The sequence below is a fragment of the Heterodontus francisci genome, chromosome 14 (assembly GCF_036365525.1).
Source record: "Heterodontus francisci isolate sHetFra1 chromosome 14, sHetFra1.hap1, whole genome shotgun sequence".
Lineage (NCBI taxonomy): Eukaryota > Metazoa > Chordata > Chondrichthyes > Heterodontiformes > Heterodontidae > Heterodontus > Heterodontus francisci.
Window position 1 is genome coordinate 39,500,587 of NC_090384.1, and position 144,179 is coordinate 39,644,765.

Sequence of the window (144,179 nt, forward strand, 5' to 3'; positions counted from 1 at the left end):
ATTGTGGAAACAAATTCCTAATGTCTCCTCTGGTTCTTTTGCCAGTTACCTTAACTATATATCCTCTGGTTACCAACCCTTCTGTGGAAACAGTTTCCCCTTATTTACTCTGTCAAAACCATTCATGATTTTGAACACCTCTATCAAATCTCCTCTTAATCTTCTCAACTCTAATGCAACCAGATTTAAGATGATTCGCAAATGAACCAGAGGTGACTTGTGGAAAAACTATGATTCTAACCTAGTTGCTCTAGTCTATCCACATAACTGATGTCTGTTATCTCTGGTACCATTCTAGTAAATCTCTTCTGCAACCTCTATAAGACCTTGACATCCTTCCTTAAGTGTGATCCCTAGAATTGAACACAATACTCTAGTTGAGGCCTAACCAGAGTTCCATAAGGGTTTAGCATGACTTCTTTACCTTTGTACTCTATTCTTCTAATGATGAAGCCAAGGATCCTATATGGCTTTTTTAAATAGCCTTCTCAACTTGTCCTGCCATCTTCAAGGATTTTTGTACACAAGTGGCCTGTAGTTGCAGGATTTATCCTTCTTTCCCATTTTAAACTGTGGTAAACCATTTGAAATCCTCCAGTCCTCTGGCACAACTACCATATCCAAGGAGGATTGGAAGATTGTGGTCAGAGTCTCTGGAATTTCCACTCTTTCTTCCCTCAGACACCTTGGATGCATCCCATCCAGTCGGGTGACTCTTCCACTTTGAGGACTGCCAACCTTTTAAGTACATCCTCATTTTCTATTCTTATCATATCCAACATCACTACTGTTCCCTTCTTTACTGCTACTTTGGTTGCATTCTCTTCTCTCATGCAGACAAATGTGAAGTATTCATTTAGTACCTTAGCCATGTCCTCTGATTCATCAAGATGATTTCCTTTTTAGTCCTAATTGGCTCCACCCTTCCTTTGACTATTTTCTTACAATTTATGTGTTTATAAGAGACTTTTGTGTTCTCTTTTATGTTAGCCACTAATCCATTCTCAGACTCGTTGGCACTCTTATTCCCTTTTTTAAATCTTCTCTGTACTTTTTATATTCAGTTTGGCTTGCTAAAAACTGTTACTCTATTGCTAACCTTACAATTGTCATAAGCATCCTTTTTCTGTTTCATCTTACTCTCTATCTCTTTTGTCATTCGAGGAATTTTAGTTTTGAATGCCCTTCCTTTCCCCCTCATGGGAATGTATCTCCCTCTATGCTGAACTGTGTCCTCTTTGAAGGCCTCCTATTGTTCAATCACTGTTTTAACCTGCCAATTTTTAATTCCAATCCACCTGGTTTGGGGGCACGGGGTGGTGGGGGGTGATGGATCTGATCCCTTTTCAACTCATTCAGCTAATAAACTTAAGGGGAGATTTTTGACAGCAGGTTCAGATGCCAAAAGAACCTCCAAGATGGTATCTTAAGCTGAAATGTCAATTTAGCCTCTCTTTAGTGCAAGACACGATCTTGGTAAAAGACTCGAAACCTGTGTTAAGATCGTCCATCCAGTGGCTTGTTAAGCGGTTGATTGACAGTTAAAATGCTTGCGGACACTCATTAAGGACTCATACATGGTAATAGCCTCTCCTAGTAGCAACCAGCTCTTTAGGAGTAAATAAGGCATTGATGTGGATTTCAAGTGCTTCGTAAAGGGATACTTATTTTATTTATTTATTTAGAGATACAGCACTGAAACAGGCCCTTCGGCCCACCAAGTCTGTGCTGACCATCAACCACCCATTTATACTAATCCTACACTAATCCCATATTCCTACCACATCCCCTATCGATACGAGGGGCAATTTATAATGGCCAATTTACCTATCAACTTGCAAGTCTTTGGCTGTGGGAGGAAACCAGAACACCCGGCGAAAACCCACGCAGTCACAGGGAGAACTTGCAAATTCCGCACAGGCAGTACCCAGAACTGAACCCGGGTCGCTGGCGCTGTGTGGCTGCGGTGCTAACCACTGCGCCGCCATTTTATGGTCACCTGCTGCTGGAGCTGTGAAGAGGACCTTTGAAACACATTGGGGTACTTCCTGGGACACTTTGTCAAAGCTTCACCAACACTTGGGCAATATTTATTCCGGAGATTCTCTGAGGACGCCACCTAAAAAGAGGAGGTGCTGTGCTGCTCCACCTTATAGGAGTCACCAGGAGAAAGAGTGTACTTAACCAAGGGCAAAATCCTAGGATACCCTTGGTCTGGATGAGGAATGTGAAGAGGTCTTGAAACCAGGCAAAGCAGCACCAGCAAGAGAGAGGGACAGAGGATAGGAGGTAACATCCAGGCAAGTTCAAATTATGGTAATTAACAATTGGAACCAAAATTGTGTGCTAAATCCAGACTTTCAAATAGGCATGTATTATTAGGACAGCAACCATTAACTGTCTTTTTTCACCCTTTCACCAAAACAACCCATAATGTTTTATATCTGTATAAAATTCCAGCCTTATTTATGAGGTGTATTTTGGCCACTTGGTGATAACAGTGAACAAGCCTCCATCCAGTGGCAATATTTGTTGAGGAACATTTAACAGACTCGTACCTCACTGATCTGTTCTCCATTTTAGTTGAGGCATTCACTGAAAATAAAAGGGTTGAGGCTCATGTTAAAATAGCAGTTAATGTTAAAATAGAGGAATCTCATATGGATGTGTTAAGTGATTTGGTCTTGAATTGGCTGAATATAATCCTTGGTGTCAGCTCCCTCTACTGGCACAAGGTGAATAATATGAAATCCTGACTGGAACAAAACTGGAAAATTCTGGAGTTCTCCAGTAGCTTCATCCAGCATCTGTAAGAGATAAGGCATTTGTGGGTGGAGGCATTTTGTCAAAATACATAAAAACTTTACTGTTTTTCACAAACTATTTAATCATTCAAAATTAGTGTTCTGGGCTTTATGTACCTCAGATGAGATCGGTCGGCTGTCTTTTGCAGCTGATAAGGGATTGTAATGTGAATCAAGGACTGCACAACTTTTTGACTAAATATCTCCCAATTGTGCTAACTTGTCATCATTCAGGGCATGCAGTGCAAATTCTCAACGGACAATCATTGTAGTTTGGACAAAGTGGCGCAGTGGTTAGCACCGCAGCCTCACAGCTCCAGGGACCTGGGTTCGATTCTGGGCACTGCCTGTGCAGAGTTTGCAAGTTCTCCCTGTGACCGCGTGGGTTTTCGCCGGGTGCTCCAGTTTCCTCCCACCACCAATGACTTGCAGGTGATAGGTAAATTGGCCATTGTAAATTGCCCTTAGTGTAGGTAGGTGGTAGGGAATATGGGATTACTGTAGGGTTAGTATAAATGGGTGGTTGTTGCTCGGCACAGACTCGGTGGGCCGAACAGCCTGTTTCTGTGCTGTATCTCTAAATACAATAAAATAAAGTGTCTTATCTGATTGTTTCTTTGTGATCAACATTGCACCTCCCAGTATTGTGATCCTAATGTTAAGCATGTCTTTCTTTCAGCCTATAATACCAGCTCACCACCAGGAACATTTTTCCTCTTCCCTCTCGGCTTGTTTACTCTTCCAGTGTCCCAGTTTTTCAGCTGTCCTTCCGTGGGTATCTTCTTATATAACCTAGGAGATGCAACAACTGTTTGTTTATCTTCGCTCATACCACTGTCCAGGGCTCCAAATACTCCTTCCATGTGAGGTATCAATTAACATCTGTTTCCTCTAGTGTTAGCCATGGTTCGGTGGTAGCAATCTCACTGTGAGCCAGCACATCAAAATTCATCTTACTCTACGTACTCAAGGCTGACAATTCAGTGCAATACTGAGGGAGTGCTGCATCATCAGAGGTGTGTCTTTCAGAAGAGACATTAAACCGAGGCCCTGTCTTCCTGCTGAGGTGGGATGTAAAAAATCCCAAGTACAAGAAGAGCAGGGAATTCACCCGGTGCCCTGAACAACACTTATCTCTCATCCAACACCACCCAAAACAGATTATCTGGTCATTTGTCTCATTGCCATGCGTGGGGCCCAGCTGTGTGCAAACCACAACAATGACTACACTTCAAAAGTACACCATTAGCTGTGAAGCACTTTGGAACATATAGAGCAGGGGTGTGCAACCTTTTTGCGTGGAAGGGCCACATGACAATTTTTGTCCTACGTAGGGAGCCAGTGAGAAAATTTCGGAGAGTAAGATATTAAAAATCTATCTTACTGTCTCTCTCTCTTTCGTTTGTCCCCCCTCTGTCTCTCTGTCTCTTCCCCCCCATCCTTCCCTGCCTCTCTCTCTCTCTCTCTCTCTCTCTCTCTTCCCCTCCTCTCTGTCTCTCTCCCTCCCTCTTCCCCCTCACCCTGTCCCTCTTCCCCCCTCTCTGTCCCCAACCCTCTCTGTCTGTCCCCCCGCTCTTCGCTGTCTACTGCCTGCTCCCCACTCACCGTAAACGTGGATTGTAGAGGCAGGCTGTGAATGCCATCTCTCCGCTGGGCGCAGTCATATTGTGTGGGAGCGGGATCCTCACAAACCTCCCAAGGTACCTGACATTCCGGCAGTTTACATCCACGGGCCAGATGGAAACATTTGGAGGGCCGTACTCTGGCCCACGGGTGGTATGTTGGACAACTCTGATATAGAGGATGTGAAAGGTACTATATAAATGCAAGTTCTTTCCTCCTCTAACCTAGTGTAAGGTATTCACTGCCCACAGTATGGTCTTCTCTACATTGGGAAAACCATATACAGATTAGGGAACTTTGCTCTTTGAACATCTCTCTTCAGCCCACAAGTGGAACTCTGACTTACCTGCAACTGACTACTTTAATTCATCCTTCAATTCCCTCTATCTTCATCCTCTTGACTGCTCCAGTCAGGGTTAACACAAGCTTCATTGACAATATCTCTCTCGCTCTCTCAAGCATTCTGCTGCCCTCTGGTCTAAACATTGACTTTAGCAACGTCAGACTGTAGTTAGATTCTACACATTATTTACAGCAGGGGGTGCTTGTGAGGTGGGATGAGTGTCAGTGCCTCAGGTGGGAGGAAGGGGATGAAGCAGATATACATTTAGAATAATGGCTCTCAGTTGGAGCACAATACTGACAGGGCTAGGGCTGTGTTAACCTGTTTGATCTCTTTTCAGGACTGGCAGATGCACTTTGCTTTTCTAGGATTTTCTGTTTTAATTTCAGTTTTGTGGCATTTGCAACTTGTCTTATTTTTCTCTCTGCTTTTCTCACCTTTCTATTAGTGCAGCCCTTTTATACCCTGCACATTTTGCACATTCTTCATCATCTTATGGGTGCTGAATGTTGCGTTTGTTTGTTTGTTGGGTTTGTATTAGTAGCATTGGAGGATGCTCTAGAGAAAGTCTTAGACTCCAGTAAAAGTTAACTAACAACTCTTTATTATTTACAGTTACTTTATACACTCTCCACAAGCCACCCAAGCTAGCATCCTTTGTGCTGCTATACCTTCTTCTCAAGCCTATCTCATGTGACATCATCATAAAGTGGGAGGGTTCTCTCTCACTGTCTTCGGTATGAACCCTTTACATCTTTATCCTCCAACTCCTCCCAAGTCTTTATCCACCATTTTTCCAAACATATATACATTTATGACTTCTCTATTATTCCCTCTTCCCCCAAGTCTCTGACTTTACAGATTCAGTCTCATCAGAGGTTTGACAACTCTGGTTGTAATCTCTCTGGGATGATCAGTAGTCTTCATAGGAAGTCTGGGTTGCTGACTTGGGTTTTCATTTCTATGGGTTGTAGTATTCTGGTCGGTTTGGGTTTGTTGTTCTTCATCTGGATCTTCCAAATGGATTACTGGCTGTTGCTTTTGTGGAATAGGAATGATATTCCTCCAATTCCTTTGTATATTCCCTTCATTCATTTGTATAACATACAATTGCCGATAGTCCTCATGTTTATGGAGTACTGTACCTTCTCATTCCTGGTCACACATCCAGACATTTTGACCATTGTTTAATTTGAGTAAGCTTCTTGCTCAAAATCACCTATTGTAATTCTGCATTTGGTTCCTTCTGTAGGAGTTTTCTCTTTCTCAAACTTTCTCATAGTCTTGAGTCTTCAATCCAGAATTAATTTTTGAGGCAATACTGGTGCTGTGTTCTTAACTTCCATCCCATTAATAATTCTGCTGGTGATAATCCACACAGCAGTGGCGTTGAACGATAAACTAGGAGTGAGATAGGAAGATCTTCATTTTTCTGGAATAACGATTTTATGGTTCTCACACCTCGTTCTGCCTTGCCATTGGACTTCAGATACCTTGGGGAGCTCATAAGATTCTGAAAGCCCATATTCAGGGCAAACTGGGTAAAACATTTGTTTGTGAACTGTGGTCTGTTTTCTGATCATGTTTCATCCGGAATCCCATGTGTCGCAAATATGTCCATAAGGATTCTGATAACTACATCGGTGGTCATCAAATGTAATCATCTGACTTCTATCCACCTGGAAAAGTAGTCAATAATGGTGATATATGACTTCCCACCAAACATGAGTAAATCCATGCCTAGCCTTTGCCAAGGTCTAGTTGGAAATTGGGTACTCAACAGTGGTTCGTGCTGTTCTGGCCTCTGTATCACACATGTCTGACAGTTGTTGATCATGGTCTCGCTATCCTTAGATATTCCAGGACATCATACCGAAGACTGAGCCCTGGCTGTGCACTTGTTAACACCCAAATGACCTTGGTGTAATCAATCTAAGATATCGGATCTCATTGAAGTCGGAATAACAATTTTGTGATTGGAAACTAATAAGTCGTCAATTATGGTAAAGTCTTTCCTATACTCATGGAATGTCTTCATTGTTCTCCCTCCTGGGCTTTCTTGTGGATGCCCATGTGTACAATATTGTCTAATGTGGATACACTCTTCATCATTCTTCTGTGATTGTCACAACTGCTGTGTGTTGCAAGTATGACTCTGTCACCTACGAAATTCACATCTTCCTGTGATGAATGATCTACGTTTGCCCTCGATATCACATCAGCTGACAATTGGAACTTCCCTTGGATGTATACAATTTCATATGTGTACCTCATTAATCTAAGATGAAACCTTTGTATACATGGAGGCATTTTTGCTCTTTCTTTTACGTCCAATAAGGAAACCAATGGCTTGTGGTTTGTCTCGATTACCCCATGTATTCCAATGATGTCTGAAAATTTTTCATACGCCTATGTGACAGCTAGAGCTTCTTTTTTGATAACTGTGTAGCGTGTCTCTGTATCTGACAGTGCTCTTGACACATAGAATATGGGTCTACAGGAACCATCACATTACTCCTGAGAAAGAAAAGGGTCCAAGCCGTCTGCTGCTATCGTTGTAGGCTGTGTAGGATTGTAGTGTGCCAACACATCCGGAGAAATTACCATCTCTTTAATTTTCTGGAATGCTTGTTCCTGGTGGGCAACACCAGGCTTGCTGTTTTCTTAGAAGTTGTCTCAGTGGATCAGTTATTTGAGCTAAGTGAGGTAAAAACTTTGCTAGTTGATTTACCATTCTGAGAAATCTCTGGAATTGCTGAGCTATTGTAGGGATAGGAAATTCCTTAATGGCCCTTGTTTTCTGAGGATCTGCCATTATTCCTTCTCTGCTCACAATGTGGCCAAAGAAATGAATCAAAGATTTGGAAAATTCACACTTCCTGTTTAAAGTCAGCCCTGCTTCTTGAAGTCTCTGTAGAACCTCTCTGACTTCATGGTCGTGTTCCTCCACTGACATTCCGTGATTCAAAATATCATCCATGTGGGATATCACTCCTATGAGCCCTTCTAGGATATTGGACATTGAGCATTGATAAATCTCTGGTGCGGTGGTTATTCCGAGCAGTAACCTGTTTTAAAAAAAAGTCCCCCACAAGGTGTTATGGATGTAGTCGATAACCTTGTGGCCTCATCCACTACCCTCATCCAAAACCCACTATTTGTGTTGAGTTTTGTAAACATGGTGCTCTGAGAGAGTTTCGATAAACTGTTATCCATCGTAGACATTGGGTGAATCTCACGCACTGCTGGTTTGTTGAGCTGCGTTAAGTCCACGTATATTCATAGAGTTCCATTTGGCTTCGGTACAGGAAATATGGCTGAACACCAGTCTGTTGGTTGTGTTACCAGAGAAATAACGCCCATTCTTGTCATCTCCTCCAATTTCTCTTGGACTTTGGTTAATAAGGGACGAGGAATTCTTCTTGGTGTGAAGATACACTTTGGTGTGTCTCCTTCCTTCAGAGTGATCCTGTACTCCATCTTTAGTTTTCCGAGCCCTGTGAGCAGCTTCGGGAACTCTGTTTGAAAGGAATTGTTTACCTTTGCTTGACTTCAGCTATCTTTTTCAGTCAGCTGCAGTTGTAAGGATGCATTCCTGCTTAATAGAGAAAATTCTTGATTGTGTAAGATATACAAGGTCTCGACCAGTTGTCTGCATCGATGCTGAAGAGTTGCTTGGAGTTTGCCTTTTACTTGCAGTTATGTCCTGCCTGGACCATGCAACTGTATATCTGTCAGTTGCAGGTAATGTCTCTTCGCTCAAGTCTCTTGGTCGGACAATACCGTGACACTCCCACCTGTGTCAAGCTTAAAATTCGTGAGGTGTCTATTTATGTAGATGTCTGCTGTCCAGAAATTTTGGTCTGAATTACTGATCTCTCCCAAGAACTCTCCTGGTTCTTTCTATTTTGGGTATTGCTGTACTTGGTTCACTGCTGTTTGTGTGAAGATCTTGTGCTTTGTACCTTTAAGGGAATAAATTTTTCTGTGGCACATTTTCCCATAGTGTCCAGTTTTTCTGCACTTAAAACACTCAGCTTTACCTGCTGGGCACTGCTCATGTCTCTGAATCTTCTTGGCTCCACAACGTTGGCAAGGTTTTCCTATGTCATGCATCTTGTCACCTGTATGTTTTTTCTGTTCCTCAAAGTGTTTCCCTGGCTTTGGTTTAACCAGTTAGACGGGCATTGGACTCCTTCTCATCCAGGGCTTGTCTTCCGCTCGTAGGACTTCCTTATTCTGTTTGTGAACTTCAGCCTGTCTTACAATTTGAATGGCCTTTTCCAGTGTAGGGTCTTCCTTGGAATGCAACAGGTCTGATGAGGATTCATCTGCTCTGCCTACAACTATCCTGTCTCTGATAAGTTCTGCCTTTAATTTGCCATACTCGCAACCTTCTGCCAATTGATACAGGTCATTAATATAGGAGTTTACAGGTTTTCCAATCATCTGCGCCCACTTAGTAAATTTGGCTCTTTCCAAGATTTTCTTGGTACGGAGATTAGAATATTTATCAAAGGCTTGGAGTACCTCTTAGAATTTATCGGTAGGTCCGTTAATCCCTTGTCAGTCAATTACATTGTCCACACTTGCACCTACTGAATACAGAAGATTGTTCACTTGTTCCACTTCAGATTTTGTGTGGAGTTGTGTAGTGATTCTAATCCTTAGGACCCTTTTTCTCCAGGATAGCCAATGTTAAATCTGATTGGGTCCCTCTTGATTCCTGAAACTCTCAAGCATTCCCAATTTTGGATCCATATTGCTTTCTTAATAGACTTTTTAGGGTGTTCCCCTTTATTTAAGAAATTCTGCTTGTTTGTTTTGTTTTCAGGCTTGGTTGCTTTAATGGAGGTCCCCAGCTGTTTTTGAGAGTACCACACAGTTTTAATAGGCTTTTTTAGGATTTTCCCCTTTCTTCAATAAAGCCACGTTGTTTTTCTCCATGCTTTGTTGCCTTAATGGAGGTATCCCAGCTATTTTCAGGAGTTCCCTGCTGTTTTAATAGGGTTTTCCCTTTTCTTTGAGAAATGCAGTTTTTTTTTCAAGCTTGCTTGCTTAATGAAGGTGTCACTGCTGTTTTCGGGAGTTTCCCGCACTTCTCAGGAGTTCCTGCGTTTTTCAGGGGTTTCCCGCTCTTCGCCCTTGCATTCAGCTCTAGTGAAGGATTGGGTTTTTTAAAATCTTTTCTTATTTTCTGAGTACAATGCCTTTAGAAAAGTACTCCAAGCTTTTCAAAGGCTTTTAACGCGATCCACGACTGTTGGTATTGACTCACCTGATCGCTGGATTCTACTTGCAGGCCACCATGCTTCTGCTCTGTGGTGCAACCAGTATTTCTATACTCTGGCTCACCACAGTTAAGGAGCAGCCTCTTCTGCAGGTAAGTAGTTTTCTTACTGTATTTATCTTTAAATTTCTCTGTTGTGCACCTGGTGTTTCTTCCAAAAGTAAGGAGATCTTCAAATTCTCCTGGTTGCTTTCACCACTGTTTTAACATTGTTTTACTGTTGCCACCATGTTGGGTTTGTGTTAGTAGCATTGTAGGGGATTCTAGAGAAAGTCTTAGACTCTGGTAAAGGTTAACTAACAACTCATTATTTACAGTTACTATATACACTCTCCGCAAGCCACCTAAGCTGGCATCCTTTGTGCTGCTAAATCATCTTCTCAAGCCTATCATCATTGCTTGTACAGTGGAAGGGGTCTCTCACCATCTTTGGTATTAACCCTTTACATCCTTATACTACAGTGAAGGGTGTACACCTGAGAGGCCAATAACCTGCCTTTTCGATACCCATCATCCTTAATCGAGTTTCTTCTACACTAACTGTAAAGTGATGGGAAGGAACGTTCTATCTAGTGCAATAGATCAACAGACAGGACTGGCCTCCTACAAGTAATAACAAGCATGCTATATCTAGTGGTATGCTGGCAGTGGTGTACTGTACCAGAAGGAGTGCCAGAGGTGGTATACTGTACCTGAAGGAGTGATGGCAGTGGTGTAATATACCAGTTAGAGGGCTGGCAGTGATGCAGTATACCAGTTGGTGTTCTGGCAGTGGTGTTCTGTACCACTTTACTGAAGGGCTGGAAACTGTGTAAAACCCTTGGGCTGTATGCACCAGAGAATATTTGACGTGTACATTGTAAATATAGTCTGTAATGAAAGTGTAGTGAGGCACCTCATATTTGTATTTAAAGAAACTGATCTATATTGCACTTTATGTAATGTCAAATTTGAACTGTATGTATTTTTACAAATTGTATGAAAAATATATTTTTGAAAAAAAGTACCAGATAGCATGCTGACAGTGGTGTACTGTACCCGATGAAGTACCAATATTGCTCTACTGAAGCATGTGGTGTTCTGGCAGCGATGTACTCTACCAGACAGAGCAGCCAGAGATGTACTCTACCAGATAGAGGCCTGGCAGAAGTGTATTCTGTCAGCCGGTGTTCTGGCAATGGTGTACTAGAACACAAGAAATAGGAGCAGAAGTAGACCATACGGCCCATCGAGCCTGCTCCGCCATTCAATAATATCAAGGCTGAACTTGGACTTTAATTCCACTTTCCTGCCCACTCCCCATATCTCTAGATTCCCTGCAAGACCAAAAATCTGTCTATCCCAGCCTTAAATGTATTCAATGATGGAGCATCCACAATCCTCTGGGGTAGAGAATTCCAAAGATTCACAACCCTTTGTGTACAGTAATTTCTCCTCATCTCGGTCTTGAATGATTGACCCTTTATCCTGAGACTGTGTCCCCATGTTCTAGATTTCCTGACCAGTGGGAACAATCTCTCAGTTTCTACCTTATCAAGTACTGTATCAGGTGGCTTGCCCACAGTGGTGTACTGTGCCAGATGAAGTACCAATACTGCTCTACTGATGTATATGGCATTCTGGCAGTGATGTACTGTAGCAGATAGAGGGCTGGCAGAGGTGTATAGTACCCGGTGGTACTGTACCAGATGGAGAACTGGCATTGATGGACTGTATCAGATGGAGAACTGGAAGTGATGTATTGTACCAGATAAAGGGCTGGAAGAGGCGTATAGTACCTGGTGGTACTGTACCAGATGGAGAACTGGCATTGATGGACTGCACCAGATGGAGAACTGGAAGTGATGTATTGTACCAGATAAAGGGCTGGAAGAGGCGTATAGTACCTGGTGGTACTGTACCAGATCAAGAACTGACAGTGATGTACTGTAGCAGATAGAGGGCTGGCACAGGTGTAAAGTATCTGGTGTTACTGTACCAGAAAGAGCTGGCAGTAATGTTCTCTGTACTAGATGGTGTTCTAGTAGCGGTAGACTGTACCAAGTGAAGATCCAATGTTTCTCAACTGTTACTCAAAATGTTACTCAATAATATGGGGTTCTGGCAGTGGTGTATGGTACCATATGATGTTGTGGCAGTGGCAACTATATCAGATGGACTGCAATCCGATTCCTTCCATACACAAGCATAAGGTTTAATTTTAAAAGGCACAATTTACCAAAATTGTTTGAATTAACAGGTTTAACAAAAATATATAATCTAAAGTTTAAAAAATAATCGTGCTGCTTATGGTAATCTTGAACTCATATTGAATATTGCAAATATCATGGGATTGTCGCAGGCAGTCACGTTGTGACAGATCATCAGTCTTATTCATAGAGCCTGTGATTTAAGTTGAGATATCAGTAACCAACAATTCACTTTCGAAAGCACTGCTTTGGAAATGCTCAAGAAAAGTGAGGGTATGGGATGGGAAGAGGCAGCAGTTAAACAGCTAATAAGGTTGCCAACTCTCTGGCTGGATGTTTTCCTGGAGGTTTGATCAGATAACATTGGATCACATGTAATTTGCCCACAGTTTGCATATGTTATTGGATTTGCTTTATAAAAAAAGGTGTGTCCCCTACAGTTGAGCATCTTTGTTCAAGCTTAGCAACATTTTTAGAAAAAAAGACAAGAATACTTAGAGTTGTCATTTTGTGTAAGAGTAAACTGAACACGGTCACGTCTTCCTTTTTTCCCTTAAAGGTGCACCAACACTTTAGACGACTTCCTTGGGAAAACTTTTCTTAAATTTGAAAGATTTGATTTATGTAGAAGAGGCTATTGTAGTTCAATTTTTTTTTTAATTTCATGTACTTTGATTCATTTTTGTTTGTGTTGATATTTGGTGCAGTTATTGAAATAGAATATAACCTCAATTGCACTTCAAAGAAGCTCGTGCATGCTAAAGAAATACCGGTTGAAGATTTCTAGTTTGGTCAAGTGCTTCATGTGGTAATTAAGAGTAAGAAACAGAACATGCTGGAAATATCAAGAGGGCTAGCATAATCTGTGGAGAGAGAGAGTTAAACGTTTAAGGTCAATGACTTTTCATCGGAACTGATGAAAGGTCTTCAACTGGAAACTTTAGCTCTGTTTCTCTCTCCACAGATGCTGCCAGACCTGCTGAGTGTTTCCAGAACTTAGATTTTATTTCAGATTTCCAGCATCTGCACTATTTTGTTATGTAATATAATAGAGTAGTTGGTCCAGTGGTTAAGTATATGTTTTAGAATTCTTTCTACAACTCCATGTTAAGAAATATAGTTTAAAGTTAATTCTGCTTTTAGAATTTGTTTAAACCAATTCCCTATTTCTAAATTCACACATTTTGCGACTCCATTTACCCCTTTCATTAGTTTTTGGACTCAGTCCAAACTTGGCGACTGCACTCGGCTTTGGGTATGGTAACGTAGTGGTTATGTTACTGAACTAATGAACCAGAGGTATGAGTTCAAATCCCAACACAGAAGCTGGGGAATTTAAATTCAATTATTTAAATAAATCTAAAATAAAAAGCTAGAATTAGTAATGGTGATCATGAAACTAACTGATTTAAAAAAAAAACTATCTGGTTCACCAATGTCCTTTAGGGAAGGAAATCTGTCCTTTGTGATTCCAGACCCATGGCCCAGTAAGCAACTCAGTTGTCTCAAGGGCAATTAGGGAATGGGAAATAAGTACTGACCTTGCTAGTGATGCCCACATCTCATGAATAAAAGAAAACATATGCTGCCAATACTGTTTCCTCAATGATGACTCCTTTAGCTTTTTATAATTTCTGGGGGGTGGCATGGAAGGTTTGACAGCAGAATCTGAGGCTGTCATGTGAGAAGTCCCATATGTACAAACTACTGATGTGACATGCGGCAGCTTGACCTACAAACTCTACATCCTCATTTTCTCCAGAGTTGCTCACATCAGGAGATTATGCTTCCAATTCCTGGAGACTCCAGAACAATTCAGGAGGGTTAGTTATTTCCTAGCTAGCTACTAACCACTTGGCTCTTGAGCTCTTGCTTCTGGTTATTCTATCTCTGTTCCCCACCCTCTCCGACATATGCTTTTTTCCTTTCCTTGTAGATATCAATGCTATAAAAGAGCTTCAACATGCTGACACTGCCAGCTCTGATGAAGGAAGCATTAGTCTATTTTTCTTTCAGATTCTAACTTGCTGACTTTGTCTTTTGATCATTTTCTATTTATTTTTATTTCAGATTTCCGTGGTTATCTGTGTTTCTGACTTTGGCTTGTAAATGCTTTCTCGCATGGCCACTTCAACAGCTCTTTGGGGAGGTAATTCAATACAAAATTGCAGATTTTTTTCTTTCTGACCAAGACACTGTTTATTACATTAACAGAGCAGAAACAACATACCATCTCAATTACTGAAGATTCATTGGACAGACAGGGACTTGACCATTTCCACATAATACGTGGAAAGGAACAACAAAAATCAACACGACAGCAACAGGCTTGTTGGCAAGAATGCACACTCTGAATGAGAGTTGGACAGAGGAGCAACTGACAGACACAGCAGAGGAAGCAGGCCAACTTCCCAATGCAGCGCGCATGTTCAGTAACAGCATTTAAAGCAGAAAGTTGCAACATTAACAGAGACACTAAGGTATTTTATAGGGCAAAATTAATTCTCACATGGAGAAGCATAAGGCATAGGCAGCACAGATTTGTTAAAGGCAAATCATGTCTAATTAATCTGATTAAATTCGTCAATGAACTAACAGGGGGTTGATAAAGATAGTGTTAGGACCATTGCTTTTCTTGTTATATATAAGTGGTGTGGACTTGGGTAAAGGCAGTTCAATTTTGAAGTTTGCAGATGTTGGAAAACTTGGCAACGTAGAAAATAGTGAGCAGGATAGTAGCAAACTTCAGGAGGATGTGAACAGACTGGTGAAATGGGCAGACACATGGCAAAAGTAATTTAAAAGCAAATTACTGCAGATGCTAGAAATCTGAAATAAAAACAAGAAATGCTGGAAATACTCTGAGTCTGGCAGCATCTGTGGAGAAGCAAAGTTAATGTTTCAGGTCTGTGACCTTTCATCAGAAAATGTAATTTATTGTGGACAAATGTGAATTGATGCATCTTGGGAGAAACTATATGGAAAGGCTGTATATCCCACTCCTGACATCACCTTTAAGGACGGCGCAGTGGTTAGCACCGCCGCCTCACAGCTCTAGGGACCCGGGTTCAATTCTGGGTACTGCCTGTGCGGAGTTTGCAATTTCTCCCTGTGACCACGTGGGTTTTCGCCGGGTGCTCCGGTTTCCTCCCACCGCCAAAGACTTGGAGGTGATAGGTAAATTGGCTGTTGTAAATTGTCCCTAGTGTAGGTAGGTAGTAGGGAATATGGGATTACTGTAGGATTAGTATAAATGGATGGTTCTTGGTCGGCACAGACTCGGGCCGAAGGGCCTGTTTCAGTGCTGTATCTCTAAATAAAAAAAATAAAATCTGAATGGTACATTTTGAAGTAGGTGCAAAAGCAGAGGGATCTGGGGGTGTATTTTCACAAATTTTTAAAGGTACCAAAGCAAGTTGATGAGGCAATTAAGAAAGTCTATGGGATACTTGGCTTTGTAAATGGGGACATTGGATATGAAAACAAAGGACTCGTGCTAAACCTTTACAAATCACTGATTAGGCCTCTGCTGGACTAATGTGTCCAATTTGGGCACCAGATTTAAGCAAGGATGTCAAGGCCTTGGAGATGTACAGAGGAGGTTTACCAGGATGATACCAGGGCTGAAGAACTTCAGATGTGGACAGATTGGAGAAAATGGGATTATTCTTCTTAAAGCTAAGATGTTTAATGGAATACCAAACCGAGGTATTCAAAATTATGAGAGGTTTTTCATAGAGCAAGCAGGGAAGAACTGTTTCGTCTGGCTGGTGGGTTGGTAACGAGAAGATGATTATTTTAAATAATTGCTAAAAGAACTAGAGGGGAAATGAGATTTTTTTCTTTTCCATAGAGTTGTCAAGATCTGGAACACACTACCTAACAGGGTCATGGAGGCAAAGGCAGATTCCGTAGGAGTTTTCAAAAGACAACCGAACATGTAATTGAGGAGGTCTAATTTGAAGGGTTATGGGGAAATAGCTAGAGTGTGGGACTAAACTGACTAGCTTTCAAAGATTTGACACAAGCTCAATGGGCTGAATGGTCTCTTATTCTGTAAGATTCTATGAATCATGATGGATATCAAATCTTTTTGCTTTATTGATGTAAAATGTGGCCTGAATTTTTTTACATTATGGGACTGCTCCTGTCTCCATTGCCTAATGATTCAGATTGGGAGCATTCTTAATTCCCTGTTCCCTCTCTCCCCACCTCCCCCAACCTCACTCAAACTGGCATAGTAAGTTTGCTGTGCAGAATATTTGCTCTGGCAACCATATCAGAGTTGTTAGAAAGAGTACAATTTGGAATTTGGCGGTCAAAGAACCTGAGTGTGAACGAAAATAACTGGCTAATAAAAACATTCACCAGAGCCTCTACCTAGGTGTGCATCTCAGCCATTTATTCTTTCACATCCAAAGTCAGGTTGGTGCCTGTCATCTCCCAGCAGCAGTTACTTTCAACAAGCAACACTTAACAATATGGGGAAGGGGATTGGGGAGACAGTACAAAAGTTTCCATTCATACTGGCCTAGCCACTTGCGTAATTTGGAACCGGGATGAGGGGTGACATTAATCTTCATAGGTATTGCAAAACAGGCCGATAACAAATCAACAACCCATTTTACACTGCTCCCCATTTTCTTTTCCCATGTTAAATGGGCTGCCAACTTGCGGTAAGCCCAAAGAAAAACAAGAAATGCTGGAAATACTCAGCAGGTCTGGCAGCATCTGTGGAGAGAGAAGCAGAGTTAACGTTCCAGGTCAGTGACCCTTCTTCAGAACTGGCAAATGTTAGAAATGTGATAGGTAAAAAAATGAAGGATGAAACAAACTTCCCCTCCCCTGTCAGCATTCCGAAGGGATCGTTCCCTCCTTGACACCCTGGTCCACTCCTCCATTACCCCCCATACCTCGTCCCCTTCCCACGGTAACTTCCCACGAAATTGCAGGAGTTGTAATACCTGCCCATTTACCTCCTCTCTCCTCACCATCCAAGACCCCAAACACTCCCTTCAGGTGAAGCGATGATTTACTTGTACTTTTTTCAATGTAGTATACTGTATTCGCTGCTCACAATGTGGTCTCCTCTACATTGGGGAGACCAAACGCAGATTGGATGATCGCTTTGCGGAACACCTCCTCTCAGTCCGAATGCATGAGTCCGAGCTTCTGGTTGCATGCCATTTCAGCACACCCCCCTGCTCTCATGCCCACATATATGTCCTGGGCTTGCTGCAGTGTTCCATTGAACATCAATGCAAGCTCGAGGAACAGCATCTCATTTACCGATTAGGCACACTACAGCCTGCCGGACTGAACATTGAGTTCAATAATATCAGAGCATGATGGCCCCCCCTTTTTATTTTTAGTTTTTTTTGTTATTTTAGTTTGTTTCATCATTCATTTTTTTACCATGTGCCTACCCACTGTATTTTTTTCATGTTTGTGCTTTGGGCCAGGGCTGTTCATTTTTCTGTCAATTAACACCCTTTCTGCACTAACGCTTTGTCTTTCAGCACACCATTAACATACTATTTGCCTTTGCTCCATGACCTTCTGGTCAGTTATTCTCTGTGCCCCTCTGTCCTATCAACACCTTGCCTTTTGTTATCTCTTGCGCCACCCCCGCTTTATTTGCTTAAAACCTATTGCATTTCTAATATTTGCCAGTTCTGATGAAAGATCATGGACCTGAAACCTTAACTCCGCTTCTCTCTCCACAGATGCTGCCAGACCTGCTGAGTATTTTCAGCATTTCTTGTTTTTATTTCAGATTTCCAGCATCTGCAGTATTGTGCTTTTATTATATCGCAAAACGCATTTTGTGTTATGACAAAGACCAATTTGGCAGCCCCCCCCCCCTTCCCCATAGCTCATCTAACACTGCAGTATTCAGGAGCCAAAAGAAATAAAATTTGCCTGGCAGTGGCAGTGAAGCCAACCCTCTGTTTGAACTTTACATGAGTACCTACGCACACAGTGCTACACCAAAATGGAAGCTAAAAGGGCTGACCAACAATTGAAGCAGCTTACAATGCAACAGTAATATGGGAGAACAGCTGCATTCTGTGACAGGTGCAGAGCCAGAGGTTAGGATAATACATCCAGCGCATCAGCCAGCATCTTCAGCTCATCCTTCAGATTGTCCAGCAACTTCCTGATTTTCTGAGGATTGTCCAGTACTTCAATACTCTTGGAAAATGGTTCATACTTCACAAAAAACGGCCGCTTAATATTCGCTGCATACTTTCTATAAGCATATAAACCAAACTTCTGTCAGAAATAATGATCAATGCAAACATCTGTTTGATTCAGATTATTAAATGTTGGGTACCATATCTTTTTCATAATATTCTTGATCATTTGTGCATTAATCCACAAATCTGAACTATAAACAATTTAAGACCCATTAAATTTGTCAAACAGGACTGGCCTTTAACAAATTTGGGATTATCCTTGATGATCCCAAATGCTCACTAATTTGATCTCAAATTATGAAACCTAAGAACTTGCCTTAAATGGATGCTAACTGGGTTATAGTTACTTGGTTTAGTCTTCTCTTCATTATAGAATATTTCTACATTCTACAATACTACGGGCTGGATTTTGTTGTCAGCAGCGGGTGCAGAAAATGGCGGCCACCCCGCACAGGACTTGTGCCGCTGCACCGCCGCGATTATGTGGCGGGTGGCCACTTAACATATTGACACCAATCGCCCCCTGCCCCCCACCTCACATGGCAGGGGCAGCATTGGTGACGCCATTCAAGGTATCACCTGATGCAGGAGCAAGTGCTGGCACTATTTTTAAAAGGCTGTCAGCCCTGCAAACAGTTCAACATAATGTAGAATTGACCCCTTCCTCTCCCCACCCCCCCCCCCTCCCTCCCCCCACCCATTTCCCCATACAAATCACGCAGAGTTGACCTCTTCCCCACCTTGGTGGCGCCAGCTTCTCCTGGATGAGAAAATGAAGGCACGTGAGTACTGCATGACGAGCTCAAGATTGGGAACTGAAGGTAAGATCATGATGAATTCAATTTAAATTTATGCACAGAGGCATTTTAAATTTTTAAAGTAGGGTCCCGTCACAAGAGTGGCAGAGGTGCCGCCACGGAGCCCTACCGCTGCTGGGAAGATCGGGCCTGGCAATCCCGGCGTCGGGCTCCGTGGTGGCCACTGCCACTCTGATTCTCCGGCTACAAACCCGATGATGGGCTGAGAACAAAATCCAGCCCTACATTAGTAAAGTGATTACAAGTGGCTGTAAAGTGCTTAGTGACTTTCTGAGATTATGAAAGATGCTATATACACGCAAAATCTTTCTTTCAACAGACCCTCTTACATTGGCTTCATTCCAGTTCACCTGGCACTGAAGGAGGATTGAAAAATTGTGGTCATTTCCTCTGCTGACTGCTTTCTGACTTCCTTCTGCAAGCTAGGGTACATAGCATAATGGACTGACATTCTCTTCTAATTTTCCCTCGAGTTTTCTTCCTTTACTACTCCTCTCCTGAATCCATTATCCATGCTTGGAGAATCACAGTTGAGCTCAGCTTTGTCCTCACTCATTATCACTGCACACGCATTTTTTTTTTAAATCAAGATTTGCTGGATAGTGCTGAGGAACAGAAATCTTGGCCTAGTATTCTCTCTCTAGCTCAAGAATGCTCAGGCCAATTGGCCCCAGGCCTCTTGTATCTCAATCCCAGAAGAGAAAGAAACGATGGTAAATCCTCATACTATTGTCACACAGCCTTTTATCACTGGAATATAAAACAGTGCTCGGAGAGGCTGGAGAGCATATCCAATAAAGAATGATGATTGCTCCAAGGATTTGATTTTTTTTTATTTTGGGAGGTGGATGTTTCTGGTAAGGTTGGAATTTAATGCCAATTCCTAGTTACCCTGAGGAGGTGGTGATGGACCTTCTTGAATCATTGAGCAGTTTGAGACAACTGACTGGCTTGCTTGGCCACTTCAAAGAGCCATTATGACTCAGCCATGATGGTACTGGAAATACGTCACATAGAGGCCAGACCAGAGACAGGTAAAGATGGCAGTTTTCCTTCCCCAGTGAACCAACTGGGTTTTTAATGGTAATCTGGCAGCTTCTTGGCCACTTACCAGAATTGGCTTTTTATTTCAAGATTTTCAAATTTCAGTTCTCTGGATTATTAGTCCAGGCCCCTCGATTACTAATCCAGTAACACCTTCCTACCCATAAATGAGGTGATAGTGAATCGAAGAGATATCTTTAGTGAATCATCCGGGAGATCAATGCAAATGTTTTGGCCATAGTTAACTGTGCATGCACTGCACTGTTGCATTTTGACAAAAGCCTCTCACCTCAGTTTGTCTTTAGCATCGCTAAAACTTTCAGATACAAAATACACTGGCTGATATGTCTGATCCTGATAGGGCTGTATCGCAGCAGCGTTGGGGTCAAAGTCCCGCAACTCGGGTTCACTAGACAGAGAGTGCTGTGTACAAAACATTTGGAGTCAGTGACAGGCAAAAATCAGTCAACTCACACTTTTGTTTAAAGTGTAATGCAGATTTGATGTCTACTTTCATACATTAAGGAACACATTTCTATTTTCAAACAGTTCCAAAGTCATATAGAATTTTGCTCATAATAGAAAAAAGCAACACGTTATTCCTCCTCAGGAGATCCCCCAAACCAGGTGACTTGTTGAGTCTTGTTGGGCTACTGATCCATGGGTGCCATCAGCCAGTTAGTAGCTTGTTAAATTCACACATTCATATGTGAGCCCACATTGGCAGACTAGTCAAATATTGGGACATCAGAGCCAAGCTCAATTCTGTCTTTACCTGATGCACATGGAACTGGATTAGGTGGGGTGAAACAGGGGAGGAAGGGTGCCTCAGTAAGAGTGTAATCAGCGAGGAGGTGAAAGCCCTAAAAATTACAAATTGGTGCAAAACTGGTGATGATCACCGAAGGGTAAATATTTTGAGTGCCTATTTCCTCAAAATATTTACAAGGGAAGACATGAACATGTTCTCTCCAAAAAGTCATAATGACTGATATAAATGTGAGCAAACTCAGTCAAATAGTTCCCCAAGAATCTACAATATCTTTCCCATAGTGCTGAGACACCAGGTCAATTTGTGAGGTGTTGACCGGAATTGCTGGACACTAGAGGTACCAGGAGATAGCAAACAGGCTAGATTATTAAGAGCAAACTTGAAATTATCAGTACAATAATAACCTAGTTAATAGCAAACAACAGGATTCTGAAGGGGAAATTGCTGCCTGACCAATTTCCTCAAGCTGTAAGAAAGTGACATCCTAAGCAGACAGTGAAAATCCCTACAATGTGTTTGTAGACATACAAAATCCTTTTGACAAAATTCCACGTGAAAGGCTATTAGTCACACCCACAGCTATGGGAATTCAGGGTTAATCTTGGTGTGAGTCAGGAAAAATTGGGAGAGAACCAGAAAACAAAAAAGTCACTCTTAAAAATCACTCTGAAGTTAGTAAGTTGAGGAAAAAGAGTAACATGCAGGAAAAATGTTTGTTGAGATTTATTTTTAAAAGCAAACACATTATTACAACATCACTTACAATTAGCTCACCGTAAGATGACAGCAGGCCAGCTCCATATGCTCGAATCTCTCCATTTTGCTTGCACAGTCCAAACTCCACAGTAAACCAGTATAGCTGCAACAGGCAGGTTCCAAAGATTAATTACCCAACCTTCTTCTGTGCGGAGAATGTAATGAAGTAATTTTGGGGGTGTTCTTTGGTCAATTATTTTCTCAAATAAGCAATATAATCAGAGTAAATATGGTAAAACTCACAGTGGAAAGCTTTTCAATTTCCTCTTCAGTTGCTCCGAGGGAGGCGAGGCCAATGTTCTGAGGTATCAGAGAGTGTTGAATGTTACAGTAATCACACAGAAAGTAACTTAACTGGCAATATTCATTAATTGATACTTTTCTTCTTTTAGTATTCAGGAGTCATTTTTATCCCGTTTTTAAGCTCTCTAACAGCTTGGTCACCAGTTTCCCAGTGCAAAACCAGTGATCTCCATCATCCAGAAGGACAAGGGCAGCAGGTGCATGGGAACACCACCCAAGTTCCCCTCCAAGGTCACCATCCTGACTTGGGCAGATTTTGCCATTCCTTCATTGGTGCTGGGTCAAAGTCCTGGAACACTAACAAAATCCAAAACTAATCCTATTGCATTGCAATCTTCCCTTAGTCCTGCATCATCCATCATCCTCTGCTTCACATATTTATCCTACTATTCCCTTAAAAATGCAATAGTCCCTTCAGTGACTCTTGTGGCATTATGCTCTAATAACCTTCTCTCCTTACTTTCACTTTGAAACTGAAGACCCTTCATCATTGACACCCCAACCAAAGGAGAGAGTTTTTCTATTTATTCTATTAAAATTCTTCAGAATTTAAAAAATTTCCATTATCCCTCTCTGCTCCAATGGAAATAGTCCCAGTATTTCAAGTATCTCCTCATAACAAGTACATTCCCATCCCTGCCGTCAATCTGGTCAATCTATGCTGTAAGCTCTCAATAGTTTAATGTCCTTTCTGCAATGGCGTACCCGAACTGCATCCATTACTTGAACTGTGGCCCCATATTCCCTTGTCTTAAGATCATGGGGAAAGGAGAAGCATGGGAGACAGCTGATTAACAGGAAGGCAAAGAATTTCATGAGCTCCTCACACTGTTTAAAGATGATGAGTGTGGCAGGTAAATGGTTTTAAACAGATGGTTGGTAGTCAAGTAGTTGCAGAAATGGAACCTGGCTGCCCATTCTATAGCACAGTGATGCTGATTCTTTAACAATTGGGTTTGGATAACCGTAAGTTGTAAAGAATGGCTTCTGTGTCAATTCTGCATTCTGTAACTGCTCTATAATTGCTATTACATTGATATGTCGCGTGAATAGGATACATGTATCATAACATAGGTTATACCATGTCTTGCCTCCTCAAATCAAAGAATAGCTTCTACCTGGAAGCAAGTCAACAATGTGCTGGGGATACCAGTATTGTGGAATCCATCCCATTTATTTTGCAGGGTAGACAGCACAACATCCCAAAGCAATGGAAAAATTGTGACAAATACAACAGCTGCGTAATTTAATATAAGATCAAAATCTCACAGATCATCACAGAATTAGTCCCAACCCCCTGCCCTTTCCCCATTGCCCTACAAATACTTCCCCTTCAAGTATTTATCCAATTCCCTTTTGAAAGTTATCTGCTTCCACCATCCTTTTCAGGCAGTGCATTCCAGGTCATAACTCACTGGGTTAAAACCATTCTCCTCATTGCGCCTCTGGTTCCTTTGCAAATTAACTTAAATCTATATCCTATGGTACATATCCTTCTGTTAGTGGCAAACATTTCTTATTTAATCTATCAAAACCCTTCATTATTCTGAACACCTCTACTAAATTTCCCCTTAATGTTCTCTACTCTAAGGAGGGCAATTCACTGAGTTCGCCTCATGCTGCGGGTTTGTTGCTGGATATGATAAATATTCACAACAAAGGAAGATGGAACTTACCTGAGAAAATTGAGCAAATGTCTTGTCAGCCAGCATGGGCACATGTCCCAACAGCTCATGGCAGCAATCCCTAAATATGGAGTGTAAGAAAATTAAAGTCATCCAATTCTGTTATTATACATCCAGCTTGATCAATACATTCAACAAAGAACAATCCTTCATGATATTGTTTTTACTTTTATCTTCAAATTCCTCTTGCAGGTACTGGCTTAGGGGAGAGATAGTACTCCTGACATCACATGCCCTATAGTCCCTTGCCCAAGACACCATTCTTCACACGTGAGGCTAGACAGTGAATCCCTGAAATATCTCAGTTGTATGTAGGCACCTGGAGGAGCCAGGAATTGAGTAGAAACAAGGATTCCACCCTCTTACTACTAGCCCTTTAAATTCCAGTTCTGTGGGTGGATCTTCTGCCTTTCCCCACTGAGCCAGGAGGGGGTATGTGAGAGTGTTTCCAGCTACCCAGGCACTTCCACCTGTAAAATACATAATGGAACTCTTGAAAGCTGGGAGCTAGCAGGAGTCCAACTGAAGGCCTTAGTAGGCCTCAAACCTTGACTAGGGAAGGGTGCTAAATCGCAGAGGGGATTATCTTCTGCATAAGACCTGCTTGTTCCATTGGGAGATGATATAAAGAGAAGTTTCTTTAGGTCTTCGAGCTTCCTCTCTGCATGATGATACTCCAATACATCATTGGCATTGCTGGCTGGCATTGTAGAAGTATCCTGCAGTCAGGATGCACCAGCCCTGGCAATACAAATGGCCCCATCTCTGCAATTTGGGATATTGATTGCAGCCATCATGCTGAAGGGCATGTTGGTGGTGTGGGAGCAGGGGGGAGTTGGTTTGCTGAATGTTCTCCTCTGTCATAAGTGGTTCCCCTGGAATTTCACAGCCTGAAGATTGATAGGTTATTGGTCCCTGAGGGTATTATAGGTGAACTCAACCTGCCCACACCCAACATACACACTTTCAGTAGAAGTCGCAGGGTAACAATTAGGAGTGGGAACCCTGGTGGATTCTTTTTCCCCCCCTACCTTACACAGAGCTATTAAGAACAGTTGCATTGGCCTCACTATTGACCTGGTTAAGATCAGCTAACAAGGCACTTTCTAAGGATCAAACCTGGGACTTCCCTAGTTTGTGTGGCTCATTGCCAGATTATGCATTACCCAATGAGCCATCAAAAAGCTCTTTCATTTATTTGAGCAATTAAAGGGGAGGTAAACCTTAATTGTTACTATTGGTAGTATGAGTCCACGATGACTGATACCCACAATCTGTTGATTGATATACAATACATCTCCCCTGATGGTCTAATGAGGAAGTTTGTCCCTCGTAGTGTTAACCATACACAATAGAAGATACCCGTTCCATTTCCCGCTCTGTGTTGTTAGCTGATTCCAGCCAGGATGGCAGTTGAGATGCTACAGTTGGCCTCATTAACCTTGGGTTAGGGAAGTCATCCTGCTGGAAGTACCCCTGTAGTTTCAAGTAAGGGCAGAAGCTAACTGTGATGCTCACTGAAGTCAAGCAGACTACTGTCACAGCATCAAGTCTCCCACATGAATAATTGGTTGAGTTACTGGAGGGTGATTGGTACCTTTGGAACTGTAATCCAATAAGGAGTCAATGACCTTGGGAGAGATGGAGTTGGGGGATGTCAGGAAACTGGAATTCCTTTCATATCTCCCATTTTGGATTACTATGTCCATTTTCTTTTCTATTAATCATGATCAATTACCTCAGTTAGTATATGCTCGAATAAACACTTGCATCAGTGTGGTAATAACCAACTGCACTTATTTCCAAAATCCTTCAGAACATTCCATCAAAGAAAATCAAAAGAAATGCATGTGTGAAAGTGATTGCTCCAATGTGCTCACTCTCATCAGGGGGTCATCCAGTGTTCAGTTAATAATATGCAAGTACCATACATATCAAGTTACAACCCAACTGCTACAAAGTAAAGTTCAGGGGGTGAAAGTGAAGCCAAGATGGATAAGCTCATGATTTTAAGGAGATGTCCCATGAGTTTGAGGGAAAGTCTGTCATCTTGTACTGGGATACATTCTTCCTTCTCCAGATCGCAAAAGTTTGTCTCTGATCCTGTTGGTTCTGGGAAGTCACATGTTTAACATGCAATGTACTATGTCAGAATCCTCATTGTTGATATATGGGGCTGAATGTTATCAGCGTGTCCCGCTCTGCGATGGCACACTGTGAAAGCAGCAGCCTTCCAACATGGAAGAGCCGCCGCCAAGCCCCCACAATATTACGCTCGGGGGCTCATTCAAATGGAGGGGGTGGAGCGGCCGCCCCTGATGACATAGAGGGTGCGGCTGCCACGTCCCCAGCAACGGCGTCCAGTGCCACCACGCAAGCTCCGCGCCATTTCTAAAGGGCTTCAAACCCTTCAGTGAATTAAATTTTTTAAAGGTCCTGATCTCCGGGAAATAAAAATAACATTTTAATTCAACTTTAAATCCCATCTCCCACCCCCAATTGGTAATCTATATATAAATTGCCCTTTTCCCCATCCCCTGAAAAAACTTTTATTGATATCCCGAACCTCCCCCTCCCCCCACAAATTTGTTCCCTTTGACCCTCAACCACTTCGCATCTTCCCAGCAACCAATTAAAAAGTGTTTTCTCTGCTCCCCCCCCTCCCCACCTTCCCACCCTGATATTTTTATTCCTCCCCCCTCCCTACCAGTGCCACGCCTCGGAACTCCAACGGAGTTCCAAAGGCGTGCATGTCGCTCTAGTTAGCCGTAAGATCGGCGTGGGGTGGCCACCGGCAGATAAGTTAATTTGAATGTTGATTATCCTCATTTTAAATATTTTAATGAAGCGGTGGGGGGGCCGCACTGAGTTCTTGCTGCCCCCGCTAATATCCGGTGGGGCCTTCTCGGCGTCCTGGGACGAGGTGGGCTGCTCCCACTAGCATTTTACGGGCCTCTCCGCCATGACCCTTGGTATCGAGGGGCTGATAAAATTCAGCCCATGGTTGCCAATTCCTGTGCTGTTTAAAAGACTGGAGTCATCAGTTCATTTTTCCAATTTGAGTATTGTATCCTTCACTACCTGGTAGTCATAGAGTCATATAGCACAGAAACAGGCCCTTCGGCCCATCGTGCCTGTGCCAGCCATCAAGCACCTATCTATTCTCATCCCATTTTCCAGCCCTTAGCCCATAGTCTTGTAGACTATAGTGTTCAAAGTGCTCATCTAAATACTTCTTAAATGTTGTGAGGGTTCCTGCCTCTACCACCTCTTCAGGCAGTGCATTCCAGATTCCAACTACCCTCTAGGTGAAAGATTTTTTCCTCAAATCCCCTCTAAACCTTTACCTTAAATCTATGCCCCCGATTGTTGACCCCTCCGCTAAGGGAAAAAGTTTCTTCCTATTTAACCTATCAATGCCCCTCATAATTTTGTATACCTCAATCAGGTCCCCCCTCAACCTTCTCTGCTCTAAGGAAAACAACCCTTGCCTTTTCAATCTCTCTTCATAGCTGAAATGCTCCAGCCCAGGCAACATCCTCTGCACCCTCTCCAGTGCAATCATATCCTTCCTATAGTGTGGTGCCCAGAACTGTACACAGTACTCCAGCTGTGACCTAACTAGCGTTTTATACAGCTCCATCACAACCTCCCTGCTCTTATATTCTGTGCCTCGGCTGATAAAGGCAAGTATTCCATATGTCTTCTTAACCACCTTATCTACCTGTGCTGCTGCCTTCAGTGATCTATGGACAACTACACCAAGGTCCCTCTGACCCTCTGTACTTCCTAGGGTCCTACCACCCATTGTATATTCCGTTGCCTTGTTAGTCCTCCCAAAATGCATCACCTCACACTTCTCAGGATTAAATTCTATTTGCCACTGTTTCTGAATTACCTCAGCTTCTCATCCTGGTTATCAAGTTAGGTACAATAAGTCTTAGCCAGACCAGCCTGTTCTTTTTACAAAGAAGAAGAAAACAGAGAAATAACAAGATTATGAAGTAAGTTCAAGAAGTGGTGAAAATAACAAATCATTCAACTGACTGAATGCCTGCATCAAGCCCTGTCAGAGGATTTAAGTAGTGCTAAGAGTATCAAACTCAATCATCAGTAATGGGCAGGTATGATGTCTATCAAATGCCTGCTTTGGATCACAATGGTAATAGCCATCAGTCCTGCCTTGGCTTTTCACTGTGCCCTTCAGCTCTTCCACTCCCTGATCTTCAAAGGGACAAGCATCAAAAACTAAAGATTGCAAAATGAACACGGAATGCATACCATAGATTGTCAGTCTTGGACTGAGAGTCTACTTCAATGCCAAATTGCCTTTCCTACTTTAGTGATGTGTCCTCATCAGTGATGACAAATAACCTAATGGGGTAAATAACTCTTCCCAACTCCCCTCAGCTCCTCCAATTTTCTTGTGTTGATTGCCAAATTGTTGTTCCAAAAGTGATCTGCTTTCTTTCTCACAGCCCCAGTACATGAGCTTTACTTGTCCAGTTGGTTCCAACTGACCCATTCTTTCTTCCATGGCTATTGGTACCACTAAGCTTCTTTCAACTCCCAATCTCGGTTCCAAGCTGACACCGATCTCCACCCCACTCAAGCCAGTTTTGTTCTTGGTGCATTATTCTCCCTTGTGCTCTACCTCATCTAGCCATTATCAAACTCCAACCCGTCTGTCGTACTGATCAATATGAGACACAATACAGAGCTTCATTCATCTGTTCTCATCGTTCTGCTCTGAAGCAATGTTATAACTGCTGCAGATTTCCCCAGACCTCAGGCCTCTGAAGAAGTGGTTTTCAACAACTCTGCAGTTCCTGCATCTTGAATTGAACCAGCCTCCAAAGACCAATCCTTTTTAGGAACTCTACTGACAGCAGTAAGTATCCTTCCAATGGCAATGCCCCTTCAGTATTTTGGGCAGAGCGTCCTGAATGCCAAATACTAACTGCCATAGCCCCCTGCCTGTCAGACAATGTTCTTCTCACATTTTATCATTTTTGGATATTTCAGTCTGAAAAGCCTATTGATTTCTTACTCAACCTGGGGTCTGAGGCAATTATCAATAGTCCTTTATCACCTAGCAATAGCTTCATACAGATCGTTACTGACTTTCATCATCTCTCAATGCTAGCCTGAGTTGATAAAGTTTTGAGACACAGTAGCTCCATACCTGGGCTACCTAAGAGCCTCATCAAGATCCTCTCCATCAATTTACATATTGACATTGATGGGCTCTTGCTTCAATGGCCACTTCTGTTTATTAAAAAACTGTTCCTCCAATAGTAGAGCAGCCCATACCTCTGCCTAAGGTTCAAACTGAATCTTGAATCTTACTCTTTATGGCCAGGGAAAGGGCTATTTAAACTTAGATAATATGAAAGGAGTGAAGGATTGTGAGGATTTACCAGTTGAAGATCTACCAAATCAGAATCCCAAATGTCTCAAATGCTTTTAATTTAACATTTCCACAGTTCTATGTCATGCTTCCAGAGGTTCCTGACACCAAGATGGAACTCTTTCTACAAATTTCCCCATAAACCCCAGTGTTTTATGTTCCCAGGGCTTCCTTTATGCCAGTCATTCACTGGGACATAGTCAACACCATCTGGAGTTGGGGGTTAAGGTGGTGGAGATGGGTGCACGCAGAAGTTATCAAACCCTAAACTCCAAGTTGACAGGAGTTACAGGTTCCTTGGATTCAGTTTCAAAGAGCAAAGCTTTGGTTACAAGGTTTTACTATTTTGCCCTCCTTTGCTGTTGAGAGTTTTTACTAAATTCTGTTGAGTGGTCACAGTGCACTCTGTCTCCAACACGTCCACATTTGAACAATTGGGTTGTTAGCTCCATGCATGGCACATGATTGCAAGAGACTACTCCAGTCACTGAACAGCCAGAAGCAGCTGAAACAAAATATGAGAAAAAATATCCATCTGTACAACACAGCAGCCAGGAGACCATAACAGAGAGACTCATAGGAAAGTCTGAGAGGCATCTAAAAAAATCTAAGGGTTTGGAGTTTTGGATGCTCAGTCATTGAGTATATTCAAGACTGAGGTTGATCGATTTTTGGGTACTAAGCGAATTAAGGAATATGGGGAAAGTGCGGGAAGGTGGAGTAGAGGTAGGTGATCAGTTACGATCTTATTGAATGGTGAAGCAGGCTCAAAGGCCAAATGACCTAATCTTCCTCCTATTTCCTATGTTCTTAATCAATATACTGGGCCCCAACTTTCCTGATAGCTCAAAATATCAGACATTCAGTACTTGTCTGAGCTTGTCAGGGTCAATGCAGCCACAATCTTGGCTGTCTTAAACGCAATGGGTTGCTAATGTTGCTTCTACTGGTTGATAATGAGTCCTCCTACAAATTGATATTAATCCTATTAGATTAATTACAAGTACTTGTTATGTAGCACCAATCATATTGTCTGCGAGTCAAACATTGCTGAACTGTTTTGATGAGAATATTTGTTGGACACATACATCCACTGTGGCCAACTGTAAATAAGAGGAAAATGTTGACCAGAAGGAGGGCTGCTGATTGAGGGGTTAAAGGTCTGCAAGGAAACCTGACCCACAAAAGTAAATTTACTGCAGTTACACAGTGTGTGCAGTAAAGAGTTGGAACTCCAAATTTAAATTTACCATGAAAATACACACCTCACCTTTGTATGTTCTTTCCAACCCCCCTGCAAGATTCCTATAGCAGGAATTTAAACAATTCCCTGTAGTTATTTATTTTTAGGTAACTGCAGATAACACTTTTCCCCCCACTTTTCTCTCATCTCTTTTGAAGATGTGACATGCTGGGCACAATGTGGGTTCCACGGGTGCCAGTTGTCCTCTGATACCTCATTTAAATGGCAGTTTTTGATGAGTAGAGCTTAGAGGGCATAATTTTGACTTTAGACGACTGTCACTCGAGCAGCACTTAGTGCAGACCCATTGGCAGCCGATTTGGGTGTGGTAACCAAATGTAATATTTCCAAGTTCACAGATGACACAAAACTAAGTGGGAATGTGTGTTATGAGGAAGATGCAAAGTGGCTTCAAGGGGATTTAGACAGACTTAGTGAGTGGGCAAGAACATGGCAGATGGAATATAATGTGAAAAAATGGGAGGTTATCCATTTTGGTAAAAACAGATGCACAGAGTATTTCTTAAATGGTAAGCAATTAGAAAGTGTAGATGTCCAAAGGGACTTGGGTGTCCTCGTCAATAAGTCACAAAGCTAATATGCAGGTGCAACAAGCAATTAAGAAAGCTAATGGTATGTTAGCCTTTATCGCAAGAGGATTTGAGTACAGGAGTAATGAAGTCTTGCTTCAATTGTATAGAACCTTGGTTAGACCGCACCTGGGGTACTGTGTGCAGTTTTGGTCTCCTTCCCTTAGGAAGGATATTACTGCCATAGAGGGAGTGCAATGAAGGTTCATCAGACTTGTTCCCAGGATGACAGGACTGTCTTATGAAGAGAGATTGGGGAAACTGGGCCTGTATTCTCTAGAGATTTGAAGAATGAGAGGTGATCTCATTGAAACATACAAAATACTTAAAGGGATAGACAGGGTAGATGCAGCTAAGATGTTTCCCATGGTTAGAAAGTCTAGAACCAGAGGACACAATTTATAAATAAGGGGGAAACCACTTAGGACCGAGATGAGGAGAAATTTCTTTACTCAGAGGGTTGTGAATCTTTGGAATTCTCTACCCCAGAGGGCTGTGGAAGCTCAGCCATTGAGTATGTTTAAAGCAGAGATTGACAGGTTTCTAAATACCAATGACATAAAGGGATATGGGGAGAGTGTGGGGAAAAGGCATTGAAGTGGATGATCAGCCATGATTGTATTGAATGGTGGAGCAGGCTTGATGGGCTGAATGGCCTACTTCTGCTCCTATGTTCCTATATCCTATGTTCGTATGTACGATAACAGCTTGGCCACCTGTCAAACACTTCTCTTCATACTCATTTCCACTGGTATCAAGCCGATATTTCATGTTTCACACAATCGTCAAAAGTACCCATTGTCTGCCATGGAAAACATCCCAGCCCTTAAGGCCCATCCTCCCCTCATTCAATACGCAGACCTCTTCACCTCTTTGTGAAGATCACTGGATATTAGATCGGGCTAATTTCTCCATTCCCTAGTCCCTTGGTACTGAAACCATTTGTCGCTCCCTATCTACTTTTTGCATTTTTTTCATGTGTATATATAAAGCCCAGCAATTCTGTTGCAAAGTTACCCAAGTAAACATACTGCAAAAATGTTAGCACCTGATGTTTTAAATGTATTATTTTTAAATACTGTGCATTATGCATGAAGAAACAGTCACGGGCCAGTCCAGCTTGCTCAATAATAGCAGAGACATTTGTAACTAAAAGAACAAACGTCAAATGCTGGAAATCCGCAGGTGGTCTGTCAGCATCCATAAAGAAAATGGATAGGGTCTCCGGCTAAATCATCAAGTGCTGACAGACCTGCCATGCATTTCCAACATTTTTTCGTTTCATTACAAATTTTCAGTAATTCATTTCCAAAACGTGCTGCCTGTGTTTACTTTATATATCTACTTACGGCTCAGGAGTGTGCATTGGCGAAGAGGCATGTCTTACATATTGTGTACACTGGAAAACTCGAAAAGCGAGGCTCGCCAGGAAGTCCCGGGCCGAAAGTAGCCCGGCAACAGGCCACAACTGAAACCCTGAGTGTTCTGGCACAGATAAACATGAAACATCTGTTACACTAAATCACAACATGCAAATAAATTAGCAGCAGTTTTCTCTCTTATAGAAACATTAAACTTTTGATTTTATGAGTTTATAAATGAAAATTGATACAGGATATAAAGGCCTAGAAATTCAATGACACGCCCATTTTCCTGCTGACCTGCAGTACAGGGTGGTGGCAAGAAGTGCACGCTCCTTATGATATGGGCAAAAATTAGGGGATCAGGGCTGTCATCTGAAACCAGTGTTATCAATTTTGCACATGCAAATAAAAGGTCTACACCTGTTTGAGGCTCACTCTGCAATATTGGTTTGAGAACCAGGTTGAATATAGAAAGTTCAGAGGGGAAGTGAAAAAGGAAATAAGAAAAGCAAAGAGGGAGTATGAAAAGAGACTGGCAGCAAACATAAAAGGGAACCCAAAAGTCTTTCCTAGGTATATAAATAGTAACAAGGTGGTAAAATGGAGTAGGAGGAACAATTAGGGATCAAAAAGGAGAATTATGCTTGGAGGCAGAGGGCATAGCTGATGTACTAAATGAGTACTTTGAATCTGTCTTTACCAAGCAAGATGCTTTGAAAATCAGAGAAGGAGAAGATAATTGAGGCGCTGGGTGGGCTAAAAATTGATAAATAGGAGATATTTGAAAGGATGGTTGTATCTAAAAGTTGATAAGTTAACAGGACTGGATCACGTGAGGGATGTAAGGGTGGAAATTGTGGAGGCACTGGCCATAATCTCCCAGTCTTCCTTATATACAGGGTGGTGCCAGAGGACTGGAGAATTGCAAATGTTATACCCTTGTTCAAAAGAGGGTGTAAGGATAAGCCCAGCAACTACAGGCCAGTCAGTTTAACCTCGGTGATGGGAAAGTTTTTAAGCGACAATAGTACAGGACAGGACAGGACAGGACTAACGGTCACTTGTACAAATGTGGATTAATTAAGGAAAGCTAGCATGGATTTCTCAAGGGCAAATCGTTTTTAACTAATTTGGTTGAGTTTTTTGATGAGGTAACCAAGAATGTTGATGAGGGTAATATGGTTGATGGACACGGACTTCCAAAAAGCATTTGATAAAGTGCTTGTCAACAAAGTTGGAATAAAAGGAACAGTGGAAGCAGGGATATGAAGTTGGCTGAATGGCAGAAAATAGAGAGTAGCGGTGAACAGTGGTTTTTCAGATTGGTGGACGATATATAGTGGAGTTCCCCAGGGGTAAGTATTAGGCCCATTGCTTTTCTTGATCTACATTAATGACCTAAACTGGGGTGTGCAGGCACAAATCCAAAATCTGAGCATACAATACTTCCAAGTTTTGTGTCAAACAGTGTGGAGGACAGAGAGAAACTTCAAGAGGACAGATAGGCTGGTGGACTGGACCGAAAGGTGGCAGATGAAATTTAATGCAGAGAATTGTGAAGTGATACATTTTGGAAGGAAGAATGAGGAGAGGAAATATGAAATAATGGATACAATTCTAACAGGGATGCAAGAGCAGAGGGACCTGCGGGTATTTGTGTACAAGTCATTGAAGGACAGGATAAGAAAGCGGGATTAATAAGGGAAGCAGGATCCTGGGCTTTATAAAGAGAGGCATAGGGTATAAAAGCAAGGAAGTTATGATGAACCTTTATAAAACACTGGTTCAGCCTCAAATGGAGTATTGTGTCCAATTCTAGGCATCACCCATAGGAAGGACTTGAGGCAGTGGAGAGGGTACAGAAAAGATTTAAAAGAATGTCTCCAGAGATGAGGGACTGCAGTTACAAGGATAGATAAGCTGGGGCTGTTCTCCTTAGAGAAGGTTGAGAGGAGATTTGATAGAGGTCTTCAAAATTATGAGTGGTCTGAACAGAGTAGATAGGGAGAAACTGTTCCCATTGGCGGAAACATCGAGAACCAGAAAACACCGATTTAAGGTGATTAGCAAAAGAAGTAACAGCGACATGAGGAAAAACTTTTTTCCGCAGCAAATGGTTAGGATCTGGAATGCACTGCCTGGGAATGTGGTGGAAGCAGATTCAATCGTGGCTTTCAAAAGGGAATTGGATAATTATCTGAAGATGAAAAAGTTGCAGGGCTACAGGGAAAAGGCAGGGGAGTGGACTCGCTAATTATTCTTGCAGAGACCCGGCATGGACATGATGGGCCAAATGGCCTTCTTCTGTGCTGTAACCATTCTATGATTTGCTCTGAGACCGCTATTGATGGCACCGGCTGCATTCAGGAAAACCAGGTTGACATATCAGTCATTAAAGAGGCCACTGCAGGCCTCAACCAAAAAAGTTTGTTAAAAATACTTACGCCAATGTGGAGCAGGAGTTCTTCTCACATTCAAGCTACACAGGCCACTGACAGCCATTGTTTATCCTCCACCACACCAATCATGACTTTGATCCCCCCGATCGCCACCACTGCTACCCTCCCTCCCCTCCTGATCATTCCCCTGCCCTTGTCCTGATCACTCCCTCCCAGTTACCCCAGTCCCACTCACCTGTTCATCACTCCCCTATCTTGGGTCCCTTGAAGGACTTATCTGAGGGCCACTGCCAGTGTTGTAACTGCAAAATGATCGAGGCCTCTTCTCCGGTGAGCTACCTGAGATGCCGATTGGCTGTTGCAAATCGCGAGTTCAATGATAGTGAGGCCAGTGGCCCAATATTAGGTGTGCACTGGGCCTATCCATTCAGGCACAAAGAACATTCCCTGCAGCCTCGGTGTCCCTGTTTTTGGGCATGAACAAACATTTCCCCCAGCTCTCCTGATGGCTCAGGTGCAATTCACTGATCACCATGTTACTGAACCCCTACAGACTAAGAACAATCAGGAGTGGGGAAACCTGGCAGATGTTTCCCTTCCCAAGCCCAGGTTTGATGGTAGCAGCCCTAACATCACCTTGGCTGAGATCACGGAGTTTCCGGCATGCATCGATGTGAAAGCATAACTTCTAGGAACTTTTAAAACTTTATGATTCTTTTTAATTTATGAGAAACAGACAATCCTCATCTCACTTCTAGTTTCTGGCTTCCAACACTATCCATGCTGGGGGAAGCTATGTCCAAGTACCTATAACACAAAACTCCTTTGTGGCTGGCTTCAATGTGACCTGTGTTAAGGTGCAATGAGCAGTATAACTCCAGTCTGACAACTTTGCATCTTATTATATGGAATTTATTTCATTTCTCGTCTGAGACCAGTAACTATGTGTCTTCAATTTGTCTCAGCATAATACTGAAATCAATGTTATTGCAACATAAAAGCAAAATACTGCAGATGCTGGAAATCTGAAATAAAAACAAGAAATGCTGGAAATATTCAGCAGGTCTGGCAGCATCTGTGGAGAGAGAAGCAGAGTTAATGTTTCAGGTCAGTGACCCTTCATCGGAATCGCAACATAGTTAGATTGAATTGATATGTTTGATTATGTCGCAGGTCTGGATAATGCCTACCGATTCAAGCACTGAATTTCAATAGATTATTTGAGGAATTTAGGGGCTGGATTTTATCTTAGGCGGGAAGGAATTCACCACCGACGTGAAAGTTGGTGATGAACCCACTTCCGCCTAGCCTGGGGATCCGTCCTGTATTTTACAGGTCCCCAGGCTTTAATTGTCCTGAGGTGGGACTTCCACCTGCTTGAGGGAGGAGGTCCCACCTCAGTGAGCTGTCGGCCAATCAGCGGTCCGGCAGCTCTTAGTCCCAGCAGCGTCACTGGGAGTGGTAGCCACTGCTGAGGTTACACCCAGCTGATGCCATGGACCCTAGAGAGTGGGTAAGTTGGGCATGCCTCACCAGGGGGATCGGTCATGCCCTGGTGAGGCTAGGGTAGTCATTTTGGGGGAGGGGGGCATCTTGGATCCCGGGGGTGGGTTGGGAGGCGGTGGTGGCCCTCAATCAGGCACCCTGTGCCCGACTGCCATGCACCCCCCGGGTACGGAAAGGCCGGCAGCTATCGCTGGGCAGCCTTTCACATCCCCAGCATGCCCGCTTGCCACGGGTAAAATACCCGTGGAGGCATGCGAGGGCCCCTAAGTGGCCATTAAAGGGCCACTTAAGGGCCTTGATTGGCCTCGGGCGGGTGGGCCGGCTCCCCCACCCCCCGACTGCCGTAAAGTAGACTGGTGGCGGGAGCGAGGCAGGTAGGCCTCCCAGAGTCTCCCGTTCAATTTTACACCACCCCCACACCACCAACTGACCTGCCGGAGCGGCGTCAAATTCAGCCCAATGAATCACTCCTTCCTTCACTCCACCATTTGACACCCTTCCCTCCAACTGTCTAGACCCTAAGCTCTGCATTCCCTCCCCAAACTTCTTTACCTCTCCACATCCTTTAAGACTCAGCATAAAACATACTTCTTTGATCAAGTGTCACCTGTCATAATGTCTCCTTCTTTGGCTCATTGTTAATTTGTGTTTGATAATGATCCTGTGAAGTGCCTTTGGACATTTTACTATATTAAAAGCACTATATAAATACAAGTAACTGTTGTAATCAAAACATTTCAAATATTAAATCTCTGATCAGATATTACAATTTAACTCAGTGCAAACCTTTCAAGAAGCAGGAGACATCCTCAAGTTGAGGGATGTTGTCTTTGTTGTAATGGCATTGTTTCTCCAGCAGTCTGAAGGCTTCCAGGTGTTCAGCACAAGCATGTGTTGGATACAGAGTCTTCAGGTTCATGTACACTTCTCTCCTGGATAGCAAAACACCAGGAAGATTAAAAATGCCTGCATTTAACTCAGTGAGCACCAGACCATTCCAAGCCTTTTTGCTACACTGCTGGTCTAACAAGTTGCTCATTGTTGCTGATCTGTTCCACCTTGCTAAGCTACCAATGTCATAAAGATAATATTATACATGGTATGTGGTAGCAGTGTCATGAAGACCTGTGTCACTAGACTACTGCTGTTGTGTTTTACATCACTGCTTCTCATTTGTATAAAGAAACTCAACATTCACAGGTGACCAATGACAGCTGTGAGAGTCTCCAATACCACTGGGCCATTGGACGTTGCCAGCTGTACACCAGACTATACCATTAACGGACTTACTCAATAGTCATCAGTAGAACGTAAAGCCTTCTCCCTTACATTTGCACTGAGGCCAATTTAGCACATGCACCACGGCACTGCCTGAGATCAGATAACATAGCACAGGCCCACTCACAGTGAGATAAGTTATTATGGTTTAGTGGTATTGGTTGAGGGATAAATATTGCTCAGGACACGAGGAGAAATCCCTGCTCTTCTTCAAGTGGGAGTTTTTAAGTCCACCTATAAGGGCTGACAGGGCATCACTTTAATGTCTCAACTGAAAGACAGCACCTCTGACAGTGCAGCCCTCCTTCAGTACTGCATTGGAGTATCAGCCTGGATTATGTACGTAAGCCACTGGAGTGGGGCTTGAAATCACAACCTTCTAACTCAGACGGAAGAGTCCAATAACTGAACCAACGCTGACACCACAATTCACAGACATACACAAGGGGTATCGGACAGTGAATTAGCACAAACTACAACCTGCTGGCTTGTGTAAGGATGCTGTGCTCTCTTACCACAAAACAACCCCTTATTTAACACAAAGTTGGGAACTTCAAGCAGGGAGGCCTTTTATTGACCTTGATCTTTCTTACGACTATTCCATTTTGTCTTCAGAATAATTTTTTTTCACTAACAAGAAGAATTTTGCCCACAAGGAGTCTCAGTAGAAAATAAAACAGAAGTAGACTAACCAAGTCGCAATTTCCTCTTTGGTGTATTCTACTCTGGGAATTGGCTCACCGCTGTGGAGACAAGCAGCAGTTAATACTCATGGTTTTACATCACCACAATAAGCAAAGCAAGTCAGTGAAAGAGACTGTACAAATTCTAACTAAATGGGAAGTGGGATCACAGACACTTGAGTGCACAATGAACTTACTATTTATAGTTTATTCCAATTTCTGCAATCTTCTTCCGTCGTTCCCTGTACTCAGCATCCGAGTATCCCTGCAGTAAATGATCAAAAAATAAAAATTATAATGGAACAAAGCAGAAGTGTTACATTCCAACATTTAGCAAGGTGGCAAAACCTGTGTGAACGTTCTTCCCCACCGGGAATAAAACATCAGTATACTTCAGGTCATGGCTGGACCTGTTGTTGATTAATTGATAGAGATTGATTGCGATAATTTGTCAACAACTCCATTTTCATTGTATCATATGACTACCAGGATGGTAGAAGGTAAACTAGGTGGACCATGGTTTTTTTCCTGTCTTTGAGTGATATTATAGGGTGACTTCAGTGAGGTGAGGTGCCCAGTATAGATACTCACATGACAGGAGTACAGATTGGAGAATACGTCTTTGGTGTTATAGCTCTATCTCCTATTGGGGTTGTTGTCTAGTGAGGCTCTACCCAGGGAGAGACCCTTACTGAATTTAATAATTGGAGACAATATCAACTTTTTCTCTTGCTAAAATACACTAGGTCTAAATTTGACAAAACACTGACAGAACTCTTTTTCGATTGCATGAAAGCTGATGAGATTAAAGCCCAGAAACGACTGTTAGCAAGTAGCAAACAAATTCTTTACATGTTGATATGGCATTAATGTGTCCAATATTTTGATACAGCTGTTAACCTATTCATTTTAAATGAGTTAACGGCTTCAGGAGAATGTCACATGAAAATGATAAGCATGCATCTCAGTTATCCACAATAATTTGTAGGTTAATATTCTGTTATACCTATAGTGAAGAATCAGGATGTAGAAACACACTACCTCACTGAAGGAGAAAATCATTAAATAGAATGATAAAATGTTGCTGCATGGAAACTGACAATTTGATCAATGGTGTTTTTCTCCATGAGTCACAGTCTAATTCCACTCTACTGCTTGTGCTCCATAATCATTAATATTCCTTTTTATTCAAGCAACTATCAGACTCCTTTATATGAGAAAAGAATTGACAATGGTTTGTGGCAGAGAATACCACCTTCTAACTTTTGTCTGGAGAAAGATTGTTTTCTGACCCTTTCATTATTTTTCTGATTAACTTAAATTCTGATTTCCTGTTACTGTCTTGCCAACCAGTGGAACAATAACCACTATTGACTGCGTCAGACGCCATCGTAATCTTAGATTTATGTCAAGTCACCCCTTAATCTTCTAAAGTCTGCTGGGGGAAAAACTTAACTTCCCCCATCTCTCTACTCTTTCATTGCTTTTGCATCCTTCCTCTCATGGTATGGCCAAACTGCACACAAATTTAAATGCAGCCTGTCTATGGTCTTGCAAAAGTTAATCATTTCCTTTTTGCTTTGGTAGGCTAGGCCTCTGGGTACAAAACCAAAGGATTCAATTTTCCTTTTTTTTTTGCAGCTTTCCCTAATTGTGCTGTCGCCTTTAATGACATTTATATCTGCACATCAATGGCTGAATTTAGTAAGGCCTTTTGAAGCGGGAATGGAGGCATGGGTGGGGGTGGGTGGGGGGGGGGGTGGTGCGGAGAATAGCGTCGGGCGCATCCGCCTGGAGATACGACGTCGTGATGCTGGATCCAGATTCAGTCAGTATTGGGAAACCCCAAGGCGGCATCACCACCCTGGGGCGACGGGAGTGTAATTTAAATTGCTGAACAGATATTTGCATGCAGTTGAAAGCAATTAAGTGGGGGACTTGGAATTAAGTGGACAATAGGTGGCCCTCTCATGCTTTTGGATTCCTGGCCATTCAAGACTGGTGGCACCGAGGCAGCCATGACCAGTGCTGGTTAGAGGGAAGTGGGGGAACAGAGGCCATAGTCGGCCTGCAGTGCTGTACACTCTGCATGGGTGGGCGTCTTGCCAGCTGGCATGACTGGGTGTACAAGTTGCTGGGCGATCTGCACAGGTGACCGTACTGCTGGGTGATCTGCATTGATGGCAGTACTGTTGGGTGAGAGGGTTGACTCTCAGCAAGGGTGAGCACTGAGGGCCATTAGTGAGACAGCCAAGAGGAGTAGCAAAGGTAAAGCTGCCAAGGCAACTTCATTTCTGCAAGGACAGTGCTCTGTATGCCTGTGTTTTTGGAGCCCTGTGGCATGATGTGGTGTCTCCGATGGAGAGAGGGCCAGGAGGAAGCTGTGCCTGCTCGTGAAGCTCCACCACTTGCACCACAGAGTGTACCGAAGTCGAATCAGCTACCTCCAAATGTCCGAACAGCATTGTTAGCGAAGACTACATCTCTTCAGGGAGGCAGTCACCGACTTATGCACCACACTGCAGGGTGAGTTACGACCTATGGGATTTAGTAGTCACCCTATGCCAGTGGCCCTGAAGATCACAGTGGCACTTTTACATGTCTGGATAATTCCAGGGATTCGCCGGGGACATGTGTGGGGTCCACCAAGCATCAGTCCACAGCTGCAACAAAGGAGGTGACCAATGCCCTGTTCAAGAGGGCTGGTGACTATGTGCACTATCAATTCGACCCTGCCAGTCAGGCCGAGAGGGCCATCGGATTCGGGGCCATCGCTGGATTCCTCCAGGTGTAAGGTGTGATAAATTGCACTCATGTGGCCATCACGGCTCCAATGAAGCAGCCAGCCACATTCATCACAGGAAGGGCCTCCATTCCAATGCTCAACTGATCTGCGAACACTGAAAGCATTTCCTGCAGGTGTGTACCCGCTTTCCAGGAAGCAGCCATGACGCCTATATATTTCAACAGTCATAGAGTCATAGAGTCATAGAGTCGTACAGCATAGAAACAGGCCCTTTGGCCCATCACGTCCATGCCGACCATAATGCCTATCTATACTAATCCTACCTGCCTGCATTAATTCCATATCCCTCTATGCGTTTCTCATTCAAGTACCTGTCCAGATGCCTCTTAAATGTTGCTACTGTTCCTGCCTCCACCACCTCCTCTGGCAGCTCATTCCAGATACCCACTATTCTTTGTGTGAAAAACTTACCCCTTTGATCCCTTTTAAACTTCCTCCCTCTCACCTTAAATCTATGCCCTCTAGTTTTAGTCACCCCTACCATGGGAAGCAGACTCTGGCTATCTACCCTATCTATGCCTCTCATAATTTTATATACCTCTATCATGTCCCCTCTCAGCCTCCTTCACTCCAGGGAAAACAGACCCAGCCTATCCAATCTCTGTTTATAACTCAAGCTCTCCAAACCAGGCAACATCCTTGTGAATCTTTTCTGCACCCTCTCTAGCTTAATCACATCTTTCCTGCAGTGCGGCGACCAGAACTGCACACAGTACTCCAAGCGCGGCCTAACCAACGTTATGTACAACTGTAACATGACATCCCACCTCTTCTACTCAATGCCTCGGCCAATGAAGGCAAACACGCCATACGCCTTCTTCACCACCCTGTCTATCTGTGTTGCCACTTTCAGGGAACTATGTACTTGCACCCCAAGGTGTCTCTGCTCAACAACACTCCCCAGGGCCCTGCCATTCACTGTATGTGTCCTGCCCTGGTTTAACTTCCCAAAATGCATCACTTCACACTTGTCTGTGTTAAATTCCATTTGCCAATCCCTTGCCCACTTTCCCAGTGGATCTAGATCCTATTGTAACCTTAGACAACCTTCTTCACTGTCCACTATGCCACTAATTTTGCAGTCATCTGCAAACTTACTAATCATGCCCCCTACATTCACATCCAAGTCATTAATATATATGGGAAACAACAGAGGGCCCAGCACCAATCCCTATGGCACACCACTGGTCACCAGCCTCCAATCTGAAAAACAACCCTCCACCACTACCCTCTGCCTCCTATCACCAAGCCAATTTTGTATCCAATTGGCTAGCTCACCCTGGATCCCATGTGTTCGAACCTTCCAGACCAATCTACCATGTGGGACCTTGTCAAAGGTCTTGGTAAAGTCCATGTAGACAACGTCTACCGCCCTGCCCTCGTCAATCCTCTTGGTCACCTCCTCAAAAAACTCAATCAAATTAGTGAGACAGGATTTCCCACGCACAAAGCCATGCTGACTATCCCTAATCAGACCTTGCCTTTCCTAATACATATAAATCCTGTCTCTCAGAATCCCTTCCAATAACTTTCCCACCACTGATGTGTAGTTCCCTGGATTATCCCTGCTGCCCTTCTCAAATAAAGGCACAACATTAGCTATCCTCCAGTCTTCCGGTACCTCACCCTTGGCTAACGATGATACAAAAATCTCTGCCAGGGCCCCAGCAATCTCCTCCATTGCTTCCCATAACATCCTAGGATACACCTGGTCAGTCCCTGGGGATTTATCCACCTTAATGCGCTTCAAAACCTCCAACACCACCTCCTTTGTAATGTTGATATGCTCCAGGATATCGCTGTTCCCTCCCTTGAACTCACTAGCTTCCATGACCTTCTCCATGGTAAATACAGATGAGAAGTATTCATTTAAGACCTTGCCCATTTCCCATGGCTCCATACATAGATTACCAGACTGATCCTTAAGGGGACCTACTCTCTTCCTAGCTACCCTTTTACTCTTAATATACTTATGGAATCTTTTAGGATTCTCCTTTATCTTATCTGCCAGGGAAATCTCATGGGCTCCTTTTCGCCCTCCTAATTTCCTTCTTAAGTGCACTCCTACATCCCTTATACTCCTCGAGGGACTCGCTTGATCCCAGCTACCTATACCTGACATATGCCTCCTTCTTTGGCCTGACCAGACCCTCAATATCCCTCGTCAACCAAGGTTCCCTAAACTTACCAGCCTTGCCCTTCAATCTAACAGAAACATGCCAGTCCTGAACTCTTCCTATCTCACTTTTAAAAGCCTCCCACTTGCCAGACGTCCCTTTACCTGTAAGCAGCCTCTTCCAATCCTTTTGAGCGTTCCTGTCTGATGCCATTGAAATTAGCCTTCCCCCAGTTTAGGACTTCAACTTGAGGACCAGTCCTATCCTTTTCCATAACTATCTTGAAGCTAATGTTATGGTCACTTTTCCCAAAGTGCTCCCCCTCTGACACATCAACCACCCGCCCAGCCTCATTTCCTAAGAAGAGGTCGAGTGTAGCCCTTTCTCTAGTAGGGCCATCCACATACTGCTTCAGAAAACTATCCTGGACACACTTAACAAATTCTTCCCCATCTGATCCCTTAGCACTAAGGCAGTCCCAGTCAATATTAGGGAAGTTAAAATCACCTACTATTACAACCCTGAGAGTAATTCCTACACCTATTTGTGATTTCCCTACATATATGCTCCTCCACTTCCCTTTGACTATTGGGGGGCCTATAGTATAATCCCATCAAAGTGATCACCCCTTTCTTATTTCTAAGTTCTACCCATATGGCCTTGCTGGACGTTCCCCACCACCCCCCCACCCCGAGATATCCTCTCTAAGTACTGCCATGATGTCCTCCCTAATCAATAGTGCAACTCCCCCTCCTCTCTTACCTCCACCTCTGTCACGCCGGAAGCATTGGTACCCCGGAACATTGAGCTGCCAATCTTGCCCATCCCTCAACCACATTTACGTAATAGCTATAATATCACAATCCCATGTACCGATCCATGCTCTGAGTTCATCTGCCTTACCTGTAAGGCTTCTTGCATTAAAATAAACGCAGTTTAGCCTACCAGACCTTCCACATTCCCTGTCCTGCCACTGCCTGGCCTGCCTACTGGACTTGCTTGCTTTAACCTCTACATTTGCCTCAACTATCTCATCGTAGAGACTACTACTTTGGGTCCCAACCCCCTGCCAGAGTAGTTTAAACTCTCACGAGTAGTACTAACAAACCTCCCCACAAGGATATTGGTCCCCTTCCAGTTCAGATGCAACCGGTCCCTCTTGTACAGGTCACCTCTGCACCAGAAGAGATTCCAATGGTCCAAGTAGCTGAAGCCCTCCCGCCTACACCAACTCTTCAGCCATGCATTCATTTGCCTAATCCTCCTATTCCTACCCTCACTAGAACGTGGCACAGGGAGTAATCCTGAGATTACAACCCTAGAGGTCCTGCTTTTTAACCTTCTGCCTAACTCCCTATATTCACTTTGCAGGACCTCATCTCTCTTCCTGCCTATGTTGTTAGTACCAATATGGACCACGACCTCTGGCTGCTCACCCTCCCCTTTCAGAATGCCCTGTGCCCACTCAGACATCCTTGACCCTGGCACCAGGGAGACAACACACCATCCTGGATTCTCGCTCGTGGCCACAGAAACACCTATCTGTGCCCCTGACTATAGACTCCCCTATCACTACCACTCGTCTACACTTTGACCTTCCCTGCTGTACAACTTGAGCCAGTCATGGTGCCATTGACCTGGCTGCTGCAGCTGCTTTCCCGAAAGGCCATCCCCCCCAACAGCATCCAAAACAGCATACTTATTATTGAGGGGAATAGCCACAGGGGACTTCTGGACTACCTGCCTGCCCCTCATGGCGGTCACCCATTTATCTTGCTGAACCTTCGGTGTGACCACCTCCCTGAAACTCCTATCTATGATACTTTCTGACTCCTGTATGCTCCTCAGTGAGTCCAACTGCCGCTCCAACCGATCTGAAAGGAGCTGCAGTTGGACACACTTCCTGCAAACATAGTTGTCAGGGACATTTGACTTCTCCCTGATCTCCCACATTTCACAGGAGGAGCATACTACCCCACTGACTGCCATTTCCACCCCTCGCGTTACTTCTGGCAGCCCTCCTGTGACGTCACACTTCGATTTTTGCTGGTCAAGCAGGTCCACAGAACAGAACAAAGCACTCACACTGCCGCCGCCGCTGCTTCTGGTGTCGGGCCTCGTTCTCCACTGCTTTTATACCCCGGCTCCTCACACTACCGCTGCTGCTGCTTTTATACCCCGGCTCCTCACACCGCCGCTGCCGCTTCTGGTGCCACTGCTCTTCTGGCCCCCCTGCTCGCCTTAAGGGATGGATTCTCAGGGACAAAGGCTACCCATTGAAGACATGGCTACTGACACCTGTGAGGAACCATCACACTGCAGCTGAGGAAAGGTACAACACTTGCCATGTCTCCACCCGAGTGACCATCAAGCGGGCCATTGGGTTGCTAAAGATGAGATTCTATTGCCTAGATCAATCCGGTGGAGACCTGCAGTATGCCCCAGCAAGGGTTTCGTGTATCATGGTGGTCTGCTGTGCTCTGCACAATCTAGCTGTGTAGAGTGGGGAAGGCCTCGCATGACATGGATATGATTGACCACCACTCCCTAACTAACGGGGAGGACGCAGAGGAGAGAGGTGAAGAGGCAGCATTGAATGTTGAACCCCTTGCATTGGAGGTTAGGCACATTGAGCGACAAGGGGGCTAAAGACAATCTCATACTTACCTGCTTCTAGCCAACATGATGGCTAGAGCAAAAACAATAAAGACTCACCTCAAATGCATTCAGTCTGTCGCCTCCTTTCTATTTGGGGTCCATGCATCATGCCCAGCTTAACTACGTGCTCTGGCCCAGATGAGATACTTACCAAAGAAGGGCTGTGTTTACACTGGCAGCCCAATAAGGGAGAACGGTGAAGCCAGCAATTAACAATTAAGGATGAAAGAATAAGCATTTTCCCACAATGAATGTCGACTTGAATAATGAAAAATCTTTATGAGACAAAACAAATGGCAAACGTCAACACACGTGAAACCCCAAGCAAATATAGTCAGGTCAGACACACACAGTAAGTATTGCATTTTGCTCTGCTAGTAAGTGCCAAAAGTTGAAAAGCCTACCTGAGCTGGGAGTCGGGGACGTCAAGGAGGAAAACTCTGAGTCTGCGCAGTGAGTGAGTGAGTGAGTGTTTCTATGACATCATCATGCTCATGCTGCAGCTTCCTGCAGATTAGGAATGGGAAGGTAGGTAAAGTGAACATTCCTGTTGTCGGGTCAGGTCAGGTCAGGCCAGGCTCGGGAAAAAAATGGAGGGACTAGGGCTGGGTCACGCTTCTGTCCAATGTGGTTCTGATGGGTTTGGGTCGGGTTTTTTTTTCCTGACCTGAGCAGGCCTTTATAAGCAGGTCTGGCAAGACTTTAAATAAGGTGCCAGCACCTGTTCCAGAGTCATCTGATGCTGTATTCAGCACCTTGAAGCCCGCCTCCACTGCATGATGGGTTGGGCCCTATGCCTTTGTATTATAATTGGCTGACTGACTCATGATTGCAGTGGACCGGCTGTACATGTGACAAACGGCGACAGCGCCCACTTACGGGTTTGCCGCTGGGTTCACTTAATCCAGCCCCAAATGTTCCTCCTCCTTGAATCATTTAACATCCAAGGTGTACTTTTCAAAATGTATGACCACATTCTTCTATATTGAGCTACATCAGGCAGTCTATCTAAATCCTCCTGCAGTCTTTCACAGCCCTCATGACTACTTGCCATATGCTCCCAAATTGGTGTCATCAGCAAGTTTCAATGTTGTTCCCTCAGTTCCTAAGGTCAGTTTGGTTATGTGCAGAGAAAATAAGCAGGGCTCAAGCCAGATGACGACTGTGGAGCACCATTCATTGTATCTTTCCAGTCTGTTTACCCTCCTATCCATATGGCCATATTCCCTTTTATTTCCACATGCCACTATATTAACCATTAGTCTCTTATGTGGTGCCTTATCAAATGCTTTATGAAATTTCACAAACACACCAACAGCATTTTTTTAATCCTGAGGATGTGCAATTTTCTGGTTTGCACTCCTTGTTCAGGCTCCTTTAAAAAATTATCCCCTTTGGAGTCCACTTTACATTTTAGGACTTTCCTCAGACGTGGCTATAAAACCAGACTGTCCAGTACATACCTCAAGCAAATGTGCACACTTACAATAAACGTGCAGAGAGAGACATTGGCTGCAGCTATAATAAACTGAGTGCACAGAAACAGATGTAAAGTACACGATGTGCTTCAGTAGAATGTTGAGTCTGAGTACAGTCCTGTAAACTTCCTGAGCTCTGCAGGGCCGAAGCTGAAAGTTTATAGGATTTTAGACTCTGTTCTATCATTCAGTGAAAACAAATCATAAAAAGTTACATTGATCTTTTTGGCAGGTTCTTACTTTCAGGATACCAAATAGGGACCAGGTGGTGACCAAAACAAAATAAATTACTGAATGATGGTGGACCACATAATCCTCCATCCTAAAGGGGGACTGGATAAAGTAGTGACCCTATGTCAAAAGATGGTTTATTTTAAATAAACCACCATTTAAGCTGTAAGTATTATTTATATTGCAATGAACCATGTTGTTGTTTAAAAAAAGCCTTCAGAATGTTAACCATTGTACTCTCTTTTCATCAGGTACGTGTAGATCAAAAGTTGCTTGACGTCAGATACAGGTGGTAGCAGCAGGTAGTATAAGATACTAAATACAATCTTTCCACAAGCCCAGGGTAGTACATACACTTGGAGGAAATGGTCATCTTCAGTCTTCTGTGCCATATCTCCTATAACCAATGTAAAGGAGCTTGAAGATCTCGTAGATTCTTCCCCTTCTAGCCTCTTGCTGATATTTATTTGCAAGCCAAAAATCTGAGGCGTTGCCTCTCACTAAGAACAGTTAGAGACAGTGTTGTTGGCCATATAGTCCTCTGGGGACAGCCAAATAGCTGTTCGCTCTTATCCCTTGTTCCCTCTTTCTCTCTCATTTTCTTTGCTTTTCTCCATTTTCCTTTCCTCTCTTCCTTTCATTCTTTTTCTATATTGTTGTTTTCTCTTTCAATCCCCACAGTTCTTTGGACCTTTAAATTTGTTGTTGTATGATTGCCTTTAAGAGTGATGTCCCTTTAAGATCTTAGTATGCTAATGAGCTATGTACCAGGATGCAGTCATGTGACTCAGAGCCAGAGTCACTCTGCAACTGTAACACCGAGTAGACTCTGTAAATAGTTTGCTCTATGTATATACTTGTTCGCGGTTAATAAACCTGTTAGAGATCTTCAGCAATCTCCACTCCACGCATCTCATTTATGTTGCATCAGACAACGTAAAGAACTCATTATATGGTGGCAGCGGTGGTGAGGAAAAAAAAAGTCTAAGTTGAAGACCACAGTTAAAACAGCTCGGAAAACGACCATTCCTACAGCCAGTAGAGAGAAAGTTCAAGAAAAATGCTGGCTCAAAAAGAACTTACCTCAAGCTGTAGAAGACATAGCACAGAATGACAGGCTACAAGTAAATCAGGTGAGCCATTGTGCCGACAGGTGAGGGATACTGCTTAAAAAAAGCTTTGAAGTCCTTCAAAAGACAATTTTTTTTTCGAAAGCTGTGTATAAAAATTAAGAGGGAAGACCCAACTCCTTTCCCAAGCTGAGCAAGACTGATGCCATTACAGGAGGCATCCATTAGAAAAAGCGCGGGAAAGCGCAGATCACTGCAGAGCCTTCATTCATGCAGCCAAAGTTTTTTAAAAAAACATTAAACTTCTCAAGCATGAATAAGAGCTCCTATTCACAAAGCCACAGTAATAAAAAAAACTATCAAAACCACTCGAGTGTGAAGAACATAAAAAAATCTTTAAAAAACTCCATTGAACAGCCTATTGAGCAACTGTGTACACATAACAGGCTTATGTGCCGGAAGCAAGATAAACACACAGCACAAGCAAACACCTGCTCCGGTCATAAATAGCATAAATAACAGGAGAAACAATAGAATCATAGAACAAGTCTTGGCAAGTTTGAACACAAAAGAACAGCAGAAATATGGATATCAAATATCCCAGCATGAATTGGAAGGCCTTGGATATCCTATGTGAGTTCCAACTGTTCAAACAGAGAATGCAGTTATGCTTCACAGACCAAGCATTTGTGGAACCAAAAATAACAGGCTGTGGTAACACGAATAGCAGTTGGAAATGAGGGGTTGCACAGAATCAATACCTCTGGCTTACCTGAAGAGGACCAGAAAGATCCCTCAAAGATATGGAAACTGCTGGAAGATCAGCTCCGATTACAAGTGAATTTTAGAATTCACCACCTGGAATTGATGTCCTATAGGCAACAGCCACAGAAATCAATAGATCAGTTCATCAGTAGATGCCATAGTAAGAGCAACAAATGCAACCACTCAGAAACTGAGCTGTTGGACCAAATAATGGAGCTGGTGATTGTATCAACACCCATTGAAGCCTTTCAGAAAGACCTCTTCTGGAAAAAGAAAGGTCACAGCATTGATGCGCTGCTGGAAGATGGCAGGAAGTATGAAGCCATTGTAGCTGGACAACAGCATCTGCAAGTACTAGGTGTAGCCAATATTGGCTCGATAACCAGGTCAAAAAGAGCAAGCAAGCTTTGTGGCAAATGTGGTTGGTCCCACTCAAGGCAAAATTGCCCTGCATTTCATGAGCTGTGCAAGGCGAGTGGTGCAAAAGGACACTGGGCCCGCCTGTGCATGAAATCTGGTTCCAAAGGCACAGCCAGAAGTCACAGTAGGACACAAGCAAACAGAAGACAGGCACAGCAACAGGGCAACAGCATCAAGGAGAGCGCGAGAGACCTGCAGAAACACAAGCAGATATACAAAGTCCACAGTGAAACAGACCTGAGACAAAACTCAATGAGTAATTCTCAGCCAGAAGATGAACAAGTGTTCCACATTGTGAACCTGACACATCACATTGCAGAAGTCAAATAACTGGAAGCTTTCACCGCTATTAACATCATGTGCCCAAAGAAAGCTGGCAAATATATACTCAGGGTCAAGATTGACACCAGCTCCGAATCCTCAAAGAAACATATTGGAGTCATTGGAAATCAATGATACAACTGACAACTGCCAAGTTATCTGCATTCAACGTGTCACCCATTCCTTGCAGTGGCACACTAACAATGCAATGCAGTTATGGCAAGTCGGCATGGAAACCACAAACGTTCTACCTCGTAGACATGAGTGGACCAGCAGTGGCTAGACTACCAGCATGCAAGAATCTCAGCATCATAACTATCCACGAGAGCATTGCCAACGGAAATCTCCAAGGACTGGAACCCACTCACAGACTCTGACCAAATGGTGCAGTCTGGAAGCCCAGCAACAGCACAACTATGCTGCACCTTCACTTCTGCTCTCCAGAGAACCGCCAGCATCACAATGAGCCAGAACGGACAGATATCTCTGTGACACCGAGTACTCTTCCCCCAACAAGTCCTCAACCTTGAGCCCCAGGCCTTCAGACATGGGGGATGAGGAGAGGCAAAAGGACACGCAATGCTCTGAAGAGGAAGAATGAGTTGAAGCATTGTCTGTTAGCTATTCGAGATGAGGTGCCGGAACTCTCCAAGAATGACAAGGACTCAAAAGTGATCATTTTGAGAAAAGCAACAGAGTATGTTAGCAGGCTGATGGCAGAGCAACAGAAACGGAATGCAGAGAGGGAGAAACTTCAGAAAAAAACAGCAACAGATGAGACGCACCAAAACAATATATGACCTTTCGAGCCTCTATACTTGTCAATTTCACAATATCTATTCCTGTGTAAATGATTTTGTTGTTATCTAATTTTGTGTGTTTTTATTTTTAGCGTATGAGGCTTATCTTTGGAAAAAAGGGGGGGATGTTGTATGATTGCCTTTAAGAGTGCTGTCCCTTTAAGATCTTAGTATGCTAATGAGCCATGTACCAGGATGCAGTCATGCGACTCAGAGCCAGAGTCACTCTGCAACTAACACCTAGAGGAAGGTTCTGTAAATAATTTGCTTTGTACTGTATATACTAGTTAGCGGTTAATAAACCTCTTAGAAATCTTCAGCAATCTGGACTCCATGCATCTCATTTATGTTGCATCAGACAACATAAGAACTCATTACATTTGTAAGTGTTTTCTCATGGTTTAGAACAGTAGAGTACATGGGAATATTTTGAAGCCAAGGCTATCTGGGTTGGAGCTGGAACTTTTAACTAAAGTCCCATGGATGGCTGTTAGAATACCATAGCCCTCGAAGCTTGCTCTTACTTTTCCTGCTGGACAGAAATGTTGGGAGTTACTGCCCCATCATTGCAAACATGAGGGCCAGGACATTGTGATCTCACACGCCAGCCTCTCACTTACGAGGAATCTTGGTAGGCAGAGCAGATTAATAATTCTTACAACTCCTTCCCATATCCATTAAAACAAACATATAATATAACATACAAAGTAGCCCCACAGAATGTGTGCACACACATTAATAAGGCAAAGCGTATAGCAATATACTATGCTTAAATGAAACCGATTCTGCCATTGTTTGCAATTTTTTTGCATTATGGTGAATTTTGTTGGGGAGGCTCCATATTTGACTGTGGCCCCTGGACACAGGCCCTGTAGGCTCGTGCTTTAGTCCACCCACTTTGCTACTTCTTTTTAGCCTTAAAAGACAAATTCCTTGAGAAAACCAGAACATTGGGAACCGGGAAATGGAGGAAGGTCAGGTTCATTCATGCAATCATTGCTTTATTATAATATTTTATAATTTCCATTTCAAGATTCGCACAATGACAGATGGAGGAGCTGGCGAGTGACAAAGGTTGACCATCTCCCATGTAAAGTAGTTGTGTTTTGTGACTATTAATTAACAGGTGCAATGGTCTTACTTGTACCACGTAGATGTCGTATAAGATCCGCAGAATGATCCTGCGTCACCTTCTTGTGGTGTGACAACTTGAACTATAGCCGTCTGAGACTCTTACCCTCCTGGCAACAGTGCTGGTGATTTTCCTGATCACACAGCATGTCCTTTGTTACCCTCTGTTGGCTATGTAAAGAAATGACTGAACAGCACAGCTGCAAATATTGTGCAAGGTGGTAATGAAACCAACCTTCAAAATGCAATTTTATCTAAAAAGAGTTTACAACGTTGTTTATGATATATTATTACTGTTTTGGCCTTTTGTGGTGAGTGTATTTCTGCGATATGAACTGGTATTCAGAAATACTGAGGACTAGAAGGCAGGTATACAAAAAGGTAAATTGTCTTTCCATCAAGAACAGAAAGGAATTCCTTTCACCAGCATGGATATACAAGTGAGGGCTAGAAAATTGAGCTGGTAAACTGTTTTGCCACATCCCCAACTGATTTGCCCAGGGCATAATCTTTACATTATCTTGAAAGTGCTCTAGCACAAAATTCAGCTCACTCACATTAAATTTGCATTAAAGAGCAAGCAAGGAGTGAGTTTTTAAAACTATTTTGCTGTATTTGTTCTGAGAAAAGGTCATCGACCTGAAATATTAAATGTTTCTTTTTCTACAGATGTCAGATGTTAACTGACCTGCTGAGTATTCCAAGCATTTTTTGTTTTTTATTTCAGATTTCCAACATCTGCAGTTTTGCTGTAATTTTCATTGCTGAAATCAAAGTTCTTAACACCGGGCACTGGATTGCATGTTCTTTTAATTTTTGAAGGTGGAGAAGAGGACAAAGGAATGAAAGTGAGGCAGATGCAGCTGCATTCGAGATAGACTGCACATACCCACCACCCTCATCATATAGCCATGTGCAAAGACACAAGGAATGTCCAATGACAATTGCCTTTGCAGGCTCTACTTTTCCAGGGCAACAGTGCCATCTGCTGGTATCGTACCTGCAGACAACAATAAGACTGAAAGTGGCCATAACAGTGAACTTATATGTCTCCAGTTCCTTCCCAGGAATGGCTCAGTTGCACTCTTGTCTGAGTCAGAAGTTTGTGGGTTCAAGTCCCACTCCTGAGTCTTGAGCACAAAATTGAGGCTGACACTCCAGTGCAGGACTGCGGGAATGCTGCACTGTCAGAGATGCTGTCTTTCGGTTGAGACGTGAAACTGAAGCTCCATCTGCCCTCTCAGGTGGATGTAAAAGATACCATGGCACAATTTTGAAGATCAGGGGAGTTCTTCCTGGAGACCTGGCCAATATCCATCAACCAACACCACTAAACGAAAAACAGATTATGTGGCCATTATCACTTTGCTATTTGTGGGAGCTTGCTGTGTTCAAATAGGCTATCGCGTTTCCTACATTACAACAGTGCCTAGAGTTTGGATGTATTAATTGGCTGTTAATGACTTTGAGATGTTCTGAGCTCATGAAGGGTGTCATATAAATTTAAATCTTTTTTTTTCTTCCCAGCTACCTCAGGATACATCTGCAACTTCAGTCAATTTGCAGTATAATTTCTATCCATTTCCATTGATCAACAAGGGCCTGAGCTGGCTGTCCAACTGTACCACGCTGCTGCATTTCCTGAAGTATAGGTGGTTACTGATGGTATCCAGTTGGCTATCTGGTTTCTGCTCCTCCACTGCCACTCGCTCCTCCTCACAAATACACTCTAATTCATCTGGTGCTACTTCCTCATGTTCTCTAATTTTCCAGGATGTGTGTATGCTGTACTGACAGTTACAGACTCCAGGCAGAGGGATACAGGGTGTTTTGAGTCACTTCCCAGTTCTTGGCCATAGATGTTGCTGGCAGGCTACACCTCCAGGTCTGCATAGCAAAAGAACCAATTCTAGAATGCTTGTTTTAGAACATAGAACATAGAACATTACAGCGCAGTACAGGCCCTTCGGCCCTCGATGTTGCGCCGACCTGTGAAACCATCTGACCTACACTATTCCATTTTCATCCATATGTCTATCCAATGACCACTTAAATGCCCTTAAAGTTGGCGAGTCTACTACTGTTGCAGGCAGGGCATTCCACGCCCCTACTACTCTCTGAGTAAAGAAACTACCTCTGACATCTGTCCTATATCTATCATCCCTCAACTTAAAGCTATGTCCCCTCGTGTTTGCCATCACCATCCGAGGAAAAAGACTCTCACTATCCACCCTATCTAACCCTCTGATTATCTTATATGTCTCTATTAAGTCACCTCTCCTCCTCCCTCTCTCTAACGAAAACAACCTCAAGTCCCTCAGCCTTTCCTCGTGAGACCTTCCCTCCATACCAGGCAACATCCTAGTAAATCTCCTCTGCACCCTTTCCAAAGCTTCCACATTCTTCCTATAATGCGGTGACCAGAACTGCACGCAATACTCCATGTGCGGCCGCACCAGAGTTTTGTACAGCTGCAGCATGACGTCGTGGCTCCAAAACTCGATCCCCCTACTAATAAAAGCTAACACACCATATGCCTTCTTAACAGCTCTATTAACCTGGGTGGCAACTTTCAGGGATTTATGTACCTGGACACCAAGATCTCTCTGTTCATCTACACTACCAAGAATCTTCCCATTAGCCCAGTACTCTGCATTCCTGTTACTCCTTCCAAAGTGAATCACCTCACACTTTTCCGCATTAAACTCCATTTGCCATCTCTCAGCCCAGCTCTGCAGCCTATATATGTCCCTCTGTAACCTACAACGTCCTTCGGCACTATCCACAACTCCACCGACCTTAGTGTCATCCGCAAATTTACTAACCCACCCTTCTACACCCTCATCCAGGTCATTTATAAAAATGACAAACAGCAGTGGCCCCAAAACAGATCCTTGCGGTACACCACTAGTAACTAAACTCCAGGATGAACATTTGCCATCAACCACCACCCTCTGTCTTCTTTCAGCTAGCCAATTTCTGATCCAAAGCACTAAATCACCTTCAATCCCATACTTCCGTATTTTCTGCAATAGCCTACCTTGGGGAACCTTATCAAACGCCTTACTGAAATCCATATACACCACATCCACGGCTTTACCCTCATCCACCTGTTTGGTCACCTTCTCAAAAAACTCAGTAAGGTTTGTGAGGCACGACCTACCCTTCACAAAACCGTGCTGACTATCGCAAATGAACTTGTTCTTTTCAAGATGATTATAAATCCTATCTCTTATAACCTTTTCCAACATTTTACCCACAACCGAAGTAAGGCTCACAGGTCTATAATTACCAGGGCTGTCTCTACTCCCCTTCTTGAACAAGGGGACAACATTTGCTATCCTCCAGTCTTCCGGCACTATTCCTGTCAACAATGATGACATAAAGATCAAGGACAAAGGCTCTGCAATCTCCTCCCTGGCTTCCCAGAGAATCCTAGGATAAATCCCATCTGGCCCAGGGGACTTATCTATTTTCACACTTTCCAAAATTGCTAACACCTCCTCCTTGTGAACCTCAATCCCCTCTAGCCTAGTAGTCTGTATCTCAGTATTCTCCTCGACAACATTTTCTTTCTCTACTGTAAATACTGACGAAAAATATTCATTTAACGCTTCCCCTGTCTCCTCTGATTCCACACACAACTTCCCACTACTATCCTTGATTGGCCCTAATCTAACTCTCGTCATTCTTTTATTCCTGATATACCTATAGAAAGCCTTAGGGTTTTCCTTGATCCTATCCGCCAATGACTTCTCGTGTCCTCTCCTCGCTCTTCTTAGCTCTCCCTTTAGATCCTTCCTGGCTAGCTTGTAACTCTCAAGCGCCCTAACTGAGCCTTCACGTCTCATCCTAACATAAGCCTTCTTCTTCCTCTTGACAAGCGCTTCAACTTCTTTAGTAAACCACGGCTCCCTCGCTCGACAACTTCCTCCCTGCCTGACAGGTACATACTTATCAAGGACACGCAGTAGCTGCTCCCTGAATAAGCTCCACATTTCGATTGTGCCCATCCCCTGCAGTTTCCTTCCCCATCCTACACATCCTAAATCTTGCCTAATCGCATCATCATTTCCTTTCCCCCAGCTATAATTCTTGCCCTGCAGTATATACCTGTCCCTGCCCATCGCTAAGGTAAACCTAACCGAATTGTGATCACTATCACCAAAGTGCTCACCTACATCTAAATCTAACACCTGGCCGGGTTCATTACCCAGTACCAAATCCAATGTGGCATCGCCCCTGGTTGGCCTGTCTACATACTGTGTCAGAAAACCCTCCTGCACACACTGGACAAAAACTGACCCATCTAAAGTACTCGAACTATAGTATTTCCAGTCAATATTTGGAAAGTTAAAGTCCCCCATAACAACTACCCTGTTACTCTCGCTCCTGTCGAGAATCATCTTCGCTATCCTTTCCTCTACATCTCTGGAACTATTTGGAGGTCTATAGAAAACTCCCAACAGGGTGACCTCTCCTCTCCTGTTTCTAACCTCAGCCCATACTACCTCAGTAGACGAGTCCTCAAACGTCCTTTCTGCCGCCATAATACTCTCCTTGATTAACAATGCCACACCTCCCCCCCCCCTCTTTTACCATCTTCTCTGTTCTTACTGAAACATCTAAATCCCGGAACCTGCAACATCCATTCCTGTCCCTGCTCTACGCATGTCTCCGAAATGGCCACAACATCGAGATCCCAGGTACCAACCCATGCTGCAAGCTCACCCACCTTATTCCGGATGCTCCTGGCGTTGAAGTAGACACACTTTAAACCAAGTTCTTGCTTGCCAGTGTCCTCTGGCAGAATAGGCCTTACCACTTTAAGATACCAAATGTGATATATCTTCTTTGATGAGTTTGTACCAGTGGAAGTACACACTGTGGTTCTGCCACTTCACTGCCAGGAGCGTAAAATCTTCCCTTTGATGCAGAACTTTGGCGCAGTGGTTAGCACCGCAGCCTCACAGCTCCAGCAACCCGGGTTCAGTTCTGGGTACTGCATGTGCGGAGTTTGCAAGTTCTCCTTGTGTCTGCGTGGGTTTCCGCCGGGTGCTCCGGTTTCCTCCCACAGCCAAAGACTTGCAGGTTGATAGGTAAATTGGCCATTGTAAATTTCCCCTAGTGTAGGTAGGTGGTAGGAGAATGGTAGGGATGTGGTCGAGAATATGGGGTTAATGTGGGATTAGTATAAATGGGTGGTTGTTGGTCGGCACAGACTCGGTGGGCCGAAGGGCCTGTTTCTTAGAGATACAGCACTGAAACAGGCCCTTCGGCCCACCGAGTCTGTGCCGAACTTCAACCACCCATTTATACTAATCCTACACTAATCCCATATTCCTACCAAACATCCCCACCTGCCCCTATATTTCCCTACCACCTACCTATACTAGTGACAATTTATAATGGCCAATTTACCTATCAACCTGCAAGTCTTTTGGCTTGTGGGAGGAAATCAGAGCACCCGGAGAAAACCCACGCAGGCACAGGGAGAACTTGCAAACTCCACACAGGCAGTACCCGGAATCGAACCCGGGTCACTGCAGCTGTGAGGCTGCGGTGCTAACCACTGCGCCACTGTGCCGCCCTTTCACTGCTGTATCTCTAAATAAAAATAAAAAATAATAAAAAAATAAAATAAAAAACTCCTCAGAAGTGTCTGCTCCAGAGATACCGTGATGTAGGGCAGTGAACAGCAGACAGCACTTACTATACATGGTGGAACAGAACTGAACTGCACTATGCCTAGAAAAGTTTTACACAAAATGTATAATCCTATCTGTAAGCAGCAATTCTAAAGCATGCAGCATGAAAGAAAGGAACAAGGTGAGAGATGACCAGTATGGGACACAGTTATCTCCCTTTAGAATACGTTGGAATTGTTTGATAATTCATCTTTAATTGTGGCAGAAATAGAGAAAAATGTTTTATCAATTTTATAGCACCGAAACAGGCCATTTGACCCAACCAGTCTATGCCAGTGTTTATGCTCCACACGAGCCTCCTACCACTATTTATCTAACCCTATGCATCAATAGTGCTTGGTTGGCCCCCATCTCCCCAGTAAGGAACCCTTCAAATAAACTCTCAAAACTTACAGGGTGATCGAGATCCAGGTCCGGGTCATATTTTGTAACTAATTGATGGCATCTGTCCAAATCTGATAACTTTTTTGGAAACCAATGAACTAGAGGCAGAAAAACAAAATATAAAATCAGATAAATAACTGTAAGATCTCAGTGCGTCGAGAAGCCCTTGTGGCTGTAGGAACCAGAGCATTATTGAAGGTAATAGCTTTACACACAGCTAGTAATGGACAGAATAATTCAGCAGTATTTTCAAATGAAAACCCAGCGTGATAAATAGAGGCACTAAGAAAGGGAGAGGTAATGCTTCAGGTCACCAGTGTGTATCTGCAGCAAAACTGTGTCTCAATGAGAGTCCTGTAAGGAATGCAGTGGATGCTGACTCAGTGAGCCACCGTAAGAATGTAATTATCAGTGATATCAGAAACATAGTGGTTATTTTTTGTTGCTTAATCCTTTCTTGGTGCAATTGCAGAATCCGCTGTGGGGCATGAGGATAGATGGGAAGAATTGCTGCCTAGTTTTTTCAGCCTCTCAGCTTTCTAATATATCACTAATACTTAGAGGTATAGAGATTTAGAGTGTGTTTATTGGAACATGTACGTTGATTGTAATCTGTATATTACATAGTATAATGTACAGCATGTATTCTAAATAGTATAATTGAAAGATATATATCATATACATACAGAACCCACTGTATTCAGCATGAATGCTGGTTAAAACATTTTAAAATCAAACAAATGAAATAAGCTGTATTACATGACATAAAGCATAAGCAATACTTGACAGTGTGTCAACTTAGCTCAGTTGGTAGCACTCTCACCTTGAAGTCAGAAGGACGTGTGATCAAGCCCTACTCCAGCATTTGAGCACAAACTGTGCTGGCATTTCAGTGCACTACTGAGGGAGTTCTACACTGTCAGTAGATGGAGTCCCAATAATGTTTGTTTCAAGTGGGAAATTAAAGATTCAAGCTGGGATGTAGTTCCACAGCACGCAGTTGGATTATTTTTAAACAAACAGAGAGCAAGGGAAATAAAGCACCTTATGTGGTATGACTTGTCATCCTATTTGATGCTGAAATGACCTTCCGACCACATGTCCATCACCTAAACCACCTTCTGCAACCTCTAAAATCATCCATCTCTGCCCCTGCCTCAGCTCCTCTGCTTCTGTAACCCTCATTCATGCCTTTGTTACCTCTAGATTTGACCATTCCAATGCACTCCAGGCAGCCTGCCATTTTCCACCCTCTATAAACCTGAGCTCGTCCAAAAGTCTGCTGCCCGTATTCAAACCCACACCAAGTCCTGTTCCCCCATCACTCTGTCCTTGCTGACTGACATAGGCTCCCAGACTGGTATTGCCACCATTTTAAAATTCTCCTCCTCATTTTCAAATCCCTGGATGGCTTTGTCCCTCCCTATCTCTGGAATCTCCTCCAAGATTTCTGAGCTCCTTCAATTCTGGCCTCTTGCGCATTCTCGATTTTAATTGCTAACATTGGCAGTCATGCTTTTAGTTGTTTTGGCCCTAAGCTCTGGAATTCCCTCCATAAACCTCTCCGCCTCTCTATCTCTCCTTCCTCCTTTAGGACGGTCCTTAAAGCCTACTTCCGTGACCAAGTTGCCTGTCCTAATATCTCCTTATGTGGATCGGTGTCAAACTTTGATGGATAACTCTCCTGTGAAATGCATTGGGACATTAAACTACATTAAAGGCACTATATAAATGCATATTGTTGTTGGTAATGAGTCCTGCAGGTCATAAAGGTCAGGGTTAATGCCTGGTCCCTGCTGCATTTGCTGATCTCAGTTGTTTCAGAAGTAAGGCCCCCCACCTCCACCACCTCAGTTATGAAGAGTAAAAAAAAAATCACCCAGGGCTCCTGCTCATGATTGCTATCCAGGTGCCACCCCCTCCCCCCACTTCCTCTGTAATATCCTGCTGGATTTGATTGGGCTTAATTATGAAATCTACTCTCATTGTTAAGGCTCACAATACCCAGTTGGACAGATGCCTTGGGGCAGTCAGTAACCATAGAACTGCATCTCAGCATGAAACAATTTCTTCAACAGAGAAGGAAAATAATTAATGAAAATCCAAAAGGAAATGTGCTCGGTATACAGCACAGCCTAAGAAAAAACACACAATGGTCAAATAAGAGTGAAAGGTTATCATTCTTACATTTCTCTTCTTTTGTTGTTTTTACATCTTCAGCAACTCTTTTCAAGGAGCTGACCAAGGTGCTGATATCTGAACTGTTTGTTTCACAACGGATGAAGAATTCTAATGCCTCTTTATCTTTAGATTTCCTGGATGGCCTTGTTTCAATGTGGTGTATCTTAGCTTCAAAAGTCTATATAACAATGAGAAACAAAACATATTTAACCAAACAGAACAATATTCCATAATTACATTAGAAAATCTAGAAGAAAAAGGTCACTTTGCATATTGAACCCAATCCATCCAGATCCCACATAAGATTATTCTATTTCAGACCTCCCTTCCCCTTTACCCTTTGATCTCTTTCCTTAGGTAACACCGAGTTCCTTCAAAAACTGCTCTGGAAAGTAAGCAATGATGATATCTCTATAAACATCGATCCCTCTACTCTGCAAATCTCAATTCAGCTGCCTCTTAAATGTATTCCAAATTGACCCTGTTTCATCTACATTCTCTGGGAGCTTGTTCCAAATATCCAATATCAGGGAATTTTTTCCCTAACCTATAACTTTGCCTGAGGTTTGAGAGTTTTATATTGGTGTCCTCTAGTCCTATGTTTATTGTCCTAGATAAGTAATTTGTTTACTTCATCCTGATAACTTTCATTAGATTGAAGACCCTTATCATGTATTCTCAGCCTTGTCCCCAGTCACTTAAGCCTTTCTTCATAATTTAGTTCCCTAAACCTGGAATCATTCTGGTCGCTGTAGTCCGAATCTTACCAATGGATCTCTCTCTTTTCTGGAGGCAGAGTGAGTAAAACTTCACAGAATGCTCCATAACTGGCCTCACCAATGGCAAAGTCAAGTGATCTGAACATTTAACAGGCTTGTCATGAAATATGTTTGTAAAAACATGCAAACTTTTCCTGTGTTGCCTCTCAGATTTTTTTTTTAAACTATTCTGATGGATTTTCAGTTTAGATCACTGTAGATTACCTCAACAAATCTTATTTTTTCAAACTAGTGACTTTTCTGTGATGTTGCTCATGATCAAATCATTTACTATTTTATAAATACAGGAGTGTTACACAATGGGTTGGGTTTTGTGGTCAGTGTGAAGCAGTGGCACTGGTCGCTGACCTCAAAGAAAACTGCCCACAAAGATCTAGCGATCTCTGTGGTGTGGACTTCCCATTTTCTGATGTCAGTTTATTTCTGGCGCCAAGTCAAAGGGATCTCCAGGTGCCCAGCTACAGTGATGCCATCAAGCAACATAAGCAGACAACCACATTAAAGTACTCTCTCAGACGGCAACCAGGAAGTTAAAAACTACTAAATCCCTTCACTTTTAAATTTTACAGATAGCAAAATAAATGATTGAGACACCATTATGCTACCAAATCCACAGTAGGAAACTTGACATTATTACTCCTCTGAGACTGATGGCAACTTCTGGAGTCCACACACATGCATTTAAATACAGAAATCCTGAAATTGCTGTCAGTGATTCTATGCTTCTCCAGAGGGTGCACTGTATTAAGGTAGAAGATAACATAACAAACTTTAAAAAATAATTAAAATGTGGAATTTCTTATAATGGAGAAATCTGCCATTCAACAACTATAAAATTATTCAATCAGGGACAGTGAGGGTGTTTAACAGTAATTTTGAACTTAGTATGCCATTAAAAACCCAGTTACACCTCAACAACAAGGTGCATCTTTTCCTAGGGTTTCTACAGCAAGACAGAGTGTAAGAGCAGAAGTTTTCACAGTTCAATCATCCAATTAATTGCAGTCTGGGGGAATCTCAACAGTGCACCCTCTGGACAAGCATAGAATCACTGACAGCAATTTCAGGATTTCTGTATTCAACTGCACGTGTGTGGACTCCAGAAGTTGCCGTCAGTCTCAGAGGAGTAATAATGTCAAGTTACCTACTGTGGATATGGTAGCATAGTGGTTATGTTACTGGCCTTGTAATCCAGCAACCTGGAGTAATAACCTACAGACAGGAATTCAAATCTAATGATGACAGCTAGGGGATACAAATTTAGTTAATTGAATAAAAACCTGAATTTAAATAAAATTAGTACCAGTAATGGTGACCATAAAACTACTGGATTGTCATAAAACCCATCTGGTTCACTTATGTCATTTAGGGAAGAAAATCTGCCAGTTTGGTCTCAATGTGACTCCAGAGCTTTAGAAATATGGCTGACTTTTAAATGGCCTAATAAGCCACTCAAGTGCAATTAGAGATGGACAATGGCTTGATAGTAACACCCACATCCTGTGAACGAATAAAAAAAGTCCAGGCCAATGTAATGTGCAATGTGTGATTCTGCTATTAAGATATAGGCATGTGTCCCTTTTAGAGTACAAAGTCTATTGCTGTAAAGTAAACATTGCATGATTTTATTCAATGGTCAATTACTATGTAGACTAGAGACCAGAAGACTGCCTTTACTTGCAAGAAGACCTGCAGAAATTATAGCTCCGTAATGTCTGTTCCTACAGCATTCTTTTCCTGCATTTCAAAATAACAGCCTTTGTTTCTTTGTAGGTGTTTAAAATGTGATGCAGGAATTTACATTAGCCAATGTGTGACAGGCAGGAAGTACAGGTATATGTAAAGTTTTCATACTATAGATAAGTAGGGAGGCATTCCTTTCTCAGGATGTTCTGTGGGGACAAAACATGAGCTAGGTGTAACATTTTGATGGATGGTTGAAAACGAAACATATTCTTGGAGATTCTTTAAAAGTGTTCAAAAAAATCCTTTGATATAGCATAGAGTTGTGGTGAATACAGACAGAGAAAGCATAATAGACATGAGCCAGTATTCTCCGTGAAACATTTGAAAGACATCAGAAAGCACTTTAAGGTTTTATAACCTATGTCTGAATCCTGAGAGGAGATTGTAGCTTTCAAATCACTCTGGGATATGTATGTATTTTCTTTGCAATGCATGCACTCAAGTTGCAGGGGTGGCTCTTCTTGGGGTTTGAATCAATATTATTTTTACTGACAGCCACCATCACTGACCGATAACCAGTCAAGGTAGTCATGGTGCCATCAATGCCAGAGGATTCCCAATATCACGGTGTTCAATGCAAGGGTTTTGTCATCACCTGTGTTCTCCATCCACTATAAAAGGGAGTGCAGGCGTACAAGTGTTGGTTCCCTAACAGTATCTTACCAAAATGGTTGCTTTTCACGCACAGGCTATGTGATTGATCCCAAGAAGCATTGCAGCTGATCCCATCTTGTCCTCACCTGCCAACTACCCATATACACTTACCAGCAGGAGTCACTCAATCATGATCAAGAGTTGGACTTTTCTTCTTCTTTAGACTGCTGAGGACAATTGTGGTGTCCTAGTTGCTGCCTTCCCTGAGATTAGCCAGTGCCACAAATATCGTGGAGCTTTCTGGCCTCTGTGGTATTGTGGTGCATTTAAGCAACATACCATTAACCAGCAAAACCTTCTGTATCACTTCAGTATATTACAGTTTCTTAAGACTGCCAGACACCATTTATTGAGTATATAATAATGTACATTGTGTGCGAATAACACATGACCCAATAAGCTATAGTTGAAAGGTATGAACTGCTTCAGCACTTAAAAATCAAGTATCAAACAGTTTGAAGACCCTTCCTCTTATGTTGCATCATCTTCACATAATCACCTTGCTCAGTTCCTGCTCCATACACCTAAGAACATAAGAACACAAGAAATTGGAGAAGCAGTAGAACACATGGCCCATCAAGCCTGCTCCACCATTCGATAAGATTGTAGCTGAAATTCTACAGCAACTCCACTTTCCCATCTTAACCCCATACTCCTTGATTCCCTTAATCTCCAAAAATCTATTAATCTCAGACTTGAATATACTCACCGACTGAACATCGACAGCTCTCTGGGATAGAGAATTGCAAAAGATTCATAACTGAGTGAAAAAATGTCTTATCCCAGTCTTAAATGGCAGACTGTGAATCATAGGCTAGAATTTTATGGCCCCCTAATGAGTGGCTGGTGGTGGGGTGGGTGGTAAAATCGAGTAGAGGTTGGCAGGGGAGGGGGGGGGGGGGAACCTGTTCCTGACCCCCTTCTGCCTCCGCTGCAATTTTACATGGGCAGTGGCAGCGAGAAATGGCCCGCCCAACCCAGGCCAATCAAGGCCATTAAGAGGCCAATTAATTGCCACTTAAGGACTCCTCCTGCCGCCGCGGGTATTTTACCCTTGGCAGCTGGACAACAAAGGCCCCAAGAGCCCCACCTGGTAAAAGCAGGCGGCCTTCTTGCAGGCCGGGAGGGCACCTTCCTGACCAGGCACCCCTTGCCCCATGGAGGGCCCCAACCTCCCCCAATGCACAACACTTTCCCCTCACCCCAACCGACCCCCTTGCCTCACTGGGGCCTGGGCGATTGGCCCTGGCAGGACCCCAAAAATGTACCCAAGTTCGGGGCCATCCTTCCTCTTGCCTCTGATGGCTGGGTTTGTCCCAGTAATGGCCACCCCTCCCGGTGGCGCTGCTGGGACTAAGAGCTGCCAGCCCATTGATTGGCCAGCAGCTCCATTAGACGGGACTTCCTGCCTGAAGGAGGTGGAAGTCCTGCCCAAGACCAATTAAGGGCCTGGGGAATGAAAAATCCCAATGTGGCTCCCCAGACCCAGCGGAGTTGGGCTCACCACCGACTTTTCTACCAGTGGGCGGAGCCTCCCACCCAACGTAAAATTCCAGCCATACTTCTAGACTCTCCAGCCAGGGGAAACAACCTCTCAGCATCTACACTGTCAGGCCCTAAGAATCCTATAAGTTTCAATGAGATCATCTCTCATTCTTCCAACCTTCAGAGAATATAGGCCCATTCTACTCAACCATCAGCCTTCTCATCCCAGGAATAAATTTAGTTAATATCCGTTGCACCCCCTTGAAGGCACGTATATCCTTCCCTAGGTAGAGAAACCAAAACTGTACACAGTACTCTTGGTGTGGTCTTGCCAAAGCCCTGTATAAGTGTGGCAAGACTTCTTTACTCTTATCCAGCAACCCCATTGCAATAAAGGCCAGTATACCATTGCCTCCCTAATTGCGTCATGTACCTGCATGTTAATGAGAAGTGATTTGTGCACAAGGACACCTAAATCCCTCAACATATCAACATTTAATAGTCTCTGACCTTTGGGGAAAAAAATGTATTTTCCCTTCGTCGTACAAGACAAATAATTTCACACCTCCCCACATTATACTCCATCTGCTACCTTCTTGCCCAATCTCTTAACCTGTCCATATCCCTTTGCAGCCTCTTTGCATCCTCCTCACAGCTTACTCTCCCACCTAGCTTCATGTTATCAGCAAACTTGGATATAATACATTCATTCACCTCATCTAAGGCATTGATATAGATTGTAAATATCTAAAGCCCAAGCACTGATTCTTGAGATATTCCATTAGTTACACCCTGCCATCTTGAAAATGACCAGTTCATTCCTACTCTCTGCTTTCTGTCTGTTAACCAAACCTCAATCCATGCTAATATATTACCCCCAAGCCCACGAACCCTTATCGTGTATAAACACCTCCTGTGACATCTTATTGAATGCCTTCTGAAAATTCAAACATACTACATTCACTGGTTTTACCTTATTGACCCTAAGCAAGTGATCATTTTCTTTAACTATTTGAAGTATTACCTAAAAGAACAAGAATTTGGGAGTGAGCAAAAATTCAATTTAAAATCAGGATTCTGTTGACACTGAGGCTGAATTATTAGAGCACAAAGATGACACGTTTATATGCGTAGTTGAAAGCTTTAGTTGAAATACAGTCTTCAACTCATTCCCAGCGAAGACTTTATATTTTATTCTTAAAACACTTTTACAAACATGCTAAAAGGTACACCCCCACATGCCTTATTCCAGATGCTGACTAATCCACTTTATATTTATTTCCAGTATTCACAGTATCTAATGTTTATTGCAGTTGTAAATATGGTTTGGCAGCTTCTTCACTATCTTGAATGGATGTGGTATTTTACAAACATATGTACAGGGCAGAGGGTTCCTTTGTTGACTTTGGACAGTTTGAAATGTATACCATCCCCTCCACTTTTTTGCCAATTCTTTCCTTTACACCTATTCCTAAAGCTTGCTGAGGACATGATTCCACGGGCACTAAAAATATTGTGGTAACAACCAAATATCTGTTAGTTATATATGGTCCGAGACAATGAATCCTAGATTTTCCAACACCTTTCTGCTGATTCTGCCTGGTGGAACTGGGACAAGGATGCACAGAAATTTGCTCAGGTACATACCCTGTCACACCTCTGCCTCATACACATCCCTCACCGTAACCCCTCCACCAGCCCACACCACGCAGCCCCCCACCCCACCCCTTTCTCATTTCCTGCTGGCCAGGATTGGTGACACAAAGTGTCCACCCATACGTGGACAAGCATATATGTTGAATAAGTGCAAGCGAAAGTCATTTGAATGCAGGACATAAGTGTCTGGCATCCAGCATGGAGTTCAATAGAGAAGCTTAAGAACTTTTTAGGGAGTCAAAGCCTGTGCAAACATTTTCAGTGTGCTGCTTGGAATAGATCAAAAATGAAGTAGCAAATTGTTTTTCACAGAATCATAGAAGTGTTACAGCACAGAAAGAGGCTATTTGACTCATCATGTCTGCACCAGCTCTCCGAATGAGCAGTTCACTTAGTGCCACTCCCCAGCCTTCTCCCCATAACCTTGCACATTCTTCTTTTTCATGTAACTAATAATTCCCTTTTGAATGCCACTGTTGAATCTGCATCCACCACACTCTCTGGCAGTGCATTCCAGATCCTAAACACTCATCATTGTCATTGCTGCTTTTGCCAATTACCTTAAATCTGTGCCCTCTCGTTCTTGATCCTTTCACAAATGGGAACAGTTTTTCCCTATCTAATCTGTCCAAACCCCTCATGATTTTGAATACCTCTATCAGATCACCTCTCAGCCTTCTCTTCTCCAAAGAAAAGAGTCCCAACTTCTCCAATCTATCTTCATAAATGTAATTCCTCATCCCTGGAACAATTCTCATGAATCTTTTCTGTACTCTCTCCAATGCCCTCACATCTTTCCTCAAGTGCAGTGCCCGGAACTAGACACAGCACTCCAGTTGAGGCCGATCCAGTGTTTTATGCAAGTTCAACATAACTTCCTTGCTCTTGCACTCTATGCCCCTATTAGTAAAGCCTAGGATACGGTATGCTTTATTAACCATGCTCTCAACTGGTCATGCCACCTTCAATGACTTATGCACATATACACCCAGGTACCTCTGCTCCTGCACCCCCTTTATTTTATATTGTCTTTCCATGTTCTTCCTACCAAAATGAATCACTTCACATTTCTCCACATTGAACTTCATCTGCCACTTGTCCGCCCATTCCACTAACTTGTCTATGTCCTTTTGAAGTTCTACACTATCCTCCTCACCGTTCAGACTGCTACCAAGTTTTGTATCAGCCACAAAATTTGAGATTGTGCCCTGTAGACCAAGGTCGTCTTCTTTTTCTTTGGCCTCCTTGTCTCGAGAGACAATGGGTAAGCGCCTGGAGGTGGTCAGTGGAGTGTGGAGCAGCGCCTGGACTGGCTATAAAGGCCAATTCTAGAGTGACAGACTCTTCCACAGGTGCTGCAGAAAAATTTGTTTGTTGGGGCTGTTTCACAGTTGGCTCTCTCCTTGCGCCTCTGTTTTTTTTCCTGCCAACTGCTGAGTCTCTTCGACTCACCACACTTTAGCCCCACCTTTATGGCTGCCCGCCAGCTCTGGCGAACGCTGGCAACTGACTCCCACGACTTGTGATCAATGTCACAGGACTTCATGTCGCGTTTGCAGACGTCTTTAAAGCGGAGACATGGACGGCCGGTGGGTCTGATACCAGTGATGAGCTCGCTGTACAATGTGTCTTTGGGGATCCTGCCATCTTCCATGCGGCTCACATGGCCAAGGTCTAGGTCATTAATATATATCAGGAAGAGCAAGGATCCCAACAATGATCCCTGGGGAACTCCACTACAAACCTTCCTGCAGCTCGAAAAACATCCATTAACCACTACTCTATGTTTCCTATCACTCAGCCACTTTCGCATCCATGTTACCAGTGTCCCTTTTATTCCACAAGCTAGAACTGCTCACAAGTCTGTTGTGCGGCACTGTATCAAATGCCTTTTGGAAGTCCATGTACACTACATCAACAGCAGTACCCTCATCAAACCTTTCTGTTACCTTATCAAAAAACTCCAGCAAATTAGTTAAACATGATTTTCCCTGAACACATCTGTACTGGCTTTCCTTAATTAACCTGCATCTGTCCAAGTGACTATTAATTTTGTCCCCAATTATTGTTTCTTGAAGTTTCCCCACCACCAAAGTGAAACTGACTGGCTTGCAGTTGCTGGCTTTCTCTTTACACTCTTTTCAGAACAAGGGTGTAACATTTGCAATTTTCCATTCCTCTGGCACCACCCGAGTCTAAGACTGGAAAATTGTGGCCAGTGCATCCGCAATTTCCACTCTCATTTCCCTCGGTATCCTTGCATGCTTCTCATTCGGTCCTGGTGCCTTATCAACTTTAAGTACAGCCAGCCTATCCAATACCTCCTCCTTCTCAATTTTAAATCCTTTTAGTGTATTAATTACTTCCTCTTTCACCGTGACCTGGGTAGCATCCTTTTCCTTGGTAAAGACAGATGCAATGTATTCATTTAGTACCTTAACTATGCTTCCTGCCCCCATGTGTAAATCCCCTTTTTGGTCCCTAATCGCCCCTTTTACTATTTACATGCCTATCAAAGACTTTATGTTAGCTGCCAGCCTCTTTTCATACTCTCCCTTTGCTTCTTTTATTTGCTTTTTCACTTCCCCTCTGAACCTTCCATATTCAGCCTGATTCTTTATGTATTATCCACCTGACATGTGTCATAAGCACATTTCTCCATCTCTTTTGTCGTCCAGGGAGCTCTGGATTTGTTTTGCCCTATCTTTCCCTTTTGTGGGAATATACCTAGACTATGCCCAAATGGTCTGTAACCACTACTGTGAAAGCCTCCCTGAGGCTTACTGTTCCAAATATCTCCTGCCAATTTTCAGTGCAACTCTCTGGTGAATTCATGAGCGGCCATCACAATAGTGTGAATAGCCTTGGAACTTCAACTGGGGTCAGAAACGCATCTTCATGCTGAGTGGAAATTCCATCAGAAATAAAGCTCAAATCAATGGGGACAGATACCACCAACCTGAATGCCACGTGAGGACAACATGGCCAAACATGAACTTGCCCTCACTTGCAGTTGCCTTTAAAGCAGGGGTTACTGGAGAGCAAGTAGGAGCATAAGCCATGGCTGAATTTTCTCCTCCATAGCCCATGGTTGATTGCAGTACCCCGATTGTCACCTTCATTCAGATCAGCTAACTGAGCACAGGCAATTAATCAGGGAAGAGTATACCAAAGCAAGTAAGTACAATTCCTTGAATCCCCTCAATTCATCTCCATCAGGGAAAAAAGTTGTTAATTCATATGCTTGATACAATCAACGCATGTAATGCTATATCTCAATTCAATTTCTGTGTATTTGGTATTCGGCCTCCTACCCTTGTTAAAGCCTCTTGTTCAATCAATTTAGATGGGAAAAAACCTGACATTGAATATTAAATTACCCTTCTGTGTGACTACAATAATGTGAGGCTGGTTTCTGGCAATAGCCCCAGAGGCTGCACTTTAGCATACAAATACTATTATACCTGAATCTGTTTTAACAATTTATTTGTTTTGCCAGAAGGGGCCTTGAAATGAATGCTGTTATCTAACATATCACTCATGTGGGGCTGCAGATCTCTGATCCTTTCTTAAGGTAATTACTCCAATTTGAAACAGTGCATTACTGTCAATGCCTCTGCACACAGGTCTGAATTTTTACAACTTTTATTTTCCTAGAAGTGAATACTCTTCCTCACCATGTCTAAATGAAGACTCACTGAAGTGATTCCTACTCTAATCAATTCTGCTTCAGGACTTCTAAACTATAGGACCCTGAATCTACCCTTCCCCCTACAATCCTTTGTAGACTTTAAAAGCTTGGTGTTCTTGATTCACTTCTACATTTTACAACCTTGGCTATCTTGCGTTGTACAAGTCTCCTCAATGCTGAAGTGATACACTGCTGCAAACCCCTACACAGGAAACTCTAGCTGGAAAATTCTGCCTGTGGTTTTCCTGATCAATCATTGTAATTTTGGTGGAATTGTGCAGACTGGGTGACTGTTTTGCGGAACACCTCCATTCAATCCATAAGCATAATCCCAAGCTTCCCGTTGCTTGTCATTTCAATTCTCTACCTTGCTCCCACTCTGGCCTTGGCCTGCTACAGTGTTCCAATGAAGCTCAAGGAACAGCACCTCATCTTTCAACTGGACACTTTACAGTCTTCCAGACTCGACACTGAGTTCAATAATTTTAGTATTACGCTCATGAGAAGTGCAGCGATGAAAATACAGAGCCCAAACTGAAGAGTTATAAAAATTGACATTTCCTTAAAAAAATGGACAAGATGCTGCAAAATGGCTGCTGAAGGTCAAACAACTGACTGTATATTCAAACTGTCTTACTGTCTGTTAAGGCAAAAGGATACATCCTGAGCTAAGAGGTGTCAATTACACCCATCCTGAACCCATCAAGAGACAGTCCTGAATTAAATGGGTTCTTCTGAAACAAAGGAGGTGTGAAATAGCCATATCCTGGTCCATTGTCAGTCACCACATGGATGGAGCACTGCATCTCCTAACAGAGGTAACATGTGAGGGATTTTTACCTTAAAAAGTAGCTCTCTGGAGAGAGAGGGGAGAGATCACAACAACATGAAAGTCCGTCCAGCTGACAGCTAAGAGATCAAGCAAAAGAACAAAGAAGGAGCCCTGCCGTGAATTCTACCCTTTAACTCAGTGCAGTAGAGGACTGAAAGTGACCACTGCCTCCAGACTGAAGTCTCAACCACCAGAAAAATCTACAAAGGCCTGCAACATTAAAAAGAGAAACTGCCCTCCAAGAAGATTCAACAGGTTGACCATGAACCCCAGACACCTACCTCACTTCAACCCACTTACCCTTTTCCTCTGTATTTATTCTTGTGTACGTGCATGCACATGAGTGAATGCACATGTGGGTGCAGTTGCAACCATTTCGGGAATGAATATTGTTTAATAAATAGTTAATCTTCTGTTTTAAACCTACAAGAAAACTGGTCACTGTTAATTTGACAAATAAAACACAAGGGCATAAAACGCTCATAACTGACCACAGCAAGTGTTTTTGTTGGGAGGTGAACAGTAGGAATCACCCACACCCCTTACCACCTGGCCATAACATCTAGATCATAACCTCAGCCTCTCTTTTTTTCTTTGTGTTTTTTTTTGCTGTATTTATCCTCCTCGTTTCTTTCTTAATCCCTTTACTTTGCGTTTGGATGGGCTGCTTTCCTGCCATTTACTCCTCATTCAGACGTATCTTTGTTTCTTTACTTGTCCCATTACCACTCCTTTTGGCTTTGCACCATGAAACCTTTTGTCATTTAATCTCTCCTGCCTTCCACCCGATCAAAGACCTTCCATTTTGTCTTCCCCTCTCCCCCCTTTGACTTGCTCAAAACCTATTATATTTCTAACTTTTCCCAGTTCTGATGAAATGTCACAGACCTGAAATGTTAATTCTGTTTTTTTCTCCACAGATGCTGCCTGACCTGCTGAGCATTTCCAGCATTTTCTGTTTTTAATTTTGGAACAAGGTCTTGTTTATGCACCTAGACAGACTTTTTGCCAAAGTTACAGTGGTGGATCAGAATAAGCTGTCCCCTCCTTCATGCACTTCCACTATAATTAGGAAAGAAACTCAAACCTCTTGTGAAGATGTTGAGGGTTATTTTGACAGTGACAATGTAAAATGGACACCATCAATTCAGTCACCTAATATTTATTTCCATAATTTTTTATTTTTGTTCATGGGATGTGAGTGTTGTTGGTAGATCAGCATTTATTACCCATGCCTAATTGCCCTTGAGAAGGTGATGAGGAGTCACCTTCTTGAACTGCAGTCCATATGGTGTAGGTACACCCACAGTGCTGTTAGGGAGGGAGTTCCAGGATTTTCACCCAGCGGCAGTAAAGGAATGGTGATATAGTTCCAAGTGAGGATTGTGCATGACTGCTGCTACTGTGTGCTTGTGGTGGAGGGAGTGTATGTTTAAGATGGGGTGCCAATTGAGCAGGCTTCTTTGACTTGGATGGTGTCAAGCTTTGAGTGTTGGAGGTGCACTCAGCCGCACAGTGGAGAGTATTCTGATCACAGGCCTGACTTGTGCCTTGTAGATGGTGGACAGGCTTTGGGAAGTCAAGAGGTGAATTACTCGCTGCAGAATTCCCAGCCTCTGAGCTGCTCTTGTAGCCACAGAATTTATATGGCTGGTCCAGTTCCGTTTCTGATCAGTGGTGACACCCACCTCCCCCAAACTGGATGGTGATGGCGGGGGATTCAGCGATGGTAATACTACCTTGAGGAACTCCTATAGTGATATCCTGGGACTGAGATGATTGATCTCCAACAGTGGAGAATTTTCCCTCAATTCCCACTGACTTCAATTTTGCTAGTGCTCCTTGATGTCACACTCAAACAAATACTGCCTTGATGTCAAGGGCAGTCACTTCCACCTCACCTCTTTTATCCAAATTTCGACTAAGGCTGAAATGAAGCTTGGAGCTGAGTGGCCCTGGCAGAACCCAAACTGAGCATCAGTGAGCAGGTTATTGCTGAGCAAAGGCCACTTGATAGAACTATCGACACCTTCCATCATTTTGCTGATGATTGAGGGTAGACTGATGGGGTGGTAACTGGTCAGATTGGATTTATGCTGTTTTTATGTGGACAGGACATACCTGAGCAATTTTCCACATTGTTAGGCAGATGCCAGAGATGTAGCTGTACTGGAACAGCTTAGCTAGGGGCACAGCTATTTCTGCAGTACAAGTCTTCAATACTACAGCTGGGATGTTATCAGGGCACTGAGCCATTGCTGTATCCAGTGCCTTCAACCATTTCTTGATATTATGGATTGCAGGGGGTGGGGGGGGGTGAATTGAATTGGCTGAAGACTGGCATCTGTGATGCTGGGGGTCTCACGAGGAGGCTGAGATGGATCATCCACTTGACACTTCTGGCGGAAGATGGACGCTAATGCTTCTGCCTTGACTTTTTCACTGATGTGTTGGGCTCCCCCATCATTCAGGATGGTGATGTTTGTGGAGCCTTCTCTTCTGGTCAGTTGTTTAATTGTCCATCACCATTGATGACTGGATGTGGCAGGACTGCAGAGCTTTGATCTGATCCTTTTACTGTGGGATCATTTTACTCGGGCAATGCTCATTTTGCACTATCATCCAAAGTTAAAATTCCCCCCAATGATTGTTACTGAAATATACTTCCATTGTTGCTGAGTACACTCCTGTACGTCATTCAAGTGGCCACTACTCATGTTTGATCCTAAAAAGTGGGTGTTGACAGGGACACCGCAGCACAGCCTCAACTGATGTTTACACACATGCTCTTCCAGCAGCAGTCACTGCATAGGGACTAGGAGCTGGAACTCTGGATGACTTTCCCCACCTGATCACCTAAAGATGGTGTTAACAAATTGTCAATCATCAGAAAATGAATATGTCTTGAGGGAGAAGTAAAATAGAGGGGGAAATACAAGTATCTATTCAAAAAGGATATTGCCTCCTCGCAAAGATCAAAACTGGCCCCATTCTAGTTCCTGGCTTTTAAAAAAAAATTCATTTATGGGATGTGGGTGTCTCTGGCTATGCCAGCATTATTGCCCATCCCTAATTGCCCTTGAATTGAATGGCTTGCTAGGACATTTCAGAGGGCATTTAAGAGTCAACGACATTGCTGTGGGTCTGGAGTCACACGTAGGCCAGACCAGGTAAGGACAGCACATTTCCTTCCCTAAAGGACATTAGTGAACCAGATGGGTTTTTACAACAAAAAGACAATGGTTTCATGGTCACCATTAGACTAGCTTTTAATTCCAGATTTATGAATTGATTTCAAATTTCACCAGGTGCCATGGTGGGACTTGAACCCATGTCTCCTGGACATTAGCTTGGGCTCTGGATTACTAGTCCAGTGACATTACCACTATGCCTCCGCCTCCCCAAGAGACTGGGGCCTTCAGCAAGTATCTGTTGGGAACAAATTAGATAAAGATGATACTGCTGGAAGACCCTCTCCCTTCACTAGGTCTGTGTAGCACTGTTCTTGGAGCCTACTAACACCTTGACCCATGGAAGTGATAACAACAGAGGACAATCTGATTGAGTTATGTGCTCCATCCCCACTACCATCAGTTACATGTGGCAGGTGAGGATAAAGATGCAAGTGATGGTCCTTGTGGGGGTGGGAGAGGGAAATTGATAATCTGAGTGCGGCAGGAAGGGAAGCAAAACTGGTAACTGGAAGCAGAAAAGTAGTAAGAAAAATTAGAAGACAGATGAAGCAAAGGCAAGCATCAAATAGGATCAGAATGTGGAATAATATTAAAAAGACAAAGTTAATGGCACTCTATCTGAATGCACGCAGCATTTGCAACGAGGTAAATAATTTGAAGGCACAATATAGGTAAGTTGTATGATTTAATTGCCATTACAGAGACATGGTTACAGGGTGACCAAGACTTGGAACTGAATATTCAAGGATATTTGTCATTTCGGAAGGATAGGGAAAAGGAAAAGGAGGTGGGGTAGTGCTCTTCAGGGACAAGATCAATACTTAGATCGAAGGATCAAGATGTCGAATCAATTTGGGTGGAGCTAAGAAATATTGGTGGGAGTTATTTTTAGGCCAAACAGTAGTGGTAATGTTGGGCACGGTATAAATCAGGAAATTAGAGATGCATGTAACATGGGTAATACAGTAATAATGGGCATCTTCAGTTGACATATAAACTGGATAAACCTCAGCACTAATGCTGTGGAGGATGAATTCCTGGAGTGTGCACGAGATGGGTTTCTGGAACAATGTTGAAGGAACAGCTAGGGATCAGGTGATTTTAGATTTAGTATTATGTAATGAGAAAGGGCTAATTAATAATCTTGCTGTAAAGGACCCTTTAGGAAATAGTGACCCTAATGATAGAATTTGACATTAAATTTGAAAGTGATATAGTTCATTCTGAAACTATGGTCTTAAATTTGAACAAAGGAAACTATGAAGGTATGAGGGGTAAGTTGCCAAAGTGGATTGGGAAAATACATTAAAAGATTGACAGGCAATGGCTAGTATTTAATGAAGTATTACATGGTCTACAACAAATATACATTCCTCTAAGACACAAAGACCCAACAGGAAAGATGAATCCACTGTGGCTAACAAAAGATGTTAAAGATTGCATTAGATCAAAAGAAGTGGCTTATAAGGTTGCCAGGAAAAGTGGCAATCCTGAGGATTGGAAGCAATTTAGAACTCAGCAAAGGATGATGAAAAACCCGAGAAAGAAATGGAAAAGAGAATATGAATACAAGCTATCGAGAAACACAGGCCAATTGTAAAAGCTTCTTTAGGTATGTGAAAAGGAAAAATTTAGCAAGGACAAATGTGAGTCCATTACAGGCGGAGACAGGAGAATTTATAATGGAGAATATGGAAATGGTGGAGAAACTAAACAATTACTTTGTGTCCGTATTCATGGAGACTTGTAAAAATGAGGAACTGAAAGAAATTATTAATAAAGAGGTAGTACTCGAAATATTAACTGGCCCAGATGAGCTACATCCCAGAGTGTTGAAGGAGGTGGCTATAGAGATCGTGGCTATCTTTCAAAATTCTATAGATTCTGGAAAGGATCCTGCAGACTGGAAAGTAGCAAATGTAACACCACTATTTAAGAAAAGAGGGAGAGAGAAAACGGAGAACTACAGACCTGTTAGTTTGATGTCAGAATTAGGGAAAATGTCAGAATCTAATATAAATGATGAGATAACTGCACACATAGAAAATAATGATAGGATTGGGCAGAGTCAACATGAATTTTATTTATTTATTTCGAGATACAGCACTGAAACAGGCCCTTCGGCCCACCGAGTCTGTGCTGACCAACAACCAAGCATTTATACTAATCCTACATTAATCCCAAATTCCCTACCTCATCCCCACGATTCTCCTACCACCTACCTACACTAGGGGCAATTTCAAATGGTCAATTTACCTATCAACCTGCAAGTCTTTGGTTGTGGGAGGAAGCCGGAGCACCCAGTGGAAACCCACGCGGTCACAGGGAGAACTTGCAAACTCCACACAGGCAGTACCCAGAACCAAACCCAGGTCACTGGAGCTGTGAGGCTGCGGTGCTAACCACTGCGCCACTATGCTGCCCAACTTATGAAAGGGAAATCATATTTGACAAACCTGTTGGAGCTTTTTGAGGATGTTACTTGTAGCATAGATAAAGGAGAACCAGTGGATGTGGTGTATTTGGATTTTCAGAAGGCATTTGGACACAGGACGTTAGTAAACAAAATTAGAGCACATGGGATTGGGGGTAATATACTGGTAGGGATTGAGAATTGGTTAACTGTCAGAAAACAGACAGTAGGAATAAATGGGTCATTCTCAGGATGGCAGGCTGTTACTAGTGGGGTACCACAAGGATCAGTGCTGGGGCCACAGCTGTTCACAATCTATATAAATGAGTGATGTGAGGACCAAATGTAATATTTGCAAATTTGCTGATGACACAAAACTATGTGGGAATGTAAGTTGTGAGGAGGATGCAAGGAGGCTTCAAGGGGACTTGGACAGACTAAGTGAATGGGCAAGAACATGGCAGATGGAATATAATCTGAATAAGTGTGAAGTGATTCACTTTGGTAGAAAAAACAGAAAGGCAGAGTATTTCTTAAATGGAGAGGGGTTGGGAAGTGTTGATTTCCAAAGAGACCTGGGTGTCCTTGTTCATGAGTCACTAAAAGCTAGCATGCAGGTTCTGCCAGCAATTAGGAAGGCAAATGGTATATTGGCCTTCATCACAAGGGGTTTTGAGTACAGAAGAAGCCTTGTTGTATAGAGCCTTGGTGAGACCGCACCTGGAATATTGTGTACAGTTTTGGTCTCCTCATCTAAGGAAGGATATACTTGCCATAGATGGAGTGCAACGGATGTTCACCAGACTAATCGTTGGGATGGTGGGATTATTTTATGAGGAGAGATTGAGGAAACGGCCTGTATTCTCAAGAGTTTGGAAGAATGATAATAATCAGCCATGACCTAATTGACCTAAGGGATATGAGGATAGTGCAGGAAAGTGGTGTTGAAGTAAATAATCAGCCATGACCTAATTGAATGGAAGAGCAGGCTCAACAGGCTGAATGGCCTACTCCTATTCGTATGTTTCCACGTTCCTAAATACAGGTTGGGCAATGAGGTGTTGGAAGATCTCACTGCCTGCATTTTCCCTAAGATCCCACTGCATTCAATATCGGATGGGATCGTGAAGCAGAATGCCAGCCGCATCTCCTGCAAGCCGTCTTTCACTGTTTGACGCATTATTTTTCCGTAGCCCAAGTGTAATAATGAACCCTGATCACCACCACGTTTATTAAAAGGCTTGCACAGTTCCCGTTATATCTCTCGTCAGTCTGGCCAGCAGAAAGATCCACAACACTAGACCACTTAGTACAGGACGAACCACTGAGCAGGTATATTTATAATTAGAAAATCAATCCGAGGAGTGGAAATACAGTAAAAACTGAACTGATAATGCATAAACTATCAAGTAGTTGCTTCAGTGTTATCAGTAGAGAGGTGGGTGGGGTAGAAATAAGACCACATTGCTCCCGTTGTACAGTCGTAATGGGGTCCAATTTTTGGGCCAACGTTCTATGCCCCAAAGACGCTTGAAAAACCGACCTGAAATTACTGACAAACTCGTGAAAAGACGCAGGGGAGAAATTCATCTGGGTACATTTTCAGCCTCAGACTCAATGCTGCACTGACCATGCGCCCCAACTGAGAGATCTGAAATTGGTCCTCGGGCCTCTTAACATGTATGTGAACTGCTGGCACCAGTCACACCTCGACAGACAGCTCGCCTATTTCAGGTCACTTGCTTCGCCAGCACTGACGACATTGAATTTCTGCGAGCGGATCTAAAACAGGCCTTCAGCCTCTTATTTACAGACTTAAGGCACCCAATGGCTTTCTTTAGGAGACTGCCAGGCAAGCCTGAAAAATGGCCCAAGCCAATTTCAGGTTAGACGATTTTCCGGCGTCTTTGGGACGCGGGACGCAGGACGTTGGTGTGAAAATTGCATCTGTACAACCGGAGCAACGTCCAATTTCTACATCCACCCCCTCAACACTCATGACAACACCTGAAAAAACTAGTTGTTACAGGTGCAATCAACATAACTAAGGGACGGCCACCAACTTTAGAAGTGCTGAGTTGAATCAGATCCCTCTTTTACAGGTTGAAACTTTAACGCTGAGGCTGCAAAGTACACAATACAACGAGCAAACCCCATTGTATCTACACAGGTTCCTTCAAGTTAGTAAGAAGGAAACGTTCAGCACTTGCCCACTTTTTTAAAATCTAACTTGACACTGTTCTGCAGTTGTACTGCACTGGGTGCCCAATTTCAAGGAGGGATCCGAATTCTGCTGAGCTGCCGAGTCACATCGTGATTTGCTGTTGAAGTTATAGTGTGACAGTCCAGGATTATGTTGCAGCTAACTGTTGTCTTAGGTTATACTGACAGTACATACACCTTTGCGCCGATGTCTGTTTTCAAATGCACGTAATGCAGAAAACGGTAGGAGTCAGATCTGACTGAGTCAACTGTGGAAGATTAACAGTAAACCAGGCTGAGTTAGCACCGGGTGGAAACATACATCTTTAAAAGTGCCCAACCGAGTCCATTTTGGGAAACTTTCTAAACTGACGTTTCAGTGCTTTTAATGTTACGAGAAAGTCGGCAATCTTTATCGGTACTTCAAATTGGTTAATGACCGCAGTTTTTTTTAAAAGAAATATGAACAAACATGCCCCAGTTCGTGCAAAATTGGAGAGAGAAGCAGAGTTAACGTGTAAGGTCTGTGACCTTTCATCAGAACTGCAGGTCACAGACCAGAAATGTTAACTCTGCTTCTCTCCCCACAGATGCTGCCAGACCTGCTGAGTATTTCCAGCACTTCCTGTTTTTTTTTCAGATTTCCAGCATCTGCAGTATTTTGCTTTTATTCGAGCAAAATTGACTCAGTCACTGCAAACTCCCTAAGTCACAACTACCTTGTGATTTCAGAGACTTTGTTGCTCTGCCCAAGTCTGGATTTGCCTGAAGTCACACGACCCAGGTACCAATGTGCGGTCCTCCTTCAGCACTGACCTCAGTACGTTGAGCAGCCGTCAGTATAACTCCGATATGTGAGCCTTTCACTGATGGTGATGGCTGCAGTTCAACTGCAGCCGGTGCAGGTATCAAAACTGTACCAAAGCAGTGTCTTATGTTTCAGTTTCCAACCTAATTTTCCAAGTAATTGTTTTAGGAGTTTAAAAGACCGCGATCGTCCACTTTAAACATTTGAATCATATCTTTTATCAACCGTATTTTCGTGGCTCATTCATTGCGCACAATGGTTAATATGGGGCATTACCTCGAACACTTTGAGGGTCCGGGAGAATGAAGAGCTCTTGGTGCAGCGGAGTGTGAAGAACAAGTTTACCATGGCCCTGCCGTCCTGCTCCTCGAATACCAGCTGCTCCCCAGGATCCGCCGACTCAGCGGCGGCAGCGGCGGCTTCTCGCTCCTTCCGAGCATCTTCAATCAGGGATTGTCTGCGCCCGATGAAATGCGGGGACTGACACCAGCAAACAAACATTAAACAGGGTCAGAATGAATCCAGCAATGTCCTATAATATACAGTCAAGACAGAGTTCAGTCTAAAGCGGAAAAGACAATCAAATAGATCAGAGAGGGGAACAGGATCAAGGATCAGATTGAGAGAGCGAGAGGGAGAAATGAGAGATAAAGGATCAGAGAAAGAGAAGGGATCAGAGGGAAAAAGAGGAATCAGAAGGGGGGCGGGGGAAGCAGGAAGATATAAAGAGAAAAATCAAACAAGATTAGAGATGTGATAAAAAGTGTCGGAGAAAGAGAGATCCACGAACGAATCAGAAAAAGAGGAATCAAGTATGATCAATTCGTGAGGTAAAATCAAACAAAGGTTGAAGAGGGGAATTCTAAAGAGAATAGAGTCGAGGAAAGTGTTATTGATAGGATTAGGGAGTGAGAGGATTAATGAGAGGGAGTCAGTAGGACCAGAGAGAGAGAAGCATTAGAGGGGATTGATGCGGAGATGAGGTGAAGAGAGCTCCTTGTAAAAGGAGTAGAAAGAAAAAATGGAATCAAAGAGAAATAAATGAAGTGAAAGGAAAAACGAAGCATTGGAAATTGAAATGAGAAGAGAGGAATATGAGAGGTGTATTATGCTCCAACAACCTTTTATGTTAAAAAAAAGTTCTGCTAACCATTTCCTTTGTTCTTCTGATAATTTTAAATCTATGTCCTCCTGTACCCAATTATCAGCCAATGGAAGTAGATTTTCCTATTTTCTTTGTCAAAACCCTTCATGAACATCTCCAACATTTCAGAGGACCAGAGAGAGAGAAGGCAGAGAAAAGGGGAGGATTGGAATTAAAGTGAGATAGAGAAATGAGGGAAAGGAATCAGAAGAAAACAATCAGAGAAAAAATCATGGAGAGAAAATAAGAGGAATCAGAAACAGGGATGGAAATCACAATGGAATTGGAGAAAAATCAGAAAGATAGAATTAGGATGAGACAGGATCAATAGATAGATCCAGAAAATTTGAGAGAGGGAAATAAAAAGCAATTAGAGAAAGAGAGGGATGGATTCCAGAAAGCCAAATCAGAGAAAGGGGCGTAAGTGAGAGCAGGATTAGAGGAATCAGAGATCATGCTTAAAGAAATAGGAAGAGGGAGAGAGACTATCAGGGGTAAAAGAATCCAGAAGGGGAGCATCATAAGAGTGAGAGAGTGGTATCAAAGGGAGGAATCAAGGGAACAAAATAATAATGGAGACAAACAGAACAAAAAGAGAGGTGACACAGGGAAATAAGAATGAGAGGGGAACAGAAAGATACAGAGGCAGGGTCAGAAAGAGAGGGGGGCTGGTCTCAAAACAAGATGAACAAGGAGTGAGAGAAGATCCAAGATACAAAGGAAATAGAGAACAAAGGAATCAAACTGAGAAGCATGAGAGAAAGAGAGAGAGGGAGAGAATTAAGAGAGGATCAGCGAGAGTAAAACCAGACAGCACAGAGACAGGATTGAAAAGAGAGAGGTCAGTGGAAGAAAAAATCCAAAAGAGAATCAGAGGCAGAGAATTAGAAAAAGAATTGGAAAAAAGACCAGAGAGAGGGAAGGGAATCAAGGCTGGGGAGTCCAGAATGGAGAATCAGATGTCCCAGAACAAGAGGGAACAAACCTGATGGTTCAAAGAGAGAGAAAGAGAGAGAGAGAAAGAGAGAAAGAGAGTGCTATCACACAGATGGTAAGATAATTCCAAGAAGAATCAGAAAGAAAAGGTAAGTGAAGGGGCATTTTAAATAATCAAACAGAGAATACAAAGTTCAAAAAGAGGAATCAAGGAGGGCAAGAGAGACAAGAATGGCAGGCTAAATTCAAACAGAGGATCAGAGAGGAATCAGAAAGAGAATAAAACAACAGTCAAGAATGGGAACAAAAGAGAGAGGATAAGCTAGAGAAAAATAGGAGAGGGGGAAAGGATACAGAGAGAGAGAGAGAAATCAAAGAGGATTAGAGATATATGTGTGAGACAGAGAAAAATTGAGGAATTGAATGAAGGATAGATCAGAAAGATTGACCAACCTGAAATGTTAACTGTTTCTCTCTCCACAACTGCTGCCTGACCTGCTGAGTGTTTCCAGAATTTCCTGTTTTTATTTCAGCTTGATGATGGTGTTCTACTAACTAGTAGAAGAAAGAAGGTTGGACAGACGAGGCTTGTATCCGTTAGCATTTAGAAGACTTGATTGAAACATGCAAAATCCTGAGGGGTTTTGACAGGGTGGATGTGAAAAGGATGTTTCCCCTTGTGGGAGAATCTAGAACTCGGGATCACTGTTTAAAAATAAGGGGTCGCCCATTTAAGACAGAGATGAGGAGATTTTTTTTCTCTCAGAGGGTCGTGAGTCTTTGGAACTCTCTTCCTCAAAAGGTGGTGGAAGCAGAGTCTTTGAATATTTTTAAGGCAGAGGCAGATGGATTCCTGATAAGCAAGGGGGTGAAAGGTGATCGGGGATAGGCGGGAATGTGGATTTGAGGTTACAATCAGATCAGCCATCATCTTATTGTATTGTGGAGCAGGCTCGAGGGGCCGAGTGGCCTACTCCTGCTCCTAATTCGTATTTGTATGAATCAAAGGAAGAGGATTAGAAAATAAGAGGATGAGACAAAGGAAAAGAAAGAGGCATGAACAAGGTAGGGAGGAATAAAGGAATGATTTGAGAGATTAAAGAGAAAAAGAGGATCAGGAGGAGACGAAAGAGAGAAATCTGAGAGACAGGAATTAGTGAGCAGTCAAAGGCATATAGAAATCAAAGAAACCACAAACAGAAAGGAAGAGGAATCAAAAAGATTGTTCTAGAGATAGGAAACAGTGAATGAGAGAAATTAGAGAGAAATTAAAAAGAGGATCAGAGAGGGATTTCAGAGTAAGAACGAGCTAAGTGGTGAAAACACTATATCTCCGGGATAGAGATCGGACGGACACACACACACAGAATCACAGGATTCGTGAAAGACAATGATGGATCATTGTGAGAGAGAGGATGGAATGACTAAGACGAGGAATTGAACGAACAGAAGAGCAGATCCAATAGATTGACCAACGTGAAACGTTAACTTTGTTTCTCTCCACACCAGCTGCCTGACCCGCTGAGTGTTTCCAGCATTTTGTTTTTAATTCAGATTGATAATGGTGTTCAACTAACGTACGTCCCGCGTTCAGGGAACGAAATGTGTATCGGTTAAAGAGAAACGGAGAGATCGATTGTGATTTAGAAACAAGGAAGGGGAGGTGGATAGGATTCTTTCCCTTTCGGCTTTATGACTGAAAATGAAATCATGGAATCATTTTTATACAAAATCGAATGAGGTCTTCACACCAGCATAGCCTTCTCCCCTGTATAGTGGGATGTGGAGTAGATTAAGAACCTGCAGCTAATCCTCCTGTGTTTAAACATAAACTAACACCACATTCAGTAGATAATACCCAGTACATTGCATGCAGCTGTAGAGAAACTAGGCAGTGGCATTAAACAATTGGCAAAAGGTTGATGGTCCTGTTTAGCAGCACATCGTGAAAAGCGACGAGAAGGGATGCATTTGAAGAAAACCCTGAACATTTGATCTTACTTTCTATTTCCTCAGAAACTTTTATTTTAAATTAAAGGCTTTACGCTATCCACCTTTTTTGGAATCGCATTATTTGTTTCAAGAGTCTGACTTGAACTGGACAATCCACCAGCAGACAGCCCGGGTTCTACTGCTTCAGAAGTTTCAATGAAATGGGGCGACTCAGAAACACAGGGAGGAGGAATCTTTTCAAAGCCGCCGCTCCAGGGTGGTGGTGATGGCAGGGGCCGTGACTCCGGGGATAAAGACGCCCACTCGATTGCACAGAGTTTGGGGAGATGATGGTTACTATATGAAGATGCAAAACATAATAACAACCCCAAAGAGAAAAATGTATTCATCCACTTTCTAGTTGGCTTAGTAACTGCCGGGGCACTGGACTAACTACATGTGTTCAATGACGAATGAGAATAGAACATTTCATTTCAAGATACTTCCACATTTTTGTAACTTGAAATGAACTCCCTGGAAACAAAAAAACACACACTTAGATTCTGAAAATTCTAACTTCAAGGTGAGCTCAGCATTTCACACATAGAGCTATAGAGTCATCCTGATTAAAACCCATCTAGAATAAAAACAGAAAATATTGGAAACTTTCTTCAGGTCTGGCAGCATCTGTGGAGAAAGAAACAAAGTTAATGTTTCAGCTCGCTGGCCTTTCATCAGATAGATTTAATAATTGGGATACATGCGCACATCCTTTTGTATATGCTATTTGCACTATTTTTTTTTAACAGAATTGTTCTGGCTACACGTGTCTATTATAATCAGAACAGTAAAATAGTATCATATACATGGTAAGTAACGTAAGGGTCTATCCTTGAATAGGTCCTTTCCGGTCATTTTACTTGAGGTTCTTTGGCGTTGTGTGATTATGTGGACCGTGCTGCTTGTGCCTGGTCGCGGACTGTCCGTATGACATGGAATGAAATGAAGTCTAGATAAATCCATCCAATCCTTTACCCTTAATAAGTGCCGGTTATGGGCGCGGTGTTTTAGCTTGATGTTATCCATCCAGTGGAAATTACATTCAAATGTTAGACAAGGGAATTGCGTTAAAGGGGTTCCTGCCAATTCAAAGTGGGAATTGCAAGGTTAACACCAAGAACTGCGATAAATCCTTTACATTAAGTTGAAAAGGACGAGATATTTTAACCCCTGGAAGAAATCGGTAGGATGCCGAATTCTCGAGAATATTTATTTTTAATTGGACATATAAATATACATATATATCTAACCTTGACGGATAAAAAATCTTTCAGCTCTGCAAATTCAGTGAGTGCATGGAGTAGGGGAGAGACACGAATCGAACCAATGCGCACAGACTGATCTCAGGATACAATTAGTGTTTCTACAGAGAGCAAGTCTAGGAGTAGAATTGGTGCCTCACCGTTACCGCCTCGGCTTGTTTGGAATCCAGCTCCGAAACTGCCCTGCGGAACCCCTTGGCTGACGAGGAACTCGACGTGGGCATCATCGAACACGTTCGTGCAAGTTCGCCAACTTGTGAGCGAATCCGCTTGCCCTCCGCTCCTATTTATAAGGGAAACTGCACCTTCTTCCTTACGTCAACATTTACTTATCTGACATCCTATCGCGCTCATTTATTGAATTTTCTGAATGTCGAGCAAACAGCAGATCTGTTCCCTCGACCTCCTCCCACGCCGCCCCTTCAAAAATAAAACGAATCGGCAGAGTTGTGTAAAAAGTTTCACCCTCCCCACGTGAATTACATAGAATTTACAGCATAGAAACAAGCCACTGGGCCCAAATGATATTTAAACCGTTCTTTATGCTGCACAACAGCCTCCTCCCACTTCTCTTCATCTAACCCTATCAGCACATCCTTCTATTCCTTTCTCCCTCATGTGTTAGTCCTTACAATCATACAACATATAGAATGATACAGCACAGAAAGAGACTATTTAGACCTATGCTGGCTCTTGGTAGAGCTATCCCATGCTCTTTCCCCATTGCCCTGTAAATCTTTTCCCCCTCCAAGGATTTATCCAATTCTCTTTAGAATGTTATTACTGGATCTGCTTCCAGCACCCTTTCAGGTACTGCATTCCACATTACAACAACTCGCTCTGTAACAAAGAATGTTTCTCAGGTTCTTTTGCCAATCACTTTAAATCTATGACCCCTGGTTATCGACACTTCTGCCACTGAAAACAATTTCTCTTTACTTACTGGATCAAAATCATTCATGATTTTAACACTTCTATCTAATCCCTCACAACCTTCTCTGCTCCAAGGAGCACAAGCCCAGTCTCTCCTTTATTGCAGTGTAGTCCCAGGTGAGATGACATTCCGCACGCAGTCAGACTCAACCGGACACAGTATCCCTGAAAAGACCCCATTTCACTTGAGGTGCTATGTGCAGATGGTAGAGGTTGTTTTCAGGTCAGTTGTCCGTTCTTGGAAAAGCAGAGGAAGCTATAAAGCCGGAGCTTTAAATGCGAGTTGCCCAGGAGACCAGACGCGTCTAATTTCATTACTGCCAACAATTTCGCTTCGGGACAACACAGACCAAGAAATGGTTCATACTGTGTGGAGGTCAAGTCAAATGACAGGAAGTATCTGTTGAGTGTCCATTTCAGTCTGAACTTTCACTCAACGGCCCCAAAGACTTACTGGGCCATCTGGTTAAAAAGATTACCCTAAAACCAGAACAAAAAGCCACAACTCAGGCTGTGTAACCTTGCGGAGTGGAGAACCAATCGTTCGAAACGACGTCGAACAATAAAAAGGCGGCCAGATTCTCGAAAGCATCTCAATTAAATTTCTACCGATCAGAAACTTTAATCTAATAGCTATCAAACTTTGCAGTGTGTGAGAAGCCCCAATACTCGGGGAAATCCTCTTCTAACTTGAGAAAGGCGTTGGTAGGAGTTATCATTGCTCAAACCCTTTATTTGCAGTATAACATCAGAAATAATAAATACTGAAAAATACAGAAGTATATGTCACAGAGAAAAAGAAACTCATGACCCAGGCGCTTGCAGTGAAAACCTATGGCCTTAAACCACCCGAGATCCTGGTTAAAGGTAAATCTGAATGAAGCCTTAATTTTAATTCCCATATAGGCGAAAATGGTGCGTTCAATGATTAACTAACCCTTTATATAGTAATGAGCTCGGCAGAATGATTGATTAATAATACACTCGAGTTAAAGTAAGATTAATGTCTTAACTATAATGTTTACATTTTACTTAAGAGTCTTCACTTAAATAGTAACAAAAACAAGTTGACAGGTTGGACCGGGGGTTGGGGGAAAGAGAGGTTACTTTCTACATCGCTTTATTCGTAAATCGCACCATTCGAAGGATTGTAAATTAACCGCGTATTCTCACTTAGGTTACGCAGTATTAAATGTAACATGTGATCGGGGCACGCCAAGGGATAACTGGAGTTATTTGCATTTCCGAACACATTTTTGTTAGTCGAAGGGAATTTTGTCTTTTTCCAACCTCAATGCGCAGGTTAATGTGAAGAGGGTTGGTAGGAGTGGTAGAAACAGAAATTATGGCTGTTACACTTATCTCCAATTTGGATCGAACCTGCTACAGTGCTGAGGATCGCCAAATAATGCGGTTTCTGAGCTGAAGACCGTAAAGATCTGAAAAGGTTAAACTTCGTCCACGTACTACAGACATACCTCCAGGAGGATTAGTCTATGAAGAAATAATGTAATAAAAAAACGGAAGAGTGCAACATACAAATGAAAAAAAAACTAAAATAGGAATGCAGAAGTTTGTAGAAAGCACCAAAGCCATTTTCCATCACCTAAACTGCTTGATTTCAAATCCCAACTTTCCCCATCGGCACTCCTGATTAATCTCTAACTCATCTATCCCCATCACCTGTACTAATGAATTTCAGACCCACCTTTCCCATCATCTAAAGTAACTGAATTCAATCCACCTTTCCCCTTCACCTGTACTGATCGAACTCAAACATACCTTTACCTGCACTGATTAGTGCAAATTCCAATTATTTCTCCATCACCTATACTGATTGAACCCAATAATCCAAACCCCATCATTTACACTGATCTCAAATCCACCTTTTCCCATTCTCACACTGATTGATATCAAATCTAAACTTTCCCCATAACATATGAGCTCAAACCAACACGTTTTAATTATACTGATTGATCTCAAAACACCTTTCCCCATCATGTACATTGATTGGTCTCAAATCTCTTTACTCTATACCAATTTACATCTATACCAATTGATCTCAATCCCCACCTTCCCACATCACCAATACTTATGGATCTCAAATTCACTTGTCCCCACTGCCTACAGTGATTGAACTCAAAACCCTTTCCCCATTGCCTGTGCTGTTTGATCTGAAATCAAACTTCCCCCAGTTGCCTGTTGTGTTGTAATACAGCTTGTGTTTGTTTTTTTTTTGGAGACAGTCCCTGATTTGAAATTGAAACTAAAAGTTTCCAGGATTTTGGGGCGTCAAACCCAGTTAGACAAACAAACAGTCCTGTAACTCAGAAAAAAAAGTTTTTTTTTTCTACCAAGGCCACGTCAATTGGGTCTTAGGTTTCTGTTTTGACCAGAAGGCTTTTGGAGAAGGTAGGAGCCAGCTAAAAGGTTATGTGTGTGTTTTTTAAAAACGTTTTTTGAGAGTTAAGAAGAACACTGCAGTGGATGGAAAAATCATCCAGGCTGAGAGCTGCAGCTTTTTGTGCTTCCAGAGTGGTTGCTTGGAATTGAAGCAGCTTGTTGAAGCAATTGTTTTGACTGCAGGCAGAGGAGCCGCAACTGAGAACTGACCATTGGTGAATGACCTATGGTAGCTGTCTTCAGTGACTGAAAAGATATCAGTGATACTACGCCATCAAGATGGTAGCGGGAAATGCTGAGGTTATTCAAGAGACAACAAAAAACAAACCGTTAAAGGGAAGATTGCATTGCTAACTGTTGCTTCATGTTTAATTTATGATGGTTTTGATTTGAGTGTTGAAGTCAACTTTATAGTAGTGAAATCTTCTCTGTTTGACTTTAGTTTCCTAAATTGGGGTCAGTCAGTTGATCCAATTCTTTTGATTTGTTGGTGGTCTCTATGGGGATCTTAACAAAATTGGGGGCATATCTGGGATTGGATTCTTTGCACAATTAGGCTGTAAAACAGGTTTTACTGGAATTTCCCAGTATTTAAACAAACAGGACTTCACATTTACTTTGGTTGTATTCAGTGGGAAATCAATGTGAGTACCATCGATGTACAAGAATTTAAGAGAAAAGATTTGACTCTCAGTATATTGCAGCAATTGAAAGAGATCAATTTAGTCCCTATATCAGAGCATGTGGGAGCTAGTGTAAGCCAAGAGGCTAGGTAAATAGAGATAGTGCAAGAATTGGTTCCATACTTGAGGTTTGAGGAAACAGAGACTGTTTTGGCTAGTATTCAAATAGAACTAGCCAAAATTGAGTTAGAGAAGATAAAATTGGAAAGAGCAAGAAAAGAAAGAGAAAAAGACAATTACAATTTGAAATGAGAAAACTTGAGTTTGAAGAGAAGAAAAAGAAAGATAATTACAATGTGAAAAGGATGAGAAAGAAAAATAAAGAGAATAGGAAGTGTGAAAATTGGTATTAGACTATGAAGTGAAAATGGAAAGGCTCAAAGCCAGTGGGCATGCATGGGGGTGGGGATGAAATTTGAGAATAACCCAGATGAAACTCCTCATAGGTTTTGACTTGGTACCCAAATTTAGTGAAGAGAGAGTAGAAATGTACTTTGTGTCATTCAACAACATTGCCATGAATCTGGAGTGGCCTAACCCACCTTGGCCAAATGCCCTTACAGAGTGTTTTCGTAGGGAAAGCTTTGGAGGTGTTCTCATCTCTTTCAGATGAAGACTCATGAGACTATGATAAAGACTACTGTTCTCAATGCCTATAAGTTAGTACCAGAGGCCTACAGATAAAAATTCAGGAATTAAAATAAAATAGGGCCAGACATATATGGAATTTTTTTAGAGAGAAGGAAATGGTGTTTGATAATTGGTATAGATCGATGAAAATTGTAAAATATTTTGGGAGCCTTAGGGAAGCAATTCTGATGGAAGAATTCAAAAATAGTATCCCTTCAGGAATAAGGTGCCACCTGGAAGATCATAAAGTCAGTAAAATAAAGGGTGCCACAAAAATGGCAGATGATTTTGAATTGATTCATAAAAGCAATAGTCACAGGCCCCAGTTTGGAAACTTTCAGAGAAGCTGGAGAGATAGAAAAGTTGATAACGAAGAGAGGTCTGGTTCAATTGAGAAAGATGCCAAAAGTAAAGAGACAGACACAGGATGGCACAATGGCTAGGACTGCAGCCTCACAGCTCCAGTGACCCGGGTTCGGTTCTGGGTATTGCCTGTGTGGAGTTTGCAAGTTCGCCCTGTGACCGCGTGGGTTTCCTCCCAGTGCTGCTTCCTCCCACATGCCAAAGACTTGTGGGTTGATAGGTAAATTGTCCATTGTAAAAAATTGCCCCTAGTGTAGGTAGGTGGTAGGAGAATTGAGGGAAGGTGGGGATGTGAGAGGGAAAAATAGGATTAGTATAAAAATGGGTGGTTGATGGTTGGCATGAACTTGGTGGGCCGAAGGGCCTGTTTCAGTGCTGTATCTTTCTATGACATACCTCAGGTTAGCAAAAGAGAAAGCCAGGAGGAAAAATTTGGTTTGAGGGGACCAACATGCTATTTCTGTCATAAGAAAGGACATGTGAAGGCTGAGCATCAGAAGTGGAAAAACAAACTAAGGATGTTATCCTTAGAGATGTAGGAGTGGCACAGTCACTAATAGTGGTAGGTGACATGAATTTCTTCCCTGATAGTTTGCTTAATGTGATGAAGGTGTTAATCCAAGGGATTGATGGAATCTATTTATCCGTTCCCTTATATAGGGTTGATTTAAAATGTCACTTGTCACTGGTCCTGTTACCTTTGGCGTCATTCCTAGTTTATCTATTGAGGTTGTAGATTTTCTGCTAGAAAATGACTTGGCTGGGAATAAGGTATCAGTTTCTCCAGTAGTTTCAGAGAAGCCAGTTGAGGTTACTGAAACTAAAGTTTTTCAGGAAGAATTTCCTTGAATATTCCCAGATTGTGTAGTGACAAGATCCCATGCTCAAAGGATTAAACAAGATGAAAAGGATTGTTATTTTGGAGGACAATTTGGCTGCTTGGTTGGCTGAAACTTTTTTCAGGGATTTGGATGGAGATATTGGTGATAAAGGCTCCAAGGTGAGCAATGGTGAATTGTTTAGTAGATCGTCCTTCATTGAGGCACAACTGGGAGACCCTGAATTGAGAAGCTTGTCTCAGACGGCATGTCCTGAGGCAGAGACTGAAAAGGTCCATGACTGTTATGTCAAGAATGACATTTTAATGAGCAAGTGGTGAGAAGTGACCTTCCCAGAGACCTGCTGATGAAGATTGGGCTGTAGTTCATCAAATTGTTGTCCCTCCTTGCTACTACAGTGAAATTGTCCATGAGAATCCCTTGCAGGTCATTTGGGTATTTGGAAGACACAGGCTAGGATAATGGTACATTTTTACTGGCTAAAGCTGCACAGGGATGTGATTGACTTCTGTAAAACATGTCACACATGTCGGGTGATTGGGAAGCCACAGCTTTTGATGATGCCAGTCCCATTAATACTGATACCTGCTGCATTTAGTAGGGTTTTTGTAGATTGTGTCGGTGCAGCACAGGTGGTAGAGAATGTAAATGGTGACACTGGTGCACATGATAAACCAGAGGATGAATCTGAGAGACTGAGTGCTCCCAGACTGAATCTCCTGTGTTGAAGCTAGTGAACATAGAAGTGTTAAAGGATCTGAATGAGGTGACACAGCATCTACATGAGCACCAGAGGAAAGACATAACTGACCTAGTGGGTGAAAGGTTATCGGGGATAGGCGGTAATATGGAGTTGAGTTTACAATCAGATCAGCCATGATCTTGTTGAATGGCACAGCAGACTCGAGGGGCCAAGTGGCCTACTCCTGCTCCTAATTCTTATGTTGGTATTGATGGAGTATAAGTTTTTATGCGCAGATAAGGCAAGTCATACTTCTCTAGTGATTCATGAGGTTGAACTAGAGGAAGCTAAACCAATTAAACAAAACCGCTACAGACTCAATCCGATTAAATTGGCCAAAGTCAGAGAAGAGGTTCAGTACATGTGAAGTAATGATATAACTGCACCTAGTCAAAGTAGATGGAGTTCTTCTGTTGTTTTGGTTCTCAAAGGGTCTGCATAGATTACTGAAAGGTTAATGCGTTAACTAAGACAGACTCCTATCTGAACCCAAGGCATGAGGATTGTACTGATAGGGTAGGGAACTCGGCCTATGTGAGTAAGATTGATTCACTTAAAGAATGCTGGCAAGTCCTCTTATCTGGCCAAACCAAAGAAATATCTGGTTTTGTGACACCAGATGGTCTTTTCCAATGTAAAGTTTGTATGAAAAATGCACCAGCCACATTTCAAAGATTGACCAATCAGGTAATTGCCAATTTGAGTAATTGTGTTGTGTACATCTGTTGGTGTACAGTAACATGTGGAGTGATCATGTCTGACATTTAAGAGCTCTGTTTGACAGGCTGGCCAAAGCTAACCTTGCCATAAATCTGGAAAAGAGTGAGTTTGCCAAGGCCAAAGTTACTTATTTAGGAAATATCGTACATTAAGGCCAGGTATTACCGTGAGAGGCCAAGGATCAGGTGATAGTGGATTTTCCTGTACCCAAGACACAGAAAAAAGTTACAATTTCTGGGTATGTATGTTTGTTCCTAACTTCAGCACAGTGCTCACCCCATTGACTAATCTGTTAAAGAAAAACATAGTTTAAATTGTCAGAGGCATGGCAAGCAGCATTCGAGAAGTTAAAGGCCATTTTAACAAAAGAACCAGTTCTTGCAGCCCCAGATTTTAATAAACCATTCAAAGTGGCTATTGATGCCAGTGATGTAGGGGTAGGAGTGGTGCTGCTCCAAGATGATCATGCTGCTATGGAACGGCTTGTTAGCTACTTCTCGAGGGCGATCAACAAATTTCAAACAAGGTACTTGACCATTGAGAAGGAAACTTTAAATCTTTTACTGGCTTATGCAACAGTTTGAGTTATAGACAACCAATAGTCAGGGAGAAATATTGATTTATACAAATCACAGCCCACTTGTGTTTCTGGAAATGTTCAGAACAAAGAACCTCAGGTTGTTTCGCTGGAGCTTAATGTTACAGCCATTTACACTGAAAATTGTACATGTTACAGGGAAAAGCAATGTAATTGCTGATGTTCAGTCCAGGGTTCAAGAAAGATTGTAAGAGTGAAGGAGAGCTCTGCAATGTGAAAATTTTACCATGTCTGAATCCTATTAATCTTAATTTTGTTATTGGTTAAGCTTTCATCTGTAAATATGATGTAACATTTTCCTATGTTACAATAACATCTGTACAGTATATAATTTATTTTTAAAAAAGCTTTGACAGTAAGAATTTATTGTATTTTTTAACTGTATGAAAGAAGACTTTACTAGGGTAAAGTCGTCTTGTTTCAAGGGGGTAAATGTGATGCAGTAGAGCTTGTGTGTTTCTTTTTGAGACAGTCCCAAATTTGAAATTGAAACTAAAGGTTTCCAGGTTTTTGAAGAGTCAAACCCAGCTTGGACAAACAAATAGTCCTGTGACTAAGGAAAACACAGTTATTTTTTAATCAAAGACATGTGACTGGTGGCTTCTTTGACCAGAAGGTAGGAGCCTGCTAAAAACATAGAAACATAGAAAATAGGAGCAGGAGTAGGTCATTCAGCCCTTCGAGCCTACTCCGCCATTCATTATGATCATGGCTGATGATCCAACTCAGTAACCTGTTCTCGCTTTCGCCCCATACCCTTTGATCCTTTAGACCCAAGAGCTATATCTAACTCCTTCTTGACAACGTACAATGTTTTGGCCTCAACTGCTTTCTGTGGTAGCGAATTCCACAGGCTCACCACTCTCTGGGTGAAGAAATTTCTCCTCATCTCAGTCCTGAAAGGTTTACCCTGTATCCTGAGACTATGACCCCTGATTTTGGACTCCCCCACCATCGGGAACATCCTTTCTGCATCTACCCTGTCAAGTCCTGTTAGAATTTTATAGGTTTCTATGAGATCTCCCCTCACTCTTCTAAACCCCAACAAATATAATCCTAACCGACTCGATCTCTCCTCATACGTCAGTCCCACCATCCCAGGAATCAGTCTGGTAAACCTTCGCTGCACTCCCTCTATAGCAAGAACATCCTTCCTCAGATAAGGAGACAAAACTGCACACAATATTCCAGGTGTGGCCTCACCAAGGCTTGTATAATTGCAGCAAGACATCCCTGCTCCTGTACTCGAATCCTCTCGCTATGAAAGCCAACATACTATTTGCCTTTTTTACCGCCTGTTGCACCTGCATGCTTACCTTCAGCGACTGGTGTATGAGAACACCCAGGTCTCGCTGCATATTCCCCTCTCTGTTTATAGCCATTCAGATAATCTGCCTTCCTGTTTTTGCTACCAAAGTGGATAACCTCACATTTATCCACATTATACTGCATCTACCATGCATTAGCCCATTCACTCAACTTGTCCAAATCACCCTGAGGCGCCTCTGCATCCTCCTCACAACTCACCCTCCCACCCAGTTTTGTGTCATCTGCAAATTTGTAGATATTACATTTAGTTCCCTCATCTAAATCATTAATATATATTGTGAATAGCTGAGGTCCTAGCACTGATCCCTGCGGTACCCCACTAGTCACTGCCTGCCATTCGGGAAAAGACCCATTTATCCCTGCTCTTTGTTTCCTGTCCGCCAACCAATTTTCTATCCATCGCAATACGCTACCCCCAATCCCATGCGCTTTAATTTTACATGCTAATCTCTTATGTGGGACTTTGTCGAAAGCCTTCTGAAAGTCCAAATAAACCACATCCACTGGCTCCCACTCATCAACTCTACTAGTTACATCCTCGAAGAATTCCGGTAGATTTGTCAAGCATGATTTCCTTTTCGTAAATCCATGCTGACTCTACCCGATTCTACCACTGTTCTCCAAGTGCTCGGCTATAAAATCTTTGATAATGGACTCTAGAATTTTCCCCACTACTGACGTCAGGCTGACTGGTCTATAATTCCCTGCTTTCTCTCTACCTCCCTTTTTAAATAGTGGGGTTACATTAGCTACCCTCCAATCTGTAGGAACTGTTCCAGAGTCTATAGAAGCTTGGAAGATGACCACCAATCCATCCATTATTTCTGGGGCCACTTCCTTAAGTACTCTGGGATGCATACCATCAGGCCCTGGGGATTTATCGGCCTTCTATCCTATCAATTTCCCCAACACCATTTCTCTACTAATACTGATTTCTTTCAGTTCCCCTCTCTCACTAAACCCTTTGTTCCCCAACATTTCTGGTATGATATTTGTGTCCTCCTTTGTGAAGACAGAACCAAAGTATTCATTTAGTTGGTCAGCCATTTCTTTGTTCCCCATAATAAGTTCCCCCGTTTCTGACTGTAAGTGACCTACATTTGTCTTCACCAATCTTTTTCTCTTCACATACCTACAGAAACTTTTACAGTCAGTTTTTATGTTCCCCGCAAGCTTGCTCTTGTACTCTATTTTCCCCTTAATCAATCCCTTGGTCCTCCTTTGCTGAATTCTAAACTGCTCCCAATCCTCAGGTCTGTTGTTTTTCCTGGCAGATTTATATGCCTCTTCCTTGGATCTAATGCTATCTCTAATTTCCCATGTAAGCCATGGTTTGGCTACCTTTTCCGTTTTACTTGTGCGCCAGACAGGGATAAACAATTGTTGCAGTTCATCCATGCGCTCTTTACATGTTTGCCATTGCCTATCCACCGTCATCCCTTTAAGTAACGTTTCCCAATCCATCATAGCCAACTCACGCCTCATACCTTTGTAGTTTCCTTTACTAAGATTCAGTTCCCTCGTCTCAGAATCAACCACGTCACTCTCCATTTTGATGAAAAATTCTATCATATCATGTTCGCTCATCCCCAAGGGGTCTCGTACCACTAGATTGTCAATTATTCCTCTCTCATTACACAATACCCAGTGTAGGATGGCCTGTTCTCTAGTTGGTTCCTCAACGTATTGGTTCAGAAAACCATCCGTATACACTCCATGAATTCCTCCTCTACAGTATTGTGACTAATTTAATTTGTCCAATCTATATGCAGATTACAATCACCCATAATTACAGATGTTCCTTTATCGCATGCATCTCTAATTTCCAGTTTAATGCCATTCCCAACATCACCACTACAATTTTGGGGTCTATATACAACCCCCACTAACTTTTTTGCCCCTTAGTGTTTCTCAGCTCTATCCAAACAGATTCCACATCAACAGAGCTAATATATTTCCTCACTATTGCGTTACTTTCCTCTTTAACCAGCAATGTAACTCCACCACCTTTTGCTTTTTGTCTGTCCTTCCTAAATACTGAATATCCCTGGATGTTCATTTCCCATCCCTGGTCACCTTGTAGCCATGTCTCTGTAATCCTGACTATATCATACCCGTTTACATCTATTTGCGCGATTAATTCATCCACTTTATTGAGAATGCACCGCGCGTTAAGGCGCAATGCTTTAAGGCTTGTCTTTTTAACATTACTTTTGGTTTGAGTGTTAAAGTAAACTTTATAAAAGTGAAATCTTGTCCATTTGGTTTTTGGTTTCCTAAATTGGGGTCAGTCAGTGGAATTGATTCTTTTGGCTTGTTGGTGGTCTCCACGGGGATCATAACATCATACTGATTATTCTCAAACACACCTTTCCCCATTGTTACACTGATTTCAAATCAGACCTTTCCACATCAACTGCACTTATTCATCTGAAGTCCATCTCTGTCTGTCATTTGTATTGAGTGATCTCAAACCCACCTTTACTCATTGATTATACTGATTTATCTCAAATCCACCTTTCCGCATAATTTATTTCCAATTTCAAATTACAGATTTCAAATGGGGCAGCACAGTGGTTAGCACTGCAGCCTCACAGCTCCAGGGACCCTGGTTTGATTCTGGGTACTGCCTGTGTGGAGTTTGCAAGTTCTCCCTGTGACCACGTGGGTTTTCGCCGGGTGTTCCGGTTTCCTCCCACAGCCAAAAACTTGCAGGTTGATAGGTAAATTGGCCATTATAAATTGCCCCTAGGTAGGTGGTAGGGAATTTGGGATTACTGTAGGGTTAGTATAAATGGGTGGTTGTTGGTCGGCACAGACTCGGTGGGCCGAAGGGCCTGTTTCAGTGCTGTATCGCTACATGAAAAAATAAATCTCCTTTGCATATCAACTACACAGTTTGATCTCAAAATTACCTGTCCCCATCACCTATACTGATTCCTACCTTTCCTGGTAGTAAACATGGCTTTGAGTATTAAACAGATTTAGGATTAAATGCTTGTTGGGAGTGAAAAGTAGCAAGTAACATTCATGCCAGGCAATGACCATCTCCAACAAGAGAGAATCTAAACATCTTCCCTTGACATTTAATTGCATTACGATCGCTGAATCCCCCACTATCAACATTCTGGGGGTTACCATTGACCAGAAACTGAACTGCAGTAGCCATATAAATACTGTGGCTATAAGAGCAGGTCAGAGGCTAGGAATCCTACAGCGAGTAACTCACCTCCTGATTCCCCAAAGCCTGTCCACAATCTACAAGGCATAAGTCAGGACTGTGATGGAATACTTGCCTGGATGGGTGCAGCTCCAACAACACTCAAGAAGCGCAACACCATCCAGGACAAAACTGCCGGCTTGATTTGCACCCCATTCTGAATCATTCACTCTCTCCACCACCGTTGCACAGTGGCAGCAGTGTGTACCATCTACAAGATGCACTGTAGCAATGCACCAAGGCTCCTTAGGCAGCACCTTGCAAACCCACGACCTCTACCACCTAGAAGGACAAGGGCAGCAGATGCTTGGGAACACCACCACCTGCAAGTTCCCCTCCAAGCCACACACCATCCTGACTTGGAACTATACCACTGTTCCTTTACTGTCACTGGGTCAACAGCCTGGAACTCCCTTCCTAACAGCACTGTGGGTGTATCTACCCTACATGGACTGCAGCGGTTCAAGAAGGAAGCTCACCATCACCTTCTCAAGGGCAATTAGGGATAGGCAATAAATGCTGGCCTGGCCAGCGATGCCCACATTCCAGGAATGAAGAATAAAAAAACAGTACTTGTGATCACACTGGGTGTGTAACCCAGCATTCAGAAGGTAGGGTATAACTTTCTTCTTCCAGAAATAATTGGTTGTAAAATGCTTCAAGATGTCCTGAGATCATAAAAGTTCTATATAAATGCAAGCTCTTTTACTCTTTGCTGTCTTTCCAATGGTTCAGCTTCATCAAAGCAGTTACAGTTTAGAAAGCACAACAGATTCAAAATGGTGAGACATCAGGAAATCTATTGCTGTATACACAACTTGCAGTGTATTAAACAAACACCGATGCCAATGTGAGCAGTTGGAAGATTTAAAGTATTTTCCTGTTGCTAAACAGATATGTAGTAAGAAGCTATTGTTATGATAAGTAATTGTCCCCTGTTTGATGATGTAATAAGAAGCAATTGATTCTGCTCTGCCAATGATGTAATAAGTAAATTACTCTTTGTAGAACGGCTTCAGGTTAGTCAGGTTCCCTCACTGTGAATTACCTGTGACCATTATTACCCTTTATATTCCTTAGATGGATATAGATATTTAACTAGGAAAAATATTATACAGTATTGATTTGATTGTTCCATGGTATCGTAGAATGTACAAATTACTCATTTGCTTACACACAGACACACACACAGACACACACACAGACACACACACAGACACACACACACTGCATCCTTAGAGGTCTCATTAAAAAAGAAGTGCCTGATTTGTCCTCTGATTTAGAATGTTGGTTCCTTGGTTGTAATTGCTTGATTTCAGCTTTGATAATTACAATGTGTCACATTTTACAGTTAGAGCGGTGTTTTCTCTGTTGCTGGATATTTCCCCCCGCCCCTCCCCCCACCAAATCTCCATCACAAATAGCCATAAAACACGTTTTAATAACAGGTAATTATACCTCCTATGATAGACCCATGTTTTGAATCAACTATTGCCACCCATCCCCCAGCATAACGCACACTCACATTAGATGGTGGTTATGTTTGGATTCTTCTGATCGGCTAAACCTTCAATGTGTCACTTTCGGCTATGGAATAAACTTGAGAGACTGGGGCCAACCTGCTCTGTCCTTCATAATTCTTTCTTTATAATTGTTCCTGTTATGACCAGGTGAGAAAAGTGTCTAGGGGTCCCTTTCAGCCTTCACCTGGCCTTACTGTAACAGGATTTAACTTTAAAAACACCGTGTTTTGAGCTCTCCCTTGGTGAATCCTTGTTCACCGCTTTTCAATTATAAGGCAAAGAAATGAGCACAAACAGGCCTTCTTAGGTTTAAAGAAGAAAAGTGAAATTTATTAAAACTTAAACTCTAATTCGGTTTATGCCTATGGATACACACTGCGCCCCACGCTAGCATGCATAAGTGATACGCATACGCAAATAGAGACAGAAATGAGCAGAAGAAAAAATAAAGTAGAGAGGTGTGAGGCAATATCAGAAGAGTTTCTTGTTACTGTGCTTCAAGCTCACTGAAGTCCTTTTGTAGGTAGTTCTCGCTTGTAGGTAATTCTTGCTTTTTGTTGGGGTCCAGTATTCTTCTTAAACCTTGTTCACTGTAGGAGACTGTTCTCTCTTGGGGGTCCTGTGTCTGCAATGGATTCCAAAGCTGGTGAGAAAGAGATGTGCAGACAGGAGAGAGGTCATTTCCTGTCCAGGAGCAAACCGCTTTCTGTGTTTTAAAACACTATGGCAAGTTCAAATTCATAAAATTCGAACAGCCAGTTATTCATGTGACTAAACTGGTCTGATCACGTCTGTTTGTGTATTCATCCATTTTAGCAGTTAACCTGGAATGCGAGCCTCTCCACCTTCAACGTCTGGTACTCAAAACTCCATTGTGGATTAAATTGGAGCAGGGAGTGGCCCCTTTGTCCATTCCAAGTACGATCTGCTACTATGCAAATGTTTTTCCAGTCAAGAGTCTGGTGTTTTGTTTTAAGTTATTTCTTTACTCCAGTAATTGTTTAAAAATCAATGTTCATTTGGCGAAATTTGTGTGTCTCATTCTTGACAGGTGGGGGCCTGCATGACACCACCACACCCAAGGGAATGAAATGCAATTTGGAAAAAAAAGGCACATTTCATTAAAGGTTTGAGAGAAATATAAGATACAGAAAGAAAAACCATGCATTTCTCTCATTCATTTCCATTCATTCATCAATCTTAAATCCTATTAAAAGTTCTCTTTTCTGGGTGCCGGTGCTGCTTTAATTTCCCCTTTTTTGGCATCCCAGTAGCCATGTGGTTCTTTGGGGAAGTTTTTCTTAAGTTTGCCCATTGACCTGACTGCCTAGGGTTTTGTTCCTGTTGAGGTAATGTTTTTTTCAGGAGAGTTAGTAGTGGGCGGGTCTATCCTGAACTCTCTTTCAGTACTTCTCTGAGTCATGCAAAGACTTTTGATTTCAGGGGATAGTCCTCTGACTATGGGAGAGGATTCTTTGTTCTCTGGGACATTCCTGCCTGCAGGTATGTGTGCAGCCCTAACTGCACTCTCCTATGGTACTTCAGCTAGGTGAGGCATCACCCTCACAGATTCAGTGCCCCCTAGAGGTCTCTCTTTGTCTCTGCAGATTCCTGTAAATGTTGTTAGCAACTCTGGTGGGGTGCTTCTCGAGTCTGCATTTACATAGGAGGATGTGGGGTCTAACTTTTCAAATTTTTCAGGGTTGGCTGACCGGACAGTAGGGGTTTTCATCCAGGATTCCTCCCAGACTTCCTCTGACCTGTCCTCTTGGACACTTTTCCCCTTCTCTTTCTAAACTTTTGCCAGCCATGTGCCTGCCTGTCCCTTACAGTTCAGCAGCCTCTGCTGGAGGGTCCTCCTAACACCAGTACAGGACTTAGGGGTGCAGGTTTCACTGTAGGTTGGGGTTTCCCTCAACTTGGCACATGTGGTAACTCCTGCAGTACTCCACCACATCTTTGTGGAGTTTTGGCCAGTCACACTGCTGTCTTATACGGTCTTTGGTCTTCCGTATACCGACATGTAAGCCACTGTAGTCTTGTGGGCCCTTCTTAATATTTCTCCCCCATATCCCTGTGGCACCACTAACTGGTGAACTACTGTCCATTCCTTGCTCATCAGCACCTCAGTCTTTAAATAGTAACAATCAGGGACTCATTCTGTTTCAGTTTCAGACCGAGCAGCCTGTGCTAACGCTTGCAATACTGGGTTGGCTCTCTGGGCTTCAGCTAGGGAAAATCCATTTAATTCATTCCTTGGGTCTCCTAGCTTTCCAAAGAAAGTCTCGGGCAGGCAGACCACTTGATCATCTGCCTGCAGTGCCAATGCAGTCTCCTCTGAGGGAGCTTGTTTGATCATGGCCTGTTCCATTACATTCAGGGACTCTGCAGGGATCTATCTCCTGCCACTGCCCTGTCTCTCTGACCTCCTGCAGTCTTTCTTTCACTACTGTGGGGGCTACCACCTTCACCTCCGCCAGATCATTACCTAGGAGCAGGTCAAACCCATCCACAGGCAAACTAGGGACAATACCTATGGTCACCGGTCCTGAAACTAGGTTGCACTACAGGTACAGGTATACACTGCCCTCCAAGACCATTTACCACCATTGTGGTGTTCACTGCACTCTCTGGGGGAAAGGTCAGGCTGATTCCCAGTAAAAGGGATCTAGTGGCCCCTGCATCCCAGAGAATCACTATGGGCTTGCTTGTCCCACTCGAGGGGTATGGGGTTACTTTCCCTTCAGACAAAAAACCCTGATAACCTTCAGGAATTCTGTTAACTTTTCCTACACTGGCTGTACAAAGCTTTGTGGGTTGTACTCTGACTGCAGTTAAAGCCACAGCCTGTTCTGCTGAGCTTTCCATCAGGGTCCCGTCTTCACTGAGTGGGTGTGCCCTGATTAACCCAACTGGTTTTCCCTTTAGTTTCCAGCAGTCAGCTTTTAAATTCCCTGCTTTATTACAATGGAAGCACAAAGGTCTCTGTGTCTCACTCTTGCTCACAGCACCTTTGTCTTTGGCTGGAGGAGGGCCCCCTGTGTCTCCTGCTTTCCTTTCTCTCCCAGGACTGCCTGGGCAGAGATCATCTTCCCACCCATTGTCCTTTTCGGATTTGTGGGGGTGATTAGGAAAGGTTCACCCCTGGGAAACCGACTTATAAATTAAAGCAAACTCATTGGCCAGAACGGCTGCATGCCAGGCTCTCTGAACCTGCTGCTCCTCTACATGGGTCTTTATTGAGAGTGGGAGAGAGTTTTTAAATTCCTCTAACAGAATTACTTTTGAGAGTCTCATAGTTGAGCAGTATTTTAAAGCCCTCAGCCACTGGTCAAAAGCCAGCTGCTTACTTCTTTCAAACTCCAGATAAGTTTGATTGGCTTGCTTTTTGAGGGTTCTAAACTTTTGGCGATAGGCTTCGGGTACTAATTCATATGCCCTGAGGATAGCATTTTTCGTCAGTTCATAAATTGATGAACTCTCATTTGGCAACAAGTAATAAACCTTATGGGCTTTTTCAGTTAGCTTGCTTTGTATTAAAAGAGACCAGTTCTCAGCTGACCATTTTAGCTGCCATGCCAGTTTCTCAAAAGACACAAAAAACACTTCATATCTCCCTCATTGAATTTTGGAATTAGTTGGGCAAGTTTCAGCAATTTTGTATCCAGCCCTGGATTATGTTCCTCCATATTGGCCATGCTTTCACTGGAGTCACTCTATCACCCCTAGTTAACTCAAGCTTCTTCAGCTCTCTTCGGATTATTTCTGAAATATTCTCTCTCTCTCTCTCTCTCTCTCTCTCTCTCTCTCTCTCTCTCTCTCTCTCTCTCTCTCTCTCTCTCTCTCTCTTTCTTTCTCTCTCTCTCTCTTTCTTTCTCTCTTTCTCTCTCTTTCTTTCTCTCTTTCTCTCTCTTTCTTTCTCTCTTTCTCTCTCTCTCTCTCGTTGGCCAATAGCCTTAGGAGTACAGACTTCTTAGTCTTGCCACGTACAGTGATCCCACACTGCTCAGCCATTTTCCTCAACTCCTCCATAGACAGTGCTTTTAACTTATCCCAAGTTACTTCACCCTGGCTTGGAGAGTGATTCGCTTCAGTTGCAGACATGTTAGTATTCAATCACACACAACCACAAGAAATCCTGTATTAATTTTGCTCTTTTTTAATTGGGAACTATTTGGCTTCCCATTTCCAATTTCTCGTTTGTGGGTAAAATTCCAGATGCTAGCACCCAAATTTCTGTTATGACCAGGTGCGAAAGGTGTCTAGAGGTCCCTTTTAGCCTTCACTTGGTCTTATTGTAACAGGATTTATGTTGTTAAACACAGTGTGTTTTGAGCTCCCCCTTGGTGAATCCTTGTTCACCACTTTCCAATTATAAGGCCAAGAAATGAGCACAAACAGGCCTTCTTAGGTCAAAAGAAGAAAAGTGAAATTTATTAAAACTTAAACTCTAATTCGGTTAACGCCTATGGATACATGCCGTGCCCCATGCTAGCATGCTTAAGTGTTAGGCACATGGAAACAGAGACAGAAAAGAGCAGAAGAAAAAATAAAGTAGAAAGGTTTGATGCAATATCAGAAGAGTTGCTTGTTACTGTGCTTCAAACTCACTGTTGTCCTTTTGTCGGTAGTTCTTGCTTGTAGGTAATTCTTACTTTTTGTTGGGGTCCAGTATTCTTCTTAAACCTTGTTCACTGTAGGAGACTTTCTTGGGGGTCCTGAGTCTGCAATGGATTCCAAAGCTGGTGAGAAAGAGATGAGCAGACAGGAGAGAGGTCTTTTCCTGTCCGGGAGCAAACAGCTTTCTGTGTTTTCAAACTCTGTGGCAAGTTCAAATTCAAAAACTCCAACAGCCAGTTAGTCATGTGACCAAACTGATCTGACCACGTCAGTTTGTGTTTTTGGCCATCTTAGCAGTTTACCTGGAATGCTAGCTTCTCCACCTTCAATGTCTGGTGCACAAAAGTACATTGTGGATTAAACTGGAGCAGGGAACGGCCCCTTTGTCCTTTCCAAGTACTGTCTGTTACTATGCAAATGTCTTTCCAGTCAAGGGTCTGGTGTTTTTGTTTAAACAAGTTCTTTCTTTACTCCAGTAACAGTTTAAAAATCAACGTTCATGTGACGAAATTTGTGTGTCACATTCTTGACAGGTGGGGACCTGCATGACAGTTGCCAAAGAAGTTTTTGATTTTATATTGTACACTTTTCCTTTCATGGTAATGTTCTGAAATTGATTCAAGATTTTTTGAATATTTTTAATATTCAGGTTCAGAAATGGTGATCCCAGTATCACCTTTTCAATCCCATGGTGTCAGCTGCTCTGAAGCTGAACTTGCATTGACACCCTTGGCAAAGTAGCACTTTAAGGTTACCTTTGCCAACCAACATTCTGCGCCTTTAGCTGGAGATGTTATAAAAGCACAGGCATGGGCAGAATTTGACACCCTAGAGGCAGATTCGAGGCTAACTCTGGCAGCTACTTTCTACTGTGAACCAGCACCCAGGAAAATCCTTGGTATGCTAAGGCAACATAATATCAGATCCGCCCCAAAGAGTATTTATCCAGCCTTATTTGACAACAATAACTGGGTCTTTTATTAACATTACAAATAAACCATGCCCATTAGAGATTGAATTTGGTTATTTATATGACAGGGCCACATTATTTTGTTGTATTTCTGTGCGGTAATATTTATATGTAGTACAGCAACACTTCTAAAGTCGCAGTTACACAGTATACTACTCGCGTTTATATGGATAAACGTGATATTTGTCGTTTGCTAGCTTTTACATGTAGTTGTTCACGCCATCATTGGCACTTCAGTAATATTTATGCAACTAACATATGTCAAGAGAACATGCTATACCAAATGAGGATTTTTAATTCATCTATTGGAAACCTACATTAAACTTTAAAAACAAGTTGGGATCCTACAGTTAACCTTTTAAAAAGCTGGCAGCCAAAAATTATTTTAAAAATTCATTCAGGGGATGTGAGTGTCGCTGGCCAGGCCAGCATTTATTGTCCATCCCTAATTGCCCTTGAGAAGGTGGTGGTGAGTTGCCTTCTTGAACCACTGCAGTCCATGTGGGGTAGGTACACCCACAGTGCTGATGGCCACCACAATTTGCATTGAAATACCTCAAAATCCAGGACATGGAACTGGAGGTGCGTGTTGAACGAGATTGCATCCAGGACAATGCCTGTTGAATTTGGAAAAAGCGAACAGCTTCGCTTCTTATGGCAAAACATTCAAAGCCATCTTGCAACATTAACAGTGGAGTCATACCTCCAGGGGATGAACATTGAAATAATGTGACACAAGAGAGAGATTGAAAATACTTCGACTTGAATCTAACTAACTTGCAAATGAGGACACTGGGCAATCATGTGACTGCCCCCCTACCCCCGCCCGATCTGTGGAAAAACTAACAGTCTTTTGCAAAAGGAAAAACTCCTGAGATTTTGAAGCAGGAAAGCTTTGAGTGCTAACCAGACCAGACCCCAGTGGGGGGGGGGGGGGGGCGGGGGTGTGTGTGTATGTGTGTCCCCAGAAAACATCTCAAGTTTGAAACCTGTCTGTGGTGAGGAATCCCCAAGTCTACCATTGCTACAGACAGGGACCTCAGGGAGGAAAGCCACCTACAATTCTGTCTCCAGGAAAAACCTAAACTAGATGGGACAGACACAAAGTGCACTTCTACCAGCCAAAGACTTCAAGATCACAACTTCAGCTGGAAGACAACAGAATTACCTGACCCCACAGACTGCATATTATTTTTTACTTGTTCTGGGCTCTAATCCAAACCAAACCATTTCTTATCACTAAAATAAAAGCAAAATACTGCGGATGCTGGAAATCTGAAATAAAAACAAGAAATGCTGGAACCACTCAGCAGGTCTGGCAGCATCTGTGGAAAGAGAAGCAGAGTTCCGAAGAAGGGTCACTGACCCGAAACGTTAACTCTGCTTCTCTTTCCACAGATGCTGCCAGACCTGCTGAGTGGTTCCAGCATTTCTTGTTTTTATTTCTTATCACTGTTTTCTATTTGTGTGTGTGATTCTTGTGTGCGTGTGTGAGAAAAAGTATAGCGTAGTTTTATTATTTTATTTAGATCGGGTTTAGTTTTTTTTTTAAGTATAATCAACTCACCTCTTTCTTGTTTAAACTCAGGAAAACCTGTCTGGTTCTTTTACGATCACAACAAAGGAAAAAGGTAAAAAAGTGGTAAGTGATGGTGCTTACACTTAATCTGATATTTGTACTGTTCCAGAATATAGAGCATCATTGATTTGAATGTTCTTCATGGTTCTCTTAACAGACAAACCCTGTTGAGGATTTGGCATTTTGACTTCATGGCTCCCAATACAAAGCAATTGGACAAACCTAGGAAAATCTACAAATACATGCCTCATTTTAAATCTGCCATGGTTATTGCTTCAATAAACTCTTACAATTGATTTTAAACCCTCTTATTACAGTATTTTGTAGCATGGAGACCAGGAATGGTCTCATCATCCATGTTATCTTCAGTTAACAGTTGGGTGCAGGCAGACCTTTCCATTTGGAAACATGTCACCATCGCTTAGTGGCAATCCCTGTCTCACTGCTCAGTTGGAAAATCAGGGGTGCAAGTCCCACTCCAGATTCATGAGCATATAATCCAAATTACACTCCCAGTGCAGTTCTGAGGGAGTGCCACACTGTCGGAGGGTCAGTACTGAGGATGTGCCACACTGTCGGAGGGTCAGTACTGAGGGAGCTCTGCCTTTATTATAAGAGGATTTGAGTATAGGAGTAAAGATGATTACTGCAATTATATCGAGCTTTGGTGAGACCGCACCTGGAGTATTGTGCACAGTTTTGGTTTCCTTCCCCAAGCAAAGGTATACTTGCAATACAGGGAGTGCAATGAAGGTTCACCAAACTAATTCCTGGGATGGAGGGATTGTCCTATGAAGAAAGGTTAAATAGACCGGGCTTTTAGTCTCTGGTGTTTAGAAGAATTAGAGGTGATATCACTCAAACAATACAAAATTCTTACAGGGCTCGACAGGGTAGATGCAGGAAGGATGTTTTCCCTGGCTGGTGGGTCCAGAACCAAGGGACACAGTCTCAGAATAAAGGGTAGGCCAGTTAGGACTGAGATGAGGAAGAATTTCTTCACTCAGAGGGTGGTGAATCTTTGGAATTCTCTGCCGCAGAGAGCTGTGGAGGCTCAGTCATTGAGTATGTTCAAGACAGCGATCGATAGATTTCTACATATTAAAAACGTGAAGGGTTACGGGGATAGTGCAGGAAAATGGTGTTCAAGTAGAAGATCAGCCATGATCTCATTGAATGGCAGAGCAGGCTTGAAGGGCTGAATGGCCTATTCCTGCTCCTATTTCTTATGTTCTTTTGCAGTCAAGCAAGGAGAAGGACAAGAGGGGAGCCTTGTGACCCCTCCTCACCTGATTGTAACACATATAACATTTATTTTACATACTGTAGATGTAATATTAGCCACACTTTTTTGAAAGTTATATAACGTATTCTGCATAAGAAGGTGAACAAAGATAAATATTAAAAGATAATTAGTGTTCTATGTACTGATGTCTAATGTTATGTCTTTTTGCTTTAACCCTGCAAACTTGGTAAAACTACTAGGAAATAGGGAGTTTGTACAGCTATTTAAGAGTTAATTGAAGCAATAGCCATGGCAGACTTAAGATGAGGCATGTATTTGTAGATTTTCCTAGGTTTGTCCAATTGCTTTGTATTGGGAGCCATGAAGTCAAAATGCCGAATCCTCATAACAGGATTTGTCTGTTAAGAGAACCGTGAAGAACATTCAAATCAGTGATGCTCTATATTCTGGAACAGTACAAATATCAGATTGAGTGTAAGCGCCGTCATACAGAGAAACAAACAAAGCCACATAAATTCTTCCTGTCCGGATCGATTCAGCCCTACTTAAGTGTAATTTTCTCTCCATAAAGAATCGTTCTGAAACAGTAGTGTTTTAATAGCACCATTAAATGAAGGAATATGGGGAGACAAAGGGCGTTCAGATTGGAGAGGAACCGACCACCCTGTATGAGTCAGAAAGTCCACACACAAAAAGATAACAAGTATTTGCACACAGACCGCCCCTAAGCACCCTCAGCAATTTGTCAGTTTTGACAAATTACATGTATAGTACAAGCAAGAAAGTACGATTTGGACCTATTACTCATTCACTCTGTGAGCTGGAGATCAAAGAGGCAACAGCTGTATTTTGACAGACGTTCGAGCGATCGTCGTAATTGTACATCAAAAGCTCAACAGAAATGCAACAATATTTTTCTCTCTCTAACATGACCATAAACTGGTTTATATATTTATAGCCTACCTGTTGAAATGGCCTGAGCAAAACGTACAAAATATAGGCCGCACATTTCCAACATTTTTTTTCTTAAAACCAAGTGTCAATGTTGAATTCCTTCTGAATAAACTTTCTACTCAGCCCACAGATTTATTTTTAACGGTGAGAGTCCCGAAGCTATGGAGGAGCAAAGGAAATTAGGTGTCCATATGCACAAATCACTAAGAGTAGAAAAGTAGTCAGAAAGGCTGATGAAATCTTTATCTCAAGGAGGTTGGAATTCATAAGTGAGGAAGTGATGCTTCAAATGTACAGAGCCTTGCTCAGACCCAATCTGGAGTATTGTATACAATTTTGGGCACCGAACCTCAGGAAAGATGTATTAGTTTTGAATGGGCTTTCGTGCATTTCACCAGAATGATACCAGGGCTTAAAGGGTCAAACTAGAGGACAGGTTGCATAAATTTGGCTTGCATTTCTTTGAGTGTAGAAGGTTGAGGGGGGTGATCTAATCGAGCTGTATAAAATATTCAAGGAATTTGACATGGTAGATATAGAGCAACTATTTTCTGTGATGGTTGAAATCTGGAACAAGAGGTCATAATCTTAAAATTCAAGCTGAGCTATTTAGGAATGAGGTTGGGAAGCATCTTTTTCAGACAAAGGGTAATGGAAATCTGGAATTCATTTCTGTAAAAAGCTTTTGATGCTAGATCAATTGATACTTTTAAGACTGGGATCAATAGGTTTTTGCTAGGCACCCACCTTGGATATGGGAGAGGTTCAAGAGCACTGGAGGATTGCAAATGTAACACCCCTGTTCAAAAAAGAGGAGGGATAAACAGGGATGAGAATTTTAAAATCAAGACTTTTCTTGACCAGGAGCCAATGTAGGTCAGCAAGCTTAAGGGTGGTAGGTGAATGGGACTTGGTGCGAGTTAAGACACGGCAGCAGACTTTTGGATGACCTCAAGTTTACGGAGAGTAGAATGTGGGAGACCAGCCAGGAGTGTGTTGGAATTGTCAAGTCTAGAGGTAACGAAAGCATGGATGAGGGTTTCAGCAGCAGATGAGCTAAGACAGGGGCAAAGTTAGGTGATGTTAAGGAGATGGAAATAGGCCGTCTTAGTGATGGTGTGAATTTGAGGTCAGAAGCTCATCTTGGGGTCAAACGTAACACCAAGGTTGCAAACAGACTGGTTTAATCTCTCATTGTTGACAGGGAGAGAGATGGAGCTGGTGGCTAGGGAATGGAGTTTCGTGCAGGGACCGAAAACAATGGTTTCAGTCTTCACAATATTTAATTGGAGGAAATTTTTGCTCATCCAGTACTGGATGTTGGATAAGCAGTCTGATAATTTAGCAACAGTGGAGAAGTCGGGAGAGTTGGTGGTGAGGTTGAGCTGGGTGTTGTCAGTGTACATGTGTTTTAGGACGTTGTCAGCGAAGGGCAGCGTGTAGATGAGAAATTGGAGGGGACCAAGCGGGTCACCTGATGTCATGGTACAGGAATGGGAACAGAAGCTAATGCAAGTGATACTCTTCCTACAATTAGATAAGTAAGAATGGAACCAGGTGAGAGCAGTCCCACCCAGCTGGGTGACCACAAAGAGGCGTTGGAGGAGGATGGTGCGGCCAACTGTGTTAAGGGCTGCAGACAGTTCGAGAAGGATGAGGAGGGAAAGTTTACCTTTGTCACAGTCACAAAGGATGTCATTTGTGACTTTAATAAGAGTTGTTTCGGGTCTGTGGCGGGGCAGAAACCTGATTGGAAGGATTCAAACATGGAGTTCTGGGAAAGTTGGGAATGCATTTGGGAGGTGACAACACATTCAAGAACATTGGAAAGGAAAGGGAGGTTGGAGATGGGACAGTAGTTTGCATGAACAATGGGAATAAGTGTTGTTTTCTTTGAGGAGAGAGATGATGATAGCAGATTTAATGGAGAGAGGGACAACATCTGAAGAGAAAGAACTGTTAATAATATCAGCTAACCTGGGGACCAGGAGGGGAAGTTGGGTGGTCAGCAGTTTAGTGGGAATAGGGTCGAAGGAGCAGGAGGTGACTCTCATGGACAAGATGAGCTAGGAGAAGGCATATGGGGAGAGAGGGGAGAAAGTAGAGAAAGGTGCAAGTTCAGGGCTAGGACAGTGGGGAACTTTAAAGGAAGTTTGGCCCAGTGGGCTAGTGGAAATGAGGGAAACAGCAGAGGCCACTGAATGGATGTTCTCAGTCTTCGTGACAAAAAAGTCCCAAGAGCTCTTCACACTTATTGTGAAGGTGAGGGCAGAATGGACAGGGGTTTAAGAAGATGTTATACAAAAAGATGCTGGGGGTTAGCTTTGCAGTCGAAGATGATCTTGAAATAGTTAGCAGATTTAGCAGATGAGAGCAGGAACTGTAGTGTTTTATATGGTCCAGCCAGATCTGGGGGTGGATGACAAAACCTCTTGCCTGCCATATCCTTTAAAGTCTGTGTCACTTGGACTTAAGGGAGCAGCGAGGGCGGTACCAGCAGGCTGCACGAGAATAATGGCTTTATTGGAGACATCAAAGGTGGAGGTGAGGGTACGATTGAGCAAATCAGTAGCTGCAGAAATGTTGTGGTGAACGGAGGGCTAACGCTGGCCAATTGTGATTTTGAAAGTGCAGTTGTAAGTATATTGGAAGATAGTATTTTCCAGGGACAGATACAGAAGGAGGTAGCTTTAGGATGTGGAATGGGGATGTGGGTGATGAGTCCCTCATCCCCAGAACTATTCTCACCCAACTAAGGCCGAACCAGTGTCTTATAAAGGTTCACAATAACTTCCTTACTTCTGTACTCTATTCCTCTATTTATTAAGCTCAGGATCCTGCATGTGTATTAACCACCTTTTCAACTTACTCTGCCACCTTCAACAATTCATGTGCATTTCGGAATTCTTTTCCCTACTACTACCACCCTAAATCTCAATCTGGTGACTCTTGCAGGAAATGAATTTGTAGAGTTTGCATGAGAACAGAATCAGGCTCTGATGTCAACTGCTGCTATAGTTGAATAGCCTGCAATGGTCACTCCTAAGGCTTACAGATCAATAATGGTCACCTGGGGGAGTTACTAGAGGGTACTGTGGGACGAAATCCCAAAACAACACCTTCAAGGAAAAAAGGTAGAAACTTTGAGCAAGAGAAGTGCCATTAGTTATGTTATGGATCAATTTTAAGATGGCTCCTGGACCATCAGCTCCCTCGGGAGCTACTAACTGTGCATCCTACCTCTATCCTTGGCCACCCAGTACTATCCTTTAGATCTTTCTCCCCCAATCTCCTCGCTCCCATTGTTCAAGCTTCCATGGCTCTAATAGTGGGTACATTTTAACCCTAACTATAAGTTAGCTGTTAGTTTAAACCACCACTGCCCAGCCCCTGATCATGCCTACACTTCATTTTCCTGAGTGAGCACTGGATCTTTTCTTAAGTTTTGCTTCCCAATTCTTGGATTTGTCTGGATATCAAGACTATGTTTCTGCACTGGACTAAACATTAAGACTCAGCTGCTGTATCTCTGATCTGCTGTTCAGTTGCTTAAATTTTAAAGTAAATTTGATTAGCTTACAGCCCTTCCTCCAACACTACTGTTGCCTGATGAACCTGTGACTGACCTACTAGTTCTATTGGTATTTCAACTTCAGTTCAGTATGGGTCCTGGCTACAGATTCATGGCCCTGGGACAAAGTACCCTTCTCCAGCATTTCTGGATCTTATCGTGACTTCCAATATGGCCACTGTTTTTTCCTCTGTTTCGCAACTGGTTCTGCACATCTCCTGGGTCTTCATTTCCATGAGCATACCACCATCAGTGTCTGATACTCAACTCTTCAACTAGGTTCTACTTCACTCACCTGTCATACCTGCCTCTGAGCTTGGACAACAGCGCATTGATGTCCATGCTGACTCCACCCGAGCTATGTTATCCTACCACGAAACCTCTGACTTTAACTCTGGACTCTCTCCTATTGTCTCCTTGCTAGCCCCCCTAGCACCATATATGGATCCTAATAATTGGTACATAATCAGGCCTATGTAACTTGAAATTGTCCTGTTCATTTTACAATCTTTTTCATTCATGAATGTGCTTTGGCTGCACCGGGTCTGAGTCCATCACTTCTATTTCCACATTTTTCTCCTTTTTTGCTTCTTTTCTCTTTACTGCTCCTAGATCACTCCTTCCTGTCATCTTTCTTTTTCTCAGGTACCATGCCTTCCCAAATTTCTTCAGCACCCCTCAATCTTCTGATTCTCATTCCACACTCCAGGCTTGACTGTCTCCTAGATAAGCCTCTGTGCCTCCAATCGGCCCATTGAGACACCCATTGCTCCATCTTTATGAGTAGTAAACCCAAGTGCCCTATTCTACTCAGTCACCGACCCTCCTGCCCAGCCCTCCAGCTGAGAGCTAATCTTGCCAAATTTCCTTCCTATCCAACTTACCCCTCCAACTGCTGACCCTGTGGACTTTGCCAGGTGATCAGCTCTTGTCGTCCCTCTACGCATCTCCTTCCAGGATGTCCGTTCATTTGTGAACAAGGCCCTTGCCATCTTTGATCTTATTGTAAATTATTGCATCAACATCACGGCCTTGACAGAAATCTGGCTATGGGTGATGACAGCTTCCCCCTAAATGAAGCTTCCCCACCTTGTTGTATCTTTCATCACTTGTCTTATCAAGATGGTCGCGGTGGAAAATCACACCTTGGTTTGCCCCCCTACTCCTCTGCGACTTTCTCCTCCCTTGAGCATCTTGCCGTGTTCCAACCCACACCCCCACTTAAAATCCTCATTCTCTACTGCCCTCACAGGTACCAGAAAAATCTTTTCATTGAGACATCTTCGTTGCTTTCCTCCCTCAGCATCTGCACCGCGCAACTTCTCAGCCTCGTTGATTTCGATCTCCAACTCAATTTATCATGCTGTCTCTCCCCTGATTTCACTGCCCTCTATTCCTCCCTTAATCTCACCCTCCATATAAACTCCCCAACCTATTTTCACAGCTATCCCCTTGGCCTTGCCATCTCGCCTGGCCTTGCTACTCCCAACGTGTCAATCACAGATAAGGCCATCTCTGATCACTTCCTTGTAACATTCTCCTTCTCTACTTCCTTCTGTATCCGCCCCTGGAAAATAATTTCCTAATTCACTTAAAACTGCACTTTCAAAATCCCAACTGTCTAGCATTTTTGCAGGTACCAATCTCCTCAACCACACTCTCACATTCTGATGTCCTTGTCCCCACTATTACCTTCTCTCACCCTGGCCTTCCCCCATTACAGCTCTCATTTCCTCTGCCTTAAGTCCAAGTGATGCAGACTTGGATGGATATGGCTTAACCATTCACTACCAGATCTGGCTGGACCACACTATAGGATCCTGCTCTCATTTCCTCTGCAACAGCTGCTCACTATTCCAGGATCATCCTGGAATCCAACGATAACCCCGGCTTCTTTTCTCTAGTGCAAACCACCTTCTTGAACCCCTCTCACCTGTCTCCTCCACCCTCACCTCCAATGCCAATTGTGAGGGCATCTTTGTCACTAAGGTTAAGACCATCTGATCAGCTGCCTCTGCCACTTTCCTCCCTTTCCTCACCCACCAGGGCAAGCTTCCCTTAGGTTCGCCCTAGCCCTGAACATGAATCTTACTTCATTTTCTCTCCTATTCCCCCTCCTGCCCGTTCCAAGCTCATCTGGTCCAGGAGAACCACCCCCTGTTCTCTTGAACTTGTTCCCTTGACATTATTCCCACTAAATTGCTGACCAGCCAACTTGCCTTCCTGTTTCCCATGTTGGCTCTCTCCCCTCAGGTACTATCTCCCTCGCTGTCATCACCCATCTCCTCAAAAAACCAACCCTTGACCCCTCCATCCTTGCAAACTAGCACTCCATCTCCAACTTTCCTTTCCTCTTCAAAGCCATTGAACATGCTGTCACCTTCCAAACACGGAACTTCATTTTTGAATCCCTCCAATCAGGTTTCCAGCTCTGCCACAGTATTGAAGCAACATTTATCAAAGCCACAAATGACATCCTATGTGAGAATGATAGTGACAGACCCTTCTCAACCTGTCTGCTGTCTTTAGTATGGTTGACCACATTATCCTCCACCAACTCTTCTCCACCTTCATGTTGCTGGGTGGGACAGCACTCACCTGGTTCCATTCTTAACTATCCAGTCGTAGCCTGAGAATTACCTGAAATGGCTTCTCTTTCTGCTCTTGCACCATTTATCTCTGGTGACTCCAAGGGTCTATCCTTAGCTCCCTTTTATTTCTCATCTACATGCTGCCCCTTGGGGATATCATCTGAAAACATAGCATCAGTTTCCACGTGTAGGAACATAGGAAATAGGAGCAGGGGTAAACCCTCGAGCTTGCTCTGTCATTCAACTAGATCATGGCTGATCTTCTACCTCAATGCCATTTTCCCGCACTGTCCCCCTATCCCTTGATATCTTCGATATCTAGAAATCTATCAATCTCTATCTTGAATATACTCAATGACTGATCCTCCACTGCCCTCTAAGGTAGAGAATTCCAAAGATTTACCACCTTCTGAGTGTAGAAGTTCCTCCTCATCTCAGTCCTAAATGGCCTACCTCTTATTCTGAGACTGTGTCCCCTGGTTCTAGACCCCCCAGCCAGGGGAAATATTCTTCCTGCATCTACCCAGTCGAGCCCTGTAAAAATTTATATGCTTCAATGAGATCACCTCTCATTCTTCTAAGCTTTTGAGAATATAAGCCCAGTCTCCTCAATCTCTCCTCACAGGACAATCCCACCATCCCAGGGATCGGTCTGGTGAACTTTCATTGCACTTCCTCTATGGCAAGTATATCCTGCCTTAGGTAAGGAGACCAAAACTGTACACAGTACCCCAGGTGTGGTCTCACCAAGGCTGTATATTATTGCAGAAAGACTTCTTTACTCTTGTACTCAAATCCTCTTGCAATAAAGGCCACCATTTGCCTTCCTAATTGCTTGCTGCACCTGCATATTAGCTTTGAGTGACTTATGAACAAGGATACCCAGGTCTTTTTGAACATCAACACTTCCCAATCTCTCACCATTTAAGAAATACTCTGCATTTCTGTTTTTCCTACCGAAGTGGATAACTTCACGTTTTTCCACATTATATTCCATCTGCCATGTTCTTGCCCACTCACTTAGCTTGTCCAAATCCCCTTGATGTCTCTTTGCATTCTCCACACAACTCACATTCCCACCTAGTTTTGTGTTATCAGCAAACTTGGAAATATTACATTTGGTCCCCACATCCAAATCATTGATATAGATTGTGAATAGCTGGGGCCCAAACACTTATTCTTGCAGTACCCCACTAGTCATAGCCTGCTAACCTGAGAATGACCCAATTATTCCTATTCTCTGTTTTCAGTCTGTTAACCAATTCTCAATCCATGCCAGTACATTACCCCCAATCCCATGTGCTCTATTTTTGCTTAATAACTTCCTGTGTGGGACCTTATCAAAAGCCTTTTGAAAATCCAAATACACCACATCCACTGGTCCCCCCTTATCTATTCTGCAACAGGTTTGTCAAACATGATTCCCTTTCTTAAATCCATGTTGACTCTGCCCAATCCTACCATTATTTTCTAAGTGTCCAGTTATCACATCCTTTATAATAGATTTTAGCATTTTCCCTACTACTGATGTCTAAAAGGTCTGTAATTCCCCATTTTCTCTCTCCCTCCTTTCTTAAATAGTAGGGTTACATTTGTTACCTTCCAATCTGCAGGAACCGTTCCAGAATCTATAGAATTTTGGAAGATGACCACCAACGCATCCATTATCTCTGCAGCCACCTCTTTCAACACTCTGGGATGTAGATCATCAGGTCCAGGGGATTTATCAATTTTCAGTCCCATTAATTTCTCTAGTACTACTTTTTTACAAATACTAATTTCTTTCAGTTTCTTTATTCTTGCTAGTCCCTTGTTCTCTCATATACCTGGGAGTTTTTTTTGTATCTTCCTCCATGGTGATGCCACACTGTACACTGATGACATCCAGCACTACCTGACTACTACTTCTCTTGACCCCTCCACTATCTCTAAATTGTTACGGCCAGGTGTGAAAGGTGTCTACGGGTCTTTTGCTGTCTTTACCTGGTCTTATTGGAATAGGGTTTAATTTTTAAACATTACTGTGTTTTGAGTTCCCCCTTTGTGAATCCTTGTTCACAGCTTTCCAATTATAAGGCAAAGAAACCAACACACCAGGTTTTCTGAGGTTTAAAGAAGAAAGATTAAATTTTATTAAAACTTAAACTCCAACTCGGTTGATGCCTACAGATATATGACGCCCCCCACGCTAGCATGCACACGCGATACATACATACAAATAGGGATAGAAAAATGGAGGAAGATATAGTAGAGATGGGTTTGAGGCAATATCAGAAGAGTTTCTTGTTTACTGTGCTTTGAGCTCATTTGATTGTAGGTAGTCTTGCTGTTCGTCGGGGTCCAGTGTTCTTCTTAAACGTTGTTCATGTTTTCAATGGATTCCAAAGCTGCTGAGAAACGAGATGAGAGCAGACAGGAGAAAGATTTTCTCAAACCAGGAGCCAGGAGCTTTGAGTTCAAATCCCTTGTTGGAAGTTCAAATCTCAACAGCCAGCTAATCATGTGACTAAATCTGGTCTGACCACTTCTTCTGTGTTTGTGGGTTCTGCTTTCTTAGCAGTAAACCTGGAATGCTAGCTCCCCCCACCTTCAACATCTGGTAAGCAAAAGTCTATTGCTGGTTGTGTCAGGGCATGGCCCTTTGTCCCTTGTTCCAACACTGTCTGTTACCATGCAAATGTCTTTCCATTCAGGGGCTTGCAATTTTAAGTTTTAATATTTATGTCACAAAATAATGTGTGCCTCAGACTTCATAGGTGGGGGGCTTGCCTGACAAAATTGTCACACTGCTTGTCTGGCATAGAGTAATGGATGAGCAGAAATGTTCTCCAACTAAATATTGGGAAGACCAAAGCCATTGTTCTCAGTCTCGACTACAAACTCCATTTCCTAGTCACCAACTCCATCCCTGTTCCTCTCAACTGTCTGACCCTGACCGAAATTGTTCGCAACCTTCGTGTTAAATTAGACCCCAGATTAGTTTCCGACCACATATTTACACCAGCACTAAGACTGCCTATTTTTACCTTGTTAAGATCATCTGACTCTGCCCCTGGCCCAGCTCAACTGCAGCTGAAACCCTCATTCATGCCTTTGCTACCTCGAAGCTTGATTATTCCAACACACCCCTGGCCAGCCTCCCATTTTCTATCCTTCATAAACTTGAGGTCATCTAAAACTTTCCTGCCTGTGTCCATACTTGCACAAGAGTCCCATTCTCCCATCATCCTTGTGCTCACTGACCTACGCTGGCTCCTGGTTAAGCAATGCTATGACTTTAAAATCCTCATCTGAGTTTTCAAATTCTACGATGCCCTCGTCTTTCCCTATCTCTGTAATTTCCTCCAGTCCTAGAACCCTCTGAGTTAGCTGCGCTCCTGGAATTCTGGCCTCTTGTGCATCCCCGACTTTAATTGGTCCACCATTGGCAGCCATGCATTCAGCTGCCAAAGCCCTTATTTCTGTAATTCCTTCCCTAAACCTCTCTACCTCTCTTCCTTTAAGGTGCTCCTTAAAACCTACCTCTCTGACCAAGCATTTGGTCGTCTGACCTAATAGCTCCTTCTGATGCTCAGTATCAAATTTTGTTTGATAACGCTCCTGTGAAATGCCTTGGGATGTTTTACTATGTCAAACAAGCTATATAAATACAAGCTGTTGTTGCTTGCAAGACATGGCCTAGATGTACCTGCAAACCTGATGAATATCATTGGTAGATTGCTAGTATGCAGGAAAATTTCCTTAGCGGCTGAAGTGCAGCAAGAGAATAAACACTTTCCTTATAAACAGATTTGTGAGTTTCTTTACACAAATTGCATAAAGGAAATATTCCTGTAACTTAGATACTTCCAAATTTGAATTTACTTGCACGATTACAAGATAATGTAATCCCTTTGACGTTAACTTGTTTTAAACATACTGCATGATGATTTATAAAATAACAAATATCTTAATTTATTTATAAGCCAACATCCAAAGTAATGTGACTTCAATGTGTCTAATTTTGACAATGCATCAAGTTAAATGTCCAATGAACAAGGATGTGGCTCAGCTGTTCATTTGGTTTGTAAAGCATGGTCAGTCTTACATAATAGTGAACCTTAATGGCATAAGTGCTTCCATAAATACACACGTTAAATGATGGCATAATTATCTATGCTTGATAGCTAGCCTTACAAGCCTAATTTAAACAGACAATGACTAGCTTTATTTGAAAAGTTAATGTTCAGCTCCTCAGCCTCAGAATGCATTGCATTTGAACAACTGTTTTTTTTCAGTAACTATATAATTTTGTTAGTGTTGTTGATATTTACATTAGAAATTGTAGGGGATTTTTTGTCTCCACTGTTTAATATGGGGACTCCGCACCATACACAGGTCCCTGATGGATTTCATGATGTGATAGAACCACTAAAAGTAAAAGGTTAAATTAATTTTCCTACACCTTGCATCTGTGACATTATGTATGTGCTGGTGTGTGTATCTTTAAATCAAAAGCATTATTTCATTGTTTTTAAAGAAGAAAATTAGACATGTAGAAATTTGTTGATCTCAGGTTAGACTAATACAGCTCTTCGGCAACAAATTGCCTTGCATTGGCAATTGGTGAGGAGGTAGGTGACAAAGAGTAGGGATAATGGGTATGTGACTAGTGGTTTTCCTCAAGGATCTGTACTGGGGCCACAGCTTTTCAATAAATTTATAAATGACTTAGATGAAGGAATAGAGAGAGGTATATCTAAGTTTGCTGATGATACTAAGTTAGGTGGCACAGTAAATAGTGTAGATGGGAGCGGAAAGTTACAAAGGGATGTTGATAGATTAAATGAGTGGGCAAAACTGTGGCAGATGGAGTTCAATGTGGGAAAGTGTGAGGTCATCCACTTTGAACCTAAGAAAGATAGATCAGAGTTTTTTTTTAATAGCAAAAAGTTAGGAATTGTGGATGAGCAAAGAGATTTAGGGGTCCAAGTACAGAATTTACTAAAAGCTAATGGACAGATATAAGAATGTTTAAAAAGTCTAAGGGAATGTTAGCCTTTATCCCAAGAAGGATGGAATACAAAGGAGTGGAAGTTATATTATAGCTGTTCAGAGCTCTGATTAGACCCCATCTTGAGTACTGCATTCAATTCAGGGTATCAGAACTCTGGAAGGATCTATTGGTCTTGGAGGGGATGTAGCACACATTCAACAGAATAACGTCAAGGCTAAAAGTATTAAATAATGTTGCACAGAGTAGACTTGTATTCCCTTCAAAATAGATTAAGGGTTGCGGCAATTGAATTGTGTGACGGAAACCAGACCTGCCAAACGGAAACATATTAATTTCGTCATATGGATCACTATTTTGAAGTTTTACTGGACATTGAACATAACTTGTTTAAAAAGACCACTGAAAACATGGATGCATATTTGCATTCTGAGAGACAGTTGAATAGAGAGACCATGGGAGTGCTCCCTGATTCAATTAGCCAGATGGGTTCTGTCAATAGTGATGATTAAAAGACATTGAGAGTTATTGACTGTGTAAGAGCCAGCACTTCACCAATTACACCCCCCCCCCCCCGCCCCCCAACCAAGTGTGTCTAGTAAGCTTTGAAGGATCAACAATCCTCACAGGTGTTATCCTTCATTTCCCCCTGTTCTGGAAATATTCAATTACACAATTTTATTTAACAAAAATACATTTTGCATCCTTTTTTGACTGAATAGAGTGCCATTCTGATATCAATAAGTACTTTGCAGCTACAATCTTCAGTTTTTATTTGTTTTTTCATCTTAGTTCCTTAAAGTACAAAAAACATGTTTTAACTCACAGGAACAACATTTCTTTTGCAAAGTCAGAGAAAGGGTCTTCATTGAACCCCTCAATTGTCCTGGATAGGATCTCATCAGCTGGTAGGTGATCTTTCCTCTCCATCTGCAACTGCTTCGACCCATCACAACCTTTCTTACCTTTCTCTATATTATCCAAACGACTGTGGTCATTAACATTCTGATGAGACATTAAACCAAGACCATACCTGCTCTCCCAGGTGGACATAAAATATCTCAAGGTGGTATTTTGAAAAAGAATAGGGGAGTCTGCCCTGGTGTCCTGGGGCCAGTATTTATCCCTCGAACAACATCTAAGAATAGATTATCTGATCAATTATCTCATTGTTGTTTGTGGTGCCTTACTCTGTACAAATTGGCTACTGTATTTTCCTACATTACAACAGTGACTACACTTCCTTAGGCAATTGAAAGTAATCCAGCAGACAACCTAAACTATATATATAACACCTGGTTTTCTAACAACCTTTTATAAAATATGATCCTCGTCCCTAACAGGAATACAGCAAACTGCTTTCTCTTGAAAACACACAGTGTCAACACTCATCACCTCAGCTAGTAACTGTTTGTGGGTTTTTCACCTTTATACACTTCACAGGAACAATAGTAATATCATCATGGCCACCCCAGGACCCTAAAGGGAGGAGAATGTCTTCATTGTAAGGTATGCAGCATGTACACCTTTCAGGTAAACTTGGGCAGGGAGGAAGTAGAGATGGCACATTAAGATTCTTTCACATGTAATTAATCTGAGCTTGAGGCTCTTAAACAGGAGATCTGTTTGTGTGAAGAAGTAAAGGGCATGAATTTTGTTGACATCCTGCCCCAGACAACAGGTAGTCAGATAACCCGACTGAAGCGACTAGTTTGTTCTCAACCTATAATTTTACCTTGGCATTAGTCAAAAGGGTTTGCACCATTCTATGATCAGAATGAGGATGGTTCCATCATCAACAGCAGCAATATGGAAGCTGCCACATTCTCCACTTCAACCCACCCTTCCAAGAGGACAGCAATTGTGCATAAGAAGGAAAGTTAATAGGTAGGCCGAGAGAAAGACCTGCAGACTGGTAAGGCAGTGTGCTCTCATCATTGGTGACTCCATTGTGAGGCACATAGACAGCACATTTTGCAAAGGTAAGGCATTATCTCATACAGTTCTATACGGTTTCTAGGAACCAAGGTGAAAGATCTTTGTGACAGTGTGGACAACTTGATGAAAGGTGAGAGGTGAAAATGTGGGAGGACTTCATGTTGGTGCAAATAATATCAAGGATTAAAAATAATTTGTTTTACAGGAGAACAATAAACAACTGGTCAATACATTGAAGGACAAAGAAACAAAGATAATCATCTTAGGCTTACTCCTGGTGTTGAATGGAACTCCAGAAAGTAAGCTGCATCATCAGTTCAATATATGGATAGAGGTTTGTTGCAAGAAGGAGAGACTGGACTTTATTAACAACTGGTGAACTTTCAATTGAAAAGGTAAGCCTTTGAGAAGAATCAGCCTCCATCTTAGTTTTTGAAGTGTTCCAAATTTTGAGTCAGCCTTTGGGGAGTATCTAATCTAATTGAGCCGGAGGTTAGAATAAACAAGTCGGTGGCTGGTTTCTCTACAGTAGGTAACCTTAATGGAACACCCAACAATTCAATATCTGGGTCAAGGAAACAAAGAAAGTAAAGAACCCTTAATTTAAATCGCTGATAGACCCTCAAAAGCTTTTAAAGTTAATGCAAGGAGTATCACAAATAAATTTTAGGAACTTCAATTTTTGCATCATTAGAGAACTTAGATATAGCTGTTTGATTCCAGACATAATTCTTTATCTTCCTTCTCTTCTTTTCATCTTCATCTCCAGATGTTTAATGAATGAAGCTGGATGAAGAGCAGAATGCCACCTTAAATATTTGAAGTGTTGCAAGAAGGACGGATAGGTCGGAAGGATATAACCTCTTTGTTAAAGAATACCTGACTGCTCTACTGAGAAATAAGCTTAGTGCACCAAAGCAGCTAGATCTACTTCGATAAAATTTGTTTAAGGTGATGATTCTAAATGCATTATTGGCACCTGTCATAAGTCTCCGGGCGTTGGATGGGACCTTGCAACAAGGACCCAGCTAATCTGGTGATGAATTTAATTCTACAAAAAGCAACTTGGAATTCACTCCAGCAGCATGGGAGAAAAGATCACTACTTCTTCTGACCAGAGCTCTGGGCTTGTACTCCAATGCACATTATTTGACATTAAATCAACCATATATAAAGTAACTGAGAAAACTCCTAACACCAGCATAATTTGAATTCTGAAGGATTTGTTTACTGTTGATGCCTATATACACTCGATCAGAAATGGTATTTAATATAAAATTTTTATAGCGAGGCAACAGATGGGCATAAGTATACGCTAACATTTTATAAACATGGTTACACATCCGAATAACTCCTAAAGTAACAAATCCTATATACACGCAGCAACAACTTTCACTTATATGGTGCTTTTAATGTAGAAAAAGACCGAAGGCGCTTCAGAGAACGAACATCAAACAGAATTTGACACTGAGTTGCAAGAGGAGATATTAGGGCAGATGACCAAAAGCTTTGTTAAACAGATCGGTTTAAGGAGTGTCTTAAAGGAGGAAAGAGAGGTGGAGAGGTTTAGGGAGGAAATTCTAGAGTTTTGGGCCCAAATAGCTAAAGGCACTGCCACCAATGGTGGAGTAATTAAAATCTGGGATGTACAAGAGGCCAGAATTGGAGGAGATCAGATATTTTGGAGGGTTGTAGGAAGTTACATATAATTGAAAAGAGCGTGGAGTGCGGGGAGAGACTTCATTGAAAAGAGCGTGGAGTGCGGGGAGAGGCTTCATTGAAAAGAGTGGGGAGAGGCTTCACTGAAAAGAGTGGAGAGAGCGGAGAGAGGATTCATTGAAAAGAGCGGGGAGAGACTTCATTGAAAAGAGCGTGGAGTGCGGGGAGAGGCTTCATTGAAAAGAGTGGGGAGAGGCTTCACTGAAAAGAGTGGAGAGAGCGGAGAGAGGATTCATTGAAAAGAGCGGGGAGAGACTTCACTGAAAAGAGTGGAGAGAGCGGAGAGAGGCTTCATTGAAAAGAACGGGGAGAGCGGGGAGATGCTTCATTGAAAAGAGCGGGGTGAGGCTTCATTGAAAAAAGCAGGGAGAGCGGGTAGAGGCGAGCCTTTATTCTATCCTCTAACTTGCCCAGTTCAGTGGAACGAGCCCTTCAAAGAAAATCAAGTGTGACATCACAGGCAAGCAGTAGGTGATTGGTTGGAGAAGAAGCTGGCTGTTTGGTGAGTATCTGGTAAGTGATTAAGGACCATTCTAATCCTAACATTTTAAATAGTAAAGGAACTAGTGGTAAGCTTAATAAAATATATAAAAAAGGAAAATAAAATAAATAATTGAATAGAATAATTAAGTATTTCATTGAAACACATTAAGGATGGCAGGACAGGTGATGTGTCATGGCTGCAGCATGTGGGAGCTCCTGGATGCCAGTGTGATCCAGGGCAAACACGTCTGCAAGTAAGTGTTAGCCGAAGCTCTTCGAGCTGCAGAGTCACTGAACTGGAGGCCGAGCTGCAGACACTGTGACACATCAGGGAGGGAGAAAGTTACCTGGACATTTTGTTCCAGGAGGAGGTCACACCCCAGGGATAGGGTCTTCTGATTTGGTCAGTGGTCAGGGACAGGAGAGTGTGGCCGCAGCTGAGGCAGGTAAGGGACTCAGAGGGCAGGAGTGCAGGAGCCTCAGCCTTTGCAATTGTCCAACAGGTTTGAGGTTCTTTCAGCTTATTTGGATGAGAGTGGGGGCTGCAGGGTGGATGAGCAACCTGACCATGGCATCATGGTATAGGAAGCCATTCAAGTGGAGGGAGAAAAAAGGAATGTAGTGATAGTAGGGGACAGTATAGTTAGGGGGATTGACACTGTTCTCTGCAGCAAAGAGCGAGAGTCCAGTCAGCTCTGTTGCTTGCCAGGGTTCAAGAGATCTGCTCAGGCTGGAGAGGAACTTACAGTGAGAGGGGGAGGATCCAGTCGTCATGGTCCATGTAGGTACCAACGACATAGGCCAGACAAGGAAAGAGGTTCTGCATTGTCAGTATGAGGAATTAGGCACTAAATTAAGAAACAGAACTTCAAAGGTAATAACCTCTGGATTATTACCTGAGCCACGTGCAAATTGGCATAAGGCAAATAAGATTAGAGACATTAATGCGTGGCTCAATGACTGGTGTGGTAGAAGTAGGTTCTGGTTCGTGGGGCACTGGCACCAGTACTGGGGTAGGTAGTGGCTATACCGTAGGGACGGTGTACACCTGAACTGTGCTGGGGTCAGTGTTCCAGCAAGCCACATAACTAGGGAAGTGGAGAGGGTTTTAAACTGAATAGTGGGGGCAAGGGATCAAATTTGGGAAGATATGGTAAATCAAGGAGTAGAGACAAAGGCAAGAGAGGAAGGTATTAATATGGGAAATGATAAACAGACTATGATGGGAAGGGACAGAGCGTACAAATCTATGAGTAAATCACAAGATAAGGCTAGAGGTTACAAAAATAATAAAAGGACAAAACTAAAGGCTCTATACCTGAATGCACTTAGAATTCAAATCAAAACAGATGAAATGAGAGCACAAATAGAAATAAATAAGTACGATCTGATAGTCATTACAGAGATATGGCTGCAGGACAACTTAGATTGGGACCTGAATATTGAAGGGTACATGGCATTTAGGAAGGACCGGAAGCTAGGAAAAGGTGGAGGGGTGGCTCTGTTAATTAATGATGGCATTAGCGCAATAGAGAGGGATGACCTAAGTTCAGGAAACCAGGATGTGGAAGCGGTTTGGGTGGAGATGAGAAATCATAAAGGCAAGAAGTCACTTGTGGGAGTGGTGTACAGGCCACCTAACATTAACCACACTGTAGGACAGGGTATAAAGGAAGAAATAATGGCAGCCTATCAGAAAGGTATGGCGATAATCATGGGGGATTTTAACCTGCATATAGACTGGAAAAATCAGATGGGCAGGTAGCCTAGATGAGGAGTACATAGAATGTTTTCAGGATAATTTCTTGGAACAGTACATTCTGGAGCCAACCAGAGAGTAGGGTACACTAGACCTGGTATTATACAATGAGATAGGATTAATTCATGACCTCATAGTTAAGGTGCCCCTAGGTAGCAGCGATCATAATAGGTTTGAATTTTACATTCAGTTTGAGGGAGAGAAGAGTGAGTCCAAGACCAGTATTTTAAATGTAAATAAAGGCAATTATGAGGGCATGAGAGCAGAGCTAGCTAACGTAAACTGGCAAATTAGGTTAAGGGATAGGCCAATAGAGATGCAGTGGCAGACATTTAAGGGGATACACAGGATAGATATATTCCAATAAGAAAGAAAAATTCCAAGGTGGGGGGGGGGGGGGGACCCACCATCTGTAGTTAACTAAAACAGTTAAAAATAGTATCAAACTTAAAGAAAAAGCACCTAATTGTGCAAAGATGGGTGACAGGTCTGAAGAGTGAGGGGGGATCTCATAGAAACCTATAAAATTCTAACAGGACTAGACAGGGTAGATGCAGAAAGGATGTTCCTGATGGTGGGGGAGTCCAGAACCAGGGGTCATAGTCTAAGGATACGGGGTAAACCTTTCAGGACTGAGATGAGGAGAAATGTCTTCACCCAGAGAATGGTGAGCCTGGGGAATTTTCTACCACAGAAAGCAGTTGAGGCCAAAACATTGTATGTTTTCAAGAAGGAGTTAGATATAGCTCTTGGGTCTAAAGGGATCAAAGGGTATGGGGGCAACGCAGGAACAGGTTACTGAGTTGGATGATCAGCCATGATCATAATGAATGGCGGAGCAGGCTTGAAGGGCCGAATGGCCTACTCCTGCTCCTACTTTCTATGTTTCTATGTAAGATTGAACAGAATATAAAAAACAGCAAAGAATGACTAAAAGATTGATAAGGAAGGTAAAATTAGAGTATGAGAGAAAGCTAGCTAGAAATATAAAGACGGATAGTAAGAGTTTCTATAGATATTTAAAAAAGAAAAGAGTTAACAAAGTGAATGTTGATCCTATAGAAAGTGAGTCTGGGGAATTAATATTGGATAATAAGGATATGGCAGATGAATTGAACAGGTATTTAGCATCGGTCTCCACTATGGAGGATACAAGTAACATCCCAGAATTAGCTATAAATCAGGAAATGGAATTGAGGAGCTGAAAAAAAATTACAATCACCAGGGAAGTGGTACTGAACAAATTGTTGGAGCTGCGGGCTGACAAGTCCTCGGGTCCTAATGGATTTCATCCTAGGGTCTTAAAAGAAGTGGCTAGTGAGATAGCTGATGCGTTGGTTTTAATTTTCCAAAATTCCCTAGATTCAGGGAAGGTTCCGCTAGACTGGAAAATAGCGAATGTAACTCCTTTATTCAAAAAGGGAGGGAGACAGAAATCAGGAAATTACAGGCCAGTTTGCTTAACTTAGGGAAAATGTTAGAAGCTATTATTAAAGACGTTACAGCAGGGCATTTAGTAAAATTCAACGTAATCAGGCAAAGTCAACATGGTATTGTTAAAGGGAAATCATGTTCAACCAATTTATTGGAGTTCTTTGAGGGAGTTGCATGTGTTGTAATGAAGGGGAACCGGTGGATGTATTGTACTTAGATTTCCAGAAGGCATTTGATGAGGTGCCACATCAAAGGTTATTGCAAAAAATAAAAGCTCATGGTATAGGGGATAACATATTGGCATGGATAGAAGATTGGCTAGCTAACAGAAACAGAGAGTAGGCATAAGTGGATAATTTTCTGGTTGGCAACATGTAATGAGTGGTGTGCCACAGAGATCTGTGCTGGGGCCTCAACTTTTTACAATTTATGTAAATGATTTAGATGAAGGGACCAAAGGTATGGTTGCTAAATTTGCTGATGACACAAAGATAGGTAGGAAAGTAGGTTGTGAAGAGGACATAAGGCGGCTACAAAGGGATATAGATAGGTTAAATGAGTGGGCAAAAATCTGGCAGATGGAGTATAATGTGGGAAAATGTGAAGTTGTCCAGTTTGGCAGGAAGAATAACAAAGAAGCATATTATCTAAATGGTGAGAGATTGCGGAGCTCTGAGATGCAGAGGGATCTGGGTGTCCTTGGGCATGAATCCCAAAAGGTTAGTATGCAGGTACAGCAGGTAATTAGGAAAGCTAATAGAATGTTACCATTTATCGCGAGAGGAATTGAATACAAAAGCAGGGAGGTTATGCTTCAGCTATACAGGGCATTGGTGAGACCACATCTGGAGTACTGTGTACAGTAATGATTTCCTTATTTAAGGAAGGATGTAAATGTGTTGGAAGCAGTTCAAAGAAGGTTTACTAGACTGAAAGCTGGAATGGGCGGGCTGTCTTATGAGGAAAGATTGGACAGGCTAGGCTTGTATCCGCTGGAGTTTAGAAGACTTGATTGAAACATATAAGATCCTGAGGGGACTTGACAGGGTGGATGTGGAAAGGATGTTTCCCCTTGTGGGAGAATCTCGAACCAGGGGTGACTGTTTGTCTTAACTGGGCAACCTCTTATTTTTAAACAGAGATGAGGAGAAATATTTTCTCTCGGAGGGTCGTGAGTCTTTGGAACTCTCTTCCTCAAAAGGTGGTGGAAGCAGAGTCTTTGAATATGTTTAAGGCAGAGGTAGATAGATTCTTGATAAGCAAGGAGGTGAACGGTTATCGGGGGTAGGTGGTAATGTGGAGAAGTCAGTTCAGCCATGAACTTACTGAATGGCGGAGCAGGCTTGAGGGGCCGAGTGGCCTACTCCTGCCCGTAATTCGTATGCCCGTATGTACAGAGATGGGAGTCACAAGACCAAGGAGAAATTTGAAAACAAGAATGAAAATTTGAAGTTCGAGGCATTACTCAACCAAGAGCCAGGATAGGTCAGTGAGCATAGGGGTGATGGGTGAATGGGACTTGGTGAGTTAGGATACGAGCAGCAGAGTTTTGGATGAGTTTAAGTTTATGGGGAGTGGAAGATGGGAGGCCGATCAGGAATGCATTGGAATAGTCAAGTCTGAGATAACAAAGGCATGGATGAGGCATTCAGCAGCAGATGAGCTGAGGCAGGAGGGCAATGTTTCAGGGGTGGAAGTAGGCAGTTTTGGTGATGGAGTGGATATATGATGTGAAGCTCATCTATTGCAACATAGCGTTGCATGCAAGAAAAAAATGAAAATTCACTCAAGAATGCAGATATAGTTACACAGACAGGCCTAAAGGGTGTCTGCCTTTGGAGTACTCTTGACTCCAAGAGAAGGTTGCAGCTTTGAGTCCCACTCCAGAGGGCTGAACAGAAAATTTAGACTGACACCTCAGTGAGGGAGTGCTATACTATTAACAGTGATGTCTTTCAAGTGAGATATTAAACTAAAGACCCGCCTGTCCTCTCAGTTGCATGTAAAAGATTCCATGACTATTTTGAAGAAGAGATGTGGAGTTCTCCCTGGTGACCTCACCAACATCAATAAAAGACATTATCTGCTCACTGTTGCATTGCTGTTTGTGGGACTTTTTTGTATGGATAATTGGCTACCATATTTCAAAAATATTTCATTAATGGTAATGTGCTTTGGAACATGCTGAAAGGCACTACATACATACAAGACTTTTTTTTGTTACATAACAGCAGCAGTGTCCTTAGATCCCTTCCTTTCCCCCTCTTAAGCCTCTTCCCTGGCCACGATAATTTCGGGAAAATAGTCCCAAAAGTGCCCTAAAAATTCCAACAAGTAATTCACCCAGCTTCTTGCTGCTTCTGTTATTTATTGTATCTTTGCTCTCTTTCTCAGACATAAATATTTATCCTCCTTTTCTTCCTTTCTAACATCAGATGTTTAATGAATAAAAATGGATGGAGACCAGAATGCCACCTTGAAGATTGGATGTGTTTCAGGAAGGATAGAATACAGTATTTGCAAGGGATAAATCTGATGAACCTGATTGAATTTGTTGAAGAGCTAACTAAAGTAGTGGACAGGGGAATATCTATAGATGTTATTTATATGGACTTCCAGAGGCATTTGCTAAAGTCCCTCAGAAGACACTGTTCGCTAATGTTGAAGCCCATGGAATTGAAGACAAGTTATTGGCCTGGTTAGGAAATTGGCTAAGTGGCCGGAGACATAGAGTAGGGATAATAGGCAGGTACTGTAATTGGCAGGATGTGACTACTGGTGCCCACAGGATTTGTGTCAGCCATGATCTCATTATATGGTGAAACAAGCTCGAGGAGCTAAATGGCCAACACCTGTTCCAAGAGTAGGTCATATGGGAGGCGATGTAACCTTATTTATTAAACAAAACCTGACTGCTCCAGTGAGGTGTAAGTGCATCATTAGCAGTTGAATCTATTTGAATACAATTTCTAACATAGCTTCTTAGCGATCAGACTAAAGGTAGCCAAATTCTTGATCTAGTTTTTAGCAATGATCCCAGTGCTGTATCAGGCGTCCATGTTGGGAAACAATTGTGCCCTCATAGTTGTGCATAAGAGAATTCATGACACTATATTGAAGAACAGCAGGGAAGTTCTCCCCGGTTTCTGGCCAATGTTAATTGCTCACCCAGCATCAGGAAAATAAATTATCTGGTCATTATTGCATTGCTGTTTGTGGGACCTTGCTGTGTGGATGATTGGCTAACACATTTCCTAAATTATACAGTGACTACACTTCAAAACATATTTCAAAACACTTCAAAATGAATTTGGCCTAACCATCAGCCTCAAGAAAACGAACATCATGGGGCAGGACGTCAGAAATGCTCCATCCATCAATATTGGCGACCACGCTCTGGAAGTGGTTCAAGAGTTCACCTACCTAGGCTCAACTATCACCAGTAACCTGTCTCTAGATGCAGAAATCAACAAGCGCATGGGTAAGGCTTCCACTGCTATGTCCAGACTGGCCAAGAGAGTGTGGGAAAATGGCGCACTGACACGGAACACAAAAGTCCGAGTATATCAGGCCTGTGTCCTCAGTACCTTGCTCTACGGCAGCGAGGCCTGGACAACGTATGCCAGCCAAGAGCGACGTCTCAATTCATTCCATCTTAGCTGCCTTCGGAGAATACTTGGCATCAGGTGGCAGGACTATATCTCCAACACAGAAGTCCTTGAAGCGGCCAACACCCCCAGCTTATACACACTACTGAGTCAGCGGCGCTTGAGATGGCTTGGCCATGTGAGCCGCATGGAAGATGGCAGGATCCCCAAAGACACATTGTACAGCGAGCTCGCCACTGGCATCAGACCCACCGGCCGTCCATGTCTCCGCTATAAAGACGTCTGCAAACGCGACATGAAATCGTGTGACATTGATCACAAGTCGTGGGAGTCAGTTGCCAGCATTCACCAGAGCTGGCGGGCAGCCATAAAGACAGGGCTAAATTGTGGCGAGTCGAAGAGACTTAGTAGTTGGCAGGAAAAAAGACAGAGGCGCAAGGGGAGAGCCAACTGTGCAACAGCCCCGACAAACAAATTTCTCTGCAGCACCTGTGGAAGAGCCTGTCACTCCAGAATTGGCCTTTATAGCCACTCCAGGCGCTGCTTCACAAACCACTGACCACCTCCAGGCGCGTATCCATTGTCTCTCGAGATAAGGAGGCCCAAAAGAAGAAAAGAACACTTCAAAAGTAGTTCCTTGGCTATAAAGTGCTATGGCATGTTTTGAAATACGTTATATTCATGCAAAACCATTTTGTTACATGACAGCAGCAGCAGCCTCCGTTGTTCCCTTCCTCCCCTCTCTTCAACCTCTTCTCAGGCAGTCTTCTGACAGTTCCAAATTTAGACAGAAATAGCCTCAAGTTGCTCTAACAAGCCTGAACAACAGCCTACCCGGCTTCTTGAGTTCGAATGCTGAATGACCTACTGAGTACTTCCACCATTTTCTGTTTTTATTTCAGAATTCCAGCATTCGCAGGGTTTTGCTTTTGCAACGAGCTTCTTGTTTCTTCTTTTTCTTCTTTGTAGCTTCTTTCTCTTTCTCCAGATATAAATCTTTATCTACATTCACTCTTCTTTACTGACATGCAGATGTTTAATGAATGAAAATGGACAGGGACCAGAATGCCACCTTAAATGTTAGAAGTGTTTCAGGAAAGGTAGAATAGGTCATGAGGGAGGAGATGTAGCCTTATTTGTGAAACACAACTTGACTGCTCCAGTGAGGCATTAGTGCATCCTCAGCAGCTGAATCTATTTGAATACAATTTCTAACATAGCTTCTTCATGATCAGACTAGAGATAGCCACATTCTTGATCTAGTTTTTAGCAATGACCCCAGTGTTGTATCAGGCCTCATTGTTGGGAACATCTGGGAAACAGACATCACAACAGAATTAAACACAATAGAATCTCATTCACCAAGCATAGGCTACTGCCCATTTACTGCTGATTCCTGATTTCAAGAGGGTAACGTTTATAAAAATGACTTCAAGATTTGAAAAATGTTGCTTGGGTAACTGTATTAGGCAAGGAAATTAATGCTGAGGGGAAATGGGTAGCCTTTAAATCTGTTTTAAAGCATAAAAGAAGCTTTGTATGTGCCAAAAGTTAAAAAAGGGTATATGGCAAAACAAAACCAAAATGGTTATATGCAAGAACAAATTAGATTTAAGTAATAAGAAATTTACAGCTTTAAGGAACATAATTCACAAGAAAATAAGGATAAATATCACACACAATGAAGGGAAACAAAAGCAGCAATCTGAACAGCCAACCAATTAATGGACAAGTTAATAGACCATTACAATGTAGTAGCAAAAGCTACATTAAGAGCTGAATTTTATTTTTGTGAGGCCGGTCGCTCCATTGCGACCGGAACCAGGCACGAGGCACGTCGGGGACAGGTGAGCCCGCTACACGCGATTCAGTGGTGACAGGCCAATTAAGCCTAATGAGACAAGCCACCCCACCAATTGTATGGTCGGTGTCAGGGCCGGAGGTGGGGAGTGTGGCATCGGGTGATGCCTTGGCAGGTGCTAGCCCCATTTTTAAAGGGCTGCCAGCCCTGTATTAAATGCTGCACTGTGAAGGTCTGGGAGAGGAGGAGGTGATTGGAGAAACTAAAGAGTTGGCTGGGAGGAGACCCCCGGCAGCTCCACACTTCCCTGATGTCTCCCTACAGGTGCTTCTGCAGGGTGCAAGGGAGAGGAGGAACATATTGTTCTCGAGGGACAGAAGGACAAGACCTTGGGAGCCAAACTAAGCAGGCCTGTGTTAATTGTGTATCAATTGTTTAATTATATGTAGGTGGAGGGTGTTAATTGGGGTCTTCAGCAATTATAAGGAGACACACACTGAGACTGGTGCAGATTTTGAGTGAGGAGCTACATGTTTGTAATTCTTTTTATTCTGTACGATAAATGTGAAACTGAGTAAAGATAGGCTGCAGCATCATCCTTAGACAACAATCTTACTGGAGTTTAACAGCCGGACTCCAGATCGCAGAGGAGGTTACCAGCCATGGGGTCACGCCACAAACATGGATTCAGTGTTGCAAGCTGCTCAATAACCTCATCCGGGCTGCAAAAGTCAGTCAGCCCCTTTTAATGCCTTTATCCTCTTGAGCCTTGCATCTGGTGAAGCAGGAGAAGGATCAACCCTGTGAGCAAAGGGTCAGGGGATGTAAGATGACTGACAGTGGCATGATGAGGTGGCCCTGAAAGGAGGCCCCTTGCCACAGTGCAATCTTGTAAGGTCCCTGGAAAGGTGCTGCATGCAGGAGGCATCTCTGTGCCACTATCAGTGACAGCTGGACTGCCGCCAGCCTATTTATTGGGATTGTTTTCTCTGGGAGACCAACAGCTTCCTTCCCTGTTGTCTTCAGGGGAAGATAGCTCACAATCAGACAGCGGACAAAGACCGGTGGTGGGCTGCCCATTCTCCATGTCTTAACTCTGATGGAGGAGGAGGCCAGAGCGTCATGGATGGAGAGGCAGAGGCACCTTCCGAAGGCAGTGAGTAGGTTCGCCAGGGGCACAAGGCTGCGTCTGCATCGATGGAGCCATGCTGCTCATTAGGCATCCGGTGCTTACAGGGGTCTTCCACTAAGGGCTATGTTGTGAGGAGAAGCCTTTGACCCATACATGTCTTGTGTTCTCTCATGCAGGTCAAACGGTGCCAAATCACACAGCCTCCAAGACCATTGAGGAGACTGCCACCTCTGAGGGTGTGGAAGGAGCCTCAGAGTGTCCATTGGCATCTCATACTCCTGCTCCCTCCACTAGCACAGATACTCGCACCTCATTGGGTTCGTGCTCCCTCCACTAGCACACATATGCCCGAGCAGCTGACAGAGGCTGAGACTGCTGAGGCCTTTGACAGTTGGAGGACTTTGGGAGGCCAGGCCCATTCTGAGCCCCAGGCTCATGACATGTCTCTGGTGTCGACAGCATCACGGGAAATACTGCAGCTACAACAAGAGGTCCGGCAACATCTGGCAGAGATGCCAGAGGTAACGCACGTCCAGGCGCGGACAATGAGGAGTCCATCCAGGCCATGAGGTCGACATTGTCTCTAACTGGTACATGAGTGGCATCCTCAATTGAGACAGCCACATGCAGCAGAGCACTCAGTGTCTGCAGGACATTCGTGCAGACCTGCATACTCACGTCTTGACCATGGGTGCAAGGCGGCAGTTCCAAGGCGAGGAGGGGACAGGGGACCTGGAATCACCACACAGTCCTCTGCACTCTCAGGTCAGCTGAGAGGCAGAAGTCTGCTTAGCTAGGATGGAGGAGCGGCTGCCTCCCGCAGCTGGGGGCTCCTCTCAAGGTGCTCTTGGTTCAGCCAGCTGCTCCTCTGCCAGTGTTGCCAGATCCTCTTTCATCCCTGCTTACAGAGTGTGGTGCTCCTTCTGTGCAGGAGGCTCTCAGCAAGCCGGAGGCCTCCAGGCCTAAGGCATCCAGAGAACGACCGCCAAGGTCATTCCTAGCCAAGGGCAGCAAGGTCAGCAGCCTGTCTCTACCTCAGCTGACCACACAGGGGGAGCACCTTGTAGGAGTTCACATATGAAAATGAAGAGTGCACATAGAATCATGGGATTATCACGAGTGTGTCTTTCACATACAAAGGGAAGGGTCTAGTGTGAATGTTAATAAATCATTGCAGTTAAACATAGACTACTCCCCTTTCTCTTCCGTCAAGCCTTTGGTTGCAGCCCAGCCTCTGTGAGGAGGCTGGAAGGTATACAACATGCTGCAAGGGGTCAGCTCTGGCTCCTGACCAGCTCTGTGCTGCACAAATGTTTAATAAGCCAGTGCATCCTTAAGGAAGGAAGGCAACAACATGGCTGCATAAAAATAGGTTTTTATTGGTCAGCCTACACCTGGCAGTAAGGATCAAAGGAAAGAAAAATGCATTAGTGTATCATGAGCTTCCCTGCACGTGTCTCATGCTCACTCTCCTGTTTTCCCTGGGGTCCTTCATCTGGCATCGCTTGCCCATCTTCCGCCTCTGCTTCTTCATCATCTGAGGAGGCAGTCCACTCCTCACTTGCCTCATTGCTCATCACCTCCCTCCTCTGCAGGGCCAGATTGTGCACTGCACAGCAGACCATGCCGATATGCGAGACCTGCACCAGAGCATACTGAAGAGCTGAACAAGATCAATCTAAGCAGCTGAATCTGTAGGCTCCTCATAGGTGTCAATAGCCATGTCCTCAGTGGGTAACCCTGGTCTCCAAGGGTCCCTCCCTGAAGGCGGGAGGGAGGTCAGAAAGGTTCTGGCACCTGGGACTGCCTCAAAATGTAGGTATCATGACAACTTCCCAGGAATCATATACAGACCTGCAGGATCTGTCTACAGTGACTGCAGACCAGTTGTGCATTGAGGGAGTGGAAAATGGTCCTGTTGATGAAGGCCGCTGGCTGGTGTTCAGGAGCCTTGATGACCACATGCATGCAGTCAATGACACCCTTCACTTGGGGGAATCCAGCGATGACCTCGAACCCAATGGCCCTCTTGGCTGGCCTGCTCACTTCCATAGACATTTAGACATGCTGCAATGTTGAGCTATGGTAGACAATACATCCTGCAGGAATCTTCCTGTGCTGCGCTGCTTGCTATAAATGATAAAGTTAAATCCCAATTTCAGACGTATTGTTTTCACTTTGTTCCTAACTTATGCCATGAGCAATTTCCTCCGTGCCGTACTCTATACTCAAAACTTCTACTCTAACTCATTCTTTCCTAGAGCCTCAAAACCATGGAACTCCTTATTTCCTTCAGTCTACCATTCCTCCTCCAATGTGCAGGCTTCCAAATGCCAAGTTTAGCACCACTTGATTGATTATGTCTTCTTTCCTATTCTTTTCTACCTCAATGATGTCCTACACTACAGGCCTTGTCCTGTTATCTACACTTCCCAATTAAAAAAGAAACAGAATTAAACTTATAATTGGACTTGATCAATTCCATTGAATGTGAGAAAAAGACTTACAAGGAATAAAATGGCTGCATAGACGATGTTGATGGAGTCAAGGCCCATCCTCCACTTGTTGGCAGCTAAATAATCTACAGCTAATGTTTCAAAAATAGTCACTACAAAGAAAGCTATTTGGTTTATCGTTTTATGGTTTATCACTCTATTTCAATGACGGTAGTTGTTGGCAGGAAGAAAGCAGCAAATTTCACCAGAAATAGACAATTCTGAAAAACGGACTGAGCCACATGCAATCATTAACAGATAGTTTGTTGGAGAATTGCTCTAAATGAATTCTGGAAACAAAATCATAGGTTTGCAGCAATTACATAGTGCTGTCATGTATCTCTGCAAAATTATTCTCCTATTACGGGAACAGTAATCTCTTTGATTCTGTTATGCTGCAGTTGCCCAACTACTAGATTAAACACTTGCTTTGGGCAACTACAATATTTTAAACAAATTACATGATTTAAATCTATGAACACAAAAGAGAGATTCTTGCAATATCTGCTTGCTGTCATTTCTTTCTAAATTTAATATATCATTCCTAAGCTTGTAGCATAGAGATGTGGAACAATTTTCTAGCTACCAGCAGTGATGACGTGATGAATAATACTGGTTGCCTTTCCAGAGAAAAAGAGAGGGGAAAAAAACACTGAACGACAGAAGTTAAATTCCATACTATTTATAGAAAATGCAGCCAGTGAAGAAGAAATAAAAATTGGATAAATCATTTTACTTCTACTGAGGCTAGTTATCTAATAATCTTTGTATTTTCATAGTCTTTCACTTCCACTGTCCTAAAGATACTGACTCATTGCTCAGGCACAGGTCTCAGCTGCCCTCCAGTCTATGTCCAAGTAGTTATTCTTCATTGAGGTTACACAGAAATGGTGAAGTGGGGGCGGCAGGGGGATGCGGGGGTGAAAATCACATAAAATTTTGAGCTTATCCTTATCCAATGTCCACATGTGTGCACCTTCCAGGGTGCCAGTGGTGGGGGGGGTGGGGGGGGTGGTGGAGGTGCGGGGTTCACTGGAGGAGCAAGAACACTGGCTGACCTGTTCACTTCCATAGATATTTAGACATGCTGCAATGTTCAGCTGTGGCAATGATGCCATACAACACAACCAAGAGTTTCTCTTACAACAACCTCATGCAGCACCGAACAGGAGGTCACGTGCTGTATTGAGCAGCTACTTATCTGCAGACCCATAGCCACATCTTGGCATACATTTCCCTTCCTTTTTGTCTGTTTCTATTAGCTCCCTGGCCTCTTTAACTTAAGTAAAGTTTGATCATGGTTTTTGAAGCTCTTCAAAGGTTTGTAGAAATTGCCCCCTTAATGTGACACTCCAATTTAATAGCTCCCATCCTTTTAAATTTCATTTACATATACTTTTCTACTACCCCCTCACCCCCAGTATGTTTTTTGTACCTATCCCAATCTGTATCTGAAGACATGTTAATGAGAGTCTTCAGAAAATTGGATGCAAACAGCAACACCCCCATTTCAGTCTCTCTCACCATAACTTCCTTGCTTTTTTACTCTATGCCACTACTTATAAAGGCCAGGATCCCGTGTGTTTTATTAACTGCTTTCTCCACCTGCCCATCCACCTTCAATGATTTGTGCACATATATCCACAGGTGCCTCAGCTCCTACACCCCTTTAGAATTTTATCCTTTTTTTTATATTGCCTCTCCTGGTTATTCCGACGAAAATAAATCATTTAATACTTCACTGCATTCAATTTGATCTGCCACTCATCTCCCCATTTCACCAGGCTCGCTATATCCTCTTCAAATCTATCACTAGTTTTGTGTCATCTGCAAATTTTGAAAGTGTGCCCTGTACACCCAAGTTTAGGTCATTAATATATATCAGGGAAAACAGGAGTCCAAACATTGACCCCTGGCGAACCCCACTGTGTACCTTCCTCTAGTCTGAAAAACAATCGTTCACCACTACTCTCTATTCTTGTTACTCAGCCAATTTTGTATCCATGCTGCTACTGTCCTTTTTAACTCCATGGGCTCTAACTTGCTGACAAGCCTATTGGGCTGGATTTTAAGAGCCCGCTGCTGATCTTGGTGGCGAGCTCAAAAAATGGTGGCCCACCTGTGTGGGTCACATGCCAAAGAGCCACCGCGAGCTTAAGTGGGCGGCTCATTTAAATAGCTAGGGAGGCCCGCCCCCCCCCCCCAGTCACATGGAGGGGGTGGGCTGTCCATCACCGGCAATGGCGTCAGCTGCCTGTGCGTCGAGGGTTTGTTAAAATCCAGCCCATGATGTGGCACTTTATTAACTGCCTTTTGGAAGCTAACTGCCCATGGTATGTGTTCAGTCTAACGTCACTCCCAGACCTCTTTCAGCCTCCTGTCCCTAATTAATTTGACACTATTCATTAAGCTGTTATAACCTACATTTTTTTTTGCCCAATTAGCACTCACAGCTGTATTAAATATCAGCCATCATAGTTCAACCCACTTACAAATATAGTTTATGCCCTTTCATAATTCAGATTCCACTGCTCCCTGCGTCGAGCATTGTCTGTAAATTAGAGCAACTGATGTTGTCCTGGCATGCCCATTTTTGGGCATCATTATTATGGAGCTGGCATGCTGTCCCCAGGCATCTTACCAGTGAAGAGGAATGGAAGATTGAGCTGCTGTAATGCCTGCAGCACCCCTTAAAAAAATTGTTAAAAGGGAGTTGGGGGGTGGTTGATGGCTGCGAACCCTTGCTGTGTATTCTTGCCTTTAAAACTGATCAGGAATAAATACACTGGTTAAAGGAACATATAAATATGTAACAAAGTCCATTTATTTGCAATTTTCACAGAATTACAGCCAGATTAATGGGAGCTCATTTTTACCAAAGCCACCCCAGTGGGATATATTGATGTGATCAGATTTGTTTCGCACAAATACCCAATTTAACTTTCTATTGAACCCATGGTTAAAATTCAATCTCCAAAGCACCAGTAAAAATCCCAGAACACTGTTTGATAAAAACAAACTTTACTCTATCCATTGGCAGTATATCAGTGGCCCTGGCATTAGCCTCTACATGGTACAAATGCACTTAATGATATAAAATTAGTCTTTGGCGATTAGCGCAATACAAGAGAAAATTGGCAGGTTTAAAACAGGCTGCCAATTTGCCATTGCCCATTTAGCACTATTGCTGGGATCCATTCACCCCCTCCCCACCATCCCTGTATCCTTTGAGTCACTCTGAGCAATGCCTCAGGAGATTTACGAGCACATTGTTAAAACGGTTGCACCTTGATTTTCATCAGGGCGTTGCCAGTTTCCAGCGGTTTCTGCAAGGTTTCTGCCAAAGAAACAATTAAGTAAGGTGAAAACATTTACCAAAGTCCCAAAAACAAAGGAGTTCAATGAGATTAAGGCAGAATAAAATAAAAATTGAAAAATAGATATCAATAAAGAACAGGGAAGGAAAAAAGTAAGAAAGGATAAAGATGGTGCAATGAAAGTGCTTCTATATTTTAAAGATTTTTTTGAGGACTCATTTAAATTGTGGGGATGAATTCATTGGAAGACTAAAGATTTCATAAATGCTGGGCTTTGCTTTGTTGTTGACAGTTCATTGAAATGACACTGAGATGTTGTTTGGAAACAACCTTTGCTGGAAATCATGTGCTTTGGGCTCAGTAAATAACAGAAACCTTGGTAACCTGGGGAAGATGTTTACAGAGAAGCCACATGTCAAAGGTTATGGAGGTAGGAGGTTGACTTTCTGTTTGTGGTTTCGCTTCTGAGATATTGTTTTCAGTTCAGTTAGGGTGTGAACTGTTTTGAAGACAGTTGGTGTTTTGCCTGCTAAGCAAAAAGAAATCACCCAGCTCACCTCTTTTTCTACCTCTTTGAAGAAACCCTGCAAAGATCCAGTGTGGGAGAGCTAAACTCCCTGGTGCTGCATCTCTCCTGAAAAGCTGGGAAACCTGCCAGATTAATTCTCAACTCTGCCTGAAAAGAACTGCTTTAGAAAAGATCCCAGTGACCCGTCTCCGTATACCCAGATGCCAGACCAAAAGGGTCAACTGACTTACTTTCCATAATCTTCTCTTTTTTTTTTAAGTATTAGCAAGTATTTGGCCAAAGTATTCTTTTTCATCTTTTTTTGTAACAGGCCTCTGTAGAGAGAATTTCTGTATTTTTTTTAATGTGTGTGAGTGTGTGTGGGGTGAATTTAAAAAGGGAACTTTCATATTTCAATCTGTGTTAACATTATGCTTCATTAATGGATAAGTCTTGTTTGGTAATAAACTGATAATTTTGTTGTTTATTAAAGAAACCTGTTTCATGGATTTTATTCTAGGATAAAGAGTAGAGTATATGATTGACAGCATTGGTAACTGGGAAACATTTAAATATATGTTGTGACCTGTGGAGAAATGGAATTAGAAAAGACAATGCACTCCTCGCACCTCAGTCATAACATTATAATAGTAAGACGAAAAGGGCAATTTTCCATGGATAATTTAGGCACCAAAAAGCCTCCGAGTTGGCCAAGATGGGGTCTTTAGCTCCAACACCGGTTTCGCTTGTGTTTAGCACAAGATGCTATTGTGGTAAAGGAGTTGAAGCTTGCACTCGGAACAGCTGCCAGGTGAATCATTAAGGAGCTGTTTAGCTACTAGCGCTCATTAGAGGTTGTGCGGCATTTTGGTGGGTAATGCTTCATTTGATTTGGCTGGAAGAGGGAACATTAGAGGCCATCAATATAGGATTGTCACCAAGAAATCAAATAGAGAATTCAGAAGAAACAGCTTTACCCAGAAAGTAGTGAGAATACGGAACTTGCTACCACTGGGAGTAGTTGAGGTGAATTGGATAGATGGATTTAAGGAGAAGCTAGATAAGTATCTGAGGGAGAAGAGAATAGAGGCTTATGCTGATTGTTGGATGCGGAAGGATGGGCAGAGACTCGAATGGAGCATAAACACCAGCATGGTATTTTTGGGCCGAATAGCCTGTTTCTGTGCTGTATATTCTTTGTAATTCTGTGCAACAACCTCTCCTAACAGGAATAAACAAGTTGTTGCTGAGGATTTTGAGCATTACTTAAAATCATGCTCAGCTTTCAATGTTCACTTGCTGATTGAGATCGACTGGCTACACTGTATTTGAAGAGGACTTTTAAGACACATTGGGAGATATTAGAGATAGATAGAGAGGTACAGCACTGAAACAGGCCCTTCGGCCCACCGAGTCGGTGCCGACCATCAACCACCCATTTATACTAATCCTACATTAATCCCATATTCTCTACCACATCCCTGCCATTCTCCTAATACCTACCTACATTAGGGGCAATTTACAATGGTCAATTTACCTATCAACCTACAAGTCTTTGGCTGTGGGAGGAAACCAGAGCACCCGGCAGAAATCCCACGCGGTCACAGGGAGAACTTGCAAACTCCACACAGGCAGTACCCAGAATTGAACCTGGGTCGCTGGAGCTGTGAGGCTGCGGTGCTAGCCACTGTGCCACCCCTAAATTTCTGGGATACTTTGGTGCAGCATCACGAGCTGCTGCAGGGGTGGGGGGAGAGAGAGACAGACAGACAGACAAAAGGGGCAGGAAGGTGAGGAGGAATCTCAGCAGGAGGACCTACACACTCGGGGTTTCCAAACAGCAGTGCTCCTATATTCCCATGACCCAAGATCAATGCATGAGAAGGCTGCAAGTTACCAAGGAGCTTGTCACAGAGATCTGTGGCCTCATGGAATAAAGACTCAGACATTGCAGCACAAGCCAGGACTGCATTGCTTGTAGAAGTCAAGGTCAAGTAGCGCTTATGGAACCTTCCAGATTGCTATATGGGATATAAATCCCATATCACAATCCTCTGAGTACTTGTGCATAAAAGAAGTTAATGTGGCTCTAAGGAATGACGATATATCATCCCTTAATGCCAGACAAGACCAGAGGCAGAGAGCTCCGGGAATCAAAAGGATTGCAGGATTACTCATGGTCCAGGGAGCCATTGACTGCACACATGTGCCCAAGTGAGCTCCTCATTTAAACTCGGAGGTGTTCTGGAACAGAAGGGAACTTCATTCCGTCAATGTGCAGCCTATCTGTGACCACAAGAAGTGTGCATGCTGGTGAATACCTGCTCTCCAGGGAGCTGCCAGGATGCATTTATAATCAGACAATTATCTGTCCTATGGATCTTTCAGCCCCAATGCAATGTGCATGGCTGGCTACTAGGTAACAATGGCATGATGCCATAGCTCATGACTCGCCTGAGAAACCCCCACACACCAGCTGAGCACTCAAACAATGAGAGCCATTCAGCCACCATGGAGCAGACCATTGGAATTCTCAAGCAGAAATTTAGATTCCTTGACCAATCAAGAGGCACCCTGCAGTACTTGGTCAACAAGTTGTCCAAATTCGTGATGATATACTGCATGCTCCATAGCTGGAATTGATCAGAGACCAGCTATTACAATCAGCATTTGTGCCACAGCAACCAGCCATATGTGACAGTTGTTATGATGCCCCTGTGGAGACCAACAAACTAAAAGAATCACATTTGCCGAACGACCCCAATAAGACAAAAAAACAATCATTTTGCTCACAGCAAAAGACCAATACAAACAAAAGGGTGCTATGTACATATACCAAACAAAAAAGACGAGAGAATGTAGCCAACGTAAAGATAGGTGACGCTTGATATGTTTTGTGCTCTCTTCTGGACACAACAACCAGCCAAATGTGACAGTTATTATGATGCCCATGGAGACCAACAAACCAAAAGAACCAAATCCAGAGGGTAGTGTTGTGTGTTTCTCCCAGAGTTCCCCCAGAGAGTTACAATAGCAGATCTACAAAATGAGATCTGACAAAGTGAGGATAGCTTTGGGGCATTAGGAATCAGGAACAGTTGTGCATCTGTAAAGGGGCAGGAGTGGCTACATACTTATAGGCTCCAACACGTTGCACCACCGATATTTGACAAAATTATTGACACAGCCACGGACATGGGGGCAATTAATCTGTATATAAAGTCAATCTAATGCCATCAAAACACAATCTGATTTAAAGCACATTCTCCCTATAAATATAGTAGCTAAGCATACAAACATCAATGGAAAGCAGCACAATTGTATTAGCTAGCTAGCAAGCAAAATGGTATGCAATGTCAATGCAAATTACTTTTGTTGACAGAATACAGCTAGCTAAACCATGTCATGGGGTAGGAGATGGACCTTATCAGATGAACTCTGTGGATTCACTGTGCCAGGAGTGCAAATTCATCCAATAAACCATGAAATTCAAGGAGAGGATTGTTATTGTGGTTATTGAGGTGAGGCAGCAGAAAAATAAGCAATAGGAAGATGGACCATTTCTCACACTGCTATTGTCACAAAACAATTTAACCATGATGGTCAATGTTTGTGTAACTTTTCCACTTGCTTGTAATATGTGTCGGAAGACAGGGCAGCCAACAAAAAAGTGATCTCCAAATCAGAAGAATTTTATAGGTTGGAGCATCTAGTACTTCAGAAGAATCATGTAAAAGCGAAAAACAGGGTGGGACAGAGAGATTAACGGTAGGTAGCCAAGACTAAGTTATCCATCCTGACAAGCTGTTAAACTAGGTCTTGGATTCTAAAATACAGAAACAATAGCATCTCTTATGGACAAAATGTCATTTACTCATCAAAGCTAGTGACAAAATTAGATAAATACAATTACAAATAAAGAGTGCCCTTCAGTTCCTTCAATAAACTGATTCTCTTAAATTCACTTATGTCTATATTTCAGTCTATCACTGTCAATTCCGATTCAGCTCTGACAAGATAATTATTAACAAAAGCTTTTCTGCGAAAGGTTGAGCAGTTGTTACTGCATGTATTATTCAGTTACAAAATGCTTAGTCACTACCTGTAATATTGTACTCCAGACGAACAAACTTATGGCCAAGCCAAATCTCTTACCTGTTAGCAATGTTGCACTTTTAACATAATGTAATTATAAGATACAGACAATTTTCAAATGACATTGGCCACTCAGGTTATCTTCTCTCAAATGGGATAGTCCATGTTGCACCCTGCACTTACTGATTTTGACATAATTGTAAAACTTGTCCTTTAATC

The 144,179-nt window shown here is 42.8% G+C and overlaps 1 protein-coding gene across 1 annotated transcript; it reads right to left on the minus strand.

Moving 5' to 3' along the window:
* Nucleotides 1-14,442: 14,442 nt before the first annotated feature.
* th (tyrosine hydroxylase) lies at nucleotides 14,443-85,388 on the minus strand. Its single transcript, XM_068046045.1, has 13 exons — nucleotides 85,305-85,388; nucleotides 80,107-80,310; nucleotides 60,377-60,548; nucleotides 58,199-58,287; nucleotides 38,498-38,565; nucleotides 38,310-38,360; nucleotides 37,126-37,271; nucleotides 32,420-32,555; nucleotides 23,819-23,888; nucleotides 22,083-22,139; nucleotides 21,847-21,942; nucleotides 20,601-20,734; nucleotides 14,443-18,502 (listed from the first exon to the last, which is right to left on the minus strand). Exons 1-13 carry the CDS (start codon nucleotides 85,386-85,388, stop codon nucleotides 18,343-18,345), a joined length of 1,467 nt encoding a protein of 488 aa, XP_067902146.1. The 3' UTR covers nucleotides 14,443-18,342.
* Nucleotides 85,389-144,179: the final 58,791 nt, after the last annotated feature.

Excerpts from the sequence above, each read along its gene's own strand:
- th (XM_068046045.1), bottom strand. The coding sequence starts at position 85,388 with ATGCCCACGTCGAGTTCCTCGTCAGCCAAGGGGTTCCGCAGGGCAGTT. Across the intron at positions 23,889-32,419 it reads CCAATGCACACTCCTGAGCC|GGATTGCTGCCATGAGCTGT; the intron begins GTAAGTAGATAT and ends CTCCATATTTAG. Across the intron at positions 18,503-20,600 it reads GATGCTAAAGACAAACTGAG|AAAGTATGCAGCGAATATTA; the intron begins GTGAGAGGCTTT and ends ATATGCTTATAG.